A 144,179-nucleotide genomic window follows, 5' to 3' on the forward strand; every position below is an offset into this window, starting at 1 on the left:
AAGGGGTGGATTCGTTGTTTCTTTTTCTTCCAACTGCCAAAAAAAAATGCGCTGTATTTCTCAACACAGTAAGCAAAGGGTGGGAGATGAACTGAGCGTAGAGAGCAAATTCGGGGATCAGGGTGACTGTGGTTTGAGCTGCATCAGGAAAACACAAGGTGAAAAAGGGCGAGTGGAAGAAAGGTGGGCAGAGCAGGGAAGCAGGGTTTCCTGGGGTGCTCAGGCCGAGTGCTCCCCACGCAAGGAGAAATGACACAAGCAGAGTACGTACTGTCATTGTGCGCCCTGAGTACTTTCCATTGCCAAGAAGAGGATCCAGTACTATTTCCCGTATAATAAGCCTAGACCACATTTTCAGCGAATTCTACACGAGCCCTTTAGATAGAAGCACATTGCTGGGTCCATCTGGAAAAGCAGCGCTCCAGAGGCCCTGGATCATCATCACCATTAACTTCAGTTTGCAAAGGAGTTTCTTTATTTAATCATTATTTAATTTATTTAATCATATTTCTTCCTTTTAATATATATATATATTTTTTTTTTCATAGCTGTCGAACTACTAACAGTTGAATGTCTCCTGCTCGATCTGCCATCTTTGGGGAAAGTCAGGTTCCCGAAGGAGGAGATATTCTGCTTGTTTTCAGACATCAACAAAGTAGAACCCGCAGACCCGGGTGAGCGCAGTGTAGCCTAGAGCAAAGGACGTTGTTTTTCACAGACTTCAATGTCTCAGACAGAATCAGCAGCGTTGTTTGTTGTCTCTGAAACAGCAACAGTAGTTCATCACTCAACCCCTTGGGATGAAGGTTCTTAGTAACATTTCACTGTCTACTTAATAGCCTTAGTTCTTATGCACTTGGTTTTCTCAGGTCCAAACCACGCTTCTTCAGCCAAACATCATATACCTAGAATAGTCTTCCATTTTGCCTAAATTGTAAGAACTTCCATTTGCCCCGACTGCCACCCACCATTAATTTTCCTATGGCTAATTTGAAACCACCTGTATGAATCTTAAATGAGTCCTCTGTAGACTTCCGAAAGTGCTTGCATTCTCAGCAGTTACTGTAATCCTGTAACCAAAGAAGTGGTTGTTGACAGCCAGGGTTGAGCCTTCCTACAAATATGACTGAGTTCTGACACCTGGTATAATGTCTTCCTTTAGAATGAGAGCCAACGTAATGAAATTCTATATGTAGTAGTCTGCAAAAAAATCTTAATATAATATCTTTTTTCAAACGCAATACTTTAATCATTTTTTCTAACTTTTTTCTGACTGCACAGTCATTAACTTTACCGTCTAGTTATTTCAATAATATTGACTCTACCTATCATGTGAGTTATACAGAATCTGCTTTAGAAAGGGTCATAATCCAAGCTGGAGAGCCAAACATCTAACCAACAGGATGAGTCAACGCTATAGAAAGATAGTTGTTAGTTTAAACTAACACACAAACTCTGATCAATTGTATTTGATGTTGTCTAAAGAGTGTAATTCAATTAACATCCTTGCATACCCTCTAGGGGGGCTTCAGTGATTTGCCTTCCTTGAGGAGAAATCTGAAAAAGGCAGTAACAATTCCAAGTAAAATATAGTGCTCTCAATAAGAATAGCTTAGCTTAGCTTAGCTCTTCTTCCATTTCCTTAATTGCCCTAAGAGCAAAAGGAGAAGCAGATAATGAAAGGTCTTGTTTAACTTTTTTCCTCCAAAAATCAGGTTCTAAGGCTTTTGTTTTGTTTTGCAGGCTTGTTTGTCTGTTTGCTTTTCAGTTGCTCATCTGATCTAACTGCCCATGGCCAACCCTCGTTTCTCCTTGGCATTGCCATGAGCATAATAATGTAAAATGCCAATTTCGTCATTCACCCTTAACTTTCTTCCTTTTATCCTAGGAATTAAACAGATTATTTCCTAGAAAATAAACAGATGCGTAAGATGAAGTTGAGGGTCATCTCTCGGTGTTCAGGGTACTGGGGTGGGGGGGATCCATGGAAACAGACAGTTATTACAAGGTGTAATTTTGACACCAGGCACAGAACAGAACGGAGCTTTGCTAGAAAGTAAAAGGAAGAAACAGACATGATCTCTGTCCTCGGAGCATCTGTAGCCTACTAGGTCGAATGGTGATTATGTAGGTTCTTATTTTAATATGGCCAAATATTCACCAATTCGTAAGATTCTGCTTCACAGATGAGAGAGACAAACACAAGCACTCAAGCAGGGATGGGGCTGCCATGTCCACAGCAGCCGAGCATCTCTGGTCTGTGTGCTCACAGTCTGGCTGATGCACTGAGTGTCCAGATGGCTGAAATAAGCCAAATGAAAGCCGAGACTAAGAACAATTTTCCAGTTCCCTCTGTCCCTCCCAGAGCGCCTCTCTCCCTATTTCTCCCTGGACCTCCCAAAGCATTACTTGAGAGTGGGCATCTGAGGACAGTTCTTTTCAGCTTCTGCAAAGGCAACACACACTCCCAGTTTTATATTTATGTAAGAGTTCCTTTTCATAAGAATTTCCAAAATAGAAACCATTCTACATGATTAATTTTTCCCAGGAATCACAGGAAACACAGAAGTCAGTTTGAGGGTACCACTTCAAACTACGGATGGGAGGCGAAAGTCATTCAGCCAACTAGGAGATGGGGGAATGCTGACTTCCTGTTTTCATACATCACTCTGTTGAAGACAGTTGGGGGGATTAAAGAGAGAAAGTATGCTGAGGATGAGTCAAGCCAATGTTAAAATAATACTGTATTATTCTGAGTGTGTCCGATCACAGACTTTTATCATTTCTGCATTCTGACTTAGCCAAAACTTCTGAGTAACTGAGATCTGTACCAGTAAAAAACACATTTCCAGGCCACGGAATACACAGCAGCCTTCTAACAGTGTGACAATGGCTTTATTTTGCTGATTATGGACAAAAGAATGAGCAATTCCCTGTTGACCAGCTCTGAATGCCTCATTGAATGGAGGTTAAGATGGTGTAAACACTGCTACTAGAATGTTCCAGCAAGAGTCAACATCTCCTAAGTGCTGGGTGCTGGGCTATCCTAAGACCCTCATGAACATTACCTCATTTAATCCCCATAAGCCTGTGAATTAGATTTTATTATTCCCTTTCTAATAAACAGATGCAGACCAGAGAGGTAGGTAACCTGTTTCAAGTCCCAGAGTTTACTGAGTCCTAACTCGGGACAGCTTGGATTCCCTAACTTCAAAAGCTGAGCCCCCTACTTCTATCTGCTGGATACCAATTTCCAAAAGTCAACGACGTCTGAATTACTACTAATTCCTAAACCTGCCCCATCCTTATCCTGGCTCAGCCTCAGCTGGAATGGCAGAGAGGTATTTTTGATTAAGAAAACAGGACCCCACACCCACACAATTAAAAGGACAACTTCTTACTTCAGACACACTATTACTTTATATTAAACTTCATTTTTAAAGTCTTTCCCATTTCTTTGCGATAAATCAAAATGTTCAGACTAAGGTATGTCCAAACGTTGAAGAATTATCTTCAAATCTGGTCTTTGTCGCCTGAAAAATAAAGCTAAATGGTGAATCCCTTTTCATGGGTCTAGTCAAAGGAAGAACAGGGGGGGGAAATGATTTTTTTTCCTGCTGATGTTGCCTCTCCTTTCAATCATTGCTTCACAAACAGTTGAGCGTTTACAACGTACCAGGCAACAGAAGGGTAAATGATGGAAACATTGATATCCTTGGATGGGAAGGATATAGCCCTTCACCTTTTAAAAACACTTCGAGGTTTATTTCTTGATTTCTCTCCTACAGCGTCAGTTTTACTCTTCAGAGAAACAGGAAGCTTGGTGAAGCATGAGTGTGTGTGACATTCAGCTGCAAGCATGACACGAGCACTCAGGCTGTGAACTGCCTTCGTCTGAGCAGTGACTCCCGGGCGGTGGGATCCAGGAGAGAATGAGGACTGACACCCCCCAGCACCACCTTCCGTTGTATCCTCACGTGCTTTAATCCCTCAGGTCTGTTGAAAACGGGCAGCATTTAAGCGTAGGATCGACCAAGAGGAGGAGTTTCATAAACACTGCCATGGTTTTAGAACGAACGTGCCTAGGGATGGTCACATCACAGCCACAATCTAGTCCTTAAAAACCCGGCACCATTTCTATGTAAGGGGAGCCCCAAAGGCTCTGACATACTATGTGTGACAGCCTTCTGGCTGCGTGACATTTTGTTGCTTACAGACAAAATTTACCTCTCCTCTTTCCAAAATCAGTAGGTCATAGGTCATTATTTCAGAAGGACTTTTGTAGTAGGAAAATATTGTCTTAAAAGAAACAAGGAGGGGAGGGGAGAGCTCAGTGGTAGAATGTGAGCTTAGTATACATGAGGTCCTGAGTTCAAAATGCCTCTGTTAAAAGTAAGTAAATAAGTAAATAAATCTAATTACCCTCCCCCCACCAAAAAAGGGAAGAAAGCAGCAAGAAAAAAGAAAAAAAAGTTCTCTTCTACACACACACACACACAGGGTTTGGGACAGGCCTCTCATTCCTAAAACTAGAGAAAAACACGACCGTCCAGTAAATCTGAATTTGATGTAATCACCTGTCCCTTTACTTATGTTTGCCAAACAGCACACTTCTGGTAATAATTGTGGCCAAAAATAAATAAATCCCTAAGGCAAAACTTGGCATTTGAGAAATTTCCAGAAAAATTTAAGGCAATTTTTACAATAAGAAGATTAATATTTTTTCTAATCCCATGCCCTACAGTTTATAAAAATCTATTAAGTCCCTTAGGTATCAGTAAACACGGACTGTGGTCCTACTAGGCTGATTGCTCACACAAGGTGTTCTACGTATTTGAAGAAACATCAGAAAGGGCAGCTTTGTGTTGGAGATTATATGCAAGGTGGGCACCTTGAAAAGGTTTGTGTTTTCTTTAGGCCAGTTTTTAACCAATACATTTTTAAATACTCACCTTCCAGGTGATCAGCATGAACATATAAAAAAGATACACAAGCAGGGTAACTCCAAGGGTGAATAAAATCAAATGTCATTGGCCAACCCCAAAAGTGGCCATACCAAACGTAGTTTTTTTCCTTTTCAAGGTGCCCACCTTGCATATAATCGCCAAGGAAGCAGGTGGCAGTGGCCTCATCCCAGAAGAAATGATGCAGTGATTCTGTTCGCAAGGGTGGGAGCAAACTGGGAAGCACTTCTCCGTAACAACTAACCACAGATACGATGGGTGGAAACACCCCAGCGAGGCCTGCATGGCCACCCCATTCATGCTTATGGTGGCAAAAAAGCAACTTATTCAAGTGTCAAAGAGATTAACTTACACAAGCTCTTTAGGGGATGACAAGTTAAGTGTAAATACCTCTCGGAGTTTTCCAAGGGCTAAATAGGCTGAAATTCGGGAATATTGATGGCCTTTGGGCCAGAGGAGGCAACAAATGCTTGACTTTGGGGAGAAACACAGAAACAAAAACCCCCACAGAACAGATTCTTTGGTGGGGAGAGAAATGAGGCGAGAGGAGCAGAGATAGAAAGCAGACAAATACAAAACTTGAAGACTGAAACTCTACTCAATGATGGAACAGGATTTCTTTTAAATCACTTGTTCCCAGGGGGGTGGTACCGCCCCCTAGAGGCAGTTGTGGGAATGTGAAGACTTTTGAGGCCCTAACGATGGGAAGGCTGCTACCTGTATTCAACAGGTGGAGCAGGGAAGCTACACAGCCCTACGGGTTGGAACCCCTCCCAGCAGAGAACTGTCCCCCATCAGCACAACTTCCAACCGCCCCACCAAACATTCATGTAGATGGAAAGCCAGTCTAGAATTACCTGAGTTATTTTAAATTATAATCTAATTTCATTTTATATATAAACATACAGGGAATTTTTAACCCAGTTTTAATATGCATTGGATTTTTCAGGAAGGCAATTATTTTATAAACTGACGGAAAGTGCAAAGCAAAATGAACAGGATGCCAGAACCAGACCGCTTCAATTCTAATCCCAGCTCTGCTGTTTCCAGCTATGCACCCTCATATGTAAAATGGGAGTAACAGTACCACCCACCTCAGAAAGCTGCTAGGGAAGGATTTAGATCAATGCCAGGCATCCAGTAAGCATCATTTGGATGTAACGATTAAAGACTTTTGTTTTATCTAGAACCTTATCGAGAACTGGCCACATTTGAAGGAAAGGGAACTCCTTGTACACTGCTGGTGGGAATGTAAATTGATGCAGTCACTGTGGAAAACAGCATGGAGGTTTCTCAAAACATTAAGAATAGAACTACCATATAACCCAGCAATTCCACTCCTAGGTAAATGTAAAAAAGAAGGAGAGAAAGAAAGGGAGAGAGAGAGAAAGAGAGAGAGAAAGAAAGAAAGGGAAAGAGAGAGAAAGAGAGAAAGAGAGGAGAGAAAGAAAGAAAGAAAGAAAGAAAGAAAGAAAGAAAGAAAGAAAGAAAGAAAGAAAGAAAGAAAGAAGAAAGAAGAGAAAGACCAAGCTTGCTCTAATTAAAAAAGATGCAAGTACCCGAATGTTCACAGCAGTATTATTTACAATTGCCAACGTATGGAAGCAACCTGTGTCCATCAACAGATGACTGAATAGAGAAGATGTGAATCTACAATGGAATGCTACTCAGCCATAAAAAAGAATGAAATTTTGCCACTTGCAGCCACAAGGATGGACTTGGGGGCATTATGCTAAGTGAAATAGTGAATGACAAATTCTGTATGACATCACTTATATGTGGAATCTAAAAAATACAACAGACTAGTGAATAAAACAAGAGAAGTAGACTCACAGATACAGAGAACTAGCGGTTACCAGTGGGAATAGGGATGCAGGGGAAAGGGGGCTATTATGGGATTATATGAAATCATGTGTGTGAAGCTTTTGAACATTCTAAAGCACCACAGACTATAAAGAATCTTTCATTCAATTGAAAATACAAAAAAACTGGCAGTACTTTAGGAAGTTGCGTTGCTGACATCAATCCCATTTCTGGTGCCGAGCTGCTAACACAGCCGGCCTGCACAGCTGCCACGGGCTTGGGGATTCCACATACAGGTACTAGGATGTGCTTCACTTCATCATTTCACACATCTTATAACGTAATCACACTAAAGCATTTATATATTAAAATAATTATTTCATTACAAAATACTTCTATACGTCTGTTTATAGTCAGGACATTCTGAAGAGTGTGCAGAGGTCAGTTACATTACCTATTAATTTCATTTTGGAATAGCAAATGGAGGTGATGCTTCTATGTGTGAAGGTAGGTTGTATCAGCCATGATGTTCATTTATGATTATAGTGACGTTATAAAATATTTATTACAAAAAGGGGTGGCTGCAGAGTTGGGTCTGGTGGTATTGAAAAAAATCACCATTTTAAGGGACCATATCCCAAAGTGTCATTCTGCATTCTGCATCTTCAGATGTTCACACATGCCCACCATTCAACCTGGATTACTTCTATGCAAGTAGTTTCCACTAATTTCTAAGAAATTAGAATTAACCTATTTTGTACCTCAAGAGTAAAGATATAAAGATTTATACAAAATTCTCGAAGCAGCAACCTATTTCTCAAACACATTTCAAGAGAAAACCCCAAATAAAAATAAAAATGAAGCTGTGTAGGCTGACTGGAGGCAGAGAACCCAGAAACTTCTCTGGCCTCCCCCAGGGAAACAGTCTGGAAAACACTGATCTGGTACAGTAACTGAAGCTGGGGACTGAAAATTCATTTGAGGATGGTCATTAGATCACAAGGGGCATCTTCTCCACAGAAAAGGGGCTAAGCTCCAGCAAAGAGCTCCAAAATTCCTGGACTCCTCACTCAGGGAAGCTACAGCCTTAAGAATCCTCCACTAAAATCTGGGGAGAGAGAGAAAGAGCTGTCACCCCATTCTCTGGGCGCAAAGCCAGCTCAGGCTAACAGTGAAAGGGCCAGGGCTGGTGTCCCTCCTTTTCCACAGCCCCCTCCTGCCATCAGTGCCCTATTACCAGACCTTCCCGCCCCAGCTTGGCCCTTATACAGTATCCCGAGCATCCAATGAATCGCGCATCCCAAGCCTCTTCTTCCCTGTTTGCCAAGATCCTTTCCATCCCCCATGAAACAACTATATCTTCACTGCAGTCCCCTTAGGGGTGGGCTGACAGGAAGCCGGCTTGACTGAAGTCAATCACACTAATACACAACCGGTTGCCAGTTCCCTTAACCCCACCAGAGGCATTTTAAAAGGAAGATGTTTACTAACTCCAGGGAATGTCCACTTCGTTGAATTTCAGGCAGTTCAGCAAAGTGGACAATTTGTCTGGTGGGGAGAGAGTATTTTTCAGTAGGGAATATCAGCTTTGCCCAAGAATACAGCTCAGAAAAGTCCCCGAATGTAATCTGACTATTCACATGCTCCCTCAAAGCCCCCATTTCTAACCCCTAAAATCCGAAAATGCCTGGGGAAGCTTTCTTTTCTTTTCTAACAAGAGCGCCCGCGGTGGCAACAGCCACGTGGTCACTTGTCAACCTGCAAACATCTTGAAGATTTTTTTGTTAGCTTCATGTAGGACGCAAAACAGAAATATATCAACTACATGTGACTAAGAGTAAGAAAAATATACAACTATATTTAAAACACTTAAATTAACAAGATAGTACTTTTGCATTCTAACAAAATATCATACAGTCAGTTTAAACAAGAGTTAATATCCAGACACACTTTTCCAAAATACCTGATGCTAGTTGAAAATTAGTGACCGTGAGATTTTCCAAGAGATTTCGCATTAGCAAAAAGTGTATAATTTTGAAGAACTGTCCGTTCTTTCCTGGAAGATCGTCATTGAATAGGTGAAAATGCAAATCAATGTCTCTCTCATAAACCCAAGTATGGTTGCTTTGTTTTTCGGAATGACGCTTTGGCTGTCAGCAAATTGTATAGCTTCTTCTCCCTTAAAGACAAGAATATATAACCACCACAAAAACGAGATCCCTCACAAGTAACCATAAACCTCTTTGTGTGTCGTAAGCCCTATCTGAATGTGTTCACGTGTTTCTGGATTAACTGACCTACACTGAGATGGTTATGAAAAGGGCCTTAGCCCAGTGTAACAGGCCTACACGTATACCTCTGCTTGGAAAGGGCAGCAGAGGCTTGCCACATTATTATTTCAAAGGCAAAGCTGCTACACTTCCACGTGTGGTATGTCGCTCAAAAAGTCAAAATAAAAATGTTTTCTTCACCGGCTTTTTCGGGTGAAGAAGCTGGACCACAAGCCAGCACATCTGCGTAACAGTGGCCACCAATCTTAGTTCTACCCCCAAAACGAACAATGGCCCCGTTCCCCATAATGACCACAATATTCTGGCCGGGGCTCCGGTTTAGAGAGTGTGGCTCTGTGTTCTGACACTTAAGGACGCCAACACCAGCAGACGCTACCCACTTCTCTCCTTCTGCCTCCACAAGGCAGCACCTACGATCCTCTGGATTTGTTCCCATCCAATGACTTCAAAACTCCAAGAAATGCAACATACAACTTTCAAAAAAAAAAAAAAACCCCACAAAATTGCATAAGGTCACTGCGTAACACTGTGGACGAAAATTAGAACAGGTGGTCAACTGCAGAAGCAAGGCACTTGGTAGCAGGAGACGAGGAGGGTCCGGGGAGCGCGGGGCTCAGTGAGTCAACAGTTTCAGGCGAGTGAACCAGCTGACCAGCAGGGACGGCTCTGCGGAGGAGGACTTGGCCGCCGAGGAGCCGGCTTTCTTTTTGGTCCCCTCCTCCTGGAATGGAATTGTGGCGCTGCTGTGGAGATCTGAACTGATGTAGCACCGGCTGCCTCGGATGTAGTCTGCGCCTCGGACCAGCTGCCTCTCGGTCGTGGGCCTGGAGAACCGGTACGGGGACGACGAGCTTTCCTCGACGATGGGGGGGATGCGCTCGTTACTGAAATACCGGCAAAGGGCGTCCTCGCCTGTTTTCAGACAAAGCCCACAGGTCCGTTAAAATACCCGTCCTCTGCAGGGCGCCTCCGGCGGCCGGGCCGCAGCTGCTCCGACTTCGCACGCCTCTCTCTCTCGGAAAGGGGCACCACTCCCCGCCCTCCTCCCGGGATGGGCTGCGAGCCTCCCAGGCGGCCACGCCCTCCCCACCGGGCGCTGAGACAGCGGAAACGAAACGCAAGAGGTCCACACGGCAGGCTGCTTGTGCGCCTGAGAGGAAACACAGGGCCAAACGCAACCAGAGAGTCCATGCTTTCTTACACACTGTCACTTGCAATCAAAAATCAGAGAAGCCTTATAATTCTATGACTCCTTCACATCTGTCCTTGCTCAGTGCCTGCAGCACGGAGCACGGGTCCTGGAGCGTCCCCAGGGAGCATTTAGGAAGGTGGGGTGCCTTTGGTTGTGACTCTGAATGCAGGGCAGGCACTCTTCACCTTTAATGGATGGGGCTCAAAGACGTTCATGCTCTGCAAGGCTTGGGATATTTCCGGAAAAGGAAGGCTGATGACACCCTAAGAGCCAGGAGAGCCCCTGGGATGGGGAGAGGGAGGGATTAAGAAACCAAGTAGAAACCTAACACACTGGGCACTCTGATAACACGCAGCATTCTTCCGACCCAGAAATTCTACTTTTAAAAGTGTACGAAGATACTGATCGAAGTGTTATTTACAACTGGGGCGGGGTGGGGGGGGGGGGGAATAAAGCAGAAACAACCCGAATGCCCAACAGCAGCAGACTGAGTCAGGACGTGCTACAGACCTAAGACGGATTGCTCACGCAGCTGCTACCAAAAACGCACTTGGTCTAAACAGCATTCCCCAACACGGTATTACTGGACATTGATCTGTTCGGTTCACACATGGTTTCCAGGTGTACAATGTGTAAATATGGGAGCAATCAGAAAACGCACACAGCATGCAGAGTGAGTATTTCTAGGCTGGGGGAGCAGATTACAGATGAGTTTCCTCGAACCTTCTAGATGTTTTTCCATGTGCTTGCTTTGCTTTTATAATCAAAGGGGAAAAGTTACTTTTCAAAAGTACCCTTTGTCAAAAAGCCACGTTTCGTAGGAGTCAATTAATCTAAAATGTCTAGAATAAGTAAATCCAGAGACAGAAAGTAGATTATTGGGCGCCAAGAGCTGCAGGAGGAGGAATGAGGAATGACCGCCTACAGGGGTCTCTTTTTCAGGTGATAAAATATTCTGGAATGAGACGGTGGTGCTGGACACACAACTCTACAAACGTACCAAAAACCACTGACTTGTACACTTTTAACAGGGTGAGCTTTATGGTATGTGAGTTGTCTCTCTAAAAAGCTGGGGTTTTTTTTAAGTGCCCATTATGTAGAGGCCTTTCGTTCTAAAACGAATATACCAGAAAAACGTGGAAGGCGGGATGAGGGTGGAGCATCTTTCTACTTCCTGACCTCACACTCCCCACCCCCACCCCCCAACTCTCCATAGTCAAGGTAATAAAAGGCTAAGTGGGGGCTTCAAAGGCCAAAAAGAATGGCAGTGACAACGTGGACGTTGCTAAATCCAAACAAAGGACAGCCCTGCCCCCTGCTGGCGGCTCCGCAGATCTTCACGTGTCAGCTAAGGGCGTCGTGGCCCCTAGAAGGCACTTCTCTCCCCTTTCTACTGCAGTGCAATCCCGGTGACTCGGGTTCGTCGGTGACCAACTTTAAAGTCCCAGGGAGATGGAAGGGGTTGACCACTTTGGAAGCTGGGCCTCCAAAACATCTTTCTTCCTCCTCTTACTATCAAAAGCCTAACATACTCCGACTTCCACCTGCTCTCTGTTTCTGCCCAGCAAAAGCGAAGTTACTAGGTCCTGCCCATGCTGACCATCAAATGTAATCCGGCCAAAAATATTTACAGACATTTCCCTCAAGGCCAGTGTCATCACTAGTAACTTTGATTACAGGGTAAATTAAACCCAAGTTTCTTTTCCAAGAGTAATTATGCTCTAACACAAGAAGGATCGGGGAGGGAAAAAGCCATCTCTGTTCATCAAAAATCAAACAGACTCCAATAATTACAGTCAGAGAATACAGGAGGAGACTGTTTAACGAATCATGTACTTCTACTTGTTTAGAAATTGCACCATCAAGGTCTACAGCCTTTTTCGAGCACACGATACAATAAGGAGACTTATGGTCACTGATTAAGATGATGTAGTTCTGCCATTCTAGAAATGGGCAGGCACTTGGAGGTCTTCAGCACCCCCGATGTTGTAGATGAGAAAACGGGGCTCAGAGAGGCCGGGTCCTTCTCCCGTCCTTAGAGCCCACTCAGGACTAGGGCTGAACCCAGGGCCTGGCCTTCTGACTCCAGGTGTGGTGCTTCTCAGGTTACTTAAACTCACCTTTCCTCCCATGACCTCGGGGTCTGGCAAAGGGGTCCACGATCCCCATCCAGCTCGCATCCGCAGGCATTGACAGAGGCCGGGGCTTGCCTTCAGAGGGAGGGAAGGAAACGGAAAAGCTGAGTTTGGGGGGCTTTGGGGAATCCGTCCCTTCCTTTATTACGAGCCCCTCCCCCCACCCGACAGCACACTCACTTCAGCGTAAGAGAGAACGTGCTCTAGAATGAGGGACAGGATTTGAAAGCATCGGATTTCCACAGCACGTGCTCAGGGCAGAGGCAGGCAGAACCTGAGTCTGCCCGTCCACGGGGCAGAGCAAGTGCAAGTTAGAACGCGGGCTCTGAAAGCTAAAACTGTCGCATGACCTCACCCGGCTGGGCTTCGATGCCACGCAGCGTAATGACCCAACAGCCTTCTCTTGAGAGAGATGAATAGCGGTCTCATACTTAGAATTTCACTGAGGGTTATGTTTTCCTCAGATTACCCTTCAAGTCTGCCAAATTCATCCAACAGTTCCAAATAAGGAGAGGGGCTGGGGGCAGGGGGGGAGGAAGCCAAACAAACCCTCCGCAACGTACCGTAAGATGGTGTTTTCTCTCTCATTTTTGTGGGCAGAATATTGGTTTCTGCTGAATACCCAGGCAGCTGATCAGAATCAGCGATGGTGAATCTCCGTCTCCGGCTTTCCTGGTCCAGGAAGGAATTGGGAGACTCGGAACCTTTAGGACCAGCCAGTGGCTGTTTACACTTACTGAATCCTCTGTAAACAGAACTCCCGTTCTCTTCCCTGAGAAACAGAGGGCAATCATTCAGATGCCTGCAAAGATACTCCCACGCTGAAGAACTACCCGAGACATACCACCTCTAGCACACATAAGAAGTCACCCTACTAAGTAAAATGAGATTTTCTTTTCCATACGTGTTTAAATGATACAAATATACCTTGGAAAAGCTAACTCTGGCTTCCCTGTACATCCGTCCTATAACTGAACCTCCTACTTACTACAGAGACCGTAAGTTAAGGTACGATCTAGCAAACCTTTTTTCTCACATCAAGCAGTATCTGTGCAAGATAAAGCAGACGCTTCATGTGTGATGCAGTTGTTAGGTTTGAAAATGATGTTAAAAAATACTAAAGGCCTTCAGAGTAACCAACGGAGGGTGTCTATTTTCTGAACTAAGTATAGAAACCAACAAAAACTGGATCACCAATCACAACTTAATTCTTTCGACATGTCAGCTCATAATAGAACTTAACTTTAGTTGAGTCCAGGTTACCAGCTGGTTAAATTTCTTGCATTTAGTCAGAAAATACTGGAGGAGGTTGTTCCATAAGGTGATCATCGAAAAACTACTAGAAAAATACCGAATCCACTGGGTCCAAAAACAATCTAAAGGTCAGCCTTGCCTCGTCGTGTCCCCGAGCCTGCTGCCTGCATACCCCTTCCCCCCATGACTCTATCTCCTTCCATACTTTTAATCCGGGCGTATAACGTCCCCATTCACAAAGCTTTCCTGACCTTTGTTCTCTGTCACCATTTGCATTTTTTCACTCTGCAGAAAATACCCTTCACCAGTGGTGTGGGGTGTGTGTGTGTGTGTGTGTGTGTTCATGCACGTCTCCCCCAAGTAGATTAAAAGCCCCGGTTCCCTTTCACCCTTACCACATACATACTCTTTTTTTTTTTTTTTTTTTTTGGCCACAGCTGTGACCTCTCACTGAGACTCAGACAGGAATATTTAAGATTAGGGGAGTTGGTGGTGGCTGGGGGTGGGGCCCTCCGGTGGGGCCCTCCCTAGTCTCAGTGAACTGCCCAGGCACTGCTCATCAGTGAAACCCTCTGTACTCCGCGTGCAGAGGCAAAAACTCCTCATAGTTTTAAACACACTTAAGATACCCCGTGACCATGGGACTCCAGTCTGTGAACACAGAAGAGTCCTGTCTACCAACCAGAATGGCCCTGAACACCGAGGTCACTGCTCTACATGCCGTAATAAGTTCTGAGCAACCAAGACTCAAGGATGAGAAAAATCACATTAATTCTTCTTTGTGCCCAGGAAAGAAACACGGGAGAAGCGAAGAGCTCAGCTTAGCAAACAAATGAAAAACTTCAATATAAAGTGAAACATCACTATAAATTCAGTCCAAACTTTGTCTTATGAAATATTACAGCATGATTACGTATTTCTCAATTTATGCTTCAACAGCTGACTAAGGCACTGACAGTTCTCTGGGGACAAGAACTACATCTGTTTTGCATAAGACGGTAACTCAGGCCCAACTCTCAGTAAATATATGTTGAATAGATGAGCCAGATTCTCTAGCTTTACCAGCATATGTAACTTCGTAAGATATAAATAAGCCTACATTTCATCCCTTAATCATCTCCTATATAACGTCTAGCATGACCATCCTCATTTTACTGTAAACATTTAAGACAGCCATTAAGAAAGCAATGATCTTTAAGAATTTATAATAGATACAAACACACAAGTACGTGCAAATATAGCCCACCCACACCTATTCTCACAGGGTTTTTTAAATCCTATGAAGAATACATCTCGCTCAGCAAAAGAAAACTGTAACTTCAGTTAATCTTACAGAAATATTTAGTATCTTCTGCCCCAGAGATGAAGTCACTATGTAGTTAATGAAATTTCAGCTTCAGGGACCCCCAAACAGCTCCTTTCAATGCCTAGTGAGGAGCCAAGACAATGCGTTTCCAAGAGCACATACTTTAGGGAGCCCCCTCCCCACCAAACTGTATGGCTTCAAGACCCATCAAACTGGATCTGTCCCTGCACTTCCTCCTAAAAGATCACACTTCCCCCACCCCCAGGTTTACTGAGATATAACCGCCATGTAATACTGTATTCATCTCAGACATCCAACATAATCATGTATGTACTGCAAAATGATCACCACGGTAAATTTAACATTCATCACCACACGTAGTTACTAATTCTTGTGATAAGAACTTTTAAGATCGATTCTCTTAGCAATTTTCAAAATATGCAACACAGGATTGTTAACAACAGTCTCCACACTGTACATCGCATCCCCAGGACCTAGCTCATAACTGGAAGCCTGTGCCTTCCGACCACCTTCACCCATTCCACCACCACCAGCCCCCCAGGATGATACTTTTTCGCAGTGGATTCAAGACTCAGCCCCATCACTCTGGAGTTCAGCAGCATCTCCTCTCAAGATGCTCCTGGTCTTCCCACCACCACTAGCGTCTCTATGCCCAGGAGACGTGCCGACCACGAAAACGGGCACCGACGTACCGGGGTGAGTAGGGAACAGCCGGTGGGGGAGGAATATACAGATCCAGGATGGCTGGCTTCTCCTTCTTTAGCGAGGCATCCATTGTGCTGTCCGGGGACTGGGTGGTCGTGGGCAGAGGCGAGGTCTGCATGGAAGCAAGTGTAAAAGCGTGGAGGTTAACTCAGAGATGGCTGTCCCCAAAGCCAACATCAGCCCCTGGGTACCCAGGGGCCCAGGTCGTTCGTGCATTCACAGCTACTCTCTGGTCTTCTTTGAGACAGTCAGAATTTACCAGGAGTTTTTGTTTGGTTTGTTTGTTTGTTTTTACATTTTTTTTATTGAGTTATAGTCAGTTTACAATGTTGTGTCAAATTCCAGTGTGAAGCACAATTTTTCAGTTATACGTGAACATACATATATTCACTGTCAGATCTTTTTTTTCCACTGTGAGCTACCACAAGATCTTGTATATATTTCCCTAAGCTATATACAGTATGCATATGCAGAATAGATAAACAAGATTGTACTGTATAGTACAGAGTTTTTGTTTTTTTAATTGAAGTATAGTTCATTGACAATGCTGTGTTAGTCTCAGGTGTGCAGCAAAGTGATTCAGTTATACACATGCAGATTCTTTTTCAGATTCTTTTCCATTGTAAGTTATTGCAAGATATTGAATAGTTCCCTGTGCTATACAGTAGGTCCTGATTGTTTATTTATTTTACATATAGTAGTGTGTATCTGTCAGTCCCAAATTCCCAATTTATCCCTCCCCTTTCCCCTCTGCTAACCATAAGTTTGTTTTCTGTCTGTGAGGCTGTTTCTGTTTTGTAATAAGTTCATCTGTATCACTTTTTAGATTCCACATGTAAGTTCACGTAATGTATCTCTAGGTCTATCCATGTGGCTGAAAATGGCATTATTTCATCCTTTTTGTGTTTGAGTAATATTCCACTGCACATATACACCACTTACTGAGAGTTCTAAAAGCCTTAGACGCATAGTGAGAAACAGAGGCCCAGGAACCAGGTGCCAGGCGGGTTAGGATTCTAGCTCTCAGCAAATCACTGAAGCCCCCAAGCCCCAGTTTCCTCCTGTGAAAAACAGCCACGCTGACAGTGCCTCTCACGCAGGGCAGCGGTGAGGATGGAATGAGTCAGTTCACGCACATCCCTAGCAATGTCACCACTGCCAAGGGGTGTCGGCTCAGAGCTCAGACTGGGTCCCATCCTGGCTAGACCTCTTATTAGCTGTGTATCTCTGGGCAACTCACTCAGCTTCTCTGTGCCTCATCTACAAAATGGGAATAAACGGGGGCAAGAATAGTACCAACATGGGGTGGCTGTGAGGATTAAGTGACAGTACAGATGTACAGGCTTAGCACCCAGCTTGTCACATAGAAAGAACCCAACCTTACGCTGCTTAATTTAGTATTACAGACATGCACACGTAACAGAGGTTAATTTTTAAAACTGAAAATCCACACAGCTTAATTTTAGTCACTGGTCTCAGAGGACCTATTTTTTTAAGCCTTGTGTGAGGCCTGCAGTCCTGTCTCTCCCACAGTCTGGTAGCGATGGCCAGCCTTGCCCAGCTGGTAAAGGCGCAGCAAGGAAATCCGAGTCGAAGCTCGGAGATGTTTGGTGAAGGCAGTGGGAGGTGCCACGTGGGGACTGCGCCAGGCCCTGGGGGACATAAAAAGATGGCCACATCCCGTCCAGCGCAGGGGTGATTGACAGCGAGCCGGTATCTCCCAGAAGTGAGAGTGTGAACTAGAGTCTAGGAGCGGGAGAACGGAGTCCCCAGTGCTGAGCCACAGCCCCGTGTTGGGGAGAGACGCTGAAGCACAGGGGGACGGGACTGAGTCTCCAGTCCCCCATAAAAGAAGCCCCGTATCCTGCACGTCAGCCCCTAACACACAGGCTGTCAACTCTCCTCACTGTGCAGCCAGCTGACATCTCATTCTGTCAGTCTTGCACAATGTCTGGAAACACGGGGCCAGCACCCGAGCCCCCAGCAAACAGAAGCAGAAGCAAAGTGGAGCACTTCCGCAGAACCGGCACTCCAGCACTGACGGCGGCTTCTCCATCAGCAACCCTCGTTCACCAGGACTGGAGCCTAAAAACAGAGCGGCGAACACCCTTCCACTGGCGATGAGCACTGATGGTGTCGACAAGAACCAAAGCAGCTCCCTCCCCCCAGAGGTGGGCCCCCAGGCACACAGACCCCTGAGAAATGACACACTGGGGAGCGCCCACGGCGGGGCCTGAGAAAGCGTACGGAGTACTGGTCTGCCAGGGCCCGTGTCCTGAGCACGTCCGGGGCGCATCCCGAGGGCGCTGGGCAGCCAAGCTGCAAAACGGCCTCTGCGTTTTGGTGGTCGTTCTCTCCCTGGGTCGGAAGCAAAGCTAGGGTCCCCCTCCTCACCGTCACCTCTTCCCCCAAACTGCACAGTCAGTGGAACGTGGAAGGACGGCGGACAAAACCAGAGGAAAGGGATGTGTGTCCCTTCTTCAGTGAATTTCCAGGAGTCAAGGGACTAACTGTAGCCTCTACTCTGAGATAATTTTCACTTCCCTTCCGCACACATTCACCTGGATTTTCCTGTCGCTTCAAACTCAGGGAGGCTCAGAAGACTCATCATCTCCGCCTCCCAGATGGCTCTTCCCTGACTTTCCAACTTCCGTCGCTGGTATCACCCACTGGGACCACGGTCACATCTCTCATCTGCTTCTCCCCTGCCCTGCCTGCCCTCCCCGCCCCTCCCCCAGAGCCTCTTCTAACAGTCAACACCAATGCCTGGGAGTGAGGCTTAGAAATACTAAATACCTGTCGGGGTCCCACAGCTAAGACAGGGCAGAGGTGGGATTTGAACTCAAGGAGTTCAGCTCGGGAGCCCCCTCCTGTCCACTATGCTCTGCTGCTCTGTGAGTCCTCTTGATGCTTCTTCCAAAGGGCCCCCTGCATCAGTCTCTCACTAGAATCGCCCGGGTCGCCGGCCTCGCCGAGAACCACATCACCAGTCGTCGAGACAGGCCACACCTCCCAGCTGCTGCTCCTCGCGGTTAGACAGCATCAGGGGCTCCTTCCCCCAACCCCCAGAATGTGACCGTATGTGGAGACAGGGTCTCTGAAGACACATTTAATTTACAATGAGGTCATGTAGGTGGACCCTAATCCAGTCTGACTGGTGTCCCTGTAAGACGAGGAGATCAGGACACAGACACAGAGGGAAGACCACGTGGAAGCGTAAGGAGAAGACGGCCACCTGCAAGGCAAGGAGGGAGACCCCGGAAGGAGCCAGTCCTGTTGGCGCCTTGATCTCAGACTTCCAGCTCCCACAATTTTGAAGAAATAAACTTTTGTTTCAGTTGCCCAGTTGGTGGCACTTTGTTACGGCGGCCCCAGCAACCTAACACAGATATTAATGTAAAAACCAACTGTCAGCTTGTCGTACACACTCTGTAGCCCGGGACTCCACACCGCTCGTCCAGCTCGGCCCACCAGCCCAGCTTCCTCCCCCGCCCTCTGCCCCGGAGGGCCTGGTCTGCTCATTCTTGCAGGACGGCTGTGGCACCCACTCAGGGCCACTCTGTCCACCAGGGAACCCAGTTGCTGTGAACATTTGTTGCCAAAAGCTCACAGCTGCCCCCGTCTCTGGAGAACCGCCCTCAGTTGACAGCTGCCTTCCCTGAGGACAGTGCCGTGAGCCCGTGGCTGTGTGGTTACACCTGTGCGACAGGACAAGCCTAGCTTCTACCTGAGACAGCACCCGGCTGGCTCTCCCTCCTTATTCTGCCTCCCTCCCTCCGTTACAAACTCTCCCTGAAGCACATGCCCTCGGTCATCTTCACAAGAACATCTGCTTCCAGGAAAGCTTGTCTGGGCGCCGCCCACCCTGATGGCCACACATCCTGGGTCCGTGGGCTTGCGTCTCATGTCTAAGGAGCAGCGTTCGTCTCCTCCAGGACCCCGCCTCCCGTCTGTCTCCCAAAGCCCCGCTAGTTCCCCAGGCTTCAAAGTGCCCCCACCTCCCTGGGAAGAGGCGCCTTCACCTACCTGTCTGTCCCCATCGCCCCTTTTCAGAACCCAACATCTACCCCTGGGCACCAAGGAGCTGGCAGAGCTAGGGGACAGCAAGCGCTCCATCAGCGACTGATGACGAGTGCAGACCTCCACGAGGTTACGTAACACACTCTGAGAATTCCAGAACTATTCAGAGATGGCGCCCCTCCTACTGAGCGATGCAAACAGAAGCAGCGGGGGTGCGACGGATGTGCTCTGTTATTATTTAAGAAGTGACTTTAATTCTGTGCCCCTCCTGGCTCCACTCTCTACGTCCTGTTATTTATTTTTATGTCCCTGGCCACCCCCTAAGGTACATATGGAGATGTATTTCCCGTGCTCCATGCAGCACAAAGTTTCCAAAGTGATGGCTTGAGACTGCCACTGTTCCTTCCATTCGAAGATGGACAAGACAATCACACAATTGCAATCTCACTCTTACAAAAGGGCATTAAAATGTTACTGCTTTTCATTCATGGTTTAGGAATTAAACACTAAGGACTGATGACATAATAGTGGGGTTGGTCAGTGAGCCCTCTCACCCAGGTTAGGCAATAAGGAGTGTATTGTTTGTAGAGAATTTAAATAATAAAATTCACTAAAAGCCAGTTGGCCTTTTATTATCACCCAAGACCTCCAAGTCTAAACAAAGGAGTGATACAGTTCTCTGCCTCTCTACTGGCTGGGTTGGGCCCACAGTCCCTACCCTGTCTTGACACACCGCTGACTCAACCCCATGTGGTCTCTCCAAGGTTAATGTTCAGACTGGATCCCTTCACGTGGGCGTGTGCTTGAAAGGACAGAGAAGGATCAGAAGGACCTTTCTGCAGTGATGGTGGCCATGAGCCACAAGTGGCTACCAGGCACCTGAAATGTAACTGGTAAGACTGAGCCACTGAACCTTTTCGCTGTAATTATCTAAAGAGTCGCAGGTGGCTAGTAGCTGCCATACTGTTCAGGGCAAACCTGTGTATTTTCATACACACAGGATTACAGGATAATTATCCATACACAGACTCCGGAAACCAACCGCCTTCAAACTGTAGTCTTTCTTCTGGGGGACAAATCAGCTGTGGGACACGGTCCCTGCACTGATGCCAGATGAAGGCTTACAAGCAGGGACAGTTACCTGCACCAGAGGCGGCTTCCATCGTAGGTTTTTCAGGGGAGCAGGTGTAAAGTTGAAGGAGCTCGTGGGGCGCTTTTTAAGCAGTAACACAACTCCTGTAGGATTCTCTCTCAATTTTCTCACCAAATTTTTCAGCTGCCATCCCACCTTCAAAAGAAAATGAAGAGAGGGGACTCACTCATGAATAATGAGAACTCAAGCCTATGGCTTTATCTCAAAGAAACCAGCTGTGAGCAAGTAAGTAGCTATACATGTGTCCATCTCTGCACTGCTTAAAGTTATGGAAAATCGGATATAAGCTGCAAATTTTAAAAATGCAACAAGACGGTTTAAAAGTTTTAGGGGGGACTATTAAGTCTTAAGTCTCAATGAACAAACTCACCACTGTTTGCTGATTCACCTGAATGACTTCATCACCAGCATGAATCTTCTGAGATCTGTCTGCAGGAGACTGTTAGAAACAAAGAGACTTGTCTTATTTTTCAAATCTTCTATTTCTTTCTGCTTCTACTTCTTCTCCCCTCTTTCTTCCTCAGAAAATGAGCAGTGGAAATACAATTTTCCCAAGAAATGTTACTCAGTATACTTGAGTTCCCCGAGAGCTCACAGCTTGGAGAACCTGGCATATGAATACAGGTGTTATCTACTTTATTAGTGGTTTGTTGTAACAGATAATTTGTCAGTTGGAACAGCTAAGGTTCAACTAACCTATCACAAAGAGTGGGACACACGATGGGCTGAGCAAAGCCACCGACTCTTTTAGAAAGTACCTGACACATATCCGTACCAAAATCAATCTTGCAAAAGCCGACCGTTTACCGCATAAAGACCATCGCTGTAACTCTACCACCCCATTTCCTTTTGAGCAGTTATTAAAACGAAATCTTACTTTCACTCAAACTTGTTTTACATGCTATCACAATGCTGTTAAAACAGACAGTGGCAGGAGAAAATGTATTTCTTTGGGGAAAATGTAAGTATTTTTCATTTTCAGGTTGAATTCAAAATGAATGTCTTTTCACAGTATCCAAACAAAGTCCAGACTTTGTATCCGCCAAATAATATCTGCTACATACAAATTTGCAAATATCAATACAGATACAGATACACATTCACGTATGTGTGTACAGACAGATAGTTAGGTGTAAACTATTTGTCAAATATTTCCCATGGTATTCTTGTTCATTTAATCAAACTAGAATTCTTTGTTTAAGATGTTTCACATGACCAAAAGAAAAGATGTGAACTTATCTACAAAACAGAAACAGACTCACAAAGTAAACAAACTTATGGTGACCAGGGGGATAAGGTGTGGGAAGGGATAAATTGGGAGTTTGAGATTTGCAAATAAACTATTTTATATAAAATAGGTAAGCAACAAGTTTCTTCTGTATAGCACAAGGACTTATATTCAATATCTTGTAGTAACCTATAGTGAAAAAGAACATGAAAACAAATATATGTAGGTACATTTATGACTGAAACATTGTGCTGTACACCAGAAATTGACACAACATTGTAAAAGGATATACTTCAATTAAAAAAAAAAAGATATTTCATATGACCGAAAGAGAAGGAAAGGATATAACTTTGATTTCAAATTATAATCAAACGTTATCTAAGCCAGTGTATTTTATTTTATGACGTATAAATGGCTGAACCTTCAAACAATCTCCAAACAGCCTTTAGAAACAGCACCTTTGAACACAGTGAAGGGGGCAGCACACTTGGTGAACTTTCTCACTCAATTGTCATGACAGGCTCAACTGGAAATGAGCAAGTGGCATGAAACTGTAGCAATGGTCCCTTTGATGCAGCTAGTCCGACACAAGGCCCACGTAATTATGGCAGTTATTTTTTAAAACATTTAACCTGCCACCGTAACAACCAGCAGTGCCTCACCTGAGAGACCAGCACTGTGGGTACCGCTGGGAGATGGCCTGTCTCAAATGTCTTCCTCTCGAGGCACATCCTACATGAATACAATGTATCAACGCGGCTTTTTGCCCCTGGTGTCAGATGCTTAACCCAGGTGACAGATCAAGTCTTACAGGTCTGCCTGTAGTCAGTCCAGTCCAGTTAACCTTCCTGGCCTGGGGATTCATTTCAGGTAAGCTTCACTTTCTAAAACATGGGCCTGAGGCCAGGAAGTCCCTGTTTATAAATAGGCAATCTTAAAAAAAAGTAAGCCCCGATGGCCTGAATTGACTTCCCTTCCTAAGGATCCTCACACATCATCTCTCAAACGCCTCCCCACGTGGTTAAGAGCTGTGCTTGGCAGGACACCGGTAAAGAGAAGAGCCTGGGACCAAAATCCTCCCTAGGGCAGTGGCGCTGGCCTATCTTCACCATCTCCCCCATGTGCCGGGCCAGACTATTGAAAACAGACTATTGAAAACTGATGCTCGTTTGGTTTGCTGTAGAAGAGCGACGGCAGGGAGAAGAACGCATGCATTCTTCCGAGGTTCACCCCCTTCTCAGCGCATGCTGGGGGTGGGGAATGAGAGTAAGGATGGGGTGCGGTCAAGACTTCTGCCGAGGTCTTGAATAACTTGCAAAAGGAAGACAGATAGTAAATCACTAGTTAGTCTGACCTTGAAGTGAGCCTGGCTTCTCAGGTAACCTCCAAAAAAGAGTAGACTGGAGGCCTGAGATGACCTGCTGGCATTGCTTCAGCCTGGAGTCCAAGATAGCAGAGTGTGGAGATGCGTCGCTTGAGAATGACAATGGTGACTTCCTTCCACTCCCACCCACCACATTAGGCTTCCATTAAAACATTCTGACTCTGAAGCCATAGTGACCTAAATGATAGCCAGAAAGTTGTCCGGGAGCTGGCATTTTCTGATGCTGTTTAAGTGTAAAATGTCCGGTACTAAGTGTAAAATATCCAGATCAAGCCCTTCAGAAGTGGGCTCTTACCTAACCCCCCACCCTCGCCGACAAGACTTAGGAAGTGGCTGGCACACTCCAAGGACTTGATGAACACAAGTTGATTGACTGACAGAATGAGGGACATTTTCAAGTGGATTACAAGATGGAATATGACAAGTTTTCCCCTTTTCAATCTTTCACAAGATGGAAACCACCTCTCCCTAGGGGACAGGTACCACCCTGTACGGGACCACCAGGGTCGACCACAACCAGACAGACCCTAATCTCTCACCCAGTCTTATGAGTCTGGTAGGAAATCTAGGGACTATATCATTTAACATTTCATTTGATTTAAAAGCAGTTTTGTTTAATCTCTCATTCAACTCTCATCCTTCAAAGTAGGGGGTAGGAGCTGGGGTGGGGAGCAGTGAAGGGAAGAAATCTATGTGCCTTCTGGTAATACTATTATAGTGTCACGTATCTTTATCCAAGATTGAAATGGATTCAAAGAACCAATTGAGCCTGGAACTGCACAGGTCTGGCTGTTAATGCAATCGCCAAGTTGCTAGATGCAAAACTTCAACTCTAAAAATTGACAGAGAGTGTAACTGAGTGGTAGAACGTGTGCTTAGCAAGCACGAGGTCCTGGGTTCAATTCCCAGGACCTCCATTAAAAATACATAAATAAATAAACTTAATTACCTTCTCCTCCTCCCCAGAAAAAAAAATAATGAAACAATATTCATCATCCTTCTGAATCTATCCACCTCCAAAAACATGTACTGAGTAGGACACAAGTATGTTCTTGCTGTGGCTGAGCTAAAACGCATGAAGTCTCTGACAAGGAAAGGGAGGAACATTTGTGATTTTTTTTTCTTTCACACCAACCCCAGCCTAAAAGGAGAACTTCCTGTACATTGTTGCCAATCAGGTGCTGTGGTATAATAATAAGCTCAGTGTATTCTCTCTGTAGCTCAACAAAGGATGCTTAACGATACGACCATCTTTACTCATTTGTCTGCCTGAACCACACAACTCATGTATAATTCATTGACTGCCTTAAGCAACGTCCTTTTGGTCTTATTACAAAATCAAGTGTGTGTCACAAACCCTCATCAAAGATCACGCTGTTTTATCTTCTCAGAAGACCTAGCAGCTGAAGCTCAAAATCGGACACATACAGATTAGAAAAGGAGTTACCAAGTTTCTCGTTTTTAGGAACTACTTCTTCTTGTCTTAGGTGATTAACTAGTCATTAACTCCATAGACACAGGCTTCTATTACACTGATGCAGGGAGGCTTTTCAAACATTTTTAGCTTCATATCAATGTCATTCAGAAGCTAGCCATATTCTAGGTTGCATAAAGCAAGCATTCAGTTAGCTCGACTTTTCAGAAATTCAAAATGGTTCAGGGGCTAAAGAAAAACCTTTTATGTAGCAGAATTTTCAAAAGGAAGACAACAGGGTACAAAGTCCCTCCCAGAAGAAACAGCCCTGCTTTTTCTATTCAAAGGTTTAGGGGGTGGCGGGGGGACTAAATTTCAATATCATGCAAATATTATGAAATACAACTCTATGAAAAGAATCTTTGTTGAGCAAAAATCCCAAAATAGTTGCTCTGGTGACACACATAAATTCCATTAACAAACAAGCAAGCAAAAAAAACACTCCATTTTACACATATGGTCACCAATTCCAGCTCTTAGAAGAGTGATTCTCTATACTGTACAGCACAGGGAACTATACTGAATACCTTGTAGTAACTTATGGTGAAAAAGAATATGAAAATGAATATATGTATATTCCTATATGACTGAAGCATTGTGCTGTACACCAGAAATTGACACAACATGTAAACTGATTATACTTCAATAAAAGTATTTTTAAAAAGAGTGATTCTCAACAACAAAGAGATGATTATTTTTGTATTTATGGGTTAACACCTCCAGAGTGCAAAAAATAATAAACACAAGGGTGGGGGCAAAAACTGGGCTAGGTGTATAAACAAGCACAATAAAGGACAATTTAAATAATACATGGATGACAGCTGGTGAAAAGCAGCAAGCCAGCAACAGAAATCAAACAGGCACCCACGCTCTCACTACAGATAATAAAACGGCACGCACACGTTTAAATGAAAAGTATAGGGACTCAGTCAAATCTGTTTAAACATACAATGGCTTTTGTATTTAATAGAGGACGTGAACTTACATTTTCTGTGGTTCCAGTAATTACGTGCAATCCGTCATAGGTGGATTTGATGTACATGCCCTAGAATGAGTCACAAATATATTAACTCTTTATCATTACTCCGACATTTAGAAACACTGCCGCAAGTGAGATTTAAACTTATAAAACAGGGACCTAATTAAACTTACAAGTTTCTGCACAGCAAAGGAAACCATAAGTAAAACAAAAAGACAACCTACGGAATGGGAGAAAATTTTTGCAAATGAAACCAACAAAGGCTTGATCTCCAGAACATATAAGCAGCTCATATGACTTAATAAGAAAAAAACAACAACAACCCAATCCAAAAATGGGCAGAAGACCTAAACAAGCAATTCTCCAGGGAGAAATACAAATGATCAATAGGCACATGAAAAAATGCTCAATATCACTAATTATCAGAGAAATGCAAATCAAAACTACAATGAGGTATCACCTCACACCAGTCAGAATGGCCGTCATTCAAAAATCCACAAATGACAAATGCTGGAGAGGCTGTGGAGAAAGGGGAACCCTCCTACACTGCTGGTGGGAATGCAGTTTGGTGCAGCCACTATGGAAAACAGTGTGGAGATTCCTCAAAAGACTAGGAATAGACTTACCATGTGACCCAGGAATCCCACTCCTGGACATATATCCGGAAGGAACCTGACTTCAAAATGACACCTGTACCCCAGTGTTCATAGCAGCACTATTTACAATAGCCAAGACATGGAAACAGCCTAAATGTCCATCAACAGATGACTGGATAAAGAATATGTGGTATATTTCTATAATAGAATACTATTCAGGCATAAAAACCGACAACATAACGCCATTTGCAGCAACATGGATGCTCCTGGAGAATGTCATTCTAAGTGAAGTAAGCCAGAAAGAGAAAGAAAAATACCATATGAGATCGCTCATATGTGGAATCTTAAGGAAAAAAAAAACCAAAAAACATAAATACAAAACCGAAACAGACTCATAGACATAGAATACAAACTTGTGGTTGCCAAGGGGGCGGGAGGGTGGGAAGGGACAGACTGGGATTTAAAAATGTAGAATAGATAAACAAGATTGTACTGTATAGCACAGGGAAATATATACAAGATCTTACGGTAGCTCACAGAGAAAAAAATGTGACAATGAATATATATATGTTCATGTATAACTGAAAAATTGAGCTCTACACTGGAATTTGACACAACATTGTAAAATGACTATAACTCAATTAAAAAAAATGCTTAAAAATAAATAAATAAATAAACAAACAAACTTATAAAACATTAAAGGCAGTCCCTTCAGAACAACACTCATTTTTAAGCCTCCTGAAACATTGTAAAACAAGATCCAAAGAGCGATGAAGGGGAAATGACCAAGTCGAAACACTAGAGAAAGGAATCAGAAACGAGATCTCCTTGGTGTTATCATTTGTGTGGTAGGCGCAGAGAATTTTGCTGTAACTCTGGGGACTCAGAAGGAATGCCCTCAGACCTGCAGAATGAATGAGGTAAAGATTGTTCTCTCCTGACCATCTCTCTGTGTGGTGACACAATGTATTCAGTTAATTTGGTATCACCAGTCATTGCCTGGTGACTTATCCAAACCACTAACAACCAGACCAGGACGTATGAGTGAAGACTATTAAGTAACACAACATAGGAAGTAAATTAGAAACAGGCACCCCTCCAGTTTAAGGGAGGCACAAAGATTAACACGCTCCTTCCTCAAAGACCCGACAGGCAGATTCAGGGGTGATCACCGTCTCACGGGGAATACACCTCTGCTGTTTGACACACCACGGATAAAAACCCATTGATTCAACTTTTATTAAGATGGGGAAAGAGAGCAAAAAGTAGTGCCAAGAGTAGTTGCTGGTACTAGTACTGTAATCACAGATTTTTGACCCTGAACTTGCCTGCTCAGCAACCTGCAGCACTGAGATGAGAATCTCGTACAACACTAACGCCTCCAAGGTTGTGCCCCCTCCCCTCCTTTCCTGTCGCTTTCACGGGCGGAGTCGTCGGCTTCTCCCCCAACACGGTACTCCTCTTCCCAGAGCTGCGCTAGAACAATTTCACCATCTGAAACGGCCCCTCCACGTCTGCTCACTCAGGGCAGTTCTCCACTTTAACACCTGACTGTAAACCCACCTCCAGGAAGTCCTCCCTGTTTATTACAAACCATCATTTACTCTGCAGCCGAGCAGTCTCAGCATGTACATTTCTCCTTACTGAGAATGTGGGCTTGTCGACTTTGGGTTTTTGTTTTCCTATCTGAGAGCAGGGACTGCCTTGATATCTCCCCACAGCTACCTACACACTAGGCATCCTCCTCCTCCACCTCCTCATCATGATCACCAACACCTGCAACAGTATCTGCAGCCACCAATCACTGCACACAGACTATGTGTCCAGCTTTGGCGCTCAGCAGGCATCATCTAATTTAATACATTCAACAACCTTGTGAGGGTTATTGTTCTTACTATTCACATTTGGCAAATGAGGAAATTGACACACAAAGATGTTAAGCTACTTGAGAGCTGGGGTTTAAAGCCAGCTCTGTCTGATGCAAAGGCTCTAAGCTCATCCATGAGCTTCACTGTTTCTTCCCTTAAATTCCAGCACCTAAATCGCATGGGCTACTGGGAGATCTAGGTACCTAGGTATGGACCTCGGTATCTACCTCTATGTAGTCTCAGGGCGGGTTATTACAGAACTCAGGCATTAATTCTGAAATCTTTCCAAAGTTTTTTTTTTTAAGAATCATTTCTTTCAACCAGTCTCTCCTCACATTCATCTGAAGTGCTAATAGAGATTTTCAGAGCAGATATCTTGTACCCAGAGATCATCTTTCCTTCGTGTAAATGTTTTCTACCTCCTTGTATTGCTAAGTCCTAAAAATAAAACTGTTTCAGACAATTCTTTCAAGGTATGAGTGTCTAGTCTTAAAACAGTATTTATTTTTATTCTTTGAAGATATAAAACATATCAAGAGTTCAGGATGGCAAACTTCAAACTACATGGTGGAAAACAATCTAATTGAATTCTACTATTCAGAATTCTAGTGACAGCAACAAGGAATCATTTTAAAACACACACACACAATGACTTTAATAAATGATGATGTGTTGCTATTTGAAAATAAACAAATGTTGTTAGAATTCTTACCAGGCCTTCCCCGGGCTTAATGTTTGGTAGGTGAACCTCCTCCAGACACGCACACTGGCTCATAACAGGATCCGTGGTAGATCGGATTGTTTTGTCACAGATGCCATTTAAAACCTTGACCTCGAGTTGGAGAAGCAAACAGGGAAGATTCAATCACCAACCAAGTTTATCTCAAGCTAAATCTTTAAAAAACACACTTTGCCTATCACCTTAAGCTCTGGCTGGCAATTGTGACGATACTGTTCTATGAACACGTGGCACTTCGACTCCATATTTGCAATGTGTGTGAACGGTGTCGCTATTTCAGCCTCGCTTTAAAAATACAGCTTCTAGGGGGAGGGTACAGCTCAGTGGTAGAGTGCATGCCTAGCATGCACGAGGTCCTGGGTTCAATCCCCAGCACCTTCATTAAAAATAAATAAACCTAATTACCCTCCCCACAAAAAATAGTTACATTTAGATTAATAGGCAAAAGATACGAATCAACAACTCCCCATAGATGAAAAAAAAAGGCTAATTAAGATTTTTTTTTTAAATATAGCTTCTATATTAACTCGTTTACAGCCACTGGAGATCACAGGCTGGGCAGTTAGGGAGAATCAGGTTTCCCTGCTATCTGGGTGGGTTTTTTAGGGAAACCAAATTCTCTACAAACCAAATACTGACAAGGTAAAATATATATATATTTTTTGCCTGCACCTTTTTTAAAATAATTTTTACATTTTCAAACAGTTTTAGTTTTTAGGAAAAATAACTGAGCAGAAAGTACGAAATTCTATATACTTCCTTCCTCACCCCGACAAGTTTCCAACACAGTTATATTATTATAATACAGTTAATAATAACAAGCTATTATTAACATCTTGCATTCAGTTCCTGTGGTATATTTGTTACAACCAATGAACCGAGAGTGATACATTACAGTTAACTAAAGTCTGGTTTACATTAAGGTTCACTCTTTGTGGTGTACAGTTCTATGGCTTTTGACAAATGTGTAATATCATATACTCACCATTACAGTATCACAGAGAAGAGTGTCACTGGGCTAAAAATCCCCTCTGCTCCACCTACTTGTCTGTCCCCTCTCCCCCACTATGAAGCCCTGGCCATCACTGATCTTTTTACTGTCTCTATGGTTTTGCCTTTTTCCAGAATGTCAACTAGTTAGAATGATACAGCATATAATCTTCTCAGATTGGCTTCTTTCACTTAATAATATGCATTTAAGGTTCCTCCGTATTTTTTCATGGCTTGACAGCTCATTTCTTTTTCTTGCTGAACAATGTTCCATTGCTTGGATGTGCCAGTTTGTTTATCCGGTTACCTACTGAAGGACATCCTGGTTGCTTCCAAGTTTTAGCAATTACGATTAAAGCTGCTGTAACAGCCTGCGCAGGTTTTTGTGGATGTAGGTTTCTTTGATTTGGGTAAATATCTGGGAGTACAAGAGCCGGATCACAGGGTAAGAGTCTGTTTAGTTTTGTCAAAACCTACCGTGTCTTCCAAAGTGGCTGTACCATTTTGCATTCCCACCAGCAATGAATGAGAGTTCCTTCTGCTCCACATTTGGTGTTGTCAGATTTTGGATTTTAGTTATCCTAACAGGTGGGGAGTGGCACCTCCTTGTTATTTTAATTTGCAACTCTCTAAAGAAACATGTTGCACATCTTTTCATATACTTATCTGACAGCTGTGTATCTTTTTTGGTGAGGTATCTGTTCAGATCTCTTGTCCAATTTTTTTTTTATGAAGTTGTTTGTTTTCTTATTATTGAGTCTTAAGAGTTCTCTGTATATTTTGGATACAAGTCCTTGATCTGATAATGTGTTTTGAAAACAGTTTCTCCCAGTTCCTGGCTTGTCTTTTCATTCTCTCAACAGTGTATTTATGGAGCAGAGTTTTTAATTTTAATGAAGTCATCTTATCAATTTTTCTCTCATGGATCATGGTTTTCAAGTATCTAAAAGCTCATTGCCAATCCCAAGGTCACCTAGATTTTCTCCTGTTATTTCTAGGCATCTTTGCATTTGACATTCAGGTCTACGATCTTTTTAGTGATAGTTCACATTCTCTGAAGGCCAAACACTGATGGGGTAAGATTTTAGAGGCATGAGGACCCAAGTTAAGGGGTCTCCATGTAGGAATCACAGTGGTTACTTGAGATTATTTCCCCCAATCAGAGTCATCTAACCTTTCAAAATTAAACAACCAAGGAAATCAGGAAATTCCAAAGAGTGATTTTCTTTTTTCCAAGGGGGAGAATCCAAGAAGTGACACTTTTTCACATTCCTCCAATTTGTTTAGCCTCCCTATTTATGGAAAATATATTTATAGCAGTTTCATTGCTAAATTCCTCAACATCAGTAGGAGGAAGGCCTTATCAAATGAGCACAGGCTGGCTTATATCAAAGGGAGGAAGCGGTGATGAATAGTTACCAAATGCTCTTTAAACAGTCACAGTGCATCTCCCTTCCATCACAGGGTTCTTGCCAAGAATTTTTTTTTAATCAAAATGGTCCTACCATGAAATCTGCAGATCAGTTTAACCCTGATTAACAGGTTAGCTAGCAATTTAAGTGTTAAAAGTGTTCAGAAGGGAAAAAATTAAAAGCAAAGCAGAGACCCCGAATATACACAATTTACGCACAGGAATTTTCACAGTATTTGGTCTTGTTATTAAATAATTTTTATTCTTCCCTTTCCACCTAAGTGAACAGACTCATATCCCCAAAGCCAATATTTCAAAGCATGTCCTGAAGTAATCAGCCACAGTACATTTACTTTAATTAATGTGATTCCCACTGTTTTGTGAAAAGGAATTTTACAGTAACTTTTAGAAGGTGTACTTACAACAGTTAAAACTTTCTCCTCCATTTCTGCTACAAGGCAGTCCTAAAGAAAGAAAATGAAAACTGTAAGAGCTAAAAGCTTTCAAAACTGTTGGCTTAGCTCTCACGAGATATTCCCCGGGGCCCTGGGAGGCCCCTGCCCCACCCCCGACCCTGCAGCTGCAGGAGAGACCTGGATTGGAGAAGGGGGCAGAGCAGGAGTTGGGCTGGCGTTCCTCTCCTCCTAAGGCTCTACTCTCTCTTGACTCAGGACACTCATCATCCAGGGAACCTGTCTGACCAACTATTTAATCAGAAAACCCACAAAAATCACTGAACTGAAATCCACCCACTGTCCATACTGCACAGAGAGGAGGAAGTCAGGAGTCAGAGTCCAAGAAAGCTGACGGTGACTCCCCAGTGTGACCCCAAGCTGCGCTAGCACTGAGCCAACAAGCCAGGCGTCTTTAGCTCTGGGGCTGCCCACAAGAATAGCTTTCAAAGAAGGGTTTGTGTAAACTTAGCCACAACGTTTATTTTAAGCACCACTGAGATTAAATCAGATATTTCAGTCCTTAATAGATGAAAAGGGTTCCACAAAACATTCATTAACATGCTGCCAAAAAACTGGCCTTGAGGTATGCTGCTGATGACAGTCAACCACGGGCTGGAATGCAAAGCATTATTTACTCAGCTTAAGAACAAAAGACTCGGAACCATATGAACCCCGTTGGCTGATTTTAGGAATCACCATCGTCCTGTCTAAAAGCAGCTAAAGTGAAACCACCAGCGTGCAGCTCTTGTAGTGAACCTTCTAGAACGTATCTGCGGCAGAAGATTCCAATCCACAGGGCAGAGTGCACGCAGAAGAAAGGGAGAGCAGCAAGATGTGGCACCATTAAGTATAATCCCACACTCAGACATCCTGAAGAAAGTGTGTTATTTTATGTCCATGAAAGATGTCCGTTGGAACTGTCAAACAAAAATCTTTACTTCAATCAAAAAGTCATTTTAGGGAGGAGGGTGTAGCTCAGTGGTAGAGCACATACTTATTAGCATGCACAAGGTCCTGGGTTCAATCCCCAGTACCTCCTTTAAAATAAATACATAAATAAATAAATAAATCTAGTCTACTCCCCCCCCCAAAAAAGGGCCATTTTAGGTCATTTTTTTAATTGCCACTAGGGAGTAGAGATAAAAATGTATGATAATCTACACTATGTGATTTTATAACCAGATTTTCGCTGCCACCTTCTTAACTTTTAAAAAAACTTTCTCTACTAGGTAAAAATGCAGGAAATAATAGTTAACTCCAGTGCTCCCCAAATTTACACTGATTCAGGAAAAGAGCAGCCAAGTGAGAAAACACTTTTAAAAAAGAAATTCAAAAATGTATTTTTGCACACGTGAATCTGATACAAGTTTAAACTACAGGAGCGACCTCTGTGAAATATGAACTACAGCTCAAAAGTGTGCACTTCCTCCTTCACCTTGTGCATGGAGCTAAACATCACTTACCGTGAGGACCCCTCCCCTACTCACACCACCTGAAGGACAGAATTATTCAATATGTGCCAACTTTAGCAAAATAGAATACTTACGGTCCCGGGCTAGAAATAAAACTAATACTCTGTGTTTATGGGTTTTTGTTACAAATCCCAAAATGACATGAGGGCTGTCATCCCCGCGAGACGATCGCCCACAGGCAGAGACCTCTCCCTACACCCGAGCCAGGAGCCAAGGTAGATGTGGGACCTCCTGGGTCCTCATACTCGATTCCTTGATGGATCCAAGAAGCCACCAAGAAAGTGATCTCCTTGTGGTGATGGAGCGAGTGGGTGAGAGGAGCGCTCCTGCCTCCCTGAATTGTCCCAGGCAGCGTGTGAAAGGCTCGCCTTTTCCCTTCCACCACGGTGAACGTGGTCCCCACACCCATTCCTACTGGCAGGAAGCAGCTGCAGGTCTGACTTCATGTTGTTTGGTGTGAAGGCAACAGAATGGGAAAAAAAGTACTGGAACCGAGTCAGCCCCCGGATCCCGACAGCAGGGCTGAGCTCTGTCACAGTCCCGGGTCACCTGCATCAGCAGGCTCAGGCCAGCCCACCTGGCAGCTCCCAGGTGCCCCCTTCCCTCTGCTGCTCTTCCTTCTTCCTAACTGAGCAGCCTGGGGCGATCTGCTGAACCTTTCCATGCTTCAGTTTCCTTCTCTGTAAAGCGAGGATGATAAAACCTATCTCAGAGCATTGTCTAGAACAAAATGTGGTAACCCACGTCCAGCACATGGTCCACACCTGAGACCCCACCAGCGCCCAACAAATGGTCTCGTAGCTGTCCCTCCTCTGCTGTGGGGTGTTCTTTCTTTCCACGCAGTTTTCTCGGGCTCCTTCTTGCTCACTTCGCACATCTCTTCCCTCACGGGAACTCCACACTTGCCACTGCCATTCAGTCTCTTGCCATCACTATTTCAGCTTTCATGCCCTTGCGACTTCGGGAGGACAGAGATCAGAGTCCCGCCCCACCATAGGATCCTTCATCTGAAGTTATAGCCTGAAATGTGGACGCAAGCTCTCTCTCCCTGGACTCTGGCTGAAGCAGGCTGAAAAGAAGTGTGCAGTTTCCTTACGGGGAAAAAACCAGCAACTGGCCGTCCTTCTAATCAGGAGAGGTACACGCTGTCATCCGAAGGAAGGATGCAGAGAACGTGACACGAAAGAGGAGGGGAAGGCGGCAATGCATGGAACACGGGAAGTAGAAAAAGGACAAGCAGATGCCTCTCTTGGCAGACAGGGACACAAAGAATGAAGACTCACGGAGGGCATGTTCCTGGTCACCAGGAATCAACAGACGCAGCTTTGATACCTTCAATTCCCCAGAAGACATAGCGACAAATGGAAAAGACAGGTTTCGTCTTCAAGAGTCAAAAGATCTTCTGTCAAGAAGTTTTGAGAAAAACTGCACTTCCTCGGGTTGTAAGAGGGGGTGACATCCCGGCAAATTCGGCCCTGCTGCTGCCTTGACGCCACACATTGGAAAAGACAGTGCAGCATCCTTCAGTTGTGCGCACGGATGTTATACCACTTGCCAAAGCACCTGTGTTCTCGAGCTCTACAGAAAACACGTGCTCATCGAGAGCGAAACATGTTTTTTCAGTCTAACTTCATATAATAACATTCCCATATATATTTATACACTGCCAGTCTTAATGCTTAAAAATTGTCCAGAGTTTTAAATTAACTAAAAAACACCAGAAATACCAACATATTTGTTAACTTTGTCTCCTTAAAGTACCAAGTTTGGTTCCAAAAAACCAGGACCAGGCAAGATTTTTATATTTCCCACTAAAGGATGGAATTTCTCAAGTCGGGCCTGTGCTTTCCTGCTTTCCATGCGTTGTATCTCACTCAACCTTTATAGCAATCTTTTGAGGTAGGTATTGCTATTTTTGTAATATTTTATTTCTCTAGATTTAATTTTACATGAATGCATAAATGTGGTCACATACATGCTTTTGGTTAATGAAAAAAATGTTTTCTTTGGCTTGGCTCCTACATCCCCTCCCTACTTCCCTCCCTGCCAAAGTAAATCCAACTTTTCTTCCAAATTGCCTGCTGTATTTACACATTTCTTTGCATACAGGTTTTTGGATGTATGTGTGTATTACACACGCACGTACACACACATTTTAAAATTTTATTGGCCACCATCTGTCTCCATATTACACTTTTTTCTGCTTTTTTCTCACTCCACAATAACACATAGGAATTCCCACAAATCATCTGGTGAGGTATGTATTAGTATTCACATTTTATGGATAAGAAAACTGAGGCTCGTAAGTTTTAAAAGATTAGTTGGAAGTCCCAGGGCTAATTCCTGGTAGCGGAGAGCCCATGGCTGTCTGTCCCTGAAGCATATGCTCAAGGAGCGCCGAAAGGAAAACAGAGACAAGAAATAAACACAATAGCCCTGTGTCCCTCAAGTTTGCGTTAAACTGCTTACGTGTCAAAAGCATTACCTCATTCGTTCAAACACACACTGAAAAAGCACCGTCAATCGTGTGCCAGGCACCATGCGGCCCAGTAAGCAGGGGCAAGTGCGATGGGGATGCCCAGTGAGCGCCCTTCTAATTCTAAGCAGGGTCGGACGTGTATCCCTGGGCACCATCCATCCCAGATGCCAGCACTTAGTGGTTGCATGATGAATGTACCAGAATCAGTGTCAGGCTCTTTTTGTCAAAATTACTTCATACACTATGAAAAAGAGCCAAAACTCTGAGCCACTTTGTTGCTCTGAGCTCTCTCCTCAGAACGTGGCCTCAAAAGCACAAGATGAAGTCACACGTGCCTCAAGTTCAAGGGCTGCTCAGGACGGGACCTTAAACCACAGCCAAACTCCACTCTTCGTGTTCCAGGAACAGCCAGAAAGCACGTGGCTTTTCAGAACTGCATCTATTTTATGGAATGGTTAGAACTGAGGAAAGGAAGTTCTTTACTTTTTGCCGAATCAGCAGTGAAAACAAACGTGCAATCACAGAAGTTTCGAACAAGTGGGACGTGAAAAAAGGACAAGCTCTTCCTTACATTTTCTGGCCTCAACTCAATTCTACAAGAGTCTGCTCCATGCCAATTACTATCTTCCCGGCCTTTACTAAGATGCATAGGTCTGGCCAATGAGCTGTGCCTGAAGTTGACATGCCACTTCCAAACCAGAACTTTGGCAGCGTGAGAATCACCAGGTTCTTTGTCCCTCTGCCCCAGGGACAAGCAACCTGAGATACTGGTTGTTCTATCAGCCTACATCCTGAAGTAAGAACAAAAGCATATCCCCCTAGCTGCCCCATTTGGATGTAGATAATCCAGGGATAAACTGCTGAGGTTTTGGGGACTGTTTGTTACTGCATCACAACCTAGCTCATCCTGACTGGTAAACCCAACCAGCAAATGTCAAAATGAAAAGAAAATTAAGAAGCAGCTAAAGTAACATACTCAGAACAAAGATTCTGATGAAACTGAGTTAATCTAGAATTTCTATTTTAAAAAAAAAAGAAGTGGTCTAACACTGTAGAAAAAGTCCGAGACTATTAGCACAGCTATTTTAAAACAAAAGAAGGTAATCTTTGCTCTAAAGGCCATTGGTAATTTTTCACAGACACCATCTGTATGATGCATCTAATCTAAAGCCTTTCATCTCTCCTAGGGATGGGGGGGAGAATGGTACTTCACACCTGCATGTAAACCTTTTGAAGAAAGGGAATGGGAACAAGGGGAAAAGCTTTTAGACAGTGACAGTGATGTACTGACCTTCTGGACTGCAGTGGTCAGGTCCAAGCAAAGCTGAATGATTTTGTTCTTCGCTACTGAGAAATCAGTGATCCCTGTAAACGGAGCCCTAGAAAGCAACAAAACTTCTCTTAAAAAAAAGGTGGAGAGGATGAATCCACTGGGATCCCACACTGTGTTAACAAGCACCGCTATCCAACAGGTAGTTTAAATTGTTTTATAATTGTTTCCTCTCAAGTCATAGGCAAGATACCAATCTGACAGAAAAGAGACACAGAAGTTCTAAATAAAAATACATCAAAAAATGAGCCAAGAGGATTGATGTCCCTTCAGAAGTCAATTATCAGCCTTCACACGACCGAACAGTCAGGAATGTTTCACTTCAGTAAAACTCAACTTTAACTCTTCTCTAAACTGCTGTTCATTTGTTCCTACTACTCACGTTCTTGGTAACTTCCAAAGGGACCCTAAAATCAACCACTGATCAAGAACTCCTGGACAGGTCCATTGGCAAGGACAAGAAAGGGACAATGGTTCATTTTCTAAGGCAAAGCACAGATTTCCAGTGCATCTCAGACTCTCCTCTGATAGGACAGTAAAACACACCCATTAACTTACCGGTCCAGCCAAGCTAACAAGGCCTTGGCAGCACCTATCAGCTCCACCACAGAGGTCAGGAACTCATTGGGGGGCTTATGGGAGGTGTTCCCATCATAAGTTGCACTTTTCCGCCGGCTACTTATATAATTCTGTAAGTCGTGGGAAGATGCTCGCAGTTTCAAAACCAAGTTCTTCATATTATCGGTCTCAAGGCCATAATTCTGTGGAAAACAAAATCACAGGGAAAAATTCAAAACAATCAACAATGTCCAAACTCTCCTAATAACTCAAAAGCCTCCTAAGTAACTTGAATAACTCCTACGTCAGCCACAAAACCCTACGTGATTTACCCACAGTGTTGATCTCACCCATGTGGGCCATGCCAGCCTTCTCTCAGTTCCTCTCACAGCCCACTCTTGCCTCAGGAGCTTTGTTCTTCCTAGTTTCTCTTCTCGACATGCTCCTCCCACAAATTTTGGCATAAACAGCTCTTTCTTATCACTTACATCCTAATTAACTCAAAAATTCCCTCCTCTTCAAGGTTTTTGGACCACCTAGAGCAGTTTCTCAACCTGGGCCCTAATGACATTTAAAGTCCAGGAGTTCTTGGGTTGGGTCGGGAGCTGGGGTTCCGGTAGATTGTAGAATGTTCTCATTAGGTATCAGTAGCATTCCCCCTCCACCAAGCTATGAAAACCAGAAAACGTCTCAAGACATCGCCAAGTCCCCTGAGGTCACTCCTCGGCCCATCGCCGCTGTCACCTCTGAACCACCGTGTTCCTGCTGTCTTCCTGACTGGGATGCGAGGTCTGGGAGAGCTGGGCTCTGTGTTTACCGCTCACTGCCGCATTTCCAGCACAGCAGACACAAAGCAGTCGCTGAACAGAGGAACTTCCATCGGATGAGACTCACACAGAAGCAGAGCGACACTGACTAAACACCAGCTCACCTGAAATGTAACTTCCATCTCGTGCGTTTCTAACCAGTGTTCTCTCTGAACAATGTTCAGCGTACTTGGGTGCTTTTAAAAAACCCAGTTCATGTGACATTGCCCTGGACTACTCCCTTTCCGATAAAGAACAAATCCCAGGAAACAACACGTTTAAGTCTGAGATGACTCTGGGGGAAGGGGTGATGAATTTCAGTATTCAATTGCATGTACATGTCCTAAGCTGGTGTTTCCTCATTTTTTTTTACAGGAAGTCAAGATATTTCTGGAGTATATTAAACTGTGTCAGTAGCATCCCAAAGCATGAACGCAGCCCCATTTAAATATTGGGAATAAATATACGGCCAACATTTTTGAATATTTACTCTATGCCAGAAACTCTGCTAAGGGCTTGGCAAGTAGTCTCTCAGGGAAACAGCCTATGAAGGTGGAAATGACTTTATCCCCATTTTACAGGCGAGGAAACTGAGGCACAGAGACACTAAATAAATTCTCCCAAGTCACACAGCTATTCGGTGGTAAGGGTGGGATTCTAACCAAGGCAATCGCATCAGGGGCACGAGCTTTGAATCATGATGCTGTATATCCCCCCTTCCACATTCCCTGTCCAAGAAAGGGCAAAGTGATAAGGCAGAAAACAGGAGGGACACTAGACAAGAAAACAGAAAAGTGGCCAGTGATTCTGGATCAAGGACAAACTAACAGACTGCTTAACCCCCCTAAGTTCTGTCCTGCCCTGTTCCACCCCCTCTGATGTGTCAGAAGTTCTTTCAGCTGGCTTCAGCCATCCCGGACCTCATTTCTAACTTCAATTCGATTTCATGTGAAGTTTAAATTTACATGGCACGTTGCTTCTTAGTAAAATTAAAAACACTTTTTAAAAATCTAGATAGAAAAGAGTGAAAAACAAATATAAAGAAAAAAAACTTCCCAGATGCATTAACTGAAAACTGTCTTCGCAAGCTTTAAAAAAAAATGTAAACTTCCTGACAAAAATGAGTCTTCCCGTATGAACAATGATGTTCCATCTAAACCTGATATTCTTTCATTTTTTTCACAGTCATTTTCTAGAGACCAAAATATGGTATTGTCCTTCATTTGAGAAGACAAAAATAAAAAGATGGATTTTCATCACGGCTTGTTAAAATCAGAGAATCGAAGACCCACAACTGAATAGATAAGGGGCCACATGACACAGCTTGCTTGGAAGGACTTATGACTGCAATTAAAGGGAACTGTCCCTTTATTCGGTTAAGTACTCCGCCTGCCAACTTTTATCAAGAGTTCTGAACTAAAAGCAGGAACTCAGCTCTCTACAGCCAATGTCATCACAAAGTACTTGGAATTTTTGCTACCTACCATACACGACATTTATTGCTTGAACTCAAAAAGGGTTAAATGTATTTTAGTGTTACAAGAAATTTTAAACCTCCGTCTTCTACAAACCTGCCACTTTTAATATTAAAATAAAGGAGTGTGGCTTATTAACGGGTTCTTTCCCATTTCCACTCAGTTTCTCTGATTCCTTTTTTTTTAATCAAAAACAAATGGGACTAGAAGGACGGCTAGATGTAGCTATAATAGATTATACTTTTATAAAGAAGGAACATTCCTTCCCCTTCTACCCCATTCCACAGTAAGAAGAGAACAAGAAACTGATTATATTAGTTCCAAAGAACCTCTACTGTAGAAACATAATCAGGAAAGGATTATTGACTTACGTGCCCCACAGTGAAAGACAGCAAATGAATAATTTCTCAGGCCAGATTTGATTATTTTCACTAATCTTTTCCCTAAAATCTGTCTCCTTCAGAAATTGCTTAATTCAAGATAAGGTATTAAGAAGATACAAACTAAGTAAGAAACAAAATGAGTTTCCAAAAATCTATGCACAGACTAAAAACCTTCCACCAAGATCTCACTTCATTAGAAATAAGCCATCGGGGCCATTTCCTGGTCTGGCCAGAGAAACGACACGACACAAGAAAAGGGAACAGGCAGCTCCTCTTTCCTCTGCTGTCTTAAATTGCACATGTTTTAGCAAAGGACAAATCTTACACAACTCCTCTGCTACTTTCTTTTCCTGTTCCTTCCAGCTTTGTCTGAGATCTAACACACATAGTGATTAAAGAGTGTCACAGACACACGATCAAATCCATCCTACTGACTTGGGTCAGTTAAGTTTCAACCTAAGAAAGAGACTCCACGGTGTAATAAGATCAAGTGAAGCACAAGTTGCTAGCAAAGATTCCTCTTCCTGCATGTTTTCTCCCCCATAACAAAAAGGATGACATTTTCGAATTGTTGCCAAGGCTGGATACATGATGAACAATGAATCATCTCGGGGGCACTGGGCGCACAGAAGCACCCTGGGGGCATCACTTAACACATGCATTGATTCCAACTTTGTTCACTTTCTCAGCCTACTTCAGCCTCAAAAACACATCTGTCCCTGCCTTGGCCTGTAGGAAGCTAGGGTCTGGTTGATCTGGCTAAGAAAATGGGTTTTACAATTATACCTTATTGCTCTCCATCCCACCCTAGAGACGGATGCTGTCCAACGGGACTTTCTGCAGTGATGAAAATGTTCTCTGTCTGCAGTGCCCAAATATGGTAGCCACCAGCCACGAGGAGCTCTGGAGCGCTTGAAATGTAGCTGTGCGCCTAAGGAACTGAACTTCATTTCACTTTAATTAATCTTAATTTAAATAGTCACATGTGGCTAACAGTTACTAGAAAAAAGCAGCTCTGCAGCCTGTCCCAGTCACCCTCTGCCCCAGATAGGAGGAGAAAAACTGGGCTCCAACCCTGAATTCAATCCTGGGAAGTGGTTCTGGTTCTGCCTTGCACCCAAGTCACTCTCCAAAGCCAAGGTCAATATTCACAAAAGGCAGTTTCTCCCCTTGCTGCCCATCCAGAACCAGCAACTTGTGGTCCATCTGCTCATCAGTTTTGGAATCTTCATCAATAGCTGTTCCCTGTTTTAGGTTCTTGGAGACTCTATCTGCCCTTTGCTTTCCAAAACTTTCCAGCGTTTTTTTTTTTTTTTTCTCCCTCCTCTCTCACTTCTAATTCTACTCATTTCCTCTCCATCATAAAATCAACATCCACTTAAGTGTTTACATTAAAGTGTCTTCTATAACTCTGGGGACAACAGCAAATATATATTAACTTGTTCAGGGGAAGGACTGTTCAAGACAAAAGATTATCACTGATTTATATATACAAAGATCCATATAGTATAAATGAATTAAACAGACAGTATAAGTGATAAATGCATTACAATAAGAATATTTTTAAAGAGATTATAGCCAGGATAAAGTTATTTTAGTGAAACTCTCTAAAACCTTTCCCAACCCAGAAGAGGCACATTCATATAAGAACCCTCCTGTGACCCTCCTGTCAAACGCGTTCACTGATACTCTGCTGCCCAAAACACGTCCAGAACGAGTCTGAGGCCAGAGCTTTGTCTACAGAGGAAATTAGAAGGAAATTGTAGGAGATAAAACACAGCTTTAGGTTCTGGCATCCATTCAGCTTTGTTCATTTTAGTCGAATATTTTAAGAGGTAGGGAAGGGGAAAAAGCAGAGAGACAGCTGTTATGTTAATCATCCCACTGGACGCAGGCAACATGCTTCTTTCCATCCTTGCTCCTCCCTCCTCTCACACACTGCGGATTTCAAAGTACTTTACCTGCCCTCGAAGCCCTAGCACAAAGTGAAACAGACAATCTCCAACATCAGCGAAGACCAAAAAGCAATGTCCCCAGAAAGTATACTGAGAGTAACTCGAACATGTCTTACTGTACGAAAAACACGGTTTTAATAATAAACAGGACTCAGATGTCTTCTGGACAGGGCGAAACATGTACACATTAGTACACAGCCACATCTAAGGAAATGTCACTCCACAAATGGGGAAAACAGACTCCAGTGTAACAGACAGCAGCGTTTCCCAGGAGGTCACAGAGCCAGGCGTGTGCAGCACAGCCAGGATGAAAATGCAAAACCCAGCCTCCCAGGCCAGCGCTCACACCACTTGGCCATGGCGTCTCCCTGGTGGCAGCTCATTTATCAACCACAAGCAATTTCCCCGTTACTTTCCTAAACGAGGGTAGCGCATCTGAGAGCAGAAGACAAGGCTCTGTCCATTTTAAGAAGAAGAATACGCACCAGGCAGCAAGTGTTATATAAGCAACAGAACGCAGACCAGCAAGGGCAGAATCGCCGGGAACATTCTTTCCCACCATTCTCAGTGATGTCGCTGTATCTACCCCTGGCTCAGGTTCACAGCAGAACTAAGCCAGCAGGAATGCTGCGTGTGTCCAAATCCTGACCGTTAGGAAACGGCATCGTTCACGTGGCACCGTGACAGACTGACGCGGCTCCCACCCTGTGCCAACCGGTTTATAAGCACCATGCCCTGACAGACGTTTTTCGTCTACACCTAAAAGAGCGACACACACGGCCACAAGTGTAATGAAGAGTCAGAACCTGGCAGGATTTAACTCACTCATGTTTAAGTCCAAACTCAGCTACGAAGTGTAACCAAGTTCACGTTTGTTCCCCTCTAGCTACCATTTCCTAGGGTGATTATTTCAAGCACCAGCATCACTTACTGAAATAGCACAAATTATCTGTGAAACCTGAAAATGCTTTTTAGAGTAACAAAAACAGTCGTGCAAACCAGAACCCATTTGTTGTTTCGACGTAGAAGATGACGTATTCATTCGGAATGATGTTCATCTTTTTATTCTTTACAAAAGAGAAGAAAATTAGACTCATGCAGAATTTTTTCCAGAAAAGGCACACTTTCTCTGTAAAGGCCACCATAGCAACTATTTTAGGCTTTGAGGGGCCTCCACGGTCCCTGATGCCACCACCCAACTCTGCCACGGTGGCACAAAGCAGCCACAGATCACGCTTCGATGAACGTGCGTGGCTGTGTTCCAATAAAACTTTATTTATAAAAATAGACAGCAGGCCAGATCTAACCTGCAGGCCAGAGTTTGCCAACTCTATCTAGAAAATGTTTCTTTTCTTCCCTTCCAAGGTTATTTTCTGCTCAGGCTTTACTTCAATGGATCACTAAGAAAATGATAAAGGAAATCGCAAACAATGAAGATTTAAAAGATGAGGTTCTAAAAATCATCATCACGGCACAGATCACCTTTTCCTGAACTAACCAGTGCACAGAGAAGGTCCACAGCCTCCAACACAAGTTCCTGGTGGCCAATCCGAGTGACACCCAGCTCCTCAAGATCTTGATGGGAAATCTGGAGCAGCTGTTCTCCATTTATCTTCTCCCGTTCGAACTTGTGGACGTACTGCTGCAGGCAATCATCCAACCCTACCGAGAAAGCAAAAAAGTCCATCACTGTCATTTCGTTCTGTGGCTCAAAAAATTGCCCACGTTTAAATCAACCTCAGGAACTGCCAAGTATGCTCCGTGCTCTGACTGTCTGCACAACGTGTGTTCCACCTGAAGGACTCCTTTCACGTGTGTCCTCCTCTTCATAGACAGATTTTAAATATACATCTTAAAATGTTCAGAGGGATGCAGCACAATTTTGACTGTTACCTTCTCATCCCCTTTTGGCTAAAAGAATAAACACTAACCCCCCGCTGACTTGAGATGCTAGTTATCTGCGCCATTCATGTCTGTCTGCTAAGCACTCTCCCTCTGGGACGCCAGCCCTCTCCTAGCCCACGTGAGCCCAGTGGACTTGCCAATCAAGATGCTTTGCCCCAGTGACTGGCCACAATATTCTCTCCATCAGCCAGTTATAGGTTCACGGATGACCATGTGACTCCAGCAGAACCAATCAAAATCTTCCCTGATATTTGATATATGAACATAAGAAGATAAAGACTCTTTCTTCTTCTCCAGTTGGAAGACATAAAGACACAACTTTGCGGATGCTGGCAGTCATTTTTCCAATCAGTTTTTGAAAAATAAATCCAATTGAGAGAGAGAAAGAATATGCCCCAATAATATCCTACATGTCCCTGGATCTAACCCTTCTTAGAGACACTTGAACCCCAGAATTTTGTACTTAAATCAAATAAATTCCCTTTTTAGCTTAAGCTTATCTGTGTTGAGTTTCTGTCCCTTGCAACTGAAAAAGTTCTGACGAACACAGACTCCAACAGAGAAGGTACTAGCAGTGAGAAAGAGTTAGGTTATGGGAATTTTTGAAGGCACCAGCAGTGGTAGAATGGGTTAACTTACAGGAATTTTTCCAGGTCAAATACAACTGCCAACAGTGTTGTATTTTAATGCCTTTATATACTGATTAAAATAGGTAAGCCTAACAGAACTTAAGATTCTTTATTCCTGTATAGAGAACTCTCTGGTCTCTGTTTTAATGGTTTTACTGGAAAATTTTACACTGAATCAACTGATCCATTTAAGTCTAATAATTAAAAGTCACCTTAGTGTTTTAAGGCTAGATTTATATAAATGCAATCCCAACATACAGGATGAAAACTCAATAACTAGAACAAAGTATGTAGAAGGCATGCTGCTGTTCCCTACACACACACACATGCACGCACTCACGCACGCACGCACATCCACTTCATCTACCCCTCACAAAAGCTCTCTGTGTGGATACTCTGAACAAGGAGAAGCAGACGTAGGTCCAGTACTTACTTTTGGCAATACTAAAGTCCATGGGTTTTAAATTCTCATGTGCTAGGCTAAACCATACCTCTGCCCCACAAACTTTCACCATTTACCTCTAGATAAGATACAGAAAGAGGAACAATGTCCTGATAAAAGTTGGGGGCTACCAAATTACAGGAAGAGGTGGCTAGAAAAAATTAATTTTATGATAGCTAGTTGGAACCAACCCATCCTCCCTGAAGTGACATCTGTCTAGCAGCAGGTTGGGGACACTGATACAAACCCAGCTCCATTTTGATGGCCTCAAGCCACTAGTGGCCCCCATGGCCTGTGAGTGGGGCAGGCAGTGGAGGCCATGCAAGTCAGCAGGTATGGAGGGTGGCACCCAACCTGGGTACCCAGGGCCGTCTGTCTGCTCGGGGGCAGGACCGATCTGCAGTTGACAACAGTGACAAGGGCCAAGAGCCAAAGAGAACCTCTTGGCAACTACACTCCCATTTTATAGATGACTAAATTAGGACTCATGGAGGTTGCATGACTTGTCCACAGTCACAGAGCTGGTAAGATGCCGAGGACTTTGTTAGCCATCTTCTTCAGCTCAATACAGAAGAGCTCAAATTCAAATCAAGGTCTGTTGACACCAGCCCTAATCTTTTTGCATTCTACCCGGCAAACATGAGATTATAAAAGTTCCTCTCCAAGCATCTTCCCAAATAAACAGAAAGGTCAAATTACAAAACAGTTACTAAAACAGAATCATGGAAACATAGAGGTACTTAGAAGATACTTCACATTTCACTGAATCCAAGAAATTGGGAAAATACAGACAAATGACTAATTACTGTTTTACCCTAAATCACTTGGCCAGCTTTAAGCCAGATCAAACCCATATCCTACCATCTCCCCTCCTTCAGAAGTTTGTCTTCCCTTGCCTACCTTTAAGCTTTAAAGAGAATTTTTGTTTCAATTTGTCCTAAAAGTTTAGGACAACTAAATCATACACTTAAACCTTGTTACAGTTGAACTGTATCTTCCCAAGATTCATATGGTGATGTTCTAATGCAGTATCTCAGAACATCACTGTATTTGGAGGGAGTATGTTTAAAGAAGTGATGAAGCTAAAATGAGGTCACATGGTTGGACCCAAATCCACTGTGACTGGTGTCCTGACGAGAAGAGGAGATGCATACACAGAGAAGAGCATGTGGGGCACAGGGACAAGAATGGATCCACAAACCAAGGAAAGAGGCCTCCGAAGAAACCATCCCTGCGAACACTATGATCCCAGACTCCTGGCCTCCAGAATTGCCAGAAAATAAACTCCTGTTGTTTCAGCCCCCCCGTCTGTGGTTCTCTGTTTTGACAGCCCTAGTAAGCCAATATGAACCTAATAACATTTTATTTCATATTCCTCCGCGTGTGATAAACTCTTTCCTAAAATGAACGCGGCCCAATGACCAGCAGGGCTGAGATGCTCGTTTACTGGGCCAAGCAAGCTCATTGCTCAAAATACAACCATCAAACTGAGAGATTTGGATTAGTTCTCATGTGCAGAAGAGACCAGTCCATCGAATTTAAAGTGAAGGAGCCATGCACAACGGAGGTTCATTAAACTTCATCCCTGAGTAACAAGCAGAAATAAAGACGAGGCCAGGTTTCTCTTCTAATGAACTGTGAAACATTTCACTGAAGAAACAGGATTTCAGAAGTGGCTTTGGAGCATGAAGGAAATATTTTGGACACAGAGAAGAAGGCTGAGATGGGAGGTGGGAGGAGCGTTCCGGAGAGGACAAGAGTTGCAAATGGTTGGAGAGAAATAAAGGAAACAGAAGAACATTTCCCTGGAAATAGGCCAGATTCTCTTTGAGAATTCTGAGGCATATAAATGATCTGACCTCAACTAATCAAAAGATCCCAAGGTATAGGAGAATTACCAAGTAGAAACTCCATGTTGCTACCTACCCAAACACAGACTCTAAAGTGGCTTGAAGACTTTCCCATCAAGGGACACATATATTGAATATGCTAGTTTTTAAACAGTATTGTCCTCAGTTTCATTATTTCAATACATGATGGCCAATTGTTCAGTTTTCCAATTGTTTAGAATACAATTAAACATTTATAAAAAGCCAAATCAAACAATTATGCAGTTCCACAAAGGAGGGGGAAATCCCCATTTACAAATGACCTGGTTTTAGAATTGGTAATACACTGTACACTTTAACCTATTTGTCAAATGGACCTATTTGTCAGTTCTCTGGTTCAAGGAATTTACAAAAAGTCTAGCAGGACTGAGAGAAACACATAATTAAATCAAATTAGATTAAACACAATCCACTTACACAAATTAAATTAAACACATAATTGCATGTGAAAAGAAGCACGAATTAAAAGAAAAGGGAGTCCCATAGAATGGAAGCCACAGGGAGAGGCGGCCCAGACATCCTCCGGTTCCCAAATCTGTAAGCAATCCTAAACCTTCAAAGAAATCCCAAGGGCAAAAAGGAAAAAAAAGAAAACATCTTATGATTTCAAAGATACTACTCCACGATTTATATCAGAAAGCAGCAGGGCAGTGGTTGAGAGTCTGACTTCCACTCTCAGTCATGCTTCTTGCTACCTGGGTGCCCGGGGGCAAGTTACACAGGTGGCTCATTCGTCAAACAGAGACACTAATACTATCTACTACCCAGATCTTAAGTGAAAATCAAGTGTTAATAGTTACAAAGCGCTTAGACCACTATGAAGCAAGTAACACTCTTTGTATTTTGTTCAATTAAAAAAGCAATTTATTCAGGCCCTCAGTTTCCTAAGTGTTCAATAACAAAAGTTACTACAGAGACACATAAACTCTCAAACACTTACGTAGCCCCCCTCTGGAACAGAGTAAATTGGAGATAAAACAAAATCTCCACAGCCCATGTTATTACTTTCCCTGGAGGGTGCCCCTGATTTGTGAACTTACCATTATCATTATTGTCACTTAAAAATGTTAGGATTTATATCAGAACATAAGCATCATGAAAATAGTCTCCTTTTTATTCATTGCTTATCCCCCTGCATTTGTGAAATAAATAAATGAATGCATAAGAAAGACAAAGAACTTCATGTAAATATGAATGTTATACCAATGCACGAGTCACCTGATCTTATTTTCCCATGCAGATGAGTAGAGATAACGAACTACTGATTGTGATATCAGTTAAGATACTGGTTGCAAGTTTCAATGTTTCAAGGTTAAAGGAGGTCATTTCCACATTGAGAAATAGTATAAACGAAATAAAACCCCAAAATAAAACTCCAATCTTTAACGAGCTACTCACCCTGTACTAAGAATCGGTTTTGATTAATTAATCTCTCTAAAACGTGAAAAGATTAAGCAGTGAGAGTGGATGCCCCAATGCAAAAAAGTCTAGAGCTATTCTCTTCCTATTTCCTGTACGAGACTAAAATCAAGTCAGTGACTAGATCGCCCTCTGTCCCAGCAGGTACGGCCCACGGCAAGGACTTAACAAGGCCATGCTCTCAGCCAATAGGTCCAAGTCAGCCAAAGTTCTATTCCTGCAAAGACAGTGAGCCCAAAGTTGTTCTACAGCTCTTCCCATCAGGGACTTTTGATCACTAAAGCATGTTTAACGAGAGAGTTTTGTTTTGCTTTGCCCTGTTTTTAAGGAAATGTACTGATACAGAAATGGGTCTAGCTAAAGCTTATAGATTCATATCTCATCCAGGACTTCTGAGGGCCCCCAGTGACAGATGATGCGAACAGGATTTGGTAGACTGTGTTCTTCGACTAGGAGATTCCATCACAGATCACACGAATTCAATTTAATTCAACAGCGTACGGAGTGACTACCCCATACAAGGCACTGCACTGGGGATGGACCTCCACTACGACGGAGATGAGGACTTAGGAAGAGGTCAGTTCTTGATGATCTGAACCAAAGGGAAGGGAACAAGAGTTGAGTGCAATATTTACACCTAATTACAATATTCCCAGAGTCCCCAACACTTTTAAAACTATTAAATGGCAAAGATCTGACATCAAAGCTCTCCAGCCTTCTCAACTTACTGACACTCCTGATCCAATATATTATAACGCCTCCCAAAATTCAAAAGGGTGGTGTACTGTTCGGACCTCCAAGTACCCTTTTCTGAAGTGAGCCACCCAACTCTATCCTTTTGGAATGACTCTTTTGTCACCCTGTTTCATTGACGTCTGTGTATCTTAATTTTAAAGCCAGCTGATGAAACTGGTTTAAGTATAGCCATCTGAATCTAGGCAATAACATCACGTTTGAAACATAGGGTGTACTGACTTTAGCTCTATAACTTCAAAGGGTTGAGGAATTCTTTTTGCCTGGTCTGGCTGGCCTTTCCTTTTTAATTAGTTTGGTTGGTTGGTTGGTTGGCTTGTTTGTTTGTTTTAAAGGAGGAACTGGAGATTGAACCCAAAATCTCATGCATGCTAAACATGCGCTCCACCACGGAGCTATACCCATCCACTCCTCAGCCTTTCGTAATGAGTCAAAACTACAACCAGTGTCTCTAGGATGGAGGAAGGAGGGGAGACCCATGGGGCAGCCTGAAACAAAAGGGCACATCCAGCACGTGCCACCACCTTTGCACCTGCTGAGGCCCCTGATGGACGCACAGTTCCCACTTCTGGATGTGGAAGGACCCAACTTACTCACAAGCCCTCCTCTTTCTCCCCTGTCAGAATATCCTGCATCCGCGCTGAGGGAAGACACTGCAGCCATGACCTCCTTTCTTCGGCTCAGTATCCAGTCTGCCCCCACAAATCTCAAGACGACAAGGGGCCCAGAAAAAGCAAAATGAACTGAGGATAAGACAAGCACAAGCTAACCATCAAAAATGGTCAACTGATGTTTCTAATCAGACGATGACCAGATCTAAGAGAACAACCAGAAAGTATGGTGTCACATCTACCATTAATGAAGAATCACACATTAAACAAATATGCCTTATGATTTTTTTTAAATTTCTTATCCTTTGGAAATGCCCATTTCTTATATTACAGTTGTATAATGTGCATGCCAGTCCAGTAGACTGCATAGAACTGATAGATAAATGTCTACATGTTGTCGGTGAACAGCCACAAATTATTTACTTACAGAAAAGCACAATCAACATTTGAAGGCTACACAGCTAGACCGTGATGCTTCCCCAGCTCTGCTCTCTAATCTAAGACCTAGCACAATTCAGACCGGAACCCCTCCTCTCTCTCATCTAGCCTCCCTTTCTCTCCCCTTTTCCTTACTTTGGTCAATGACTCCAAGGCTTACAGAGCTGCCCAAACCAGAAAGTGGGAGCTGTGCCCTCCTTTTCCAGATCCTTCACCCCCAGGACTTTACGTCTCCAGGTCTTCGAGTTCTCCCCATTTTAATGCTGTGTCCCTCCACGAGGCCCCCTCCATCCTGCCTTGCTGTCACAGCTGCCCAGGTTTCTACCGTCATCCAAATCCGTGAGCTTCGCGGGGCATTCCAAGCCCTTTAGGGCCTGTCGTCTCCTGACTCCTCTACGGTCTCGCTTTCCTACAACATTCATCCCCCTGGTGAGGATGCAGAAAACACCCGCTTTGCTGGGTTTCTCAAAAGGAACAAAGGTGCAACTCACAGGCTGGCAAACACAGCTCACGGGCTTTGTAGGTTAGGTTCCCATAAAGGGAACTCAGCCATGCTCTTTTGTTTACATATTGTCTCTGGCTGCTTTCGAGATACAATAACAGAATTGAGTGTTGAGACAGAGACCAAATGCCCGCAAGGCCTGAAATATTTACTATCTGGCAGTCTACAGAAAAGGTGTGCAACCCTTGGTATGACTACCAGCAGCAAAGAGTACAGAGTGATGATAAATCTGCCAGCTGGAGGCACAGACTAGACTGGGAATTAAGTAAATCTGATTGTTTTCTTTTGTTTTTATACTTTTGAAAGAATCATTTAATATCATTACATTGAATTTAAAAGCAGAGAGAAGGTCATCTTCCTCCCTCCGCCAAAACATGCTGAACACGTTTCAGGAGACCGCTTCCAACTTTTTAATCCACTTTGTACAGAATAAAGTTCACCAATTTGCCGTGTACAACTTGATGAGTTTCGACAAATACACACAGTCATTTAACCACACCACGATCATGATGTAAACATTTCTACCACCCCAGACGGCTCCCCTGTGCCCCACTTGCGTGTTAGCTCTTTCTCCAGAGCCCCTGGCAACCAATGACCCGCTTTCTAACGAAGGGAACCTGATTTCTTATCCTGGCTTTCGTCCAAGTCCTACCATGCGCAACACTGGCTCAACCACTTATATCCGGTTCCTGGGCCCCTGGTGTGAACTACGAGGCTTCGATTAAAACTGACACCCACACACTCCCTGCTCGCAGCTCTGATTTTCTCAGCCATCTGGCCAGGCTTCCGGTTAAGTGTAACCTGAGGAAAGGGGACCACAACGAGACGCCACGTCTGAAAACCAGATCAGAAGAGCTCTCGGTTCGTTTCAGATCTAAACGTCTGTGCTTCTCCACTTGCGATTTAGGTCAGCATAAATCTCTCCCCGCAAAGATGCAGAGTATGAAGAAGGAAACCAACTGCCCAGAAACTTAAATCCCAAACATCCTTAGAGCCAAAAACGATTAGCAAATGAATGAACTTGGTCTTGAGGAAAACTCTGGGCAGGTTTTCTGCCCTGATTAGAGCCATGAGCGTGTAACGCCATCGCTGGGGCTGCCACTGCCTTCAAAGCAGAAGCTGCCTCAAATCCAAAGACATCCAAAGATCCAGCCACACGAGAACCCTGGAAACCCAATTAGGAACCAACAGAGCCTCTTCACTATGTTTATCCAATGAAGCAACTGATTTTGAGGAGGAAGGATGTGCTGCTGGCCATTTTGGGTACCAAGCTGTAAGAACAGAAATGCTGAAGCCAAAATAAAAATGTGTGCTTTTAAACATTTGGGAAAAACCAGTCCATATACCGTGGAAGAGCTACAGAAGAATGTAGCAACAAAACCATGGTTTCCATTTCTTACGAGAAGCCACAACAGAGAGGGCAGAGGGTGGTCAGAGTTTTGTTTCTGAAGCAAACGCAACTTTCTTGCTGGTAACAAATGTCTTCTAAGACCGAGGTCACCCTGAAGACATCAGAAGATGTAACCAAGAAACAGCCACTCTTTGGGTTTCACTACATAAGGAGAGGATTTATTACTGAAACAAAACTTGGAAATAGCCAAAGGCCCAGGCCAGGATAATTTAAGGAAGTGTAAATAGGAGTTCAAGGATTCAAGTTATCCAGAAAACAACAGCAGATGGACTGCCCTCATCTGAGGTTCCTGACTACTAAGGAATGCATCCCAGCTGAAGGTTTTAACCAGGAACCTCTGGCTTGCAACTTGTAGGTCTGGCAACCCGCCCGGCCCCAAGCCCCCTAGACTGCACAACTTCTGACACTGTGAAAGGGACCCAGCCCACCATCCCCCCAGCCCTCGGCATCCCAAGCCCAGCCACAAAGGGGAGACGTGCCCACAGTGGGGACAGGGGACAGGACCGGAGTCAGTGCTGCCTAAAATCATCGCTGGGGGCAGAGGTTTATGAGGATCTAAATCACTGAAAAAGAATTGACATGCAAATCAGGATCAACCAAAGAACTGATGGTCTAAAGTGATGATCAGAATTCAGACTATCCCGACAGGGGGAAGATAGAGCTGAGTGGCAGAGCATGTGCTCAGCACGCATGAGGCCCTGGGTTCAATTCCCAGTACCTCTGTTTAAAAAAGAAACAAAAAAACAGTAAATAAATAAACCTAATTACCTTTCCCCACTCCCCTAGAAAAAAGAGACTATAATGATAGCCCTGAATGTTCAGTGTTGAGCTCCTCTTCCCTTGCCCCCACCCCCACCCCCCCAAAAGAATGATGGACTTGAAAAATAACACTGAGGGCAGGAAAGAAATTCAACTTTGCCTTAGATGTCTGAGGTTTGGAGGGGGGCACATGTGCACACGCAGATGTCCATATATGTACATGTTGCATTTGTCATTAAAAACTGCAAACCAAGTTTTCAGATTCTAAAAACATAAAAATCAAAATCAAAAATAAAATTGTGAAAATGCACATATGCCATAATACTCTGGTAAAAGAAATGTGTACTTTCCAGGGCTGGTTGTTGTAATTCAGTAACCAAACCATTGTAACCACTTCTGGAACACTTGGACCCAAGCGGAGGAGGGGGGCAGCATGTGAAAGAAAAGAATGTCCTTCACCCAGTAAACTGGGCTCTCCACCCTCCACCCGCAGCACAGCACAGCTTCTTTTTCCAAAACAATAAATTAGATTTGGTCTAAAAACCAAACATTGGCTACAACTATTGTCACTGGCACGCATACCCTGAAACAAAGGAAGAATTAACTAGTTCCCCGTACACACGGCACGTTTAAGTTCCTAGAACTGCAGACAACCAACCCAGGCTGTGGACCAGGCTGCGGACCATGGCAGCAAACCTGGAAGCTTCAGCTGCACCCATTGCTTGAGTATCAGTACTGTCTGGGGGAAGTTCCACCTTGAGGAGGTGAACATGCAGCACATCAATCACCTCCATTCCGCCTGGGTCCATCAGGATTGCCGTGGAAAAACTGCCGCTTAGCCAACCCTCTACCAACACTGCCAGCATCCTTTCAAAGTGCACAGTCCAAACAGCCAGGCTGCATAAGAAATTAAGTACCTGCGTCAACAGGGGGCTGCATGGTTTACAGAGCAGCTGCCCGTATGATGATGTCTCACTGATCCCTGCAGTGGGCCTGGGGAGGATGCTGCCAGGTCACAGTGCCTCCACTTCACTGATGAGGATTCCCAAGTGCAAAGAGTGCCTTCTTCAGGACATCGTGCCAATAAAAAAGCAGAGGTGAGGCAGAGCCCAGACGTCAACAGGGCACCCAAATCCTCGCAGGATCTGAGGTGGTCAGTGAAGAAACGGACAGAAAGTGACTTAAAGAAATACATCAACTTACAGACTGCTTCAGGCTCCCTGCTGAACACTGCAGAAATGGTATAAGATACAATAATTGAAGATCAAAAGATCATCAACAAAGCCGGGAAGGGGCTTTACATTTTACAGGCCAGGAGAATGCTTTGGGGGCGGGGCTTCTGGAGCCACACTGCCTAGATTCAGTTCCACTACCTCCTAGCTGTGTGACCTTGTACAAATAACTTAACTTCTCTGTGCCTCAGTTTTTCTCCCTTACAAAATGGAGAAGAGTACCTACCTCATGGGGTTATCTGGATGAGTAAACATGTCAAAAGTTTGTAAATATTTGTTAATATTCTTAAAGCATCTACAAATATTAATGATAGGGTCATAGTAAATGCTATTTAAGTGTTTGTGAAATACAAATTTAAATTTTAATTTTAAAAAAATAAAACTGGGGTTCAAGGAGCTGTTAAAGTGACTGGCCTAACATCACACAACTAGTAAGATGCAGAGTCAGGATTTAAAACCATTTCTGAGCATTTTAAAAGGACAGCACAGAAGCCTGGGTGGGATGAGGAGATGTGGAGTCTGAGGGCAAGAATCTGACATTATCAGCAGCTGATGCCTTTGACTTGGTGAGGGAGCAGAGGGGTCAGGGCGGGATGCTCACAGACAAGGAAGGGGAGAAAGGTCCGAACAGCTGCTAAACTGGGGACAGCTGCCTGGGACGATGGAGCAGGTTTGTCAGGCAGCATGCATCTTTTTTATTTTCGTAATAACAGCTTTACTGAAATAAAATGTACATACCATACACTTCACCTCTATCGAGTGCACGTGTACAATTCAGTGAGCTCTGGTGTATTCAAAGGAGTGCAACCATAACCACAACCAATTTTACAATATTTTCAACACTCCTTCCCCCCAAAAAAACCTCTGTGCCCATAAAGCTGTCCCTCCCCACTCCCCCCGCCCACCCCCAGCCCTGGGCCAGCACTGATGTACTTTCTGCCTCTCTGGGTTGGCCTCGCTATTTCACGGAATGAATTCTGGACGCCACATAAATCGAGGCATACAATATATGGTCTTTGGTGATTGGCTTCTTTCATGTAGATTAATGTTTTCAAGGCTCATTAAAACCTTCTCAACACACAGTTTAAATGTTACTCCCTTGGTCCAAGCCCTGCTGGTTCCCAGTGCACTTGGGATAAAATCCACAGCCTGCAAAGCCCAGTCTGGTCTGCCCGGCTCCTGCCCGCCTCTCCGCCTCCATCTCCTGCCATGTTCTCCCTCAGCCCAGCGTGCTGGACACTGGTGAGATCTAGTCCCTCCAGACCTCAAGCTTCTCGCGACCCCGAGACCTGCCCCCGTGATGTTCCTTCTACCTGGAATGTTCGTGCCTCCTCGCCCCTCAGCCTCCGCTCAAATATCACATCGCAGGGAGGCCCCCACTGAGCCCAGTGCGTAAAGGAGCCTCATCATCCCTATTCTCCCTGTGCATCCTGTTTGCTTTTTCATAAGACTGAGCGTATCTGTGCGTATTTATTTGCTCGTTAGCCTGCATTTGCCTCTCTCTGTCTCTGAAACACGAGGCCAGGGCTACACATGGGCTGATGACTCACCGTTATGCCTGTGTGCTGCCCAGCACAAAGGAGGCACTCAAATATTGGTGGGATGCAAGAGAAAAAAAAAATACACCCTGGTTGAGGTCGAAGACCACAACTCAGAGAGGTGTGACCTGCTGAGGGTGAACGACCCCCCGACCTGTCGGTCTTCCTCAGGGACCCAGTCGAGCTCTCACCTCCTCACCTGTCTCTCATTAACCCCTCAAGACCAGAGCTGTGGGTTTTGCTGATGGAAAAAAACCGAAAGAGAAGTTCCCAGCTTATGGTGTGGCGGGGACAAATCTTCTAGGTTCTTCAATACAAAATTCCCACAAGTTTGCCATAATTGTGACTTCATAGAATGTCCCCTCTGGTTTCCTGAGTGACTAAAGTGAAGTGTTCTCCTCCGTCTCCAGAAAAATCCTGTATTTACTGCACCCTGGGGAAATACAAAATGCCCGTGTCTAGTGCTACTGGGTGACATTAATCTCATAGGTCCTCTCTTCTTGTAAAAAGGTCACCTGTATGTTGCGCAGAGGGAAGAGCACGTGGGCCTGTGACTCTCATTCTCAGGGCTATGTGACCTGGAGCAGACGGTGTCCCCTGTTCCCCAGCGTGCAAAGGCAGGTGCTGGAAAGCTGACCTGTGGCCCACCAGCATGACGTTTCTACGATTCTGTAATCTTAGGTCACCACCTTCTTCTCCCCATCCTCAGATGAGTAAGATACCACCATCATCCACCCACCCCCTGGAAACAGAAAGGGCAACGGCTCGCGTGTCAAACCCAGCTCCCATCAACAGGGCAGCTAGTTGGCACTATCTGTATACAGTAACTGACATGCGGAGAAAATAGTACTTTCGAGGTGAGTACATTGTAAGAACACATAGGCCCAGAATGAGGGCAGAATTTTGCAGATTATACTCGTTGTTTTTGTACCGTCCATGATTGAAAAACTGATCCTGTGCTGGCTCAGCCAGGACTGGCTCAGAATGCGATGCCACCGGCCTCCCTGGAACCACCCCCTCCTCACAAAGCAGGACCAGCAGTATCTTCCTCCCACGGAGGGACCAGACAACGTCTCCAGAGCTTTCTGAACTACTCAAAAGAAAAAAAAAATCTATACACGGAAACATGCACACAGGCATACAGTACGCATGGTGGATCTTAAAAGTACACTAAAGAAAGTGCACACAGCCCGAGCCCCCAGCACCCTCTGAAGCGCGGCATCCTGGTACCGGAGAACATGCAGATGAAAACACTCCAAGAGGGTTTGGTGAATAAACAGAAGAGTTTCAGTCTCAAGATCTGCAAAATCAATGGCTTCAAATGAATTCTCAAGTCTTTAATGCAAAATAAAATAGGACTGACTTATCTCACCCAATACTATGGCTAAGGGGGGAGGGTACAGCTCAGTTGGTAGAGCGCTTGCTTAGCATGCACAAGGCCCCGGGATCAATCCCCAGGACCGCCATCAAATAAATAAACCTAATTACATGCTTTCCCCACAAAAAGAAATTTAAAAAAAATACTATGGCTAAGAAGATATTAAGCTTTCTGTGACATAAAATTAAGAAGAATAAACTAGAATTGGGAAAAATAAATATGTAAAATTACACAAACAATAATAGCAAACAGTTAAATGTCACTACACGGCAAGCACCCTTCCAAAACTTAATACTTATAAACCCTTTAATCCTTCCAATGTCCCCCCAGACGTGTACTGTAAGTGTCCCACTTCGGAGATAAAGAGCTGAGGCACAGAGAGGGGAGGTGACTTGCCCAAGGCCACACAGAGCCAGGGCCCACACCAAGAGGGCTGGCACCAGGGTCTCTGTCCTCACCGCCGCATACCACTCTCCACCCTACAATGCAGAACGTTCACAGACTTCCCTTTAACCGATCTAAGGGAAGTACATATTATAGAACAGGAAATTATCCAAGTCATTTAAGCTGACCTAGTTTTCTGTCTATGATCGCCATCAGAAACTTTAATGGCAACGTAAAAATAAATGGCTCTCTCACCCAGATGGGTCAGATAAGAAAATTAAGAAACTTCGAACACCAACTCCTACAGACTGGTTGTCGATAACATCTTGAGTTGGTGTCCCAAGTTTCTTAGCAACACTCTAAAATACAGATGAGACGGACTCTATTTTTCCCTAGGAAATCTGAACTGACTTTTTTACCAGCTCTTGCACTTTTTTCTTTAAATGGAGATACAGGGGATTGAACTCAGGACCTCATGGTGCGCTCTACCACTGAGCTATACCCTCCCCCTTTCACTTTTGAATGTGGCTCTAGAAACTGGCCTTTTAGGCCAGTGGTGACCATAAAAAGAGTGATCCACCAATAAAACCAACTGCCTTTCAAGGATTCAATATTGGCAGAATACAAACTCTCTACCTACCTATATTTCCCAAAGTAATTTTTCAAAAACTTAAGTTCAGAAAAAGGCAAGCTATCTCCTTTTGGAATCAAATAAAAATAGGGAACATTAGATGGTATGCTTCAAGTTTTCTGCGTGCCATTAGCATCCCAGAGAAAGACAGGCAGAGAGAGAAAATCCTACAAAAAAAAAAAAAAAGAAGAAGAGAGAGAAAATGAAGAGGAGCTGTCAGACCCTGAGAGCTACAGAAAAGAAAAAAAAAGAAAAAAGAAAAGAAAATTGAAAAACCTGTGTGTGGTATGCTCTCTAAGCATAGAACAGCCCAGGTCACTGGGCTCAGGTACTGACTTGCACCTACCACACAAACCAAAACAAAAGTGGCACCTACCCTCCAGAAGCCCGCGCAGGGATGCTGCAAAACTGGGAAACACCATAAAACTGGAGGCTTCAGTCTAGCAGAGTCTGGGACCCAGGCTCTGCCCTCGGGGAAAGAATGGAGAACTCCTGGCAGGAACTCTCCCCTTTGAGGAGAGCGAGAGGAAGGATGGGAATGAAAGAGGCCCTGAGCTGTTCTCCTCCACTTCTGTTTTTTTACAAGGGGAAGAAAATGTGCCAGTGCTGCTCTGCAGAAGGTAACCACACAGACACACACTACTATATGTAAAATAGATAAGTAACAAGGACCTACCATACAGCACAGGGAACTATGTTCAATGTCTTGTAATAACATTTAATGGAAAAGAATCTGAAAAGAAAATATATATATGTATGTAGATGTGGAAGTGAATTGCTTTGCTGTACACCTGAAACTAACATTGTAAATCAACTACACTGCAATAAAAATCAACAAAAAGAGAAATGACTACAGAGAGAGTAAGAAGGATAGGGATGCAGGAGGCAGGTGCTGCCAAGCTAGGAGGGAGGGGAAGTTTTGAGGAAGAGGAAACACAGATGAGACGGCTACTCTGTTTCCCCAGAGAACCCCAAAGGACAGTGACAATCATCACCAAGACTGGTCCTTCAGGGAAATCACAGCTCCTGAAACCTTTTTCACAGAACCTCCTACCTCGTCCTCCCCAAATGCCACTGCAGCCACCCAGCCACCACCACCACCGCCCCCACTGCCCCGAGACTCACAGTATTTGACTCAAATCACCTCTATCCCTTCACTGGCCTGTTTCCACTTTGGGAGAGACATGGCCCTATCAACAAACAAAAGTCTTCTGCATGGGAGTTCTAACAGAATGACGTTCTCCCCAGAACAAAGAGTTCATTCCCTCTGAGCCAACTTCGATGTATTTATTTAGCATCAACCAGACGCTGCCCTGCAATGCTAGTGCGTTCAGGGTTTGCAAACGCCTTTAGGGGTCCTCATGAAATATATGGCCAACAGGTGGTCCTGAGGAAGGCCGACAACTGGAGATGCCATCTTCCTCTCATGGTCATCATGACAACTGTTCAGTCACCCAAGCAAAAAACCACAGGTCACATTCCTGAGAGGTAATCACTCAAAGCGATTTCGCAAAAGCCTGATGCCCGCCAGGTACATCACACGTTTAGAATGATATTTTCTATTGAAAAAGAGGTATTTAATGTGAAATTTATTTTCAAGTTGTTTATTATTTATTTACTATATATACAATGTAGCATGTGTGTATATATATCTATATATTTGTAGATATACACACAGACACACATATACACCCACACTGCCAAAAAGTAGAAAATGACAGATGCATATGCAGGAGACCAGAACAGCAGTTCAAACTCAGGTCTCAGAATCTGATGCCTTTAAGGAGCACAGGAAACACTGAGGGTGTGCACTAAACCAGATGCTCACCTTCCTAGAGAAAACTTCTGCCAGATCTTTGCCCAGCTGACTTCCTCAGGTCCCTCCAGTCTCAACTCAAATGTCGCCTTTCAGAGAGGTGCTTCCTGACCACCCAATCTAAAAAAGTCCATCTGTGCGTCCCAGGCACTTCTGTCATACACATCTTTTTATTTTCTTAAGTTATCACTCTTTGAAATGACCTTGCTTTAAGAGGCTGATGGACTCCCATCAGGCTCCTCCCTGTAAACCATCTGCACCATAAGAGTTAGGATTCCTGGAGATTCCTCCAAAAACTAAAAACAGACTTACCATATGATCCAGCAATCCCACTCCTGAGCATATATCTGGAGAGAACTCTAATTCTAAAAGATACATGCACCCCAGTGTTCATAGCAGCACTATTTACAACAGCCAAGACATGGAAGCAACCTAAATGTCCATCGACAGATGACTGGATAAAGAAGTTGTGGTATATTTATACAATAGAATACTACTCCGCCATAAAAAAGAATAAAATGATGCCATTTACAGCAACATGGATGGACCTAGAGATTATCACTCTAAGTGAAGTAAGTCAGAGAGAGAAGACTACCATATGATATTTCTTATATATGGAATCTAAAAAAAAGAAAAAAGAGGACACTAATGAACTTATCTACAAAACAGAACAGACTTGCAGACATAGTAAACAATCTATGGTTATCAAGGGAAAAGGGGTGGGAAGCAATAAATTTGGGAGTTTGAGATTTGCAAATGATAACCACCATATCTAAAAAAAGATTTTAAAAATTTCTTTATGGCACAGGGGACTATATTCAATATCTTGTAATAACCTTTCATGAAAACAAATACATATATATATACATGCATGACTGGGACATTATGCTGTACCCTGGACACTGACACATTGTAACTGACTATACATCAGCGAAAAGAAAAAAAGAATTAAGGTCCTTGTCTAGCCTATAGCCTGCATAGCTCCTGCTCCAAGAATAGATTCTTGCTCCTAGGAGGCGTTCAGTGAGGAACTGTGGAATGAGTAAAGAACGAATGAATCCACACACGCCAGACAAAACAACGAGAGGACATGAAGCGCGAACACAAATACTGCAGACATGGAGTTAGACATGGCCTAAAGTCCAGCTGACTTCTTACTTCGCTGGTCATTTAACTTTTAACTTCAGTTTCCTTAGTTTTAAACTAAGATAACATGAAGTTTTGTGTTTCAGGGTGTTTTGTAAATTATGAGGTATTCGATTACTGGTATTAAGGTACCTTGAATCAATATTTATACTGGCATCAATGAAAAAGATCATGAGACTATCTCCTTAAATAAGTGTGAGTTAATCTAGCGAGAATGAGCTTTCTCATCTTCAACCCCAGTTTGGAACTCTCACCTTGGCCTGCCACCTTGCAGGTGCACGACGAGTTGTTTACATATTACAGCAGAAAGTATAGCACAAGGACTGGGTTCGAGTCCCTGCTCTACCACCCAGCTTCTCATCTCCCCTATTCCATATGATATATAGACATACGTAGAGTAAACGGGTATGTATATGAATAACCCACAGTCTGAGTACTGCTGTGAAGAGAGAAATGGACTGCTAGGCTTTGCACAGCAGGTTACAACCTACCATGTGGGTCTATGTCAGGATTCTGGCTCCAAGGTCACACGGGCACCACTGGGAAAAGTATAATCCTAGTAACAGAGGGGCAATGACAGGAGTCCCATTCCACTGGCAGCAGAAGACAACACCTCCACACAAAGCCTTCTATGACCAGCCACACACTTTATGTTGCCCAATGTTTTTTTATTAAGATACAATTCACGTACTATAAACTTTACAGTATGTGAATTACATCTTAATTCTTAATTTTTAAAGTGTACAATTCAGTGATTTTTAGTATATTCAGAAGACTGTGTGACCACCATCTAATTTGAGAACATCTCCATCAACCAAAAAGGAAACCCTCCACCCACTGGCAGTCACTCTCCATTCCCCCTCCAGCCAACCCCCACCTCCACAATCACTAATTACATTCTATCTTTATAGATATGCCTGTTTTGAATAGTTCCTATAAATGGAACCCTATAATATGCAACCTTTTGTGTCTGGTTTATTTTGCTTAGCATAATGTTTTCAAGGGTTATCCATGTTGCAGCAAGAATCAATACATCATTCCTTTTTTGGCTGAATAATATGCCAGTGTATGAATATATTATGTATTTTATTCTATTCATCTGTTGATGGACATATGAGCTGTTCTCAACTTTTTGGTCATTATGAATAATGATGTCATGAACCTTTGTGTACAGGTGTTCACGTGAACATATGTTTTCAGATCTCTTGAGTGTACACTGAGGAGTGGAACTACTGAATCATAGTAATTCTACATTTTAACTTTTTGAGGAACTGCCAAACTGTTTCCCGAAGGAACTGCATTATTTTTCATTCTTACTGGCAATTTATGAGGGCTCCAGGTTCTCCGTATCTTCACCAACACTTATTATTACCCATATTTTTTACTAGAGCCATACTAGTGGGTGTGATGAAATATTTTATTGTGTTATCAGATATTAACATACAAGTTTTTAATAGGTCCTTAGAAATAGACTACAAATGCCAGATGGCAGGGAAAAAAATCCAGATTGCATCAGGGCAGGGTTCCCAAACTTCATTCAAGAACCACCCCAAAGATTCTATCAAATCTGAATGCCATTTCTACTGAGATACTTAATTTTTAAAAAAATCAATTCATTTTTGACATTATTTTTGAAAAAGTCTGTAAATCACAGCTATAAATTAGTATCACTTGTGAACGTATAATAAACATAAATATCATGAAAACGAAGCAGTTAGCTGGATGTGAATCTCCTAGGGCCAGGTCTGCTTCTTCTTGTTAAAAGGGAAACTGGAAGAGACAGGTGTTGAAGAAAGGCTAGCTGCAAACACAGTCTTCCCTTGACCTAGTCAGACAGTCTAAATGTATCTCTAGTATTATCATGGGCTCCTCAGTTTGGAAGACTCTGCTGGAACATTTCAGAAAATGCCTTTCCTGAAAGAGAAGGTCGGAAACCGGGTTCCATCGTGATGGTTATACCCAGAGGTGTAACAGACTAGTCCCTAACAGCTGTCATATTTTCACAGCCCATTACACTGGGCTGAGGGGTGTCCCTTCTTGGTGTTAACAAAATTCATTCAAATTTCCAGTAAGTCGGCCCTTACTCTAGCTGCCAGCACCTGGCTCTCCAAGTTTCAACAGAAACAACTTTCAGAGCAAATATACGTAATACAAATTAAAATAAAGAGCACCTGCCCTTGGGCAGACAAGCCCAGACAACACGACCCGTAATGTGACAAAGTGCCTGGATGAACTTGACTGACAGCGTTGGCCCCAAGTATAATAGAAACACAATGCCTGGCTGGGATCAAGTGCATTCAGCCTCCCTCTCCCAGCCTGACACATGCACTATTTATGCACAAGTCAGATAAAAACAGCCAGGGACAGCATATTTAGGCACCTCCAGGTTTGAAAACTAATTATCATCTGTCATCATCCAGGCTTAATAGAGTACTAAACAGCATCTTCCATCGAGAGAAGAAGGGTGAGTATTAAATTTAAAAGTCTTACGGAAAAGAATATGAGAACGAAAATACGTATGTATATGCACGACTGGGACATTGTGCTGTACACCAGACGTTGACACATTGTAACTGACTGTACTTGAGTTTAAAAAAAAAATTGAAGGTCTTCCCCTGCCGCTTTCCTTGGGCACACCTATTCAGCTCAGATCTCAGCTCAAACATCCCATCCAGTGGAAATATCTCCCTGGCTCTCAATACGAAAGCCCCCTAGCCTGTACCTCACAGCACCTTTGCTTTCCCTTCATAACACACCTGGCTTTATAATTCAATCTTTGAATGACTGGTGTGTCTCTCCCCAACAGGACAGGCTCCGTGAAGACAAGAACCAAGTTGGTTTTGCCCATCAACATACCCTCAACAGCTGGGGCAGTTCTTGGCCCAGTGTAGCTATTCAAGAACTATTTGTTGAATAAATGAGTTCAAAATTCTGCCATACAGTATCCGGCTTGGCCATATTTACAACCACCACCAAGAGCACATTTCCAAAAGACAAAAGGGCACAGGGCAAGAGTTTTTCAACTTCCTAGAGTTTCCTGCTACTTGACCAGAAACCAGTCCTTTCCCTACAATAGAAGCCTCCATCTCTTCCAGGTAACTTCCAAACACTAAATTAACAGTTGAGTCCATCAGTGAGCCTTTATGGAGGGTCTGCTGGTCAGTGGAGGAGGAAACAAACAAGAAAACTAAAACCTACTGAGTGCTTACCATGTGTCACATACTCCTTTAATACACACACACACACACAAAACCTTGTCACCATGATACAACTGAGACTTGTAAAACTTAGTAACTTGCTCAAAGCCACACAGCTCATAAATGATCAAACAGAAGCAAGTGTCTGGTCCTTGAAGTCACACCAGTGCCAGATAGAAGACGTGAGTTGAAAAAGGCTTAAAAGAACAGACAAAAATGAGCTGAAAGGGGCAGGCAAGGGCATTATAATACAACTACTTCTAAGAGCTAATGTTTACTGACCCTTGTCCACATGCCAGCGCAGCATCTAACACACATGACTCCACTGATTCTTTCTATACACTCTGTGAGGTGGCATTACTATTATCTGCACTGTGTAGACTAAAACTGTGGCTTAAGAGAAGCCACCCAACCAAGGCAAGATAGTGGGTGTCTGAGATCTGAACCCAGGTTGTATGAGTTCCTGTCAGGGAATGGACCCCTCCCTCTACTTCCTGCCTTGATACTGGCAGAGAACAGCACACACCAGGGCTCAGAGGAGGAATGAGGATGTATGCAGTGCACGCATTCAGTGGGCGTCTACTGTATGCCAGACAAGACACAGAGCGTGATGAGCAGAGATGAATGACGTCACTCCTGCTCTCTAGGAGCTGATATCGAGAGAAGGCAGTGAAGACAGCCAGGTCTTAAGAGTATAGGGTCCGCTCCTACACTGTTGGTGGGAATGTAGTTTGGTACAGCCATTATGGAAAACAGTATGGAAATTCCTTTAAAATTAAAAATAGACTAACCATATGATTCAGCAATCCCACTCTTGGGTATATATCCAGAAGAAACTTTAATTTGAAAAGATACCTTCACCCCAATATTCACAGAAGCACTATTTACAATAGCCAAGACATGGAAACAAACTAAATGTTCATTGACAGATGACTGGATAAAGAAGCTGTGGTATAGCTATATAATGGAATACTACTCAGCCATAAAAAATGAAATAATGCCATTTACAACAACATGGATGGACCAAGAGATTATCATACTAAGTGAAGTAAGCCAGAAAGAGTAAGAAAAATACCATATGATATCACTCATATGTGGAATCTAAAAAAAAAAAATGATACTAAAGAACTTATTTACAAAACTGAAATAGACTCACAGGTTACCAAAGGGGAAAGGTATGGGGAGAAGGGTTAAATTAGGAGTTTGGGATTAGCAGATACACACTACTATATATAAAATGGATAACCAACAAGGATCTACTGTATAGCACAGGGAACTATGTGCAGTATCTTGTAATAACCTATAATGAAAAAGAATATGTAAAGGAATATATGCATAACTGAATAGCTATGCTGTACACCAGAAATTAACACAACATTGTAAATTGACTGAAATACTTCGATTTAAAAAAAGGAGGAGAAGGGGAAAAAAAGAGTATAGGGCTGGAGCCAGGGCACCAGGGTTCACACACCGATGAACTGTGCAGCAGTTGGGGGCTGTGAAAAAGAAAATGGTCTAATACAAATAAAGGCCCTAACACACACCTGGCACCCAATAAGCATAAATAAATGTTAGCCATTATCACTCTACAAACTAAACGAAAAGCAAGTTGCGCTGGAAAAGGTATGGCCAAATCAAAGGACTGTGGAAGTAAAGAGGAGTCCAGAAGTATTTGAAGAATGTGCAGATGGACGGGGCTGACCAAAGTCAGACACTCCCTCCAGCAGCTTTTGAGCAATCTGCTGGTGAAGTGATGGGAGTGAGCCCAGCACAGATGGAGGCGATGGCATCACAGGAGAAAGAAATGGACAGGATCCGACGACGGACTAGAAATGTCATATGAGTGGCAAAAATGAATCAAAGATGACACTAAGGGTTTGAGCTAGGGTGACCGTTAAGAGTTCAAACCCTAACCAGGTAGAAACTGGCAACAGGGAAGGGCCAACAGGAAAGACCTGAAAAGGCAGAGGAGACGTGGAGGAAGAAGATGAGGTAACGCCTTTCCTCCAGCACCTGCTGAGTGGACTGTGCCTACAACACGTGAGTCAGCAAGTGGGCAGAGCCCGCAGGCAGTGGGAGACCAGCCCGGGGTCCCGAGGAAGGGCTGGCCCAAGGAAATGACCGGTTCCTGAGCACATACTGTGTGTGTACCTGGTCCAGCGGAAGTCTCATTTGTTCTGCTGAAGCGTCCACAGATCAGTCTTACTATGTCCCTTCCTTTTATGAGGAAATGGATGTTAGAAGGACTAAGAAAAGTGCCGACGATGACACAGATGGAAAGCGGTAGAGCTGGTCTTGAGACCAGTTCATCCAACTCCAGAGCCCACTGTCTCCCCACTGGGAGGCTCAGAGAGAGGAGCCGCCTTCGTGGGAGGAGAGCAGAACGGAGGTGTCACACACACCTGGCCCTTCTGCACACACACCCACACCGACCCCCCCATCCTAGGCTCTGTTCTCTGGGCCAATCTTCCTCCCCTCCTGTGATTTGGCAACTGCACTCATGAATCAAGATCCAGCAAGAATCCACCCACTCCACGCCGTTTTCCTGACCCTCCTCCCCGCCCCCCTCCACAGGGCGTGCACAGCCAAGCTTTCACCGAGTTATGCTGATCTGGCCACCACGTGCAACCCTGATGGACAGGGCTGATTCGGCTGCAGATTCCACCTTCCCTGGGGCTCTTCCTCCCCCTCAGCTGCATCGCACTTGTCCTGGAAGCTGTCCTCTCGGCCAGAGGTCAACCTTCTGGACAGAGGACTCTCATTCAGGCACGGGCGCATCTCAAAGTGTGCACCCTCTGACAAAGTCCAAGTTCTGTCGCTGTTTCTCCTCCACTATTTCCTCTTCCAAACTAGGATTTACATTTCTAGGAAGAAGGCACTTTCCGTGTTGTTCCTGGTGCCTTACATAAACATGGTAGACGCCCGGTAATAATCGTTGCTGTCAAAGAGGGTGACAAACAGCCTTTAGTATGGAAACACCTCCAGTGACCTCGCCCTGCACACCCTGGACCCAAAGGGAAGCCAGGAGGCCTCTGGACAAACACTATAAGAGGCTTGAAGATTTCTTTTGAATAATTTTATTTATTATTATTTTTAATGCCTTTTTTCCTTCACTTTTTTTTGGTGGGGGGAGGGGTGAGGTAATTAGGCTTACTTATTTATTTATTTTTAGAGGAGGTCCTGGGGATTGAACCCAGGACCTTGTGCATGCTAAGCATATGCCCTACCACTAAGCTATACCCACCCGACCATTAGGGGTTTTTTTTTTCCACTCTGCAAACCCAGTAGTACTGACAGTAGACGTGATGATATTATTATCGGGTTTTTTCAGATATGGATTGTTTAATGTTAGCAAGACGTGAAAAATATAGAATGAGTCCTCTTTCTTTCAAATATGAAAGATATGATAAAGCCTCTGCAGTAAAATACATTCACTTGACTTACACAGGCCTTTTGAGACAGAGCCTCATTTCAAAAAGCAAGGAAGCTGACTTGTTTCCCGGCCTTCAAGGAGACAAGTTGAGTAAATGAGGAAGGCACACATGCGTATGGTGCTAGAAGCATCCGCTACCTAGAAACCCAGACCAGGGACTTTGAAACCCCGGCCTTCTGGGGTCGCTTGGAAGGCAGCCACAAGCATCAATACGTTATCATTACAGTAATCACATGCTTCGGCAATTGTGCAAAATTCTTTCCCAAGAAAGGAATGTTGAATGCACTCTGTTCAGGAGCACAGGAGAGTCAATAATTTTAGAAAGATTTCCATCCAAAATTGAAGAGAAAAATTAAAAAATATCCAGCTTTTAAAGCGATGAAGCTCAGTTGCCAGGAAAAGCTACGTATGGGGAGCCGTTCATCCCTCACCAAGCCCCGTCCGTGGGATGGTACGTCCTACCAGTGCTCTCAGAAGAACTGCAAAATGTCCACTTTCTTATCTTTTTTGATAACTTTGCCGACAACCTAACTGCAAGACACAAATAGCTCTGAGGTCAGCTGTCTTGAACTTACTAAAACCTATTTTTACAGAAAGAACCCAGTTTTCTATGGAAGCGTTCAGTGCATTCCAAAGAAAGATAATTCATCAAGATTTCTCAAAGCTTTCTATCACTGAACTATCAAGAAATGAAGAAAATGATAATCACCTTACGACATCCTGATGTCTGCTGGAATGAATGCCTGGGCAGCTTTGTAGAGTAGGGGGAACGAATTCTCGGAGCTTTTCTGTAATTTTCAGTAAAGTTTCAAAACATCCGCCAGAGAATGAGACTGACACTCGTTCCTGATAATGAGCCAGGTCAGCAAAGTTTGGGCCCATCTGAGGCCCATCTGAGGGGCAGGATCGCCGGATGGTCCCTTCTTTGCTCTCCGCATTCTCCAAGGAGCTCCCTTCCTAGAGACCTGTCAGCAGCTACACGTGCCATTCACACTGCTCCTCCTAACACCCAGATATACTCATGTAACCCACCCCTCTCCATTTGGCCCCTATAATGGTCTTCCATCATGCAGAGGACAAAGTCCAAACTTGATAACATGACGCAATGCCAGGCACTGGGGATACGGCCATCCATTCAGAACAAAGTCCCTGCTCTCATGGGGTTTCCATCCAAACATCGGGACACAGGCAACAGACACACCAGCCTGTAACGGGTCAGGTGTAGATGCTGGGAAGAAGGCTGAAGCAGGGAAAGGAACTAAGAATGCTACTAGCCAGAGCAAGCCTCTCACGGGAGGGGAGCAAAGTCCTGACCACAGCAGCGCGACCTCCTGCCACGGGAAGGCCTCCTGCTCAGCCCCGGGCTTCCTGGCCAAGCCGCCTTCTCCCTCTTGCATCCGGCAACTCCAGCCTCCCTGAGCTGGGATTCCTTCTCCTAACACAGCTCAAGCCTTGGCATTTGTTCTTCTCCTGCCAGCAATGCCTCCCACACTCCAATCTGACCTAGCAAATTCTTCCCGATCCTCCGAGAGTCACCTTAACTTCTCTTTCTCAATGAGGCCATCTCTGTACACCATCCATACGCCACCTCCCACCCCAGCAAAGCTCATCACTGCTCCTTTCTGCCACCTGGACCATGCATTTTTACTCAAGTCTCTGGACCCCTGAGTAAAAGGGAGCTCCTTGAAGGCCAGAGTGTGACATTCATCCCTGTATCCCCAGCGCCTGGTCCTTCGAGACAGTCATACCTCAGGGGCTCAGTTAATAAATGGATGTCTTCTCTTTACACCCCCATCCCTGAAAAGACCCGCCCACAGAGAGAGCAGAGACCCGTGAATGCCCTTTGATTCAAAACTCTCTTTGTAAAATTGACTTTTTTTTTCCTGAAAGCTGCACATTTTAAATGTCTTTTTGGATTTTTCCCTATAAAATTATCTTGACACCTAGCCATGTGTCATGGCACACGAAGCAGCTATAACTCTGCTGTTGGAAAAACATTACACTGTGAAGGAAGAGCCCCTATCTGCCAAGACACTTTACAAGGATTGCTAACGAGGCAGTGAGAATGTGGCGTTGGACCCTCTCTTTTACAGCCTGGCAGCCTTCTCACAAAACTTTCTTTTCTAGGAGGATAAATTTTTTTTAAATGAGGAGGAGCACACACTCTTTTTGTGGTTTTTTTCTTTGTACAACTAAACTCTGGACCTTTAACAACTCAGCCTAGACCTTCCCCATCCTCACGGCACCCAAGCAGTTGAAGAAAAAGAAAATAATTAATAATAATATGAAAGAGACCAGGACACAAGACATAGAGGTCTTGATGAAAAAGACAAACTTAGGGTCAAAAATTCTGCCTTCAGTACCAATTCCTCTGCCGCTACGTTAGTTTCCATTTTGTTTTCAACATTGGGCAAATCAGAGTTTTAGACAGGGGAGCCTCCTGTGTCTGTGTCAGGATGCTGGACTCAGGGTCAGGTTTTAGCTGCAGAAATGTCAACTAGATCTCTTGAGGACCAGCCTCAGCCACACTGCCAGCTGTCCTCCTCCAGCCAAGACTGGAGTTCTAAAACCGAAGCCCCTTTAAAAATAACAAAGGAGAACAACTCAGCGGCTCCATCCCAACTCAAGCACAAAAGAAGGTGGAGGGTGGGGGGCAGGGAGGAATTGTTCCCATATTTCACATAAACACAGATCTTACTGCAGTGGTGAGGAATGCATGAGTCAAACCAGGGCTGACAGTGATCACCAGACAAATCGAGCCCCCTGCTAAACACGAATACGGGGATGTGCACCCCAAAACTACGACAGTGGCCCTCCCTATGGTGAAGCGTTTGTGTTTACGTAGTTCAAAGTGGCTTTTTTAAGAATAAACTGTCCCTTTTCCATGGAAGGCTAACTGGTTTTTGTCCCAGAGGAAGCACCTGGAAGAGACTTTCAAGTGGAAAACTTGTGCCAAAGTCATCTGAGATTTCGTACTTGCAACTCAATGTAACTGTATACGGTTGGTTCCCCCGGCCCCCAGACTCCTTCACACTGTGGTGAAAATTAGTTCTGCCCTTGGACAGATCTGGGGTTCACTGCACTGCTCTTGTAGGAGGGGGAGGTGGGGGGGAGGCAAGCCGACTGCAGAATGGCTGAAACTCCAGAAGAGTAATTTCTGGAGAGGTCAACTTTCTCTTTGTTGATTACCCCTGGTGAAGAGTATTGAGAACCAAGCATCAGAATGTCTAGGATGGGGGCCATCTCATTTCAGGACAGGGGAATATGAGAGAAAAAGAGAAAGAAATTGCAAGTACTATTTCCTGAGCCCTTCTGTGTCCCATCACACGAGCTAGGTACTCCCTCCCAGTGTCTGATCAACCCTCAGAGGAAGCATACGATGTATGATTATCGTCCCAATTTTGCAGATGAGGAAACCAGCTCTGAAGGGCTAGGTGTGCACCGTTACACCCCCAAGAAGCACTGGAGTGAGAATTCCATGCAGGGTTTTCCACTCTGCCCCAGGCTGGCTCTGCCTCCTCCTGACAGCAGGTGACAGGATGTGAAGTTTCCTTCCTGTATTTGCCATCTCCCACAGCAAGTAATGTCCTCCAGTGTGCGGGGGTCTCAAGAGGGGGATGGACGTAGGGAGACAGAGCTGTCCCCATGACTGGTCCTCAATGTGCTGGAACTGGCTGATGCTCAGTTAAGTGAAGGAAGGCAGTGGATGGAAAACCCAAATGAGTGAGCAAGTCTCTATTGTGTGTTGTCCAGACAACTCCACTGAACTGTAAGGAGCAAGTTCACATTCAACAGAAGAAATACTGTGTTCTGCATCTCTTGATATCCCATAAACCCTGATTTCCTTGAAAGCCAGATTAAAATAGCTAACTGTGCCTGGGCCATTATATTTAGAGATGGTGATTTCCTTATAAAGCCCAGGATGTGGCCCCACCTCGTAAGAAATTTGAAGGTCATTCTAATGCTTATTTGATAACAGCTAGTTCCAGTAAAAATCTAAATAACTTTACCATGAAAGTTCCTCTCTCTTCTAGAATTTCCCTCTTTAAGGCAGCCACTGGCCATGTGAAATCTAAGAGACCCGCAGCCTTCAAGAGAAGAGATGAGGAAAACAGGCACACATTGACATGTGACCTTTAAAATTACATCGTCTCTTGGGATTTGGAGAGTTTATGCCTGCCTGTGTTGTTATTTTAAAAAGAGGCCTGATGACTAGGTTCTGGTCACTTTCAAAGCGCTGAAGAAAAAGAATGACAGCAGGTGGCTGGCAAATTGTCAAGCCAATAAGGCATCTTCCCCCTTTGTCTAAACAACGTGGACTGAGGTCATAATGACGGCATTCCAACAACAATGGCTGCTCCTGGGACAAGTGCTATCGCACTTGAGGAGCAGCCGCAGATGCCCGTGGTCTGCTGGGGTTTGGCAAGCTCAAAGGTACAATTTCAGCAAGATGTTATCGAATGCCTCCCATGATGTCAGCAGCCCACAAATGTTTCAAAACAATTACCTGTCCCATTTCCCCTTCCAAAGGGTTCCCCTCATCAGTTCTGGGTCCCACTTCTCGGGGTTAAAAGTCCACTTGTCCTTTGAATCAACTTCTCTTAAACAGGCTTTGCAAAATTACGAAGCAAGCTTTGAGGAAAGATCCAAGTCCCACATGCTCCCAATGTCTTAGTAGGAGATCTCAAACACTGCACATCAGGCCACCCCTCACTTTAATACGATTCTGGCAAGAAAACACTAATTGTGAGCTTCAAGCAGAACTGGTGTCACAGTAATAAACTCTCATAGCAAGAAATCAGTCTCCCTTGTCAGGCTGACCCAAGATATTTTGCCAGGTGCCAGAGAGTCTGCCATAAAACATCCTGAATCCTTGTTCGGCACCGATGTGGGTGAGCCTTGCCGCCCTCTTGTTCCTAAGAGGCACCAGGTTTCCATCCAGCCATTTCTAAATGACTGATGAAGCTAATGAAGTTTGATTGTATAAATAATTACTTCTAAACTGGCTGAGGTTTCTCTAATTAGGGTGATGTGGAAAGACCTTTAAGACGGGATGAAATGTACAAAGAACTACAGATCAGATTCAAACTACATGCGACTCCATTTATACAAACGAAAATAATTATACACGAATCTGTATAAACATTTATGCAAATGTCTAGGAAGGGTTCTGGAAGATAGTCACAGCCAGCTTGGAAAAAGGAGAAGAGTTTCGCCAGGAAGGAGAAAATGAAATATTTTTTAAATTCTCTGGAGTAATATTGTTTAAATTTCTTTTTTTTTTTTTACAAGAAAGTATTTCTATGTTCCTGAACAAATAAAAATAAAAGCTGCAGGCAACAGAGAGGCAATGGGGGGAGGGGTAAATATAGGAAAACAAACCACATTCCACTGCTCCCAGTGTTTAATCAGAGAGGACTTTCCATTAATATGCTCGTGATTACCGCGTTGCTCCATCGGCTGCATTTCTGGCTGCCACATTAAGAGCAGCTGTTTCCTATCATCCGTTATCTGTTTCCTCCAAGGCCGTGAAAACTGAAAGGCAGTTCTGTCTGGTTCCAGAGGCTGAACGTGTAAACCTGCATCCACACCTTCACCCCAGCGGCATCCTGGAGGAAGGGCACGAAGGCTCCAGACAGAACCTGCTGCCTTTATATTTCTGAATCCAAAGCATAGCACTATTCCTGAACCTTCTTCCCTGATCACATCCCCAAGCCACGGAGCCTCCAAGCACCTGACAGTCCATACCCATCACGACCTCTCCATGTCACACCAGCCGTCCTACTCAAAGACATTTAATGTCCTTCAGCCCAAAAGAAAACAGGGATCACTGATGAAGTTTCAACACCTCTTTCCATTCTGAAACAGGCCACAGGAGGTAACAATGGAAGCACAACCGACATGTGTCTGCAGGTGGCCGTGGTCCTACCACCAAGGTCACCCTCCAGCACTGCCAATGGACTGGTTTTAGTTTCCCAAATCTCTTCACCTGGAAGGCTCTACCCTCAACCTCCATCTGGCTGGAAAACTCCCCTTTATCCTTTAAAACTATCTGCAAACAACTGTCCCCTAAACTATACCCACACGACCAACCCCCACACACACTGTACCCTGTGCTCCTCTAAATGGCTCCTAGACCTGTAAGCATGTATGTTGCTGAGTGCACCGCACCATATTGTATAAAAATCAGTGTTGCCACCTCCCTGCTAGACAGAGGCTCCTCACTGCTGGACCCCCGGGAGCTGACACGGAGTCTGCATCACAGATGGTCAGCAGAGGCTCACGGCCCAGGACTGCAGTCCAGATGGGGACGGGAGGCTCCCTCCACACTACTGCTGGTGGGTGGGACCTACACAGCCATAAATTTTATAGGATTTGGGAGTAGAGGGCAATTAGGGTAAAGCTGGGAAAATAGTATAATCAGAAACATTCAGAACCGGGAGCCTGGAGAATTCCATTCCAGGCTAGGCCCTGCCACTACATCTTAGTCCTGTAACTCTCTGCGCCCCAGTTCCTTTAACTTTAAAATGAAACAATTTACTCACTCAAAAGAACACGTGTTTGGACTGTAGGACCTATGGTCATCACCAATCCTGAAGGGTATATAGTTAGGGGGAAAAACACAGAAATAAGGGTGCTGGAACCACAGCCCCAGGAACAATGCCCTCCCCTTTACATTCCCAGTAGAAGCCAAGAAGGACCCCAGTTTTCCTAATACACAGGCCGTCTTCTAGTTCATGAGGCAAAACAGGATTAGCATCTTAGCACTGCCAAACACACACAGCCCTCCCTCCACTAGCGGGCTCCTCCTGGTCTCCGTGATCTCAAACCTAATATGATTTTCCCCAACACCTTGCCCTGCAAAAAATGAATTTAAAATATGACAATAAAAATAAATTGCTAATATTTTTTAATTGCAGCAAAGTCCTCTTGTTGCCATTTTAAGCAGCAAAAGACACTGACAGTGAACCCCGGGTCTTTAAAGGTTTGTAAACAGATGGTAAAGTAGCCACCCAGCCTGGTGGCAGCTCCTGGCCTGACTGCTTCGGGCCTCTGGATGAGGGATATTCAGCGTGAGTCATCACCCCTGCTTTCTTAGAGAGCAAAAGTGCAGTTCCCCCGAAGACAGTGCTGCCGATTAGCACAGATTTTAACTCTCTCTTTGTGGGAGTTTTTTCAGCTTTTAAATTCAGTTCAAAAATTGATAGCATCTAAAATATGCTATGTGTTAATTCATTAATAATGCCCAACTGTTTTATTTTTTAATTTTTATTTATTTTTACCATTTTTTGGGGGGGAGGTAATTAGGTTTATTCATTTTTTTAATGGAGGTACTGGAGACTGAACCCGGGATCTCAGGCATGCTAAGCATCTGCTTTACCACTGAGTTATACCTTTGCCCCCTTAATTCATTAATATTGGACCACATCTCTCCACACTGAGTTCTGAAGCTGTAATGGGGGAGGGAGGAGGGAATGGTACAGATAGCCTACAAATATATTTTTAAAGTAATAATAAACATAAAATAGTATGCATATATATATGGAATACTACTCAGCCTTAAAAAAGAATGAAAGAATGCCATTTGCAGCAACATGGATAGTCCTACAGATGATCATACTAAGTGAAGTCAGTCAGTCAGAGAAAGACAAATATCATGATACCACTTATATGTGGAGACTAAAAAAAAAATGACAAAATGAACTTATTTACAAAACCAAAAGAGACTCACAGACATAGAAAACAAACTTATGCTTACCAAAGGGGAAAGGGTGGGAAGGGATAAACTAGGAACTTGAGGTTAACAGATACACACCACTATATATAAAGCAGACAAACAGCAAGGTCCTACTGTATAGCACAGAGGACTATATTCAAAAGCTTGTAATAACTTACAATGAAAAAGAATGATATATGTATAATTGAATCACTATCCTGTACACCACAAACTAACACAACATTTTAAATTAACTGTACTTCAGTTTAAAATACATGTATACAATCGCCCTGTGTGAGGAGACAAAATTTTTTAAAATAAACATAGAACAATTAGGCAAATATATTAAGTTGGAAACTGATCTAGGAGAAATTACGTGCCAGTTTCTCAAGGGGGAAAGGGCCTTCTCTGGCTAATACAGATTTATTCAGTTTTAAGACAACTTGTCTACAGTACTCACTGCTGAAATCCTGTTCCAGAAGCAGGTACATTTGGACTAAAATACAAAAACACTTATTTCCTCAGCTCAAAGATGTCTTACAGAAAGTACTCCATCTATAGACATGCAAATGTAAATGCTTAAGCTTTTCCTTTTTTCTTTTTTAACTCTTTTTTTCCTCTTAACAGAAGCACTGGGGATTGAACCCAGGACCTTGCGCACACTGAGTGAGCACTCACTCTACCTCTGAGCTATCCTCTGCACCCTGAAGCTTCTTCTTTGACCCCCTTTGCCTCCCGAACAAACTTTAGGGATGAGTCTGGCTCAGAAGCCCAGGTCTGCTCTTAGCACCAACGGCACGACCCGCCTCCCGCCAGGTGCCTCCCTGCACAGGTGCCTCCCTGCACAGGTGCCTTTCTGAGGGGACCATTCTTTTTCCCTTTGCACCTGTAACCCTAAAAGCCCTTGGGGACCTTTGCAACCTTCTGTGGCTTTGAAACCGAGGGAATCAACTCTGGTGACTAAAGGACAGAAGCAACCAGCATTCTATCAGCTATTCCCACAGTGCTTACAGGAGCAGATCTTACGAAATCACTCCTTGGCTCCCAAGAAGAAGCAGGGCTGGTTTCCTTCATTGGGTTTGGCGAGACGGGGCGCCTTCCATGTGGGGCTAATGGACCAAATGATGACAGAAGACTATTACTCAATGGAATACTTACTACACCAGGGACACACCCAAGGATTAACTGTCACACCCACCAGTTATCAAAAGCCACAGCGAAGCAGGAAATGTAATAAATCGTGGACATTAATTGTGATAAAGCAGGAAATACACACTCGAAGGGCCTGACTTGGGTGACAGCCTTCCCTCCGACTCTTGGGGACCGTATTCTACAGATCGCTACTAGGAGCTGTCAAGCCTCAGAGCACTGCATTAGTGGAATAACCAGGCAGAGGGATTTAAGAAATCGTATCTTGAATTTAAGAGGTGTAACTGGCATCTCCTCTTCTCAATGAGATTTTAGGTCGACACACTCCCCAAAGGGAACATGACCCAGTCTTTCTCTTTACCACGCTTCTCCCTGAGTCGTAATTTACTACTTGTAAAAGGGAGAGGATGTGTTTCATTTGAAACTATTCTGTTGGAAATGTGACAAAAATTTTCCCCAGGATCTCCCTATGCAACAAAACAACAGCTGGAGTTGTATCAAGCACTTTCTGTAGGCCAGAGAGTTTATCATTTATTGTGGTAAATACCCCACCTGCATTATCTCACTTAATCCTCACCACAAACCCTGGAAAGTTTAGTGACAGCATGACCCCAAATTTAAAAATAAGCTCGTTGACTAATAATGCATAGAAATTGGCCAACATCACCCACCTAGTAAGTGATCGGAACGGATCCAAACTTAAGCAGCCAGCTCCCGTCTTAAGCACTGTGGACTTCCACAAATGTTTTTAGAATGAGGAATGGCCCAAGCAGGAACACACACATTTATATAACCATAAAAGACAGAAAAGAGAGACAGAGAGAGACTATAAATGGATACATGAATACATTTTCTCTCCAGGAAAAAATCCTTAAGAGTAAAATAATTATTCTTCTATTGCAGGCAATTAAGTACAGGCATGTGCCCCTGTCTTCATCCAAAGTAGACACATTCCTTTGAGAGAGCCATGATTTTTAAAAACTGATTCCACCTTTGTTAGAGAGACCTTCAGGTTTTACCTTCCTTCCGATCAAGTGTTCAACAAAAGGCCCTAATTTGAGGAGACACCGTTCCTGACCACCTCAAGTGCAAATGTGAATCCTGTCACTTGGCTGGACTGAAATCACTGAAAATGATTTTTTTAAAGAAAAAAAGAATGTTAACTGCATGGAACAAAACAAACAAACAAAACAACTCTATTCCTTGCATCTCAATGCAACAATGTCACTTTCATTATAACCGTGGATTTGTAAAAAGCAAACAAAAGCCAACAATTATTAACAATAAGATCTACAGTATGAAGTCTGCTTTTATAACAAAAATAGTCTTATAGTGTTTTTATAACATGATAGTTATTATAGTTATCACCAAGGATGATGACTACCTACCTTAACCCACAAAATTGTTTTCAGATCTTCTGATGACAATTAAGTCATTAGAAAAGATTGATTTCACTACATTTATCACTTCCAGGAAGTCTACCACAATTGCATTTAATAAGACAGCTTTTTCCTAGATCCTCAGATTTCTCTCTGAATTCGTTTGGCGGCTTCTAGGCATTTATACCTTTCTTTTGTTATTAGTTAGCCTTAGAAAATGTTCCTTTTCTCCTTAATTCACCAGAACATGATTTTAGGAGATGGAATTTCTATGGCAGGGCTGAAGCACGTATTATCTCAAAGTTAATTTTAAAAATACAAAATACGAAAAAGGTATCAATATATAGGCTACCTTAATAAAATACTTTTGCAAATACCCATTCCAGGGCTTTAAAAAAAAAAAAAACATGAAGGAGAAACAGAAACACCTTCAGTGATGTAAAAAGAAGTTACAAGACAGAATTCCGGATTGCTAAAATATAGAGAGAAAGACGCTAAATGTTTTAAAGTAACAGCCCTAAGGGTCCTCTAAGGGATCGCACACTCAGAAATCATGGGGGCGGGGGAGGAGACAGAATCAGAAACACTGGCTGTTTTTCTAAAATGGTAACTATTAAAAACTGCAATTTTACCTTGTGAAATTATTTTTTTAAACTACATTCCACGGAGTTACAACGGGGGACTGTGGAAGATGGAAGCCTTCCCAGAACCGAGAATACGTTTCGCCCTGGGAAGGCTGCGGCGACGTCCACCACCCACAACAATCTGGGAAACAATGCGGAGCCAGAAACACAGCAGCCACACCCCGCAGAGGTGGGTCCTCACTTGTGTTCTTTCGTCCTACCGAAATCAAGCCTCATTAAAGTCTAATCCGCGGGTTCCTCCAGAGTTCAGGACCTCAGGAATGAATCCCCATGCGGCTGCTTCTGGATCTGGTAGAGCCGGTGTGAGTCATCTGGGCCCGAGTCTGAATTGTCCATAGCACGTATTCTTAAGATTTTTTTAGGTATAAACTGCGCCAAGCTAAAAGTGGAAATGGGAGTAGGGAACAGTGCTTCTTACATCCTCCTGGGGCTGCGGGGGTGGGGAGACTTCCTAACCCTCGGATGGCAGTGAAGTCCTACAAAAGCTCTGCTATTGCTCGGGCTCGCCCGCTACAGCGAAGACTGAACGTATAAAGACGACATTATCTGCTGAGCTAGAAACGACCATGAATCATTCATCAGCCGCGGGCAGCTGATTACAATGATAACACACTGAACACCCACCGCTCAAGGTGTGACCTCCAGGCCACACCCCCGCAGCACTCACTTCCTCTGCGCTCCCGCCTCCCTCCCCAGTCCTAACCCCTTTTCTCTCCCACTGCCAGGCAGTCCAAACTCCTGTTTCTTTTTTAACTCAAGTCAATGTTTAAACAGTTCCTTTAAAAAAAAAAAAATTTAATGAAGGTACTGGGGCTTGAATCCAGGACCTCCTGCATGCTAAGCATGCCCTGGACCACTGAGCTATTACCCTCCCCAAGTTCCTGCTTTTTTTTAACTAAGAGTTTTTATGTTTCCTTAGGCTATAAAAGTCCGATCTATTTCACATCTCACAGATCAAAGGAAATACATACCCAGGAAGTCAGGTTAATTTTTGCACGGAGCCCTTACCTGTTATTTCTCCTTGAGATTCAGGGACTTCCCTACAGTAGAGGGACCAGTTCACTCCCAATCTAAAATCCAGTATGATGCTATGTTCCATAACACTGAGGCAAGTGCCTCCCTAATGGAATCCTGAATCAAATTTAACATTTAGAAGCCTGAAAAAAATACATACGCACATATGTATAGTTATATGTATGCATCAATATATATGTATTACATATGTATACACACACACACACACACACACACACACACACACACACTTCCTCCACAAAGGAAGACCACCCGAAGACACAAAGTCCTCCATTGATTTCCACCTGCTCAAAGGCATAAACAGGGCCCTGGTGTTGTAGCCCCTTCCCTGCCACCATCCCTCCAGGCTCACCTCTCTCCACCTCACGACAGATCCAGCACAATTAAGTTCTTTCAGCTGCAAGTAAATGCCACATCTCTCTTGCCTCCCAGCTTCCTGCCAAGTGTCTTCCCCCTTCTCTAGGACTGGCTACCCCCTGCTCATCCTACAGGCCCGGATTGGGATGTGACTTCCTCCAAGAAGCCCTTCATGCTGTGCCCATTCAAATCTGAGTTAATTACTCCTCTGCACCCCTAGGATGCCCTGGAGCTTAAGTCCTGTGGACTTGTCTATGTTCGCCACTCAGTGGAAGGTGCCAGTGACACAGGGACCCTATCTGGTTCACTGCGCCTGGTAGAGATATTACAAGTGTTAAGTGCTCAATAAACATTTAATGACATATTTAAAGTCGACTGGCTTATCTCTTTTGGTACCAATTTTCCTGCTTCCATCTACGGGCTGTAACAGACATTGCTTATACATGACGTCACGGCGTTCGGAATATCAGGAAAGTCTTACAATATAAGAAGGAAAATCATCAGCAACAAGGCATTCTTCCTTGTTGGTTTCAGACCTGTCCATAACAAATCTTTTTTACCTAAATGGGCAAACCCTGGAATCACACAGAACCCAGGTAGAGAGCTATTTGCTCTCATTTCCAAGTTTTCATTTTCCAAAAAAAAAAAAAAATGTGGAAAAAAATGGAGTAGAGACAGAGAGTTTCTGTGGAATAACTCTTCTCTATAGAAGCCACTAGTATATGGTCATTCAGTGAATGAATGGCTTTGTCATAAGAGGCTGAATCATCTAGAGAGTAGTTACCCAGCTCAGGGAGGGCGGAACCTGTCCCAGCGCATCAAATATCTAGTTACCAAACAGTCGTCATCTATTCCAAAAGTTGGCGACAGATTTTAAAGAATTAAAATAAAATGCATTCAGTGCTTGAGTCCAACAGAGAATAAAACAGGGCTGCGTTCATTCCAAAGATGCTTTAACACTGGCTGGTCTCTCGCAACATCAATGCCTTCTCCCATCTGCTCTTGAATTTACTCAGACTTTTGCCCCCATCAACCCAGCAAAACTGACTTTCAAGTTCAACAATGTCCTCAACACTAAATACACTGCTCAGTTCTCAGTCTCTTGCTCACTTTAGCCTACTCTGCACAGCAATCGCTGTAATCATGAAATGTAAATCTGATGTCACTTTTTGGCTCAGATCCACCCAATGGCTCCTGAAACACCAAATTAAAGCCAAAACATATAAAGTGATCCCTAAGGCTCTGCACTCTCTGGCCTCCCCTCTCCTCTTTGATTTCATCTCCTGCTGCTTTTTCCTGGGCTGATTCTGATCCAATGGCACTGGCCTCCCTAATCCTTCAATATGTCAGGCACTGGCCAGCCTCAGGACATTTGTACTTGCTGCTCCCTCTGCCAAGAACATTCTCTCACATGTTAGCTGATTGCTCACTGAGAGCTTTCCCCAGTCACCCTAGTTAAAACTATCCCCACTCCCTTCCAGCATCCACCTCCAGCCCCTGCCCGCGCCACGCACCACATCCACGTGCTACGAATTTTACTTACTGTCTATCTACCTCCGCTAGAACATCAGGTCTGGGAGACAGAAACTACCGTCTATTCTATTCGGTGCTGTACCCTCAGCTCTTGGAATAATAGCGTCTGGCACAAGGCAGGCACTCAATAAATATTTGCTGAATGGATACATGGTGACTAGCAACCCTCATCAGACTTGGTGAGAGTGCCAGTCAACAGGGCCCTCCAGTTAACAGACTGAAAGTTAAATGTACAGTTACAGTTAAATTTCTCCTACTTCATCCAAAATTTCATTTCCAGAGCTGGAATTAACATGAAAGACAAGTGGCGTCATTTCAGAATACCAGGTAGTGGAGTTAGTACTAATTTAAAAATCACTGATGAGCAAGGAGCATAATTCAATAGGAATGTCAGCCGTGCAGCATACTGGGGAAGATGTGATAAGAAAAGGCATCTTCATTTTAAAGCTGATCCTATTAAGTAAAGAATCTGTTAACTTGACCTGAGGAAACTCACAGAAGAAATGACATCTACTCCTAAGGGTTGGCTGTGCCAATGATGAACAAGAAAAAGGGCCACGTCACGCTGCTGAAGGTCAGACCTGCTGCCCTGCCTTTGAGTGCCAAGCCCTTGAAGAGCCCTGACACCCCTGGCAGTCTTTCAGTCAGTGCAACCCAAAGGAGGCACTCATCTCGGGAGCCCGCGCCCCACCCACACAGCAAGTGCAGTGAGAACTGCTTATCTCACCAAGCACCGGACAAGACTACAGGGATTACTCGAAGACGCGTTGTGCATTTATCAGCACTGATTTTGTATCTCCATTTCCATGCTGTCCTGTAGGACCCTGGTCTGTTTTACTTTGTGTTCCATGCCTTAGACTGTGCCGGACAGAAATAATTCTGGGTGTCACATTCATGTATATTGCATCATTTCACACTCAAGTTTGAGGACCCAACTCTAACACTCTCCTACTTTAACACATTTCATGTGCCAAGCTGCATGATATTTACACCTCATTAAAACAAGAGACAATCAGAGGTTTGTGGTAAGAGAGAGCCCTGTGTTGTCTTAAGTATTGGAATCATGCAAGACTTCTCATCTACTAATTAGCACAACTTCTGCAGTTGGAACCTGTAAGATGTGCTCACTCTCCAACCCGGAGAGCATCTCGTTGCAAAACAGAACACATTTTTCATGGCACTGCCATGCTAAGGCACTGAGGCACAAATCGTGGCCATTCAAGTCCCCTTCCCTCCACTCCCACGTGCGGACCCTGCCAAACTTCCAACTGCTCGTGGGTGGTGCCTCTCTCGGAAGCCCTCCCCTCCTCACTTTCTCAAGGCCTCTGCTCTTACTCAGGCCTCCTCAACCGTCCCCGAGAGACCACCCCAAACGCCCCCCAGAACTGATCATTCAGACTCCAATCACTCCTCCCTCCAGAGCCCTCCCCACATCCCACAGATCTGCCAGCAATACACCCGCCTTTCAGATCTCTGTTTTATCGTCCCATTACCCACTGAATTAAGAACAATCTCCCTAACAGTCAGTGGCTCTCAAACTGTGGTTCACAGCCCACCAGAAAGACTCGCAGGCTGCCTGCTAACGCACAGCTCCCGGGCCCTACCACACACCTACGCCTACAGCAGCAGGCCTCTGGGAGTCGGGGCCGGGAGTCAACTAGTCCTTATTAGTGAGTGACTCTTATGCCCACTAAAATCTGGGTGCCAACACCCTAAGGCTTGCATTCAAACAACATGCATGGCTGGACGCATCTGGCTGTGCTGGGTTAACACATATCAAACAACCCACACGACTGAAAAGGAAATTTAAAAGCTGGGCTAGCAGTTTGAAAGTAAAAGAGGGTGGCCAAGGCTGCCAGGACTTAAGGGTTCAAGATCACGGAGAGAAAGACAGGAAACCAAGTCTCATTTCTCTCCCACGCTGCCCTTTGCAGCTTCTCTGAGTCCCAGGCAGCCTGGGGATGAGGCCAGCAGAAAACAGGCATGGCTCTAAATACAGGAGAGAAGCCATTTGGTTCCCCTAGTATGCACAAACAAGAGAACAAAAGCCACGTCTAATTCTATCATCCACAGAAAACCAGGGCTGGCCCTGTAATATATTTCCTCCTAGTCTTGGTAATTTATATTTAAACAATCTCAGAAATTTAACTTATGACAAAACTAGAACTTAAAAACATTAAGTGACTATCCAAAAGCACATAATCCCTATTAAATCCATCGTTTCCCAGTTAGAGTAGCTCAATCAAGTATTAAAACGAGAAAAGAAGTAGATACGGTATTCTCTCCAATTTTTTTATCAAGTGTTAAGATTACAGGTTAAATTAAAGTAGATCAATTCAAATTACAGTGTTAATAACGTAAATGTTTTCCTCTTGTCCTCAGAACTTATCACCAGGACAAACATATGTTGTACCAACCAAAGAGCAGCCAGGTAAGAGGTCAGGTTCTGGAACCAAACATTTCTTTGACACAAACCCCATCTACTGATTATGTGACTTCAGAGAGGCCACGGCCTGATTTCCTTGACCCTAAATTGAAGATGATAAAAGTGCTGCCATCAAACAAGAACTGTGAGGACTAAATGAGATAATTTACAAAAAGCCACAGCCAGGGCCGGCGCATAGAGTCAATGTCAATGTCAACGTCACGTGCTAATTGCCACCTCCCCACGAAGCCGTGAGCTTTATATATATCCAGCTCCTCTTTTTGTTCCTGGCATGAAGCAGAGTAATTGGTACCAAAAAGGGAATCTATATTTTTTAATTTTATTTTTTATTGAAGTGTATTGGATTTACAATGTTAGTTTCAGGTATACAGCAAAGTGATTCAGTTATACACATCCATACATACATATTTTCAGATTCTTTTCCATTACAGCTCATTACAAGAAATTGAATATAGTTCCCTGGGCTATCCAGTAAGTCCTTGTTATTTATCTATTATATATATAACAATGTATGTCCGCTAATCCCAAACTCCTCATTTATCCCTCCCTCCTTCCCCCTTTGATAACCAGACTTTGTTCTCTATGTTCATGAGTCTATTTCTGGTTTGTCGATAAAATCTGTATCGTTTTTTAGCGTCCACACATGTACTCTGCATGTACTGCTATATGTATTTTTTCATTTTATGTTTTTAAACAGGAATAAATGATTGAAATACAAACCTAATGAAGGTTTAACAAAAGATCATCCATATCCAAAATATATGTGTGTGTGTATCGGTGTGTCTGTGTGTATGTGTCTATACCTACACATATAAATGTACGCATATATGAACTGCTCACTTACAAAGAAAGCTGAAAGGTTAAAATATTCTGAAATTCCTTCTGACAAGTTTTGTAGACTGTATTTTGGGGTGAGTACTATCCCAGCTGAAGCACTAAAACTAGTGCTTTTCTTGTTTGTTTTGTTTTGTTCCCCCATTCAGAGCACCATCAAGATAAAGACCTTGAGTAAACAGATGACTTCCTATTTCAAACAGCCAGCCCAGAAACCTGGAGCAAATACCTTATTTCAAGGTATACATTTTATTTTATATATAAAATCTTTCTGTCCAAACAGAAAGAGTTCCCGTCAGAGGCCAACACCACACAGCCAATGGCAAAGTAAACTCAATCAAGAGAGGCCAAATTCCAGTTTTTATACTGGAGAGTAACCACCCAGTGGTCTGCTGGGTTCAACAAGGCACCGGTATTTCTGGCTTAACAATACCTATAGGGAACTGCATATTACGGTTTGACAAATAATGGAATTAGTTAAGGAGCCAAATGAAATGATAGGTAAAAAACAGATTTACTAAGTAATTAATGAATTGCTATATATTTGATTGTATTCATATTTTACATGTCTGTTTTTCATGAAGACAATTAACCTCGGACCGCAGCTGTCCACAGGGAGAATCAACAAACTTGCCCAGAGATATGTAATGTTTGGCCTATATGAAAACAAATAAACAAACAAACAAAAATCTGTTGACAGATTTCTAAAAACTGGAAAATGTCACATAGAAATCCAGATTTCCAGCTCCATTTGAAAGCAACAACCACCACCACCAAAGGCAGAAGATTCTGGAAACTGTAGGTCCACGGTAAGCAGAAGCTGAGCCATAAATGTACCTTTGGGTTTGCCACAGTCTCCACCACTCCCTATTGTCCCACATGCCCCCATGTTTCAATCTCTGACACTGTCCACCTGGCCCCTGTAGGCAGCAAAGTCTGCAACTCTTGTTGCGACTCAGTGCCATTCCTGGTCTTCAGTGTTCACTTCGGTAGTAGCTTTCTTGCTTCAGACTCTCTCTTGGCCTTTGTCAACTGCAGGGGCAGCTGCCAAACTTCTCCCACAATGATCCAGTGTCCATGGACTACAACAAAAGAGCGTCTCACCTTGGACGGCCACTTATTTGCCACTCTGAGTATTTCTCTTTTCTGCTATTTCTTTCCCTCACTTCTTGCATCTGCATGCATTGTTCAAAGCCAAAAGCTGAGTGCTCTGTGACAGAGAGTAACTACCCACTCGCTCTCAAGAACGGAACCGGGGAGGGGCTGCCACATTCGGCTCCTCTCATAGAGCAAGGCCTGGAAATCCCACACAAAACCTAAACAGGTCCTTTCAGACCGTGAAACCTTCCCCTCCATTCTTCGGCTTTCTGACACACACAGAGGTACACAACAAAAGGGGGCAGCACGGCTGGCTGGGAACCCATGGGGGATAAAGGCTTCAACTCTTCCCTGCCCATCCTGTGGGAAAGACACAGACTTTGGTGCATCAACACATCAACTGACATATGTAACCACCGCCCCTAGGACAAAGTGCTCCTTCCTTATCAAGCACTACGTATTAGCTAAAGCCCAACCGTAGACAGGAATTAAGGGGGATGGTCTGACGCACATCACTTTTTTCTGCAGGCTGCACACGAGTGGTAGAGACCAGCAGTTCTCAAATGTTAGCCAGACCCATTAAAATACAGCTTCCTGCCTCCCACTCCCAGCTTCTGATTCTGTGGATCTGAGACAGGGCCCGAGAAGTTACACATCTGAGTCCCCAGGTGACACTGCTGTTGAAAAAGGATACTCAAGAACAGCAGTGACAAGATGCTGAGAGGCACCGCAGGTATGTGGCGGGGAAAGGGTTTCTCGAACATCTCAGTTTAAAAATGTCAGGAGTCAAGTACAATGGTCATGTATTTACAAATGCTCGTTAAGTATCCCAGTTAGATGGTGCCAAATGAGAATGAAGAGCTTCTCCACCTCCAAGAAGAATCTTTATTATGGATCAGCTTTAGGTAAGAGTCTTCAACTTGGCCTAGGGGGGCTTATGACCAAACCACCTCATAGCATCCATCTCTAGACATCCTACGAGCAAGGAGTGTTGGTGTTTTTTATTTAATACTTATGACCAACAACTTTAGGCTTGAGCGTAGACAGATGTTTCCATAACTGCTACTCAAGTCGTGCCACCTGCTCACAGGGAGTTTAAGACTCCAGTTGGAATCCAGGTTAAGATGGCGCTGACAGCATCAACAGGTGTTACGTGAACTCTGCTCCACTCTACACATTAAGCTACTTTTCCTGTTTCAAGGGTCATATTCCAGGGAGGCTTTTGACTTGATTCTCTCTAAGACAGTAATACAAATTCCTCTGAGAACACGAAAGTCTGTTCGATTAACACAGGTTAAAGTTGGAAACACACACACACACACACACACACACACACACACGCATCCACTCCTAAACCCAAAAAGCACTGAATTTCCCCTCTGCTGCAAATCTCTGAAAATAGGAAATAGAATGTTTCCTTTCCCTAAAAGGTTTTCCTCAGGAAAGCATGATTCAGATGATCATAATCACTGGCTTTTCTGACAGATGACACGTAGGGGTTTTCCTCTAATAGGTCTGAGAAATGTTCTCTTTAAAGTCGGGGGCAAGGGTGATACTCGGGGTGTTCAGTAAGCTTCCAGGCATGTGCAGTCTAACATAAGCTTACCTCCCTTTAGTTCCCTCCCCCTCACTTCCACCCCGTTGATAAGTGATGCATTAAGTGTTAAAAAAAAAAAAAGAGTGCTGAACTCTTACCTGTTGAAAATTTCTCAAAATACCATCGATTCAATAAAAAACATGGTGACTTTATTTTCTAAAGTAAAATTAGGACAGTCTATCAGTGGAACAAAATATTTTCAATTAGATCTATGGAGCAGTTCCTTTGACTCAACTATTTTTCAGGTTTTCATATGAAAAGTTTTCTGATTTTTACAACCCACTGATCTACATCCTAAGGAAGTGTTTTGCTCTAGTAAACACAACCACATCTGCCCTTCTGATCCCAGGTTAAAAACTGTTCAACCAGCCATTTGATGTCAAAGAAAACAGACCAGGCTAAGTCCACTTTCACAAAAACCCTATTCATAGATGAATACACAGCCTCAGAAACTGTAGCTGCCAGCAGAATGTGCCAGGAAAGAACAATGACGCAAACTAAGCATGTGGACGCCGAAGACAGACTGCGCTCCCCGCGTGAGAGGACAAGAGAGTAATCAGGATGAGGGGAGGGCGGGGAGAGCTCTTACCCCTGGTAGAGAAAGAAAAGTGAATATACATCCCAACTTCAGACATAATATTTTAGTTACCTGGATATGAAGCCATCAACGAACCCACTGTACCAAGAACTTGACTTCTCAAATGTTGGCGCCATCAATACCTCAATCCAAGATACCACCATCTCCAGAATACTGCAGTGCCTTCCAGCTGGACTCCCTAAATTCACTTCTGCCCCAAGAATCCAAGTCAGCCGACGTCACTCCCCTGCTTTCCTTAACAGCTAGGAAATACTACAAATGCCTGACCAAGACTTAGAAGACCCCACGTGACCTGGCCACTGTGTTGCTCTCTCACCCCATCTCCACCCATCATGACCCACGGTCCTTGCTCTCTGGGATTATAACCTCACTTCCTTTCCTCAAACCCTCCAAGCTCCTTTGTGCCTCAGGGCCTTTGCACTAATTGTTCCTTCTGCCTACAGTGCTCTTCCCCCTCATTTCCTAATGGCTGGTTCCTCCTTGTCAGTCATACCTAAGTGTCATCTTCTCAGAGAGGCTTCCCCAATGACACCATCCAAAGAAGTCCCGGCCCAGTCACTCCTTCACACCTCTGCTTTCCTCTCTTCTTGGCGCTTCTCACTAGTGGGTATTTTCTTGTCCATCTGTTTCGTGGTGGTTTGTCCTCCCTGAATCTACCATATTAAAGCAGGGACCCAGCTGGACCCTGAACCTAGGACACAACTGGATTTCCATCACCTAGAGCAATACCTGGAACTTAGTAGGTCCTTAGTAATCATGTAGTGAATGAATGAAACTCTCTTTTTACTGCAGGGTGGAATCTGTCATCAAGTGTTCCTCCTAAGCTCTGTCCGAGAGAGCTACTACTTAACCTTCCCATGACATTTTCTTCCTGCAAGACAGAGGTCCTCAAAGGAAGTGAAGGAAGTGTCCAAGGAAACAACGGGGAGAAGACAGATAATGGAGTTGATTTAACTTACCACCTACCTACAGAGAGGGACGCAATTGTCATAAATTATTAGTAAACATATGAAAGGTGACAATCAGCCACAACAGCATTAAATATTTAAGCAACAATAATCCAATTATACCACATATGAACTTGGAGTCATTATGCATTAGTTGATGGTAAGTTTGTGAACAGTTATATGCCATGCAGTATGCAAAATGCTTTCCCTATGTTACCACTTTTAATTCCAACAAAAACACTGTGAGTTAATTATCAGTCCCATTTCACAGATGAGAAAACTAAGGCACACTTGGGGAAGTTAAGACCCCTACCCAAGTTTTCCAACCAGTGAGTGTCAAATACAGAATCTGAATCCAGCTCTATTTTATTCCAAAGCTAGCATATTATTCACCAAGCCTGGTCTCACCCACAGCAGTTAAAATGAAAATGCTGTGAAGGATCAAATGCAAGCAGGAAATTAAGCCATGAAAATCGCAGGTGTTATTAAAGAAAGTTAAATTTATGTACGTATGTACATACATATATATGTACAATTCCACCGAATAGAACTGTTAACTGTATCAGACAAAAAAATTGCCATATGACACTCAAAATAAAACAAAAATTAGATTAAGAGAGTTAAACGGAGAAATGAGTCATTCCACGATTGAGCTGCATTCTGAAATAATACAGGGTCAACAAACTACAATCAAAATAAATAACTGGCAGTGAGTGTCTCAAATGCTAAAAGGCCAGGTCCGAAATGTGTGGTGCTCTGCTCAAGCTGTGTAATTATAAAAAGAAAAAGAGAGAGAGAAAGAAAGAAGGAAAAAGAAAGAAAGGAATGTATCCCACGAGTGAAGGGACAGTCAGGAAACACAAAAGTCAAAAGTTCTTTGAAGCTGCCTCTTCCCACGCTTGTCGATGAAGTGAGAACGAACAGCAGCCCCGTGACCGGCGGAGGAAGCAGGGGCCGCACAGAACAGGCCAGGAGCCTGCGGGGTCTGGCCCCAGCTCCCGGCCCTTCGACCTTGGACAGCGCACTTAATGTCCGATGACGCTGGGCAACTCACAGAATGTCCAAAAGTCTCAATTTTTTTCATCTGTGGTGGAGATGTGCCTTCCCTACGTACCTCTCCAGCTTGTGAAAATTTTAAATGAGAACAAACATGGAAGAGCTCATGTAAATAAAACTTACTCTGAAGTCAAGCTAATGGCTAAGCCAGTGGTGAAAACACCAGAAAATCTCATAAAATGAGAGTAAAGAGGAAAAGGAGGGGAGAACCCGGATGTCCCAGAGCCAGAACGCGGCGGCTGGGAATGGTCAGACAGCGAAGGGGAGACACAGGAGCAGTGAGACAGGACAGAGGGGCCCCTGCGGCTCCGCGCGGCAATCCGAAGGCAAAAAGGGAGGCGTCCGGTGAGGACGGAGGTCACCTCCCAGTCTCCTTGACACAGGACTCAGACAGCTGGTCCTGGCACAACTCTTACTTTCAAATTTTGAGAACTGCCCTGAAATGACATTCAGTGTCATCTTCCAGGAACAATGAGATTGCCCCCCAAAATCAGCTCAGGGTGGTCAACCCGGTGCAGTCACCAACCACAGGACTGTGTGACTGGCCAAAAGCCCAACTCATCCTCCAAAGTCCACCTGAGGATCCCGAGAACAAACTACAATTACACAGCCCACTGACCAGCCCACGACTCCCTTCTTACTACTTGTCTTTAAGAAAAAAAAAAGAAAAGTTGTTATGAGAACCCTTCAAGTCCCAAGAAATATGGAAGGAAGCTCACGGGAAATGTTTCATTTAGTTTGCTGAGAATTACCTGATGCTGTTGCTAGGTGGTGCTTCTAAGCATAAGCACCCTAAGATTGCTTTTTTGCTGTAATTAGTGGCCAAGTCAAGCATCCTCAAGCTAAGTGACATCACTGAGGGACTTTAATAAAACAGATTGAGCCCATTTCAGATCAGACAGTGGGACCCACCAGCGAAGCGTGCAGCTGGACGCTAGAGCGGTATTTTTCTACCTGCGAGGAGCACACGGGTCCCCAGGGGATCTCGTTAAAATGCGTTCTAACTCAGCAGGCTTGCACTTCTGCAGCTCTAACAAGCTCCCAGGTGATGCGGGTGCTGCTGGTCAGGGACCAGGTGCCCGACAGGGGTCAACAGTCCCTAGCGAGAGCCAGTCCTAATGCCATGCTCACTGGAAGTCCAGTTACTGTAAGAAAAAAGTTGAGAAAGTACAGTTTGGATTTATTTACCCAAAGAAGGCCCTTGATATTGGCAAGAGGCATCTATCACTCGGCTAACCATGAACCTCCCTGACCATCTGCAAGTCCCACCCCAATCCTCTGAGTGCAAATGGCAGGAGAATCTCCACGGCACTGACAGATGTCCCTGAATGGTAGGAATCAACCTTATGACAGACCAGGCTGCTGGGAGAGAGTAACGTATGCCCTGGAGCTATAGGATAAAAGAGGAGAGGAAGCAATAAAAACACAGAGCAGTCATTTATTGAGAGCTTACCTAAGATCGCAGGGGCAGGGGCAGTAGCAGGATACAAACCCGGAGTCTGATTCCAGAGCCCACACCCCCACCACTAAGTTCAATCCCTGATACAAGCCACAGAAGGGATGAAGTGATGGAGTAGAGGAGAGCGTTTAAGAGCACCACCACTTACGAGTGTGGGATCCTGAGCAGATTCTCTCTCTGCTTTAGTTTCTTTGTCTTTAATATGGGCTAACGATGGTTCGTACACCTCACTGGGCTTTCTGAGGATTAAATGAGGGAGTCTAAATAAAGCATTTAGCACAGCGTCTAATTCTTCAGTGAATGCTTTTCTATTATTATGAGTAGGAAAACTCTACAGCTAGAGTTCAGCAGACAGAACAGAACCAGCAAGAGAGTGGAATAAAGAAAAGAGTTCTTGGGGGCGGGTGTAATAAATCAGGAGTTTGGGATCAGCAGATATAAACTACTCCACACAGAACAGATCAACAAGGTCCTACTGTACAACACAGGGAAGCATATTCAATAGCTTGTAATAACCTACAATGAAAAAGAATATATATATACGTGTATAACTGAACACTGTGCTGCACACCAGAAATGAACACAACACGTAAATCAACTATACTTCAAAAGAAAAAAAAAGCATATTAAAAAAAAAGAAAAGAATTCTTGACCTATGGCCAAATGATGGACCTACAACTGTCAAAAGAAAGGACCTTCCTTTTTCAGCAACCATGGTGGCCATAGTATAACCTGGCTGAAATCAGGACTACAAAAAGGATGTACAGATGGCAGCAGGAAGGGCCAGCAGAGTGAGGCAGGAGTTGACTTAGTTGATGGGCTACGAACCACCCCTCTGCAGTTAACATGGGAGCTCCAGCCCCTCCAGGACCAAACAGTGAGGCACTTTAAAACTGCCGGCCTGCCACACATAACAAAGGTTACAGGGAAGGAGCAGTGTCCTCGGCCAGGTTACAGAGAATGGACAGATGCCCTGACTCTCCCGGGCTCAGACCTCAAACAAGGTGATGGGGAAATGTTACCCACCCTGGCGGCGCCAGCAGCAGGCCAGCTGACTTCTGTTCGGGGGCTACAGCTGGTTTTATAGACACGCTCGCTCAACAACACACTTACTGCCAGCCTGCCCATTCCAGACTGATCAGTGACCAAGGGCTGGGCGGACGGGGCAGCTGGGACAAACCCAAGCCCTTCCACCTTGTTGAAGACACACCCCCAATGGCCTGAAAGCTGAAACACAACTTGGGAAGCTACGTTTTACAATGCAACATCTAATTTTTAAATCAAACTTAGAGACAAAGACCTCAGATGAGCTAAGGTTTTGACCTGAGAAAACAGGAATGAACAGACAACATTATTCCTAAAACAGGGCAGACCCATGGGCTTGACGGAAGCGGGAAACATGTCACGTGTCCTACTTTGAGAATTGATCTATGAATATCAGTGCGTGTAAATTACTGTGTGTCAGAGACTGCTGGCTGCCTACAAATATCTATTCTCCCCTTTTCTTCACTGAATAAACTCATTTTTTTCAGGATCACAATGTACCCAACTTAAAAAAAAAAAAACTACAGTGACCAGCCTTCCCTGTAGTAGGAGGGGGTCACATGACAGTTGTGGCAACTAAGACGTAAGCCCAGGCTCGGATGGAGCCTCCAGGAGAGCTCTTGGAAGGGGAAGCCCTGGTGCCCGTCAGGCGTTTGTCGTCTCTGGGTCTCCTTTCTCCTGCCTGGAACAGGAACGTCACCCTGGAGGTGCAGCAGCCGTCACGCATCGAGGTATTTGGTATGAAGACGAACACCACAGGCTGAGAATGGCTGGACAGGATGGCAGAGGAGCCTGGGTCCTGACAGCACCACAGAGCCTCCACAAAGTCCTGAGCTCCCTACCTCTGGGCTTCTTTTACAAGGAAAAAAATCAAAATTCCCGTTTGGTTAACCCACCAAAAGCTGGGTTTTCTGTTACTGACCCTACTCTTGACACACATTGTAAAAGATCATTTGTTTTGGAAAAAACTTTTACCAAATCATCTGAAAGGCAAAGTGCCAAGAACCATGAATTAATCTGATAAACAAATAACTTCCCTGACATAATACCAAGTAGGGAGACTAAGACACACATTGAGCGGACGGCTCGCCTCCACTAACACATGATATACAACCCACGTCATGGGGACCCTGAAGGGCTATTCACCAATGCGAGGTCAACCGAGAGTCCTCTAGGGGTGACCTCCTGAGAGGATGGAAGGAAATAAAGCCACACTGGGGTCAAACGCTGCTCTGTCACTTCCCAGCTGTGTGACAGTGGTCAAGGTACTTAACCTTCCTGTGCCTCAGTTTCCTTAACTGCAAAATGGAAGTAAATAGTTGCTACGTCAACGAGTGGTTAAGCATATTAAATGAGCTAACACTTGTGCAATGTTTAGACCTGTGCTTAGCATTCACTGAGGATCTACTCATATGTGTGATAACACTGGTGATGGGAGAGCTGAAGATTAGTACAAATAAAATTACAACAATAATAAAATAATAATAAAAGCCTGATGAACTACTTCATTCTGCAGACATCAACTTTTTCCTAATGGCTGCATCTGCCTAATAACATCAACACGAGAGCAAGCTGTAGACTGTAGCCAGATACAGATAGTTTTAAACCTAAGGCTTTCTCCAGGGCTCATCATCCCCGTAACCCCACCCTCATGCAGTACCAAGAGTGGCAAAGTCTACACGAAGAGCCACTTATCAGTAGGATGTATTTATTAAAAGGGGGTTGGGTACTGAGGTTAGCAAAGCCAGCTGAAAATAGGCCTACAAGCAAACAAGTTTGCGTAAGTCAGTAGTTCACTAAAAAGTCATACTTTCACATCACTACAATGAGAAACATTCAAGTAATGTGTTACGTCATTGGGGAGACTGTAGCCTCTTGTCTAAGAGTTAGCCACACACTTGTTCCTTCTATCTTTTCTAGATTCTAACACAGAAAGTATCCAGGTCATTGTATGAGGCTGTACTTAAGGGTCCAAAAGGGCACAAGCCTTCTGTATAAAGTTGCCACGTACCAGCCACAAGTATGTAACCTAATCAGTATCCAGTGCTCCGGACACCCAGATACCGAACCACCCCATAATTGTTCTTTCAGGTCAGTTGGAAACTTTCCCTGGGTGAAAGCAGTCTCAACTAAGTTGTAACGTCAAGGCAACTGGATACCAAAAACATTTTCACCTGCCCTGCCTTTTAAATGCTAAACAAACACAAACATAACAGGATGTGAATTTACACTTCTCTCCCGATCCCAAGAGGGGCCAAAAAAAAGACACACATCTTGAGGGTGTGAAGATCTCACTCCATAATCTTTCTGTGTGACTGTTACCATTTTTTTCTGGTTGTACACTATCAGGTAGGCTGGCAGCGACTCAGGAAAACCAAAGAGTGATAAGCTGTAACCCCTTTCTGTTATTCAGGAGCAGGACTGTCCAGTACAAATACAATGTAAGCCCCAAAAGTGAGCCACCTGCATAATTTAAAAAATTTTAGGAGTCACATTTCAGAAGGTAAAAATAAAGGTGAAGTTCATTTCAGCAATAAACTTTATTTAACTCAACATGTCAAAATACTATCATTTCAATGTGTAATAAGTATAGAAAACTAGCAATGAGGTCATAGCTATTTTTCACAAGTCTTCACACACATGTATATATTATACTTACAGCACATGGCAATTCTGACCAGTCACATTTCAAGGGCCTAACAGCCACATTGTGACTACTGGGTAGCACACTGGACAGAGTGGTTCTCAAGATCAAAAACTGCTGAAGTCATCAGTTTCCTAGTTGCCTCTATGATGGACACAGGAGTAAAACAGATCAACCAACTCCAGCTGGGCAAGTTGCTAGATGGGGAACCTGGTAGTATCTTGAATGGAGGAACACACCTCTTTGCAAAGTAGGATCTGGGTCTTTACAGCTGTTAAGTTAATGTTTTGTATCAAGCACTACCACTGCTATTTACACTTCACCCAATGTATAAGTATTTGGTGTTTTCATCTTCGTTTTAAAAGCCCCAGAGATTGTGGTCTCTGGACAAACCTCTTCTCAGGAGAGTATCTGCTGTCCCTTATCCCAGAGGAGCAGGAAATGATGAGACATACCCCACTGACACACCCCACACACCCCACACATCCCACACATCGAGCACATCCCATTCAACGAGGTCTGTGTCTGCTAGGCAGGCATGAGAAATGAGATGCAGAGATGACCGGTGATGCCACAGCCACGGGTGAGACAGTTAGAAAGATGACCTGATCTTACCAGCGTTACCTACCTCTCAGGCTTACTGATGACCAAGGACAGTAACAGAGAGAGAGCTCTTAGCAAACTGTAAAGCGCTATACAATTCTAGTTATTATTATTGAGAAAGGACACTATTGGTCACCTGGAAGAGCTGATAGAAGAAAGAAAAAAAAGTAACTTGAAACAGAAAGATGCTGAGCTGGGAGGGGATGCGGAGCCCGAGAAAAATTGCTTGTTCTTGGTGGATGTGTTCTCTTGAAAAAGTACAAAGCTTGAGAACCTCTATCACCTTTGCCTCGAAATCTTGGGAGGTACTGAAAAGTCAGCGTGACAGCTCGGAGTTCAAGCTTCCAGCCCTGCTGCACCGCCCCCTGCATCTCCAGCCCACTGCTGTTCCTTTTCCCAAACGACAGCTTAACTCAGGTTCAAAACAGTTACACTTCTTCCCAGAGTTTAAATCCCAGGGCAGCCTAAAAATGCAGCGCCACCGGGGGTACTGGCGCCGTCCCGGAGCGAAAGTCGCCGAGTCCCGGGGAGTCTGGCGCAAGGCTTCTCGCCGGCGCGAATGCCTCCGTGTTGGCGCCCGCGCCGCCCGCTCTCCTTCTCCAACAAAAACAGAGAGGCTGGCCGAGCCGCCGGAGTCTCCCTTTACCTGTCCAACCGCCCCGTCACGCCGGCGAACTGCTCTGGGCGGGCGGCGTTTACGAGGTCTGAGGGGAGTCACCCACACAAAGGCGCCTTGTGCCTCTGCGCTCCGGGATGCACAGCCGGGGCGCCCGGCACCGCACCCAGGCCGGGCCGGGAGGCGCCCCCCGTCTGAGGTCCGCACCCCCAACCTTCACCCTCCATTCGGACGCCACCCCTGCCCTCCTAGTTTAAAGATAGGGCTCCCTTCAGCTTGCCACAACCCGCACCCTCGACAGCAGGCACAAGAGCGAGGGGCGCACAGGCCACTGAAGAAGTTTGCACGGTCACCGCGCTGCGCTCTCCCTGCTCCTCGCCTGCAGGAGGGGCTGAGCACCCACGCCAGCTCCTCGCCCGCCTGATCCCCGGCGCTGGAGACGCCTGCCCACCCTGCCACCCCCACCAGGCCCGCTCACCTTTAGTCCAGTCCACCACTTGTTTGGGGCTCCACTTGGTCACGGGTTCCATGGTGGACGGCTGGGCACTCAGCGGGGCTGAAGTCGGCGGTGAAGTCCTGCTGCCCGCGCCCGCTGCCCCTTCCCGGGAGGGCGCGCCCAGCGGCTGGTCCCCGCGCCCGAGTGCCCGGTCAAGGCTGCATGGCCGCGGTCAGCGGGACATCCCAGCGCGGCTCAGCCAGGGCAGCGCGCCCTCTCCCCGGAGCACCGGACAGCCGCGCAGCTCCTCCTCCAGCTGCCACCGTCTAGCTGCCGCTCCTCCCCCTCCACTCGCCGCTGCAGGGACCCTGGGCGACAGCAGCTGCGGGGACGCGGGGCCGTGAGCCCGGACCTCCGGCCTCGGCTCCTAGCGGGGCCCTCCCGGCCTGGCTGCTCCCCGTCTCCCCGCTGCGCCTACGGCCGGGACTGCTGCCTCCGGTTCTCCGGCCGCGCGCTCCTCTCCCCCTCCAGCTCCTCCTACGGGTGGCGAGCTCTACCGGATCCCCGATCCGCGTGCGCCGGCGTCCCCAGCCTTCCCGCCCGCAGGTCCCACCTCCTGCGCCTCCCTGGCGGGCCGCACCGGGGCGGGGAGGAGCGCGGAGCCAGCGCGCTCGGGTTACAAAGTTTCAGCTCCGGTCCGCGCGCCCGGAATAAAAGAGGGGGTGGGGCCGGGCGCCCAGCGAAACTCGTGGGAGGGGGCGGGGCCGCCCCAAACTGCCGGCTCGGGTTACTTTCCCTCTCTAAGCCCTTCTCCACACACCCGGAGTGGCCCTGGCCCTGCTTTCCTTTCCAGGAGGCGGGCTGTAGATCGTGCGTGCATCCTGGATAGCCGCTTGGCTTCGGTGAGGCCCGGGTCCTGTTGGTAGTAGAACAGTCTGTCCCGCTGTGAGCAATAATACACTAAATAATAATAATAATAATAATAAAATCAAAAATCAAGTAAGATCTGCATGTTCTGTTCATTTAAGTGCTTTGTATCAGTATTACTCTGCGAGCAAGCCCTCCTCATTTTCAGTTTCTTAAGGAAAAATTATTATGCTTTATTTATATTTTGGATGACATTCTGACAATTTAACTCACTTCTCTTATAATGCTGCTGCAGTCTTTCCACTTAGCAACTAAAATGAATCATAATAAATTGGTGGCTTTTAGCGTTCTATATTGCTGTATTATAATACTCACATTTGCAAAGTGAGCTAATGCTCATTCGGATTAGTCATCAATCGTGAAGGGAAAGTTGTCAGCCAGCCCAAAAAAGAACAACAAGGAGGAAAAAACTGCGTGTGCACAGTTTCAGTGACTGATAGGAGAAGGGCCTTTTTACTTAAGGAGCTCAGTCTGGAGCCAGAGTTAACCCTGAACTGGGAGGAAATCCTAAATTTGAATATCCACCTCTCTTCTCTGGAGCCCCACTGCACTCCCTCTCCAGCTCCAGGGAGCTCTGCCTCCCACTCACAGAGATTCTTTTGGCACTTAGAGATTTTTAGCTTCAACTGGGTTCTTTATTTACATCTTCCCCTTGGAGACTGGTAACCCTTTGAGGGCAGAACTTACCTAAGATTATTTAGAGCTTTTTCTCCTCTCCCTCTTCCTACCACCTAGCTGGTAACACTCAGCACGGAGTCAAAGGTATGGTTGGTATTTATTTGTGCAACATGAATGTGTGAATGCCCTCTGTGTGCCAGCCACTGCATTCATGACTTAGTGTGATGTGTAGTGTTTATGCAGGTCCAATTTGGATGCACATGTTGGAAGAATGATAGCAGAAGGCCTAGGCATCTGCTGTATAATATGATGAGCTGGAGTACATAAGAAGAAACATTTTAACAAGTGAAACAACAAACCCACTTTCCATGCAACTTATCTACAGGACAGAGGAGCCACAACACAGAGAGATATGCAGTCATCAAATACAATGGAGTTTTTTTGGTTGTTTTTTGAGTAAGAGTTATTGATAGACTAGGAAACTTGGTAAAGGCAAGGACAAAATTCCAGATGTATAGTTGTCCAAAAAAAAAAAGATGACTTTTTAAGCTTAATAATATCAATTAACCATCTTTTCTGTATTGTGGGAAGCAGGAAGGATTTAGCATTTGTCACTGGAGTACCTGGAAAATGTAACCAATCTTGTCCACAACATTAGTTACAGCAATCACTGTATTTTGTGTCATCTCTGATTCTGATTAGGGTGACCCCGTAATTTCTTTCCAAACCAAGATATTCCTGAATCTGAACGGGGAGCTATCAATACTTATGTTGGAATAACAGGAATAAACTGGGCCAGATGGTCCCAGTAATTAATGAAGAAAGAGTCAAGTACTAATGAGTTTGCCATAGACTCTTATTTGATGTTTTCACGATGTTTTCAAATTCATTTGTATTAGTCATTACCAGCGAATAAAAAGCTAAAATTCTCAGAGTCAAACAGGAATTTGCAAAATTTCATCCCACTGAGTCAACACACTATCTGAGCTCAGTACACAAATACATCATCGCCAAAGAGGAAGGCCATGCTAAGATCTTTAACCCAGATGACCAATTAACTATCTAAATGAATTAGTGTTCTGTTTACACTTCAAGTCCTGAAAGCTAATTACTATTTAAATAAGGCCTTCTCCCTTAATTATAGCTGTTAGCATGTGAAAGTTTGAGGGAGGCCTGCCTTCCTGTCTAAAATGCAAACTTGAAGACACCCAAAGTCACTAATGGCATATAATAAAGGCAGAATCTTCGGTAAAAAGCTTTGGAAATTAAAGTGAATACAAAAGGATCATTTACGAATTTGCTAATTTTTCTTCTGTGCTAGCTGTAATCTTAGCTATCCTGTTACCTTGCGTGTGTGTGCGCATTACCAAACTGCAGCCACGCCATCTTCTTGAGAAGCAGAATTTCTCACTTGCAGCTTGCTGTTTACCACAGTCCCCTGACAGAGCAGGAGCTGAATAAATCCTTTTTCTAACTGAGTTGAATTTGTAGAGCCCAGGTTCCCTAGGTTTCTCTTCTCAGCACCTTTCTTTTTCTGATTTTGGGTCTCCTGCGCATTTAGGTCATTTATTCAGTCAATGAGCTACTTATTCAGTACTTGTAAGACACTAAACTAGGCACAAGAAAGACTTAGAAACAAATGCCAAGTAGCCTTTATAGGTCAAAGAGAGCATGTAATTTTCAGAGGGGGGTTTTCTTCTGCAGTCTTCAAGGAAAGGACCCTGCTAGACCCAGACAGAGAGTTCTAAGGATCGATGTGATATTAACATGTTAAGCCTGAGCCAGTCTGTATTTTATTAATTTTTTGAGAACTCGGGATGGAGCATTTTAGTTTAGTGGTTATTACTATAATTTATTTGATAAACACAAGAGGCGCAGAAGGAGCAAACTTTGAAACAAATTAATCTGTAAACACCCAGGCTCCTTCCCCAGTCCAAGACAACGTTTCCCAGAATGAAAGAAGAAATGATTATTTAGAGAGCTGCTCCAAATAGTCTACTTCATGTCACAATCTAAGATTCTTCTCTTGATTATCATTTTTTCCACCCCATTGCTTTTTTACTCTTTTCAGAACATTGAAAATTACTTAATATTATCTGCACACATAATTGTCTCTTGTATGTCTCTTGTGTGATCTTTTATCTTGAGAGACCCCAAACAATGCTTCAAAATGCTGCCTGGGAAATATCATACTGGGTTTGCATTAAGCATTCTTATCTATGTCATTACCTCACTGCAAAGTCATCTGTTAAAGGTAAATTACCCAGGCTGCCAGTGATCTTGTTTTTCATTCAATTCCATTTGGTCTGAATTCTTCACCCCATAGTCATGTAGTTATCTTCCCAAATATGCCAAGTTCCTTATCAGATAATTCAGGTAGAAAAGTTCTCAAACTTTTTTGTTGTGGTTGTTTTAAGTCTCACAAGATCTGCTCTACTTATTCGAATTCTTTTGATCATTCAGTTACATTAATTAAGTCATCCTACGGTAGGAAAGCTGACATTTGGCTTTCTTTCACTGAGCCTTACCTGTAACTCAGAGATCAGTGTCAGTTGGATAAATGTTCAAAAACCTCACTTATTTTAAACTAGACTTGGAGAAGTTGATGACAATTTTCTAACTCACCAAAGAGAAGCACTGACACCATTAAATCCTATTTTTCAGTATTTACATTTGTATTTTTGAAGAGTTGTTATATGAGGCCATACCCAGAAAAAAGCTTCTTGATGTGCAACTGTTAAAATAGCTGTAGACCAAGAAACAATCAATCCGACATGTTCCCCTGCAGACTGATGCTACGTTTCCTTCCAGCTATTCACTTGCAGAGTGTCCAAAAAGAACCGAAAGCACCAGTTATACACGTGTATATTATATATAGCTGCTTCTTCAGATTTCTTTCCTCTATAGGCTATTACAAGATACTGAATATAGCTCCCGGAACTTGTTGTTTATCTATTTCGTATACAGTAGTGTAATAGACAAGAACAAATCTGACTCCATATTAAATCTGTTTCTTTGGCTTTAACGCTGTGCCCTGTTTTCGAGGCTTAGTTTTGCTAGCTCTGCACATTTTGCAAAAGAATATTGCCTTTAGCCTGTCTGGTAAACAGGAGAGCCTATTCTCAACGCTCTGACCTTTAAGGATATTAACACTTCTGCACTTATATAAAGATAACAAGTTGCAAAATGGAAAATAACATTTGTTTTGTTGGAGGTTTACATGATCTGACCCATGTGGACAGCTACAAGAACAAAGAATTTCTACACCAAGAAGTTTTGCAACACCCAACGGCACCCCCTTCCTTTTCAGTATAAAAGGAGCCTGAATTCTGACTTGAGTAAGATGGTTCTCCAAGACAATAGTCTGCCATCCTCTTGGTCTGCCGGCTTTCTGAATAAAGTCGCTATTCCTTGCCCCAGCACCTCATCTCCTGATTTATTGGCCTGTCATGCGGAGAGCAGAACGAGTTTGGACTCAGTAACAGCAGTGTGCATCTTAATCCCAAACTCCTAATTTATCCCTCCCCCTCTTCCTCCCTTGGTAACCATAAGTTTTCTATGTCTGTGAATCTATTTCTGTTTTGTAAGTAAGTTCATTTGTCTCATTTTTTAGATTCCACGTATAAGTGGTATCATATGATATTTGTCTTTGTCTGACTTACTTCACTTAGTATGGCAATCTCTAGGTCCATTCACGTTGCTGCAAATGGCATTATTTCATTCTTTGTTATGGCTGAGTAGTATTTCATTGTATATATACCACATCTTTATCCATTCACCTGCCGATGAACATTTGGGTTGCTTCTATGTCTTCGCTGTTGTATATAGTGCTGTTAAGAACACTGGTCTGCCTGTATCTTTTTGAATTAGAGTTTTTGCCTTTTCCAGATGTATACCCAGGGGGTAGGGTTGCTGGATGATACGGTAACTCTATTTTTATTTTTTCAAGAAACTTCCATACTGTTCTCCATAATAGGCCTAGTAAACTTTTAACATTCGAAATAAAACACAGATCTGAGGGTCATAAACATACTAAGCCACAATTTTACAAAATTCCCTGAAGTGTCAACAAGAAGAACATAAAAGTAGTTGTTTACTATTTTGTATTTTCCTAATTTGACTTTGGCGTAACAGAGATATTTTATAATGCCATTTCAGGTCAAATAGAAATGCATAACCAAATGTTCCAGACTATAATTAAGCAGCTTTGATGAGCTTTGAGTTCAGTCTAAAGATGACAGCCTTTCATCACACAGCTACAACTGCATACAGGAGAGGAAAGTTTCTCCCTAGTTGTCACCTATCAAGGGCACTTACGTTCTGCAGCCACTGCCATTCAACACACCCAGATTTTCACTGAAAGCAAGTTTATGCCTCCCATGTGGGATCCTTAGACACTGGAGCCGTAACAGGACCCTATTCCTTAATTTTCTACAACTAGTCCCTTGTATTTGGAAATACTATAATCATTTGGGATGGGGGAAAGGCAGAGAGAAAAAGAACATACTAGAAAAGCAGGAAGTGTTTCGGTCTACTTCAGCATCAAAGGGGAAAGGATGAAGATGAATACTGATCAGTATTTTCCTGGAGAGAGGCAAATGATTCCATAGGATTTTAAGAGCACTCCCGAAGGTCTAATTGAACAGGAAAACTCACACTTGCTGCCAAAAAGTCAGCAAAATGGTTGTTAAAACTCACAACCAGCACACAAGTGCTAGTCATTGTTTTACGGTAATTGTTTTACAGTATGCATTCCACCCTGGGGAAAAAGGAAAAAAGAAAAAAGAAAAAAAGCTCCCAGATCAAATCTCTTTTTCCATTTGAGCACCATATAAGTTCTGCTTTTAGTTACAGAGGAGTGGGGTTGTAGCCATTCTTTTGCCATGTTTTTCTCCTGGAAAAACTGTAGGAGTGGTGGAGATTTCAGGAGCTAGAGGAACCTCGGTTTAGGGGTCAACAGAAAGCCCACTGCTGGTTAAGTTCATGATACCTGGGTCCTAGGAGACCCTTGGTGCTGGGGGGACGGCAGCAAATTGGGGATCTGCATAACCCCAGGGAGGCAAGCCAGCAAGGCTCACCTCTGCCCTACTTCAAAAAATGCCCTCTGTGGATCCCACTAAGTGACCAGCCAAGTGGAGCAGGAAATGAGAACAGAGAAAAAATACGACACTGGCCTCACCTGCGAGGACCAAGGCGACATGTCCAGGAGGCCAGGTCTGCCTTCTGTATCACCTTCTCTTCCAGGGCCACCTCCTCCCACTTTGTACCCGTGTCCCGTGGTCAAAGAATTTCGTCTCTACTAAGGTGCTGGCCTAAGATGGTCCTCTTCTCAGAGAATTCATGTTTTGAAGTGAAACTCTTTAAGGTCCCAACTAACTTGTTATCTCAATCTCTGCACGGTCTATAACCAGCCCTGTAACCTCAAGTAAGTCAGCCTTTTTGGGCCCATATATTGTGGATTTCTGTTTAAAGGAAATTTAGGGATCCTTCAAGCTTCAAAATACTCTTTTCTAATGAGAATGGCAAGTTGTTGAGGGCAGATGAGGGGGAAGGAGGTTCGCACGAGGGACCTGACCCCCACCTTCCTGTCCACTGTGAGTCCGCAGGGCTCACCACGGTTGTATAAACCCACTTGCTGACACCAGCTTAGGAAACAGGACGTGGCCAAGTGATAAAGGAAGAAAAAGGAGGAGATTCAGGATTCTGTATATTGTTTATAGACTTTAACACAGACTGGAGATACGCAATTTGGCAGAACGAAGTTTTGCAATTTGTCAGAAGTTATCAATAACGTAATGATAGCAAATCATACTTTGGTTGTCAAACCAAGGGTTTCACTTCTGTCAGTATCCAAATACAATAAATATAAACATTAAATGTACAGAGAAGTGTTTATTAGTATTACTAGTCTTCAGATGCCAACTCTGGCTCCTCCTTGAGGTTCTGGATCCCCAGGAAAGAAAATCACCTGGTGTGAAGGCAGGGGCCCCAATTTCGATTAGGACCCGAACTGCTGTTTTACCTCCAGCCCACGAGATCTCACAAGCAACGTTTTCTGAATTATAATTTCAATGGATTTTTTTTTTACAATTCATATTCGATTTAGTTCTGTAGCTATTTTCCCCCCTTCTCAAATGAAAACATATCCGCAAGATGACCTCTAATTAAATTATTATTTTACAAAGTAAAAATCCAAAATCAGTGGTTTGGTTTTTCCAGAAAAAAAAAAATGTACTGGAAGGTTCTAGAACTAGCTCTGACCACAACCCGTTAACCAGTAATGACTCACCGAATCATCTGTCATCTCTCTGGGGTCAGAAGCAAACCATCTACAAAGTGTCTCCTCACTCTGTGTCCTCATAAATGTAACCACTGCGACACCGCTTAACGTTGTTTAAAAATCAACATAAATACATCTGAGGATTGCCTCCTCCTACCCAAAAGGATTCCTGGATCCAAATATGGCTTTAATCAGCAGCTGGGGGGTATTTTTCATTCCTCGTTTCACACCCACTGTGTGGAACAGTATGTCTTTCCCAGTTGCTATCCTTCTCAGTCTGTGTCTCTGTACAACTAGAGATGTCTCAGCTATTCGAGATACTAAACTCCCACCCATGGAGGGGGAGACAAAGTACCCCCCGCCTCCCCCATTTCCTCTTTAACACCTGACTCCATCGACGGCTTCTTCTGTTGAGGGCAGGATCCAGGAGCAGGGATGAAATTGCCACATAAATGACAAGGTCTGAAATTTGACTGATTATCTTTTAGACTTTTTTTTTCTTATTTTTCCATCTGATAGCCCTTGTTTCTGCAGCTATGTGTTGTAAAAGTGGGAAGAATTCAAAGAATGGTGCTGTCTTCAGTTACTAATTAATCCACTAGGAAACTTAAAAGCATTCTTCCTTTCTGAGAAAAGGAGGTGTTATACAGTTGACAAGAGTCCTTTATCTTTAAAGGTCCAAAGGCTAACTCACTGTCAGTCTCCAGTGGAGCTGCCAGTTTTAAAGACTCGCTAAAGGCTTCCCCTGGAAGACTGCCCAAAGGGGAAGGCCAGTCATGGAGAAAACCGCAGCCTGATGAATTCCAAATGTCCCATCTCAGTCATTAAGGGACAGGCTCTGGAACGGTCATCACACGTGCACCACAAAGGGGAACCTCTCATCTGGTCCAGTCAAATAGACAAATATTATAGCCAAGTAGCCAGAGAATTACCCCTCCACCCACATTTCTCTGTGTGTTGTTTATAGCCTCCAAACAGCCATGCACAATCTTTCATCAATTTTCTTAGCTGAAGTGTCGCTGAGCACAATTTTCAGTTGTCATCCCAGCTTGTAGCATTTATGTGCAGACAGGCCTAGGCGAGTTCCCCACCGGAGCTACGTTTCTGTCCACTACAGATGCCCCACCGAAAGGAACTCTTCCCTGAGACCCAGAGTGGGTTTTATTTTACCCCTGGGCCATGTAATTCCAGTCTCCAGGTTGTCTAGACAAATCATGCTCAATACATATGTGAAGTCATATGAATCATCTTAAATTCATCAAGTAAACCGAGACATGAAAAAAAAAACTTCAATGTTTTCATCAATGGAAACTTTCATCAATGGAATCAATCAGCATAAACAGTGCTGATGGCACCGTAGCAACACAACCAAAACAGTAAGTATAGAGCTGAAGAAACCTAAATTTTTAACAATTCTTAGTCCGGAAGTAATAAGAGTAAACAATTAAAAAAAAAACCAACAGCTGTAAAGTAAGACATAGCAAGTGATGACTCTCTTCCAACAGAATACAGCAGAGGAGAAGACAGGTGATTCTGAGACCACGGCTTACAGGACAGGTGGCTCCTGCCTCTTACCCTCTGCGGCAGAACCCAGCCTCCAGGTTGTGAGAACCTCCTCCCAAGCAGCCATGCAGAGGGGTCCACGTGGCGAGGAATGAAGGCCTCCTGCCCAAGACCAGCACTAAGCTGCCAGCCAGGGCAGTCAGCTCCCCTGGAAGGAAGCCTCTGACACCGGTCAGCCTTCAGATAACCGCAGCCTTGGCCAACGTCCTGACTGCGACCTCATGAGAGACCCTGAGATGAACCGTTAGCTAAGCTGATTCTGGAGCCCCAAATCAAGGGAAGTGGGCGAGATAATAGGCATCTATTTAGTGGCTAAATTTGGGGTTAAGTTCTGCAGCAGGAAATAACCAAGATAGACTATTTGAACCATTTCTACATTAAGATTTCCATCACACAGCACAGGGAAGTATCTCCAATGTCTGTAATAACCTTTATTGAAAAAGAATATGAAAACGAATACATGTATGTGTATGCATAACTGGGACACTGTGCTGTACACCAGAAACTGACACATTGTAACTAACTGAACTTCAATTTAAATAAATAACTAAATAAATAAACTAAAACTTTCCCATTAAATTACCCCTTAAAAAGAAAGAAAAAGATTTCCATCACATAAATATATATCACTATCTCAGATATAATTAATTTATCCACTGTCAAACTCTTCTCCATAAAATATAAGCTGCCTGAAAGCAGAAAATTTCTGTTTTGTGCTGTGCTTTTACAGGGAAAAATTATGTGGCACAGAGCAGGTGCTTAATAAATATTTCTTGAGTGTATGAATCATTTGATGAATTTGTCACAATCTCTGTTGGATAAAGAGTGGAGGATAAGAAAATGTTTTCAACAATTATTTCATTAGTAGTGAATGGAATAAACTTCAGCAAAGGGGCTAAGTGGTAATAGTGTTTATAGTAAAGGTGGAATAACCTTTCTATTGTTAAGATAATTTTTATTACAAAGATTTAATATCTGTGAAATCTATTTGTTGACAAAAGGAAAAGGCTCAACTTAATACCCATTGGGAAAAACAAAAAGGAAATGGCTCAACTGGGGTGAATTCTGTAATCTCTCTACAGAGTGTTAACCAGCAAACAAATATGAGAAGAGAGTTCAAGAGAAAAACAAACAAAAATCAAAATGATAACCATGCACACATACACACACACACACACACACACCCCACCCCAGAATCCAGTGTGGGAGAAAGGACTAAAAGTTCTCTAAATCGTATGATTAACTCTACTGATAACTTGAAAATGCTGAAGGGCTATCACATGAGTACAACGTGGTGGGTCTTCTCAGAGCCAAAATAAATAGTACAGTGTTCATTTCAACATTTACAAAGCTGTTGCTGTACTGCGTTCACTGCAGAGTCAGATAGGTCCATTGGTTCTCTCCATTTCAACAGCTTTCCTTTTTGCATCCAAAGACCCGTCTAGACACTCTAACTATTTTCCACCCATGTCCCACCAAATCCTTCTCTATTAAATTCACTCTTTTTTTTTTTCATTGTTCAAGGTTTATTCAATCCCTCTGTGCTCTTCCATGGTGGTCACTGTGTCATTTTACTTTCTTTGTATTCCCGGGACATAAAGAAATTAGTAAATGACTATGCTGTATTTTACTATTCAGGTCTAAGACAGCTTTAAAAAGTCTGTGATTATCTTGTTATCAATCCAACAAAGAGTTAAGTGTCTGCCACCAGCCCCTACTGTTCTAGGTGATGTAAATGAAACAAGATTTTTAATAAATAAGATAATCTTTTCTAACACTCAAAAAAAAGTTACGTAATAAACAAGATCATCACACTAGTGCTATGTTAGGCAGCTGGGGAAATTATACATTAATTCAGTTTCCTGGCTGAATTGTGTCATAGAAATGGAAACTGTGGAAGTTCAGTGAAATCAAAAATAAACATTTCAGAAGGAAAAAAGTCTTGTATGGCCCATGCTAAAACCAAATTGGCTTATATATCTTGAAGAAAACGATCTTAGAAAATAAAAAGAGAAAAAGAGAACAGAGAAAAATAATAGTGTACACGTAAATTAGTTCCATAAAAACTGACTAAAGAACAGAATTCCACATTTAGTAGAAAAGTGACAATTGATTCTTTATGAATTATTGGTGCCAGGGGAAAGAATTAAAATTGTGTATGATCTTATGTTTGGAAGAAGAGAGAGCCAGGAGGGGGCTGAGGGGTGGTTATGATGGGTCCAGTCAGGCAACAACCACAGTTCTCCTTTGGTCAGTTATTTTGGAAATGTAAATACTGATAAAAAGCGTGAGCCCGGTGGAAACAGCTCTCAAATAATCATAATATTAGGAGGAAGGGAAATCATGGTAAAAACAGAATAAGATACTGTGGTAGCTCACAGTAAAAAAGAATGCAACAATGAATATATATATGTTCATGTATAACAGAAAAACTGTGCTCCACACTGGATATTGACACATTGTAAACTGACTATAACTCAAGGGAAAAAAAAACAATAAGATGATAAAATGCAGCATCATGAGTAATCTGAACTTTGCCTCCTCACCATCCTCCCCGCCCCAGGAGGGCAGCCATTCTCACCTCTTATCATTCACATCCGCAGGCAGAATTGCTCACCTGCTCACGTGCCAGGTCCTGTGCTGGCCTGGGCATTCAGCGGTCAACCAAACAGAACAAAATCCCTGTCTTCTCAGAGCTTGCTTTTTAACATGGAGGAAACAGACAATAAACAAAATACACACACAAAAAAAAACAAGTATCTATGTGACAATTCAATGTTAATTTTTTCACATTAAACAAATATCTTTCAGTGAAATTTTGTAATTAGGGGGGAAATCTTTGACATTGACCCACCTATTGACCCTTTTCGCAGAAGTTTCCCTTCCAAGGAGCCAGGGAGCTGAGGCATCTATATCCCAGCCATCCTCATTCATGGGCTGAGGGCTGTTCCCAGGGGAGCGCTCATTCTCTGGCTCAGAGCCGGCTTCTTTGGCCGGAGAAAACCCTCAAGCAAAGAGGTGCAGATGCTGGCAGGAGGTCAAAGATCCAGTTTGCTCTGAAATGGCAAAGACTGGAGGAAAGGGTGGGGCAGAGTTCAGTGCAGTTTATAATTATACATGCTACGTTACACAGTACATCGCTAACAGGCACACTACCAGCTGGGGCCCTGTGCCCTGCCCCTGGCACGGCCTTCCCTCTAGGGGAAGGCAGCTATGGAGCCAGGAGGACACGGCCACCTGGAACCCATGGAATCCCTTCTGGGCCACTCTCCGTGGAATTCCAGAATTCCTGCCTGGTAAGGGTGAAACTGTGTTCCTCACCTAAAAATCTATTGGAGTCCTAACCCCCAGTATCTCAGAATGTGATCCTCTTTGGAGACTGGGTCTTTACATAGATAAGTTAAAATGGGTCATTGCAGTGGGCCCTACCCTGATATGACTGGTGTCCTTAGAAAAAAGGGAAATTTGAGCACAGAAGCAAACACATGGAGAGGGAAGATGATGTGAAGACACCAAGGAGGAGACGGCCATCCACAGGCCAAGAGGAGAGGCCCCCCAGCCCTCAGAAGGAGCTAACTTTGCTAGAATCTTGACTTGGACTTCCAGGCTCCAGAGCCGTGAGGCAGTAAATCTGCGTTGTTTAAGTCCGCTAGTTGTGGTACTTTGTTATGGCCACCCTCAGTCGAGGAAAATAAGACAGCCCAAGTAGACCCAAGTCTGCAGTCAGTGCCACGCAAGCTCTTCTTCAAGTCCACCTTCCCAAGTGTAGGCAGACTGCCAATGTGCCCTCCCTGGTCCTAAAGTGTGGCTATGTGTAGGGGGTGGAGATGGAGCTTGGATGTCCACATGCTCAAGGCATTAGAGTGTAGGCGATGGTTTAACCAAGTCAATCCTCAGAGATTTCCTTCAGCACTGTTAGATTTCAGCCATTTCTTTCCAAGGGGCCTAATCACTAAACTGGGTTCAAATTACACTTCTATTCTCAACATTAATTATGATCTGTCATTTAAGAGCAATGGACAAAGGCAGAGACCATAAGAGCAACATTCAGACTAAACAGGATCTGTTACGGGTTGAAATGTGTCCCCCAAAAGATATACTGAAGTCCTAACCCCTGGTACCTGTGAATGTGACCTGATTTAGGAATAGGGTCTTTGCAAATGTCATCAAGTTAAGAGGAGGTCATAAGAGTGGGTTTGATGACTATTGTCCTTATAAGATACGAAGAGACATAGAGACAGAGACACACCCAGGGAAGAAGACCATGTCACAAGGGAGGTAGACACTAGAGTGATCATCTAGCAGGTAAGGAGCTCCAAGGACTGCGAGCAGACAGCAGGAGCTAGAAGAGGCAAAGAAGGATGCTCCCGACAGGTTTCAGAGACAGCCTGGCCCTGCAGACACTTTGATTTCAAACTTCCAGCCTAAGATCAAAGTGGCACAATCAATTTCTGTTTTAAGCCACCCAGGACTTGGTACTTTGTTACAGCAGCTGTGGGAAACTAATGCAAGATCACTCACGGGTCATCATGTTACCTATGGGGAAATGAAAGGCCAGTAAAATGAAAAGATCTGCCAAAGATCCCACCATGCAACCAAGACTGGAACCCAGACCTTCCCTCTCTTTTTCTAGTCCTATATGAACATACTGCCTCCCAACTCAAGAGGAAGAATCCATTCATTCACTCATTTCACAAATATTTCTTAACCACCTGCCAGTCGACAGCCATTAATATAGACAAGGGCATACATAGGTCCAGAAAAAGTTTTTTTCCTTGTGGTGCTTAGAACCTCCTGGGGAAAACAGATACTGATTAGTAACAATGGTAATAATAATAACAATAAAAGAATTTCACAAGAATGTGTAGCAAATATAATAATTTACTATTCTAGTAGGGAGAAAAATAGAATGAAACCAAAAAGTTACAATAATAAAATATTTTCAAAAAGTAAAGAAATTAAAGAAGAAAATTAAGTCCAATATTCCTGTACCTATTTTGTTAAAAAAAAATCAAAAGTTAGACTACATTGTTATAAATTTACAGAGACTAGACCAGTGGTTCTCAAAAGGAGGTGATTTTGATCCCCCAGAGGACATCTGGCAAAATCTGGAGGAGACATTAGTGATCATCATGGCTTAAGGGGGTGCTACTGGCATCCCTGGTTGGGCCATGGAAACTTCTAAACATCTGACAGTGCACAGGACAGCCCCTGACAACATAGAATTATCCACTGAAAATGTCAATAGTGTCCAGAATGAGAAACTGAAATAGACTAAAACAGAGGCTACTTTGTTAGCCATACTCCTTAAGTTTACCCCTCATTCCTTACTGAAAGGGACCTAAAGATTGATATCTGAACCCACTATAAATCCAGAATAATTTATTTAGGATAGGTCTGTAGAAAAAAATGCATATTTCTCATTTCATACTCAATAAATCCTTCCTCCTTCCTAATAATTTCAGAGCTATTATTTCACACAGATATCTGGACTGGGTGAACTTATGACACTTGCTACCAAGATTCTGGCAAAAATCTAATAAACAGCACCCTTGATAGAATGCTGTCTCAACCCCACCCATGTCTGCGAGAGTGAACCATGTGTTCCGTGTGTATCCGAGAATGACATTTTTCTGTCCTCCATGGCGCATCACACCAAGTGATCTGTATCTCGTGTAAACCAGCACGTCATTGAGATAGGAGTGTGGGGATTTGTTAGACACCAAGGATTAGCAGATGAAGCTCAGACACTTGTCAAATGATCACCAAGGATCAAACCCAAATGATGGGATGGAAGGCAGGCAGTAAGTAATCACATGGATATTAAGTTTAGGAGAAAGTGAGAAGTGCGTTCAGTACAGGAACATACACAAAGTCAAAACCGGAGGAGCTGGAACTTACAAATGTGTCCTAGCTGAGCAGAATAATCAAGAAATAAGAAGTTTACTAAAAACAGATGATTCTAAATCCAATATAGGAATGACAGGGCAGAAAGATGCACATTCAAGCATGAAAAGGGCAAAAGGCCAATTCAGGCTGGCTGGCCTAGAGCTAGGGGTTCCTCCATAGAGTAAGGGAACCAGGGACCTACGAGCCAGGCTCAGGTCAAGGTTGACCAAGGACAGGTGGAAAGCACAGAAGTGTGACTATGGAAGTGTAGCTCAAACAATATTAGGCAGAAAGATAAGAAGCTTCAGTCATAAATGGATAGAATAATCTAGACTTTTAAACAGTCTCTCAATGAGCAGATCATGATTGCAATTGCTTGACCACCTAATGACACTTCAGAATCACCCAATGAAAGAAAAATTACAGAATGATTAGTAACTTTCAAAATAAGCCTTTGATTCATAAAGCGATGATCACTGTGATTAGCAATCATAAGTAAAACATATGCTTCCGTGGGCCAAGAACAAGGTATTATTTCATTTTCTCATTTTATACAGTAATCTTATCAGGTAGATACCAGCAATAACTTCAGTTTACAGATAAAAAAATGGATAAGAAACAGGTCAAGTTTAGGTAATAAGTGGCAGACTAAGGTTCTAGCCTAAATCTTTCTGATTCTAAAGGTTTTTGTTGCATTTTTCTTTTGTTATTAATAATATACTTTCAGTGAGAAACTAACACATGCACCTGGTTAAAAAATAACTCATAAACCATAAATGAGAGATAGCCATTCTTTCCTACTCCAATATTCTGTTCCCCAGTAGTCACTCCAAAAAGAACCATGACTACTGTTTTTTATCTATTCTTCTAGAAGGTCTATAAAGCATCTCTTGCTCACTCTTTTTATTTTTAACACAAATTGTAGCACACAGTATTCTGCACCTTGTAAAGCTATTTTTCTTAACCATTATACTACATTGTTTACTTCCAAATCTTAAGCTTTTCTGATGGTGTATAAATCATACAATTTACACACAAACACAAAAAAAACAAAACACAAAAAATGACCCCCACACAGTAAATGCTCAGTAGCACAGCCATGGAAAAGGCACTCTACAAGCATACCTGTGGATAGCCAATATTTTGGAGGGGCTGAAGTGTAACTGTGTCTCTTGGCAATAGCATCTTCGGCTCTTTTAAGCCTTATCATGGTGGTTGAGTGTAGCGGTTATCAAAGTGTGGTTTGGGGACCCATCATGGTCCCTAAGACTCCTTCAGATTTTCCACAAGGTCAAAATTATTTTCATAATAAAATGAAATTGTTATTTGTCTTTTTTGCCATGGAGTTTTCCAGAGGCTACATGATGTGTGCTATTGCAACAGACTGAAGCAGAAACAGATATGAGAATTCAGCTGTCTTCTATTAAACCAGATATTGAAGACATTTGCAAAAATGTAAAACAATGCCATTCTCGTAAATTCTTTTGTTTTCGTATAGTTATTTTTTATTAAAAAAATATGTTGCTTCAGTTAACATTAGTATTGCTACTTTAAATGAATTACAAATAAACATTGCACAATTTTCTTAGTTTTAATTTCTATTATGGGTAAATATTGGTAGATATACCCCCACAGAAATGCACAGAAGAACTCTCTGGGGTTCTCTGATAATTTTAAAGTGTGTAAAGAGACCCTAAGACTGAAAAGTTTGAGAACTACGGATTTGCTCATTTAGAGATCTGCTTCTACATTATAAGTAACATAAACCTGGCTCTACTTATAGGAAAATGATCTAAGTGTGGAATTCACAAGGCAACTGTAAAAAGCAAGAGAAAACTCCAGAAGAGCAACTGTTCCCTAACTGCTGAGAGTGGGCTGAGAAGATTTTGCCATCTAAAAACAACAGATTTTTTTAATCCCATTAAAAAACTAAATAAACCTTTTTTCCTTATTTTAAATTTAGAAAAGAGTAGGATTAGCAGGGAAGCAGTTCAACACTGAATAATCTGCGGTAGAATATCTAGGTGGCACTAAAGCAAGAGAACTCAGCTATTGCAAGAGAAAGAAAACTTCCCAAGACGTCTCGTGGAAGCAACATTTGATGCCAGATGTTGGCAGTTGAAGAATTTTTATGGTTCTTTCAAATTCATTATAAACAGAACTTGATAATATGGGTAGAATGAAAGCTGTAGGAAGCAATTTCCCAAAATAGGATTTTTTTTCAGGTTTTCAAAATTACAGCTAATAATTCTTGCTGAGATGAAAAAGTAGACCTCCAAGGGCCTGACATTCCCTTTGTGACAGCTCTTAACCAATGGCACAGAGATGAAGGTTAACCAAGGCCAGCAGAACACAATGCAGAGAGGGACACACGTTTCTCATCTCAGGCTCCCATCTGTCCCTTGCTGTCCCTTCACCCTCGCAGCATCTCCTCCCCATTTTCCTCTCGTTTCTACCCTGAGTTCACTGCTCTGACTCCCACTGTTCTCTGCTTTCTCGCCGTGAGTCAGGGTTCTGGCTTGACCACCAGCTAGCTGTGGGATGGCTCCTCTCTGAGCATCAACTGACTCCTTTAAAAATGGGTTTACTCCTACACCGTTAGTGAAAATGTAATTTTGTGCAGCCACTATGGAGAATGGTATGAAATTTCCTTAAAAAAACTAAAAAAAGATTTACCTGATGATCCAGCAATCCCACTCCTGAGCCTATATCCAGAAAAGACAAAAATTCTAATTCAAAAAGATACATGCACCCCAATATTCACAACAGTATTATTTACAATAGCTTAGATATGGAAACAACCTAAATGTCCATCAATAGACAAATGGATAAAGAAGTTGTAGTATATTTATACCGTGGAATATTACTCAGCCATAAAAAAGAATGAAATAGTGCTATTTGCATCCACATGGATGGACCTAGAGATGCCCATACTAAGTGAAAAAGTCAGACAGAGAAAGAGAAATACCATATACTATCACTTATATGTGGAACAAAAAAAAATGATACAAATGAACTTATTTACAAAACAGAAACACTCACAGACATAAAAAAAACAAACTTATGGTTCCAAGGGGGAAGGAGAGGCAGGGATAAATTAGGAGTTTGGGGTTAGCAAATACAAACTACTACATATGAAATAAATAACAAAGTCCTACTGTATAGCACAGGGAACTACATTCAATTTCTTACCATGACCCATAAAGAAAAAGAATATAAATGTATAACTGAATCACTATGCTGTACACCAGAAACTAATACAACACTGTAAGTCAACTATACTTTAATTTTAAAAAATGGATCTAATTGAAATTTGCTTAGAGACTAGAACTTAAAAGTTCTCACCAAGGGAAAAAAAAAGATAAATATGTGAGGTAATGGGTATGTTAATTAACCAAATGGGGGAATCCCTTCATAATATATACATATTTCAAATTACCATGATGTACACTTCAAATATCTTTCAATTTTATATGTCAATTATACCTCAATAAAGCTGAAATTTTAAAAATTATTTTTTAAATGGGGATGATAATAAGGCCTACCGCATGGGGTTATTAGAATTAAATGAGAACACTCTTTTAAAATTATATAGCTCCAAACATAAGTGGCATGTTATGGTTATTAACCTCCTAAAATTCACATCCAAGTTGAATATTCCTAGTAAGTGGGGGTGTCAGAGAGGCCCCAGATACCCTGTGTGTCCTGCAGGGCACCCAGGACAGGCCCTCCCCTTCCTTCCTAAGCCTCTTCTCCAACACAGCTAAGCACAATTCAAGGATTCTGGGGAGCCAGGCATTCATCTCCATGAGCCTCTTATTCCTATATGACGTCCCTGAACTTGGGTCTTCCTTCCCTTTTACATCGGATTATTACCATCCTACTCACCCACTGTGGAGCCCTCAGCCCTCTGACCTGTGCCGACTGCCTTGGCACTGGGGGCAGGGAGCGGGGTGTCAGGGCCCCGTCAGTATGCGCCGTGTGGGAGGGCGGAGAGGCTGGGGGTGCAGGAGGGAAGCCGTGGAAGGCAAGGGGTCCCAAGTACCCTGTGAGTAAATGCAGCTGGACTTGGCGATGATGACGGCAAAAGGGAATGGGAGATTTCACAGGGAACACTGGACTGAATACAAACACACCAAAGCAAGAAATTAAAAACCCGTGTTTTTTGGTAAAAATAGAATAATTATGATAGCATGTATATAAAAGTGCTAGACATTTATGCTTAATTACCATGCATCTCCCTGACAGTGATGTTTACTCCTCCATATGGGTGAGCTCACCTGTACTGTTTTCTGTGAAAACAAATGGGCACAGATGCATCTGGGTTTCACACGTTACCATGCGGGTGCTCATCAGTTCCCGGTCCTGAGAAAGACAATAAAGGCCATAAAGCACCGGATGAGCTGGAGGGCGGTCACCGAGGCAGCCGTGCGCGCGTGCGTGCGTGCGTGTGCGCCTCCTTCTCTATGTCTTCCCTCCGTTCTTCTTATTGACCAGCTTCAGTTTAAAGATGGGAAAAGGCTGGCGAGTCTTGAAGATCTGCCCACAAGAGCTACACCTGGAGTTAAGAGTTAATTTTAATGGAAACAGCAAACTAAAACATTCAAACAAAAGGTCTTTGTGTGATTTTTTTTTTTTTGGCTATAAAAAAATCTGGAGGGACTCTCCTGACTTTACCGCCCATATTTTTTCCCAATCTTTCTTGCTATTGAAATAAATGACTAATTGGCACAAATTAAACTTTCTTTCTTTTTGGAGGGTACAAGAGGACAATGACCTTATTACTTCTTGTAAATCATCTGCGGTGATGAGAAGGATTTTTCCCTGATAATTTATTTGACAAGTTAAGAGCTGGGGAGAAAATAAATAAAATTCTGCCCTGATTTCAGAGGCATTCCAATATACTACAAGAGTCAGGCAGCCGGGGGTGCTGTAACTTTTATATGAGAAGTTGGTATGGCCTTGGCCAACTCAATAAGTCACGGGGAAGCTGCAGAAAAAAAAAGATTTTATATTTTCATTAAAATTTTAGGCTAAAAAAAAGAAGAGGGGAAAAAATGCTCATATGCTATCAAAATCTGCTGCACAGATTTAGCAATAATCAACGATAATTTTTTCACCAGCAAATCCTATATTAAGAAGTCAATCCATGAAATGAGAGATTTTTTAATTTTGTTGTGTGTGTCTATTTGTCTCTTTGCTTTTAGTTTTTAAATATTAAATTCCTTCCCCAACCACAAGTCCCCTGATGCAATTTTCAGGTACAGCGGGTTAACTTTTATATGTTATTTAGATCAGACATGAGTTATAAAATATTCTTTTGGAAATAATTAGAAAAGCAGATCCTGTGAATTAGGAACAGAAAAAAATCAGGCAAAGTAGAAGCTAAGGTTTTTGTAACCAAGTTCGGTACAGAGCATCAAAGTAATGTGATTATATGGGAAAAAAACCCTGAGACTCAGAACTCTTAGACGGGCCAGAGAGATTCAGGAACACTGGCAAGAAGTTATCACAGGCACAGCTAAGACTGTGCAACCTTGTGTCCCGACAGCAGTGAGGACAGGGGTCCGGGAAACTGAGAAGTGCTTACCTCTATCAAATAGCTTTAACGGGTTCTCCAATCTTTTCCCATCGCAACTACTCAGGTCCACACCTCCTGGGATCACACTAGAACCTGAGGAACCAGCATGGACATCTCTGGATGTTGAAGCCAGAAGAGGCTCTGAACATGTGGATGGAGGACCAGAAAGGGAAAAAAACTACTCTTAGGATCTCTTTTATGATAGAGTAAAATGAATTTATTCAAGATCATAGAAACAGAGAAGAGAAAGCAAGCTTCTAGCTACAGTATGCAACAAGGAATGGTCCCTCACGTGTTATTATTGGTTTAAGATGTATAAGATGCCACCAAAAATTTATAATTTAGTGTACTCTTTTATTTTATTAAGTGCAAAAATACACGCAAGGGACTTTGTAAAGACTAAATTTTCATCACACAAAGATTGTAACTTAATTGGGTCTTTGTCTGCTCAGCACAGAATTACTTTTGCTTTGTATGGAAAAGCCACTTCTGGATCCCTCCTACAGAGATGGCAAGCGTGGACGTTCCAGCTTTAACAGAACAGTGGTGGAAATGCCTCCATTATTTAAGCTGAAAGCAGACTATTAATACTTGGCTCCTTCATGAAAAAGATAAAAAGATACACACACCTCATAGATATATGATATTTTTAGGTATGATAGTGACAACAGTACACCATTAGGTAGACATCCTATGGCTATAGTAATTTTCTTGACAATAACCAACTTTACTTAAGCTTTTTCCTACAATGCATTTTTTAAAAATATGTTAGTAAAAACCAAGCCTTGATTTCCTTACAAAATTTCCTAACATCAATCTGCTAAGAATAAGAAACTGCCGCCTCCCAAGCTGTCACCCTTTCCTCCCAGGGAGAGACCACTCTTTTAAGGAGGTCAGCAAGAGGTGTATTCTGGGTTGAAACAGCTAGGTGTGGAGCAGACCTAAATTAGCGGATTTTTGTAGTGATTCCATTTGCCACCACGTTCAGAGATGTCTTCACAGCATGATAATCTTCTGAGAAACTTCACAAAGGATCCTAACTCTAGTTCCCCAACTGTAAGTGATCTTACAACGCCCGCAGGAGTTTGGGGCTGCTTTTGTGCTGAGTGACCTTCTAAAGTTGACTGCCATTAGCTAGAGGTGGCAAATCTAAGGACAGAATCTGTTGAATCATGGCCCCAGTCTCCCGTCTCTATTTTGTTTTCCCACAAGGCATTGCATCTCTGAACTGTGAATTCTTTCATATTCCCTGGTACTTAGGTCTAGGGGAGACTTTAAGTCAAGAGAGGCACAACTTGCTACAGTGATCACATCTAACCGAACTACGAGTGAGCCCCAGAGTCCTGGAACCTGCCCAAGTTATGATCAGGGGCAACACTCCCACCAAATACATTTTAAAGAAAAGGGGAAGTCAAAAACAAAGCTGTATTTTGGAATATATCCTGTGCTCAATGTACTTATTTGTTTTTATTTTATTTTTCAACTTTTTTTAAATTGAAGAATAGTTGATTTCTAATGCTGTGTTCGTTTCTGGGGTACAACACAGTGATTCAGTTACATGTATGTATATATATATATATGTATATATTCTTTATCATACTGTTTTCCATTATGGGTTATTACACGATACTGAATGTAGTTCCCTGTGCTCTACAGCAGGACCTCATTGTTTACCTATTTTATGTATAGCAGTTTGTATCTGCTAATTCCAAACTCCTAATTTATCCCTCCCTGCCTCACTGTTTTTAAATAAATTCGCCAGGCATAAAATAAAATTTTCTCATGATGACTAAACTTTGTCCACTTGAAATATACAGAAATTAGCATTTTCACATATAACGCAATATTTTGGAGAAACTAATTCATTTCAAAATTACTGTGTCTCCTTAAGCTGAAAACTGTGAACAAAGTTAGGCTTATCTGTGATCCCTAAGGTGTTTGACAAATGTGGTCCATTCACTTTGGTGTATACATCACAGACCTGTGCCTCTTCCTTGGCTTTGACGCACCTCTTTCCTACTAGGGGGAAAGTTCCTTATGATCTGGAGGCCAGGGACCACATCTTACTCATCTACAGAGATGATGTCCATATTACATGGTACAAAGTGTTATGCAATTAATTCTTAATAATGTTGTGTTAAATGAATTTTCTTTATTTCTAATACCTTTTACAAATACATTTTCTTTATTTTCAATTAATTTTTTGACTGCTTGTTGCTCAAAAATCTTATGTGCTGTTTTACTATCCCATTTCACAGGTGAGGAAACTGAGGTTCAAAGAGGCTGAGTAAGAACAGCAAGTTCCCACAGGAAGAGTTGGGTCAGAATTCACGGTGAGGCAGGGTAACTCCAGAGGCTGTGCTCCTAATAACTTTACTGTAGGCCTAATTCTTACTAGTTTGGTCAAAGAAAAATACATTGAGCACCTGCTATGTGTCAAAAACTCTGTTCCAGATGTTCACAACCAGATGGACCAGGTCTGGACTCTCATGGAGCTTACACTCTAGTGTGGAGAGTTTGAACACATATGGGGAGACGGCGGAGGGAGAGAGAGAAAGGGGAGTGGAACTGTCCCATCATAGGGCAGCTCTCCATTTAACTATTTAAGGAGGTGCCAGACTTCTTCAAAGCGGCTACGCCATTTTGCATTCCATCAATGAAGAATGTGTGTTCCAATTTCTCTCCATCTTGTCAACATTTACAATCTGACTTTTTTTTAAATAGCCATAATGAACCTCATTTTTAATCTGATTTAATTACTTCTAAAAGAAAACCACGGATAATCTCACAAATCACCCAGATTAAGGGGAAAAAAAAGAAAGAAAGACTTAAATTTGAGACTTGATTAAGCCCGACACCAGCAGCAGAGCTTCTCCGTGCTTCTCATGGGAACGTGGTGCCCAGGCACTCAGTGTCCAGAACACCCACCAGCTATTTGGACACAAGTTTCCCAGATGGTCTTAAATGATCAGTCAGGCTATTTTTCACCACAAGACCCTTTCTCAGACATCTTCCTTCCTGCTGTGTCAGTGAAAAACCGGGTAAAACACTCACTCTGTTATACAGCCAACAGAAGGCCAACTGAGAGGTATGGGCTCATTTTTCTTTCTTTCCTACAAATTTGCATTTTACAAGGGTCATAAGTCCTCAAGACAAAAGGAGATCACCAATGCATTCGATCTTGACCAGAAAAAAAAAGTCACTCCTTTTAAGTGACTTACCTCAGACTTGGGGTCATTTTTAAATGAAAGAAATGTAAGGACGTAAAGATGAGCGTGCTAAGTGAGGTAAGTCAGATAGAGAAAGACAAATGCCATATAGTATCACTTGTGGAATCTAGATGTTTCCACTATGTGGAATTTTAAAAATGACAAAAATGAACTTATTTATAAAATAGAAACAGACTCACAGACACAGAAAACAAACTTACGGTTACTGGGGGGGAAGGAGGGGACAGTTAAATTAGGAGTTTGGGAGTAACAGATATACACTATTATGTATAAAATGGGTAAACAACAAGGACTTACTGTGTAGCACAGGGAACTATATTCAATATCTTGTAATAATCTATAAGGGAAGAGAATTTGAAAAAAATAGATATATGTGTATATATAATTCAATCACTTTGCTGTACATCTAAAATGAACACAACATTGTAAATCAACTATACTTCCATTAAAAAAATCATTTCCCAGTGAGTCATGTCTAAATTATAGATCTCAAGTTTAGATATCTTTAGCTAATAAATATCGTAGCACATTTGTGACTCAAAAAAAAAAAAAGAAATGTAAAATAAAATCGTTTATACCAAGGGTATATTTTTACATCTAAAGTACAATTTTTACGTTTTAAAAGATATTTTTCAACTCTTAGGAGTATTTTAAAACCCCATCTAAAACAAACTGTAAGCAGTGCATCCATTTAGCAATTATGTTACACGCTGTACAAAATGTAACTGAAATATCTAAAACCCCAGCATAGCAACTTCAGCCAACGTATATTCCTGGGAAAAAAATGCTACAGAAAACTGTGGATCTGTAATAGGAACAAGGAAATAACTATACATTTGGACTTCCCCAGTTCTCTTTGTTATGATTAAAGAATTGCCAAACTCAATAAAACAACCAAGCAAAGTTGTAGTAAAGGTGAAGAAAGGACCAAAGTGGGAATTAAAATTATGGCTTCATGCTCTTCTAACGACAAAAGAACATCAGTAAGACATAACTGAAAATTCTTACCTAGAGAATTCTTTAGGTAGTAGTCCCATAAAATTCTTGTTCCCTGGTTTCTCACTTAGTGCTTTGATCTTACAACGATCTTTCCTTGTTGGGAATTCCCACTGAGTCCAATTTAAATAAATAAGGTTTGTTTTGAGATCGGCTTCCAAGGGAAGACACCACTGAGCGGCCTTTGCTGCGCCCGGTTTGTACTCTACAGCCCTTCTGCAATTTTCTTTTGCCATAGAGTATCTTGCATTCTTTTCCCAGACTTCATGCAAATTCTCAGGTCCCACCTAGACCTACTGAACCAGAATCTTGGGGACAGGGCCTGGACAGCTAGTTTTGAACAAACGCACCAGATGATTCTGATGCATGGTAAAGTTGGAGAACCACTGATTTATGCCACCCTGTTTATATGAAGATTGAGCCATCTAAGCCTCCAATCATAAATATCAAAATTAGAATTTGAGTCCAAATCTCCTTCAGGCTTCAAGGTGTGAAACACATCAAGGCAGATCTCACCTGCTTTTCCCCTTGACACTGGTTGGTTAGCTCCGTTTGACTCAGGGTTGCAGGTTCCAAAAAGGTTGGGCCCAGCAAAGAGAACTTGGTGATAATTGTTTTCCACATCCTGCCCCGATCCCTCTCACTCCTCCTGCCTCCACCTACAGGAGTTGTTGGGTAGCTGGCAGAGCAGCAAGTTTGGACACGAGTTCAGTCCTGACTCCATCTCTGCCACTAACAGTTCTCAGACCAGTCACCTCCTTTCTCTTCGCTTTATAAAAATAAGAGAGTTATATTAGAACTAAAGACTCTCCATATCTCAGAAGTTTCACGATTCTCCGATGCTGACTTCTAAATGAATTTTCTCATTGTCACCAAGCCAGACAGAAAAAAAATCCATTCCCCGGTGACTAGAAAATCTGAATTCCCAAGGCTTTTATTTCACTCCTTCCCTCCACCCTAAGTCTGTGTTCTTCCAAACAGCTAATGTGCTAATACTGTTCAAATGTCAAACTATATTTTGGTTATGATCATTAAAGAGAAATTTTAAGCATGAATTCATAAAACTAATCAAGAGAAAAAAGATTGACCAAGAAGCACTGGATATTTTAACTTTTCTCATGAGTGGAAATTTAACACACGTAGAAGTTCAGTCTGAATATTTGCATAGTTTCCTTTGTGGATTTGGTCACTGTCCAAAAGCAGCAAGAAAAATTTTTTAAAAATACTTAACTCAATGTTATCATATAAGTTAAAGCATTGGAAACTGGCTGAGTCAACTGCTTTTCAGTTTGCTTGTGTGGTAACATATGTTTACAGATGTGGTATTCAGTGTCAGTATGTGGATGCCATAATACAGCTGCGCAAAGCAACTTCCAACTTCCACTCAGACTGAAGAGGAACAGTCCAGAAAGTGGAACCACCTGGACCACCAAAAAGAGTCACAGCACCAGTGGGAGGGGGCCAGGCGGTCCAGGGACTGCAGTTACATGGATCTCTGATCGCATTTTTAAACCGAGCATCTGTACAGAACATCAGCATCTGAAGTGCTGACTTTATCTCAGGGAGGCAGCATCATTAATAAACCGCCAGCAGTGCCTTTGCATCTCTTTCCATGATGCTCCTTATAACTGCCATTTAACAAGAAAAGGTCACTTTTCCAAAAGACCGAAGAGAACTGCTGATCTGAAGACCTCTCTCCTACCCACCAGCAATAGCTACTGCTTCCTGACTTAAACACAAGTCTAAAGCCATACACTCAGTCTGGATTTCTTAAATTTCTGTGTAAGAAAGCTTTTTTAAGGATAAGAACCTTAACAGTTAGATCCCGAAATAAATATGTTGCAAGCTTCTAAGTTAAATTTGAAAGTATGTGGGAAAAATAACAGTACTTCAGGAAATTTCACAAGTTGTTTCGTTAAAACAAGCAACAGCAATTTATAGAAAAGAAACATCGTGAAATCAGTATCACGAAGGATTAAATTAACTTCTTTTATTAATGGCTAACTGAAAATACTTATACATTTTGATTTTTATGTAAAGAAAACAAGAAGTACAAAAGAAGTTTCATTCACTTAATGACTTCAAAGATAGTGGACATTATAAAATAAAAGCCCAATATTTTAATGGCAATATTACCTGTATTTGTTGAGAAAACTAGTTACAAAGAAAAATAGCACAAATTTTAAGTAATTTTTTATGGTAGGGATATTATATGTGTATTTTATGCTTTCAAAATACATTTTTAAATGGAAAAAAGGATGAATTGGGTATTTAAATCCATCAAAATATAGCCTAACTGGATCTTGTGCCATATAAATTGTGCATCAAACATTGTATACCGTGCTTACCCCTCACTCTCCCTCACTGGATGTAACTGAATCCCACAGCCCTCAGGAAAGGAACCCCACATATGGGCTGGACTAGAAGTAAACTGGCGTGGCCACCATCACCATCATCAATGCCATCCCTTTGCCAGGCTGGTCCCTTTTCAAGGTAAGAGGCTTCAGGCTGGACCAGACTCGGGTCAGTGTGGGGGATGGGTGGCCAGCCCCTTCCCGAGCATCTCCCAGGACAGCTCTCTTGGGTATGGTTTTCCTGTCAAGTCTTATTATTATAACATGACTTCTGTTGTTCTTGGGCTCAGTACAGAGAGACTTCAGTTTGGGATAAAACCATTGGCTTAAAAAAATACTTCAGGGGGAAGAAACATCACTGAACCAGAATAACAAGAACGTTAGAAGTCTTGGTAGTTCCCGGCCCCCCTCGGCCTCCTCCCCAGCGGCTTTCTAAATGTTATCGCTCTCCTCCCGGCCCCGACCCGCCCTCCAGGCCCTCACACTCAGCGAAGTTCCTCAGTCAGTTCTCCAGGACGGCACCGTTCGCAGGGTCAGAATCCCTTCACTTCCTCCGCCCCTTTCAGAATCTTTCTCTCCCCACATTTGTACAATCTACAGGCTGCCCACCTGCTCTGGTGCCAGGTATGACACCAGGCCCTTTGCACACATGAGCCGATTTAATCCCAAGGACAATTCTCTGCTTTACAGAAAAGGCTCTGAGTGGTTCAGGAATTCGCCCGAGTTTCTTCATTCATGTATTCCTCTTCTGTATCTAAAAAGAAGCACACCATAGTTAATAACACTGTGTTGCATCGTTGAAATTTGCTAAGAAGTAGACATAAATGTTCTCACCAGGAAAAAAAAAAAGTAAATATGTTAGGTGATAGATGTGTTAACTCCATGGGGAGAAATCATTCACAATGTATGCTTATATCAAATTATCACATTGTACACTTTAAGTATCTTGCAATTATATTTGTCAATTATATCTCAATACAGCGGGGGAAAGATAAAAAATAAAATAAAATAAAATGAAGCATCTCTATCAAATCTTACACACACATACCTGTGCGCCCACACCCATGCCTCCCACTTCTTTATCAATTACTCCATCCTCCTCTGACTTCTCTTTTTTCTAAGCCAGTTTTTCCTTTGACCCCTATGATGATCAATTTTATGTGCCAATTTGACTGGGCTGAGGGATGCTCAGAGAGCTGGTAAAACAGCATTTCTGGTTGCGTCTGTGAGGGTGTTTCTCCATCAGCATTTGACTCTGAGTGAAGAGTAAGGAGGTCCACATCCCGTGAGGGTGGCAGCATCAGTCTATTGGGGGGCCGGAATGAAACAAAAAGGGGAAGGAAGGGCGAATTCTCACTCCTTCTTCCGGAGCCGAGACATCCATCGTCTCCTGCCCTTGGCACATCGGAGTTGCTGGTTCTTCAGCCTTCAGACCCTGGGACTTAAACCAGCAGAGCCCCGGTTCTCAGGCCTGTGGACTGGGACTGAACAACACCACTGACTTTCCTGGGTCTCCTAATGGCATTACATCCAAAAACTGTCCTAAATGCCACTCTTGGCAACATCCTTGGTGCCAAACCCCTAGGCGTGGTCCAGGACCAGTGCTCCAGCCTCACCCACAACACAGGCTTCCTGAGGGTTCTCCCTGCTGTGTCTCTTGTTCTCAGCACACTCTCTATTAATAGCCATCATGCCCCAAGGAAAAAAATATCAGACCCTTGCTTAAACTCCCCAGCTGTTTCCCACTGCGATTAAACCAAAAGCCAAACACTTTGCCTTGACCAGTATGAACTGGTGCTGCCTATACTTCAAGCCTCTTCGCCTTCCCTCCCACCCACCCACTCACTCCCGCCTCCGCCCCACTCCCAGGCTACTCACTTGGGTGTCTGGGCGCTGCCCTCTCCCCTTCACCCGGCCCCAGCACCAGCATCCACCACACAGGGGTCCTGGATTTCTGGACCATGTGCCCCTCCCTCACATCACTGGCCTTGCACCTTGTTTATACATGTGAAAATGCTTATGTGTTCAGAGTTTCTCTCTCTCTCCCTGACTAGAATGGGGCTCCCTAAGGACAAGGTTTTATTCACTGCTCCATGCCCCACTCCTCCCCTAGTAACAATGTCTGTAGTCGGGGAGAACCAATCTGACTCCGTATTAGATCTGTTCCCGTAGCTCTAACCCTGTGTTCTGTTTCCTGTGCTGAGTCCTGCTGAGTCTGCAGCTTTTGTGAAAGAATGTTGCCTAGAGCCTGAAATATAGGGGAGAGCCCATTCTCAAGGCTCTGACCTTGAAGGGTAGAACGCTTCCATTCACAGAGATAAAAAGTTGCAGAAAGGAGAATAACATTTGTCTTGTTGGAGGTTTACAGGCACATCATGACCTAACCCTCCGGGCACAGCTGTAAGGACAAAGGATTCCAATACCAAGAGGTTTGCAACGAACGACCACACCCCCTCCCCTTTTTAGTATAAAAGGAGCCTGAATTCTGACTTGAGAAGGTGGTTCTCCAAGACTTCTAGGTCTGCTGGCTTCCCAAATAAAGTCATTATTCCTTGGCCCCACACCTCGTCTCCCGATTTATTGGCCTGTCGTGCAGCGAGCAGAACGAGTTTGGACTCGCTAACGTGTCTGGCACAGAATAGCTATTCACTAAATATTTGCTGAAAGAACATATTTAATCCATTGGCTTATTCCTCTCAGTTTACACACATGCTCTTGTTTCTCTCCCTAAAACACTCTTCTTCCCAGTGTAAATTCCTCGGAGCCCCACTGCCCTCCTGCATTTCACCCCAGATTTCCTTGAAGGAAGTTCCTCCCTCCCAGCCACACCTCGGCTACTGCAGCTTTACCGCCGATGCCATCACTTCATGAAACTACATTGTGCCTTCCTGGTGGTAAAAGCCAGCGGCCTCTTCTAAAATCACATTCTCCCAACGATTTCGTAGCTTTTGTCTTTCCATCTTTGTATCCCCAGAGCCTAATTACAGACCGAGCGCAGGATGAGTGCTCAGTATCTCTTGAATGAATTCATAATTAATGAACTAGTTTGACCCAGGTTATTGCAGATGCTTTGCTGAAACTCTCTTCTTCTGTGCCCTCCACAAGCTTGTCTTGCTTTTTCCCAACTGGCCACTTCGCAAACAGCATTCTTCTTTCTCAGTCTTTCTCACTGGCCATTTCCTCCACCATCAATATACATTCTTCTAACTGTTCACCAAGGGATTCGTTCTCCCTCCTAATAGCTTCACTTACCACTCATCTGTTGAGACTCTCTGATCTACACCTTCTATCCCAATCTCCTGCTTAAGCAAGTAGATACCCGCAACTTCCAAAATCTATCTGGATATTTTGGGTTTCTTTGTTTTGTTTTGTTTTGCAGTGGTGGGGGGGTAATTCATTTTATTTAATTTTTTCCCTTTAATGAAGGTACTGGTGATTGAACCCAGGACTTCATGCATGCTAAGCATGCACTCTACCACTTGAAATTTACTCCCCCCGCCCCCCACCATCTTGGTATTGATAATGCAGAACTACATCAAGTTAAACTTTTCCAAAATGTACATTCTCATGTGCCTAGCTCCAAATCCACTCCAATCTCCTGTGTGTTAGCAGCAGCCTCGGGCAATTAATCACCTGAATTTGGAACCTCCAAACATTGCCTTCTGTTCTCTACCAACATTGTAAAATATGAGAAACAAGAGAAAGGGGGAAAAAATGGGAAAGGAGAACAGAGAATTTTGTACTCAACGTTATACCATACTTTTCTTCAAATTTTACAAATAACAACAGTTAGCAGAATAATGTCTCACACATTCTAATTGAGATGGGCAGAAAAATGTAATTTCTTTATTTTGGTCTTTTTCGTAAGTCTGGTTAGAAAAGCAAATTAAGTTAATGTTCACATCTGTTAAAAGCATTGTCTAGTCCTATAACTGAAATAGCCCACGTAGGGGGAATGCCCAGTCTCTCTTTGGAAAAAATGCTTAAGCAGCTTCCCCCACTTCTGCTGATTTCCTGAAGTGTTTTCAGGTGGATAGGAGTAGAGGTAAGGGATAGGTGTGTCTTTGAGGTTTAGGGGAGACCCTGAGGTTCTCAGATCCACACAGCATGATCCAGAGTCACTTGGCATCCTAGGTGTGGGTAGAATCTGTGATTGGGTCTCCTCGGCTTGGTTAGGACTGGAAGGGCTCTGAGGCTGCCTCCACCTCACTTGGGCTCCCGCCCGCTGGCTGCCCTCCCTAAGCTGAGTGCCCTGGGCTCCTAGCCCTGCAGCAGGTCGCCTTGCCATGTCTCAGCAGGCCCTAGGCTCACTTGGCTTTGTTCTCACACAGAAACTGAGGTGGAACCTCAGAAAGTTCTCACACACAGAACGGCCATCACTGAAAAGTCCACAAAAGATGAATACTGGAGAGGGTGGGGAGAAAAGGAACCCTCCTGCACTGCTGCTGGGAATGTAAATGGGTGCAGCCACTGTGGAGGACGGCATGGAAATTCCTTTAAAAACTAAAAATAGACTTACCATATGATCCAGCAATCCCAATCCTGGGCATATATCCAGGGGAAACTCTAATTCAAAAAGATACAGACACCCCACTGTTTATAGCAGCACTATTTACAATAGCCAAGACATGGAAGCAACCCAAATGTCCACTGACAGATGAATAGACAAAGAAATTGTAGGGCAGGGGGCTGTGTGTGTGTATAGTATGTGTTGTGTGTGTGTGTATAGTATGTGTTGTGTGTGTGTGTGTGTGTGTGTGTGTGTACACACACACACACACACACACACACACACACACATGGAATACTACTCAGCTATGAAAAAGGATGAAATAATGCCATTTGCAGCAACATGGATGAAACTGGAGATCATCATTCTAAGTGAAGTAAGCCAGAAAGAGAAAGAAAAATACCATATGATATCACTTATATGTGGAATCTAAAAAAAAAAAGCCCAACACAAATGAACTTATTTACAAAACAGAAACAGACTCACAGGCATAGAAGAACTTACGGTTATGGAATATGGGGGAAGGGGTTAAGGAAGGATAAATTGGGAGTTCAGGATATACAGATACACACTACTATATGTAAAACAAATAAAAAACAAGTTCCTTCTGTATAGCACAGGGAACTATATTCAATATCTTGTAATAATGAAAAAGAATATGAAAAGGAACATTTTATATATATATATATATAACTGACACACTATGCTGTACACCAGAAACTAACACAACACTGTAAATCAACTATACTTAAAATTTAAAAAAAAAAAGAAAGAAAGAAAGAAAGTACCCACACTGCTGTACTTTTCTGAGGCCGCACCCTCGGGTGGCTGTGGCAGTAGCTCCCCTCTTTGCCCTCAGTGTAACTCACTGATTTAATGGGTCCCCACCCTCTCAGAGACTGAGGACTGACTTCTGGCCCTCCTCCCTCTCCTTCCCCTTCACACAAACACTCTGTGTCTCTCCTTTCCTCCCCACCCTCCCCAGGGCCAGAAAACGACTGGACTTTTCTTTTACTTCACCCACATCCTGTCCTTCTGTCTTGGCTCCATCTGCAATTGACTGTGGGAGAATTCTATAAGCCCCCCTCTCCAAGCTTAGCTGTTGGTATGCTAAAAAAAGGAATTAAAAGAATTTGGAAAATATTTTCTCAAGCTAGCCTGGCAAGCCTGATACAAATTAAAGCCAATGAAGTGAACTTAATCTGGCAGGCTAAAGGAATTTTGATTGATCCTAAAGGCTATATGAAGACCTGTAGACTGTTATAAACATGATTATTTTCTCTCTTTTCAGGGTCACTTTGACTGCAGCATAGACACTGGATTAGACACTAGTGCTTCCCAGATTTTGCACCCATGACACACATGGAAAATGGTAATATTGTGAGGCACACTGAGGGGACAGAAAGAGGGGAGCTCCAGGCCCTGCTCAGCTGTCATGAAGTCTGAGGGGATGAACACACCTGGAGTCCATTCATGGTTACACATCGATAAAGCAAGAAGTGCAAGATTAGAAGGCAAGAAGCCAGCAATCCCACTCCCAGGCATGTATCTGGAGAAAACTGCAATTTGAAAATATACATGCACCCCAGTATTCAGAGCAGCACTATACACAATAGCCAAGACATGGAAGCAACCTAAGTGTTCATCAACAGATAATTGGATAAAGAAAGTGTGGTATATATCTACAATGGAATATTACTCAGCCATAAAAAAGAATGAAATAATGCCATTTGTAGCAACATGAATGGACCTGGAGATTATCATACTAAGTGAAGTAAGTCAGACAGAGAAAAACAAATACTATATTATATCATTTATATGTGAAATCTACCAAAAAAAAAGATACAAATGAACTTATTTACAAACCAGAAACAGACTCACAGACATTGAAAATAAACTTATGGTTACCAAAAGGGGAAAGGGGGTAGAGGACGGATAAATTGGGAGTTTGAGATTAGCAGATACATACTACTATATATAAAATGGATAATAACAAGGACCTACTACTGTATAGCACAGGGAAATATATTCAATATCTTGTAATAACCTATAATCGCAAAGAATCTGAAGAAGAATATATATATATATACACATATATACGTATATATTTATATACAACTGAATCACTTTGTTGCACACCAGAAACTAACACAACATTGTAAATCAACTATACTTTAATTTTTTTAAAAAAGGCAATTGCAACAATTCATGCAACAGATAATTGACTAAGTTTTAGAACACCTCAAAATAAAACAAACAGGAAATTTAATACTCTCATAGATAGATGAAAGAATCAGAAAATAAACTTAGATTTCTAAATGAAATTTAACAGTTCACACACCAAAATGGCTTCTAATAGAGTATGGTGTTAGGATGGTGGCAAGGTGACAGGATTAGTGGAGATGGTAAGAAAATTTTTAAAAATAGAGAGACAATTATCTAAACAGTAATTCTTTGTGTCAGAGGATATGGGGAGAAATGAATGGATCTGAGAGTTACCAATAAGAGGGAGGAAGGACATTGTGTTTGATTGAAGTCCTTGACCAGAGGTGGTACCAATTCATGGAGATAGGAATGAGTTTCCAAAGCAGCAGGGAGGTTGTTGATGTTCTTGCAAAGTCTGATGTCAGGAAGCTATTACTGTGGGGCAAAGGAGTTGCTGATAACATTTCCTTAGAATGTTTCTAAGTTATACAAGACCCTAGAGATCGTGTTTCCCCTCCTGCCCATTTTACGGGTAATAATAATTCTTCCTTTTCACTGAGCACCTCCAATGTTTTAGGCAATGACTCAGTTGCACAACAGATCCCATGGCAGTAATTCACAGGTAAATCTCTGAGGTCACTGTTTTTATTTAAGAGGGAGGAGATAGAATCCCTGAGAGATTCCAGGAGTAACCTGCCTGGGCAATTCAGAAATTCCATCCCAGAGCTAAGATTCAGATCCTGACCTCTCTGGTGCTCAAACCACTAGCCTAAACAATTTATTTTTAAAAGTTGCAAATCTCGGTGTGTTTTACCACTTCCAAAATGCTTCCATTGTATGTGTAAAGTCATAGAGACAGTTAAAAGTGAGCCAGGCTAGGACCCAGGGTCCACCTGCCCTTCAAGTTTCTGTCTGTGCCCTGTGCCTTTCCCTTCCTGAGGAAAATGCGCATCGGAAAAAATGACTATTTGGTTTGTGACCCATGGAGGCTCAGCAGTTAACTGACAGCCACACATATACCTCTAGACCCTTTCCATGAGCACCACATTACCACATTGACTCTCTCTGAAACAATGTTGGGGTTCTGGCTTCAGCACCCCTCTTTGTCACAGAACCCCATCGAGCGGTGCCCAGCGTATCCACAGCAGGTAAGGAATGGGGAAAGGGGGATACCTTCAGATCTTCCCTGAACCAGGTCACATACAGACCACCACTTCTTTGAGTCCAGTTCTAGGAAGTACAGTTTTAAGACTTTGAAAAGAATTTGAATGTAATTTAACTTAAACCTTCCTTCTCAGAGTGAAAGACACAAGATAACGCTCCTTTTTGTTAAGAGTGACACAAACATCCCTTATGTGGCCAAATGCCCAAAAAAAGTCAGGATGATGTCATTTCTGTGTTCAACTTAGCCATGCCCCAGCCGGAGGGAGTGACTCTTGTTACTCAATATAAAAAGTCAGAGCTTTGCACCTGGGTTGAGATATGCTTGGTGATGTGATTTCACTTTGGAACCAGGACATTTCTAATGCCTGAAATTCATGCCAACTTAAGCTGCTTAATGATGTTTGTTGTTGGTATAAACAAATGCCAAGCTTAGCACCCACATGGCCGAATTCCTTAGATACCTCAGCATAATTAATAGAACTGGGTTTCAAGGTAATTACATCGTGTGGATTAATGTGTAATCCTGGAGAGCAGTAACACCCAGGGCAGGCAAGCACAAACTCCTTTTTGTTACTGTGGGGGAGAGGAGGCACGCGGGTCAGAGGTCGGCTCTCTGAGCAGGCTTAGGTGAGGAGCTAGTGTTTGGATAACAGAGCATCCGACACTCCTGAATTCTTCAGCTACAGCCGGAATGTCCTGGGAAACCCATTCCATCCTCGACCTGGCACAACACCAAAAGGGTTTTTCTGACAGAGGAGAGGGTTTAAATAGGCATCTGTTCCTGTAACAAACACTATTTATTTTATGGGGAAAAGAAAGGATATTTTTTTCTATCTGTCTTTCTTTCATCTGGGGAAAAAAAAAAAACAACAAAAGCATGCTCTGTAAATAGTCTGACCATGTATATGGTAGCCAATCAGAGTCAACCATTGGATGCACGGCTCTGATCAAAGTGTTTTCTGTTTACTACCATGTGATTATTCAGTGGAGGCCTGGTAAAACAAAAAACATTCCCCACATTTAAAGGCAAGGTCAAGTGTGAGGAGAAAACAATTACCAGTTGGTAAAGTGGACGATCAGCTGTCCAAAATAATGGTCTGAAAATGTACATCTTCGTGCCCCGTTAGAACTTTCTGAACCCTGGGAAGAAAATGCCCGTAGACAGTAGGTTTCCAGCAGTCAGGCCCACGAGGCCAGCAGTGAGTGTGTCCCAGGGACTGAGCTGATTTCATGAGTTTGCCCCCATCTCTCTATTGCTCCTCTGCGCACGGCACCCTGGCCGCACCTGGCATGACCGGACGGGATATCCTGGAAAGTTCCATCATCTGGATTCTCTGGTGGGAATCGGGGGAGGGCAGGAGTTCCCCTCAATTCACCCAAGCTCCCTTGCCCTCAAGGTCTAGCTCTAACCAGCAGGCAGCAATCTCGGAAATGATCCAAGAACTCAAATTGTCACACGTGGAGAAAAAGCATTTTGAAATATTGGGACAAGTTTCTCTTTCACCTTGCTTTCAAGGTGGGATATTACTTTTTTGTTTTTGTGTTTGTTTTCTTCCCTTCATTGAGTCTTCAGCTTCAAACTGAAATATTACCCCTTCCTCTAAAAGTGTTTCAACCAACTTCCCCCAAATCAAAGTCTACCTGCAGCCCCATTCAGGGGCTCTGAAAACACCTCTGTTTTCAGGCCACAGATGCCTCAGACTTCCGAGCCTTTCTGGGGCTCTGCAGGGAGAATTAGCTTGTTGCTGATTGGCTGCCACGTGACGCCTGCCACCCTTGATGGGGACTTCGCTTTCCATGTTCACTAGCCTGAGTCAGTTACTCCTTGTCTGCGCACAGTTCAGTTTCTAAAATCACTTAGAATCACTTGCTGTTAACTCCTCTCTTCTTTCTGTTCTCAGTTTTATGCTTTAAAATTTTTTTTCCTTGCTGTTATTTTAGTGAAGTTTTGAGAAAAAGCAGAGATAAACACATGTATTAATCTGCTGGGTTTAAGCAGAATTTATAGGGTTTTAATCATATACAAAAGACTGTCCGTGTACCACTAATGAGTGTGGGGTTTCTTTGGGGGATGATGAAATATCCCAAAATTGATTGTGGTTATGGTTGCACAACTCTGTAAACCTACTCAAAACCATTGAACTTTATACTTTAAACAAGTGAATTGTATGGTGTTTAAATTATATATCTGTGAAGCCATTATATTAAAAAACAAAAATAGAAGACTTCCCATGCAGCTGAAGTCTTTAACAATGCCAAGAAGCAAAGCTGTGTACACCAAGTTCAAACATGGATCATGGATGAGTGGGTAGATTAATGAATCGGTGAGAAAGGAAATTATAGTTCAAAATCTCTTCTCAAATCCGTCGTAACTCCTAAGGAAAGCACAACTGAGCGTTGCTCTAGATTTTTGTGAATTGTAATACAAGGCAAATGCTTAGGTTTGAAAATACGAACTCAAACAATAAATGAAATCAGGCAAGGCAATTCAATCCATCAATTTAAAGACGTGAAATCGAGGGTGCCAGAGTGGGTTCACGTGAGCGGCTGTGTCTTAAACAGCTGTCAAACTAGCATTCTGTGGTGGACACTCTTTCAAGTAAACCTTATGGAATGATATTTTCAGATCTTTCTGTGTATGCCAGCTGTTATGTTTGGAGGGAAAAGCATCTTGTAATTTGAAGACATGTCAAAACCAGAAGGCATGTTCGGTTCATATTTCTGCACCAATTAAATTGCTGCCGGGAAATAGACGGGCATCCAGGAAAATTTCAATCAGGCCCCAGACATCTACAGGGATCACTTTGTGTTTCAGTAACCACTTTGTGGACACAATGAGGGGAAATGACCCACTGGAAGAATAACATCTGGAGTGGTCCAAATCCACGACTCCAGACCTGGTCAGTTCAAACATCACGAGAAGGGTGATGCCGTCACTTTAAAATACGTTTCCGTTGAAGGGCCAGGTGAGGTTGGACACAGTATTATTCCGTGTCGGGTGGAACGTTTGGTCCCTAACATTCCGGAAAGTGATATTTATTTTTCAGTTTCTGTTTTTATGACTGGCTGATATTACACTCTTACTTTGTGGGCCAAAACCTCATCTGCCAAGAAACAAAACAAAAATCCCCCAAACCCAGCCCTAAACAGATCGGCTGGCCCGGAGTCTAGCGGAAATGGATGAAGGGAGACTCACATGACCTGGCTGCTGGCCGGTGGCACGCTGGCCACATATGGGAGCTGAATGTGGTCACAAGATCTCTGACCTTGAGCTTCCTCCCTTGTTAAATGGGTAGAATCAAGCCAGCCCGGCTCACAGGGTGAGGTCCAGGAGCAATAAGGTGATGTATGTGAATGTGATCATCTGTCAACTAAAATGTATTAGAAGAGTGAGTTATCATTTTAAGTGGACAGGGATACATAGGAATGGAAAAAAAGAGGAGAAGTAAGTGGGACCTGCCCAATAAAAAAAAAAAATCTCGCCTCTAATTCTAACAACTGTAAGGTAAAAGGGACACTTGGACGGTATTTCCTCGGAAAACTCTCGCAGCCTGCTTTCTGTGAAATGTCTGTCTGCACTAATTCTTTCATACTGTTTCAGACACACACTAAAATGGTTCCCCAAGTGCAGGTTGCTTCATAGTCGACAAAAAACAAACAGTTAAATGAACAAATAAAAAAAAACCACTTACTGATCTTTAGAGATATTTCCACCAAGGCCACAACAAGGCCACAACAATAAAGTCAACTTACAGGAAATGCTGTAGGAAAGGATTTTTATTTACCCAGTTCTGAATGGCCTGGCACGACCCATGCCTTAAACCCCATGAGGGAGCTGAGGAACTGTGGTGATGCCTGTTGGCTCTGAGTTTAGGTGCCTCGGGGATGTGAGGAAGGCTTACTGGAGCTACCCAGTTTCAGATTACGCACTAGATAACTGATCTCGAATTTTTTGGCAGAGATACAGAAAAGATTTGCTCTATCAGTTACAATCATAATCAAGCAGGAATTTTATTCCATTCTCGTTTGTCTTCTAATAACTAAAGCCTAGAACTTTCAATAGTAGGGGAATGATTTAACTGATCAAACTGGCCCTTGATAACATCCATTAGGAAAGAGGAGAAATAATGGCATTATTATATTTGATATCTGCTGCTGGAGTCATGGGTGAGTTAGTCAAACTATAGATGGTTAATGGTGGGATAGAGCTGATCAGGGAGACCCTCAGGGGCCCCTTGATTTAAAGGACCCATGCTCTTCTGGGAGACCCTTGCAGCAGAATCCATGGTTTAACTCTGGGGAGAGGGTGTGGGTAGGAGATCAGAAGAAGATGTCAAAATCAATATTGCAGGATAGTCATAACAAAGAGAGGTGCTTGAATACCAGCTCTGACTATTCCACCCTCACAGCTCAATCTCCCACTGCCTTCTTCCCTGCCACCGTCCCCACTGTTGCTACCTTTGGTTTGTACAGAACTTCAGCAGAATTAAAATGTCAGAAACAGGGACAAGGGATTTCCTTAACAGTGTGATTTGAGGGGGGTTCCTGTAAGCCCCCTCGGAAGACTTTGTAGAGTAAGTTTAGAAAAACGCTGCGTGGATTCAGTCCCGCCTTGCTCATTTCCACATGTTGTTTAGATGATCTTGAGCAAGTCATTCAGCTTCTCCAAGCTTCGCTTTCCTCATCGATAATCAGGGGTCTGCACATAACACCATTCATCTTAGAGATGTGTGTGTGTGTGTGTGTGTGTACGTTAAATAAGATAATGACCCAGAAGGCAAGTACTCAGTACATGCTAAGAGTTATTAGTGTTCTTGCATTTACTCATGGGCTTTGTATTAAGGGGTCATTTTTTCAGAAAAAAAGAAATCAAACCAGGTGTTGAGGGAGAGTTGTGGTTTTCCAACTTGAAGAAAAGCATCCTATGATAAGAGGAGGGGAAACCCAATGTGAACTTTGCCAAGAAGGCTGTGTATCTCAGACAATCAGCTTCTTGTTCATTGTCAAGTTCAATACAAGTACAGCAAATCCTGGAGCCCTGATAATAATTGGGAGTTTTCAGCAGGCTTCTTCCTAAAGCTCCTTTTGATCCCTGACTTGGTATGTGGGTGGTCTTTCCATTGACTGCTTTGGTGGTTTTAGGTCATCTCTTGTTCTCGATCTGGAATAAGTGGGGGAAATGTCTAAATTAGAACATTTGCTCCAAAGTATGATCCTTCTTTCTTACTCCAGTTTTCATAATGAGACGCTGTTATTCTAGAGGAACTTTTCATACGCTGAATACTGTTCAAAATCTGCTTATTTACATTTCTCAGGGAACTGTCCGTGGCACGCCGTGTTCAGGAGGAAACATCTGTCTTTGGGGTTTTCATCCCTGGGAGGCGGTTCACCCCGGGGCACGGCGGGCCTGGGCGCTCACAGATAGCTCCCCGAGGGGGTCCGGCCCGAGCACACGTGTCTGGGGACACGCACCGCCGCATCCTCGGGCGAACCCTCATGCTCCTGAACTTGGATCGTGGTGTGGTCCGAGGGGAAATGTCCCCGGAGTTTCCGAGGAAAGTGTCAGCTCTCGATGAGAGGTTGGCCTGCTGCTAAGACAGCGTCTTAAGTACTTCGGAGGTGTTACAATGCTGGCGCTCTTCTTGAAGTGAGCTCACGGCTCCAAGGGATGCGCACTTTGGAAAATTCTAACCAATCAGTGTTACCTTTCCACTGAGAGCTCTCGTTTTCTTGGAACTCCTGTGTGAGAAGTACAGGGAGAGTCTTTTTTTTTTAATTTTTTTTTAAATATTTTTTTGAATTTATTTTTATTTTATTAGGGGGAAGAGGTAATTAGGTTTCCTTATTTATTTTCAGGGAAGGCACTGGGGACTGAACCTAGGACAGTGTGCGTGCTAAGCGTGCACCCGACCACTTGAGCTGCACCCTCCCCCCTAGGGAGACTTTTCTTGTGCTGGGCTTTATTCGCCCAGACCTGCCCTTCACACATTAGACTAACACGTGAAATCTGCTGTTTTTTAAGATCTAGATTATCTCACAGAAGCCAAGGACTTCACACAAAAGGAAAAGTCCAAGGACTACTGTTCCTGCAGCCAGAAGGCAAAGCTTCTTCAATAGAGACCAACACTCACTAGATTTTTTTTTTATCCTTATGTATGTTGTTAGCCTTTAATTGAATGAACTAATTAAAAATTTCTGGTATTATTGCCCAACTTCCTGGTAATATAGAGCCGCATTCAATGAGAAAATAATATGAACCTCTCCACTTCTAAAATGATGGTGCCAGCAGTGGAGCTGCCCCAACACTGGCTCACAAGAGCCCAGCAGGTCCCACTCTTCCCAGCTCCACACTCACACCATCGCGCTGGGATCTTGAAATCAGTGCTGGTGGAAGTAGTGACATTGTGGAAACGGGCACACGCCACACATCAGGGCTTGATCCTCCCCTGGAAGCGGGCTGTTGAACATTTACCTGCAAATCGCTGGTTCCGGGTCTCTTCTGTAAAGCTGATGCCATGGAAAGGATGTTGGCCACAGTGAGGCTGTCAAGACAGCTGCAGCAAAGTGATGTGTAAGGAGTCCAGAGCCACTGAGGACATGGGGATCACGGTCTGAGAGTTGGAACATCAAAGTTGCTTACTGAAGGAAAACCACGAGAGTGAGGGCTGGGTTATTTCTTTCCATTCTATATATGTGTGTGTATGTGGGTTTTTTTTTTCCAAACCTAAATCTTGTCTTTTATAGTTTTTCCTATCTGATTGCACACCTTGAATTAAACTCATTTTTCAAGATCCATCAGTATTTTATTTGGATCATGATTCTGTTGGGCAATTTATTAATCAATCTGAGTAAAAGCACACGGTAACTATAAAATTCAGTATAAATGTAAAATATACTACTCTATGCATGCAAAAGTGACGAATCTCTGCATCTGAATCATTGCACAGAGTGTCCTAAAGGGCGATGTCTTGCTTTGGGTTTTCCAGGTGTAAAGACTCAGAGGCAGATGGTCTAAGAAGTGACCCAAGGCAGCCAGAGCAAAGGGGGGAGGCAGAGGGGAAGGAGGCACACATCATGAGGAGGGCTCCCTAAGCTACTCATCTCTGCGGACACAGTCCTGCCAGGGACTCGGAGCAACTCTGTAGAAGGTGCGGAGCTGTCCCGCTGGAAGAAGGCGTCCTGGGTATTTACCCTCTGACCCCCTTCCTCTGCTGGTAGAGGTCGCCCCTGGGGACTTTAACTCCCCAGCAGTTCCCGGCTGTGGGGAGACTTTCCACACAACCTCCGACAAAGCCTGATGCAGAGAGGCAGGGCGCTCAGTCTGCGTGTGAGGTGAACCAGCCTCCACAGGCACAGACATTGTCCCCCACCTCCACCCCCGGACACAGCTGCAGGTGGAGGTCGGCAGAGGGGCCGTGACACAGGGCACCAGTGGCCTCTGCTACAGACGGGACTGAGGGACACATTTGGGTAATTGCTCATGAATTCAATAAATCTTTACTAAATTATCTATTAAATGAATAGATCATCAAATATTTACTAAGCACCCACTATCTCCAGGCACTGTTTTAAGGGCTGAGGATGCGGTAGTAAATAAAACAGAGTCCCTGCCCTCGATAAGCTTAGAATCTAGTGGAGGAAGACAGATTTTTTTTTATGAGTAATAATATAATGTCAGTCAGTGATTTGTGTCCGGAAAGAAAGTTTTTTAATTAAAAAAAACAAAGGGTTCAGGGCTGATGGACCTAGGGTAGGGGCAGGGAGTGTCATTTTAGAAAGGGAGGCCAGGAAGGGCCCTCGGATGAGGGATCATTCGAGCGGAATCTTGCACAAACTGAGAGCGGAGCAAGCAGGTGTTGGGAGTGGGGGTGGGGACTTTCCAGGCAGAAGCTGGAGTCAGCACGAATGTCTGGAATCAGGAACAACCCTGGTATGTTAAAGGACCAGGGACAGACACTGCAGTAAGTGTGGGAGCCAGGGCCCAATGAAAGAGAGATGCTCCTTGCCCGTGCAGAGCTTAGAGTGCGTTGGGGCAGACCACCATCAACTTAAGAACGATCATACGAAGCAAAGTAAATTTATACACCATGGTCAAGGCATAATCAGATTCGTGTTCCCAATCGATTACTCTGGCTACTGAAAGGGAGTTTGAAGGGAGTCCGAGCTTGGGGTCCATCTACCATTTGACACTGCTCAGTGTGCTACACTTTGCTTCTCATAATCATCTAGACAAAGCTCTGGGTGCTTAGTGTAATTTATGACAATCTGCTTCATAGTAAGCTCTCTAGACACATTCTGGTTTGTAGAACGTGGAACCACATGTACCCTATCCTCCAACCCTGCACAGAAAACCTAGAGCAAACCTAAGCTTAAACTCAAAGAGAGTACTGGTTTCCAATGCCATGCCAAAGAGTAACTAAAGATACAAGATCCAGGATGGTGTAGTGAAAAGAACATGGACTTGGCTTTAGACCTTCCTAGAGTCCTATTCTAGCTCGAATAATTACTATGTCGCTTTAAACAAATTGCGGTAACTTCTAAGCCTCATAAGTAACTCTGGAACATTATGGGGATTAAATCAGATCATGTGTGAAAAACATCTGATTCATCATGGAGTCTGGAAAGTGGCTCATTATTATTATCATATTGATCACATGATAGAAGCACAGTGGCTTGTATGTTTTTTGTCTAAACCAAAAAAGTATTAACATAGCAAATATGAAATTGAAGCCAAGTAAAGCAATAAACTAGAAGGGGCTTGTAAATAGATCTGACAAACCAGTTTAGTCCAATTAGCCCCAGACTTGCATTCATGAGAACCAGCTGGAGGTGGTGAGAAAGGGATATGGTAGAAAGGAAAAGTCAACAGCATGTGGATGACTTCCTGGAGGAGCGTTTCTTTCCAGATCTCTTGTCTGAGGAGAGGTCAGACCGAGGAGGAAGCCCAGGTGCTGAAGCCTCAGACCTAGGAGTGAGATTCTACAAGATCCTGTCCTGCAAAGGGAAATATATTTTGATGATCCAGCAAGAACGTCTCGTTAGCACAGGAACACATGCCTGCCACCTGTCAAGGGAGGCTGTCCTCTCATTACTGACTCCCACACAGCCAGCAGGACCATAATCATCTTTTACTGGGCTGCACAGATCACAGGAGCTAGCCTGCCCTTTTAGCCCCAGGACTGGCACCACCCTGCCAGGTAAGGAATTCACAGGTGTGTCTGGATCGTCTTCAGGTCAGCCAGTTTGAGGCAGCGACACAGGGACCGCCTCCAACCCAGAGAAGGAGGTCAGCCCTGGGCAGCAGCTCCCATACTAACCAAGGGAAGCTGGGTACCACGTGCACCTACTTCACAGTCTCTTGGGCGCCAAGCTGAATCACATCTAGACTAGACTGAAAGAAATGACTACAAATCCAAAAGGGAAGTCAAAATTGGAAATAGTATTGAGAGCAAAACTGTATTGTTTTTTGATTAGGAAAAGCAGGAAAACATACATTACATTCAGATGTGTGGGCCAGCGGTCTACAGATTTTTCAGACCTTGGAATCTTTCAACAGGCCACCTACCCTGGTCGTTATCACTTAGCACAACAGCAATGGATACGCATGAGGTGTAGGTAAGTACGTAAGTGTGTGGTGCTATGCGACTTACAACTCATTCTGACACACATGATCTCATGATAATCCTTTTAGCAATCCCTGAACAAAGTTATTATTGTCTTTGTTTTAGAGTTGGGGTCATTGAGCCTCAGAAAAAAATTACTTGGTTCACCCCAGAACCCATAGGAAATAGATCTTCGATCAGGGATTTGAACCTGCAACCCCTAACATCAAGTTGTATTTTTGTGGCTACACATTCCATAGAGTTGCAGATCCCAAATTTCCCAGTGCAGCCCCACAGGGGCATTGCAGCTGTCTGAGGGGAGCGAGACAACGTGCATTTTACTTGAGGCCACATCAGAGAGTGAACCCAAGAATTAGTCCAAACAAGCCAAGTGGTCATCCATCCAGAATTCAAGTTGCCAGATCAAAGGAGGTATATTCTAAAAGCGGGGTCCCAGCCAAACCAACAATTCTTCAAAAGCCAAGGTAATCCAGGGCAACTAAGTTCTGTGAAAGAGGAGCCTTCTTCTCTTTCAATAAAGCATGAAGTGTGGGCTGAGCAGTATTTATGTAAAGATCCTTTTGAACCTACTAATAGAACTGAAGCAAATCATCCAAACTTTGATTGAAGTTCTAGTCTTCATCTTCTTCAGAGTAATGTTTTTTAAGAATGGAATCTTCACCAAAAGATTTGGATGGAAGCTTTCACTTCCATTTTGTAAACTCTAAAATTCTCATCACCTGTTTTACTAGTTAACAGAAATGAGTGATATGGAAACTCTGTCTTTACATTTGAGGGCTGTTGATTTCCTTTAGGGGCCACAGTTTCTCAGCCATGAACCTTAATAAACATGTGAGCTCCCTGGGTTCAGAGATTCTTGTCCGTTTGGATCATTCATTTATATCCTCAATACCTGGCACATATGGAAGTTCAGTAAATATTTGTTGAATGAATGAATTGTGGTGATGTGGGAACAATTTACATTGACTTTTGGCAGAAAGAGTTGCTTGTTTTAAAGGTGAACTAAAAATAGATCCTTCCCTATAAAGTACCATGATTATCTTGGTAAAACAACAGTAAGTATCTCTCCCTTTCCCTGATATTTATTGCTCTTTCAATAGCCTGTAGGCTTCAAAATTACCACATGGTTATGCATTCAAAAGATAACATATATGAAGTATGAAAGGTACTAATCTTGTAGGCAATGGTTTCCAACAAGGGCCAAGGATGCCACACTACAGTCCTACACAGGGATTGTGGTCCCACATCCTACGTGACTTTTCTGTAAGGGGAAAAGCCATTTGTATTTTCCAAGCCCAGAACCCAACTGCATCTTATATCTAAAAGTATTTCCATTTTAATATATACATAATTCTCTAGGATGGCAAATATCATGTAACTTGAGGGAAGATTGAGATCTATTTTGTTCAGAAACTTACCAAAAGTAATTGATCATTGAAGAAAACCACCATCAACAATTGCTCCCAGTATTGGAGGCATCAATAAGAGCCAGTTTGTCTGTGTCAGTTTGTTTTGTAACTGTTGCATTCACAGTGATGCAAACTAGCACACAAATTTATTATATAGACTTTCACTTGTCATTCGTAAGGTATTAATGGCTACAGTAATCATTTTCCTGCCATGCACAAATTGAAAACTGGACAAACTATGAAATAACTGTTTTCAGTCATTGGACAACTAGGAGCATCAGCTGGATCATAATCCCTGCCTGAAGGGAGAGATCTAATGAGGTGAGTGCTATGGCTGCTCCAGCTTACTGCCTAGAGACAGTTTCCAAGCCCACAGCATGAAGCCCAGGAGTCTCAGTGAGTTAAGGAGACAGAGATCAGCGTTAAGAAGGCCAGAGGGGCTAGAATTTGTGTGGCAGAGTACTGGCAAGGAGGGACCTGCACACAGAGAGAAAGAGCTCCCAAGAGCTGCAAAAAAGGTTCTTTCAAATCTTCACCAAGTACTGATGCTAAATATGATACCTGATGGGGAAAAAAGAAAAGAAAAGAAAAGAAAAGAAAAACACTACCTGGGATTAATAGCAAATTAAATACAGCAGAAGAAAAGATCAGTAAACTAGAAGTGACAGTCTCTCTAAAATGAAGCACAAAGAGAAGACT

At 43.4% G+C, this 144,179-nt stretch overlaps 1 protein-coding gene across 5 annotated transcripts; it reads right to left on the reverse strand.

Annotated features, from left to right (window-relative positions):
* Positions 1–8,599: 8,599 nt before the first annotated feature.
* On the reverse strand, positions 8,600–97,836 carry CNKSR3 (CNKSR family member 3). Of its 5 annotated transcripts, none has more exons than XM_072966072.1 (13): positions 97,174–97,836; positions 43,925–44,088; positions 37,808–38,010; positions 37,211–37,298; positions 31,936–31,977; positions 29,086–29,205; positions 25,916–25,975; positions 21,215–21,283; positions 20,833–20,979; positions 15,659–15,783; positions 12,949–13,157; positions 12,371–12,460; positions 8,600–9,882 (listed from the first exon to the last, which is right to left on the reverse strand). In XM_072966072.1, exons 1-13 carry the CDS (start codon positions 97,223–97,225, stop codon positions 9,689–9,691), a joined length of 1,563 nt encoding a protein of 520 aa, XP_072822173.1. In that variant the 5' UTR covers positions 97,226–97,836; the 3' UTR covers positions 8,600–9,688. The 5 variants fall into 5 exon arrangements, with proteins under 5 accessions (XP_072822173.1, XP_031535785.2, XP_072822169.1 ...); XM_031679925.2 differs by having other exon boundaries at positions 8,600–9,970; positions 97,174–97,835; XM_072966068.1 differs by having other exon boundaries at positions 8,600–9,970; positions 43,909–44,088; positions 97,174–97,835.
* Between the last annotated feature and the right edge of the window lie 46,343 nt (positions 97,837–144,179).

This window comes from Vicugna pacos, chromosome 8 (assembly GCF_048564905.1).
Source record: "Vicugna pacos chromosome 8, VicPac4, whole genome shotgun sequence".
In the NCBI taxonomy this organism is placed as follows: domain Eukaryota; kingdom Metazoa; phylum Chordata; class Mammalia; order Artiodactyla; family Camelidae; genus Vicugna; species Vicugna pacos.

Bases quoted from the DNA above. Each gene is read 5' to 3' on its own strand.
- CNKSR3 (XM_031679925.2), bottom strand. From the start codon at position 97,225: ATGGAACCCGTGACCAAGTGGAGCCCCAAACAAGTGGTGGACTGGACT. The intron at 25,976-29,085 runs GTAAGAATTCTA...GACTCATTCTAG, and splicing joins TTAAGCCCGGGGAAGGCCTG to GGCATGTACATCAAATCCAC. The intron at 15,784-20,832 runs GTAACTGTCCCT...GCTTCCATGCAG, and splicing joins GGAAGCCGCCTCTGGTGCAG to ACCTCGCCTCTGCCCACGAC.